The following is a 141,303-nucleotide window of genomic DNA, read 5'->3' as shown; positions in this document are numbered from 1 at the left end:
CGCGCCACCTGGAAGCGCGCCCGCGCTTAAGGTCGCGCTCAAACCGCTCCCCTCACTGTCTTCAATTTGATTTTGCAGGCTTCATGGGAGGAGCGCCCGTGCCGACATGTGGCGCGCCCGCGCCTGTTTGTGTCGCACCGCAGCTGATTCCCAGTTCTGCGGTTATTTGCTGACGGTTATCTCTTATATAAAAGAGAATTTTTTTTCATGAGAAAAGATAGACAGAACATTTTTCACTCCCTAAAGGATTCTCCACATTTTCTCTCAATTTTCTTGCAAACTATTGTGAGAAAACTCTTGAAATTTAGCCAAATTTGTGAATTATTCATTGTACTTCGACTCTAAGTGCTAAGAACAAAGTTTTGCTGTTAATTGTATCTCAAAGAGGATTTCCGGTTTAACCCAAGCACCGTGTGGGGAAAATAAACCTCTTTAGGAAAGTTTTTACACGCCTTTGACAGTGTATCAAGGTTTGAGACTCAAGAGGTCACAATTTTTCTCATGTTCATGTTCATCATCATTAAGGATTGGAGTTGAGGCAAGTTAGAATCTCTTACATTAGTGATTTTTTCTTTGTAATTTCAAAAATACATTTTTTATTTGGTGCTTGGTTGTAATACTTTGATTAAGTATTTGGTTGTTATATAATTTTATTATTATACACTATTTTAGGTTTTGTTCCCATAATTTTAAGTAATTCTTTGTTGATTTAATTGTTGTAAAACCTAACACACAAGCTATCCACATTGGTCGAGCGAGGAGACCATTCTAGCCACAAACAAGTTCAATTCCAAGGCAATCAATGAATGGGTTTTCAAAAGACAAGTTTTTCAATTTTTAGAACCACACATATATTACATATTATATATCATTGAGGCATAGTCGTATAAAGACTCTAAAAATCAACCCAAAGAAAATTAACTACTATATACGAAGCAAAAAGTAATTCCTCCCCCAAGCTAAACTTCACATTGTCCCCAATGTGACCATATATCGAATAAGAATAAGCAAAGGAAAGAGAAAAATAGGCCCTACTGGCTAGAGGAGGGATCATACCTAGGGTCGGAGCTAGGACCGCCCTCAAAATAATGTCGCATCATATCCCCATGTCACTTAAGAAAAAAAAATACAAGAATTAAGAAAATAAAAAGAAAAGGAAGGGAAAAAAAAGTCAAAAACACAATGGGTTGCCTCCCATTTAGCGCTTGTTTTAAGGTCTTTAGCTTGACCCTCTTTAGTAGTTCACCCTGGGTCACCACACGGAAAAGATACTCTGTGGTATTGCTCATTAATATATCTACCTCCAAACGACTCCTTTAGATTAGATTTGATATGCCTTGTATTCGAATTTACCTTCATGTAACTAAACCCATCATGTGGTGGAATATTGTCCTTTTTGCTTACAAGATTTCTATTAGAAACACACTTATCAAACAAAGGGTTAGTAGCATCAATTCTCAAACAAGTACCACCATCAAAAGTAAAATTATGGTAATTAAAAAGCTTAAACACAACTTGTTTATCCTGAGCTCTAATGGTCACTTGTCCTTTAGGAACATCTATTAAAGCTTGACTTGTAGAAAGAAAAGGGAGGCCAAATATAAGTGGGATCTTATGGTCTTCTTTCATATCCACTACAACAAAGTCAACAAGAAAAACAAGTTCGCCAATCCCAACTAATACATCTTCAACTACACCCTTAGGGAGTCTAACACTCTTATCAGCCATTTGAAGAGATGTGGGAGAGGGCTTAAGTTTTTTCAAACCTAATTTTTCATACAATGAAGAAGGCAATAAATTAACGCTATCCCCTAAATCACACAAAACCCTATCAAAATGTGTTTTGTTTATCATGCAAGGAATAGCAAAACTACTAGGGTAATGCAATTTAGGTGGTAGGCTCTCATGTAAAATATTAGAGCTTTTCTCCTTTACTACTACACTTTCTAATGATCTAGAATTCTCCTCATCATTATGATTATTATCTAGAATTCCTTTCACAAATTTTCAAATTGAGGCATTTGAATTACTAGATCAGATAAAGGAATAGTAGCATATACCTTCTTAAGAGTCTCAGAATATTTCCCAAAATGCTTATCGAGCACAACTTTTGATAACCTTTGCGGGAAAGGTATTGGTTCCTCATAGGCCTGTATAGCAACATATTTGGGACCTTCATTCTCAGGCATTTCTGTTTTCGACTCCACGTTGTGTACTTTCTCTTTTAATCCTCCCGTATTCAATTCATCTCTCCGCAAGAAAATTGCATTGCATTGTTTCGTTTGGACTTTTTCTTGATCTTAAAGAGTTGACAGATGATTCACTTGTTGTGAAAGTTGGGAAAGATGAGTTTTTAATCCTCTTATTTTGAGCGGTGAGCAATTGGATTGAGTTTTCAAAGTATTGGTTTTGTTTTACTTGTAACTCAAACTGCCTTGATATAAGCTCTTGTTGTTGACGTTGGGAAGTAGTAAAAGTATCCATAATGGTTTCAAGATCATATGTTAAAGATTGGTGTGGTGGTTGGTGCGTGGATTAATGATTGAAAGGTGCCCTTGCTTGAAAAACAGGTGGTGGTGGTGGGTTTACTGGAGCTTGAGTGTTCTTGTATGAGAACTCCACCCTCCATCATATGTATTGGAATGAGGATCATATTGCCTTATGGAGGTCGTGTTATAGAAGCATTCTCTTGCTCAATCGTCATTCCATCATAATTAAGTTGGCATTGTCGTGCAGTATGGCCTTGTGTTCTACACATTTGAAAAGTTTCCATCGAGGGTCGAGGAGACCCGGCTTGGAGTTGATCGAATTTATGAGTTAATGCCTGCACATAATTTGTCAAAAGAGTTAGAGCATCAACATCATGTTTATCTCCTCTATTAGTAGCATTTCTTCCTCCTGGATGGTAATTATCATTTGTCGCCATCTTCTCAATTAAATCCTTCGCATCAGTTGGGTTCTTAGTCATGATAGAACCTCCGGAAGCAGCATCAATGTATATGCAAAACTCATGGATCAAACCATTATAGAACGTTTGGATCAACATCCACTCTGGAATACCATGATGAGGGCATTGTCTCTACAATCGCTTAAACCTTCTCCATACCTCATATAGGGATTCGTCATTAGATTGATGTAAGGTAGATAGCTCGTTCGTAAATTTTGTTGTTTTCTCTTGCCCCAAGGATTTAACTAGAAAGGCCTTAGCAAGCTTTTCCCATGTATCAAAGGAACCAATACCTTCATATCGTAACCATTCCCTTGCTCTATCCCGCAGTGAAAAAGGGAAAAGGTGTAGTCTAATAGTATCATCAGTGACACCATTGAGCTTCATAGTGTCACACTTCTCCAAAAAATTGTCTATGTGAGTCACAGGGCAATCATTTGGTGAGTCCGCAAAAGAATCATTGGAGATGAATTGTTAAAATTGGGGCTTCAACTCAAAACTGTGAGCGGTGACGGGTGGTCTAACAATACTAGAGAGGAATCCGGTAGTTGTATCAGGAATACCATATTCCAAAAGAGATTTTGTTCCAAGGTCAACCATGTTTCTTGTATTTTGATTTCTCCTTCTTCTACCTCTTCGTCTTCTTGTAGTAGCTTCGATCTCAGAATCAAAAGATACTAAATCATCTTAACCTGAACTTTGAGTTTGCATGGAACAAAGAAACTAAAACGGGAGATCAAAGACACAAGGGACAATAGCCGAAGCAACAAAATATATGCTTAGTAAAAACGAAACACGAATAACTAGAATGAAACTGTTAGTCCCCAGCAACAGCGCAAAAAATTGATAGGCGTGTCGCGTACCTAACAAAAAAACCTAACAAGACCACTACTATGTAGATAGGCAAGTAAGGATCGAATCCCAAGAAACTATGGTTTAACTAATTAAACAGACTCAAATTATCACTAAGCAAGTAACCAAAACAACAGTGAGAATTAATAACTAAAGGACTAATTAAAGCGATTAAATCTAAATAATATAATAAATCGAATGCTAAAAACATCCAAGATCAAGCATTACCACAAATACAATTAACGCAATAGTCGTTCTACCTCTAATATATAATTCAATTGATTCACGAGGAAAGTAATCCCTAAATAATATCAATGGTCTCTCCCTAGTTATCAATGGATTCTTTAATCACAATCAAGCCTACTTCCGTGGAAAGACTTTGAGCGCATTACTCTACCTTCCTAATCATCCATTCAACTACTCCCGTGATGAACTTCAAACCCTTAATTGATTTATTCAAACCCGTTAAAACCCAACTCCCGTTGCGATTAAAACAATGGATTAATAACAATACTAATTATCCCTAATCTAGTATTGACATGAGCACAATCAATTAAGCATATCAATCGCAATTATCATTAGAAATTTAAAGAATTAAATTATACATCAATCATATTTGGGTTCCGCTAGATCTTGGAATAAAGAAACTACTCACACATAGTAATGAAAATAATAACAAGAATTAAGAAAAACATAATTAACAATCAAAGGAATTAAAGAGAATAAGAAAATACCGTATCTTGAATTACTAGAGATAAATGAAGAATCTTGAATACATAATCTTGAATTACAATGAAAATAAAGTCTAGAGAGACAACTAGGGTTCTAAGATGATAGATCATCAAATTATAATGCTAAAGAGTATTTATAATAAGGCTAAAAGATAGGATTAATTAAGGAAAGAAATCGGACTAAACCGACCTAAAATCGACCAGGCATGGGCGTGTCACACAGGACATGCTCGTGCCCAAAGTCAGAATCAATCTTTCTTCAACTTCCAGCAAGACATGGGCATGTCGAATTCTGACATGGGCGTGTCTCGCTGGGCCAACTTCACTCGACGAGGCATGAGCATGCTCGTATTAACACGGCCATGCTTCCTTTAGCACGTAGCTTCTAGCTCGAAGCACTCGACTCGATATGGGCGTGCCTCAAATAGACATGGACATGCCTCAATAAAACTTCAAATTCAACTTTATTTCTGCCTCTTCAAAACACAATGACACGCCCATGTCTCTGAGTGACATGGACATGTCTGGCTGGAGATTAGCTTTAAATGACTTCAACTTCAAACATTGGCCTTCTAAGTGAATTGCAAGCTATGATCAAGATCCGCAACTTCGTAAAACCTTCAAATAACTTCGTTAAATCCTAAAATACATCAAAAACAATGAATCTACCCATAAATGCATCATATGATCACAACCAAACCAAATTAAGCCAAAATGAGCTATGAACAACAAATCTAGACTCGAAAACTACCTAAAAAGACCCTAAAAACACGTACAATATACGACTTATCAAAACCTAAACCACTTGGATCATTAAAGATCCTTACACACCATATAAAACTCACAAACCAACTTAAAACCAAGAGAAAGGAGGCTAGAGTAATTGACTAATTCTTCGACTTCCAGACGTGAGATCAGGGGTTGAATCTTACCAATGATGGACCTTCTCCTTACCTTTAAAATAATAAAAAAAAAATTAAAAAAAAAAAAAGTGAAACTTGGTAGATGAAGAAAAGATTGGGAAAATAAAAATGACACGACTGATGATGATGATCTAGACCTGGGATTCCTGACCCTGACCCAGACCCGATGACCCGACCCGAATGACCCGAAATCGACCCGACCCGACCTGAAAATGGAGTTGACTCAACTCCCGAATTAACCCAACCCGATTATACCTAACTCGAACTCGATACCCGAAGTGACCCAACCTGAAATTGACCCGACCAAAAGTTGACTTGATGTGTTTGACCCGAACAAACTCGATACCCGAAATGTCCTGAACGGAACTTACCTTATAACTGAACTAAAAATATCTGGTGTCAAAAATGACTCAAATCGTTCGTCTCTAACTGATTAGGGGATTTTTCCCCGCCACGTGGACCAATCACGTGCTGCCACGTGTCATTCACGTGGACCAATTAGAGTCCGCCACGTGTCACCTTGTAAGAGGTCCAAAGTGGACCAATCAGGCCACGACACGTGGCAGACAACCTCTGACGGCCCAAACTCCTATGCAAAGGCCCGATCAGTCCTAGGTTTCACAAAACCTAGTATTGGGCACATTCTCCCACACTATAAATAAGATGTTTCCCCCAAGGAAACATCTATTCAGAAATATCCCCAAACACATTTACTCTCAAAGCAAAGAACAAGTCAGTCACCTGACACCCCAAACTGAGCAATTCTACATCGCAGATCCTCTCTTGGAATCCAAGAGAGATTCTTTACTTTCCGCACTTAAACTCCTCATACACGTTCTAACTTGATCGTCGGAGGCGGAGCTCCCACCAACCGGAGTCTCCGTTGTTTTGCAGATACAGGTGTCTAGAAGTCAGTCTTGGGATTGTAACTCTCCCGTAGGACATCAAAAAACCCCGAAACACTAACCGTAGCCAAGCTCATAAACTGAATTGATGGTGCTTATTATAATAATAATAATAAAATGTAAAGTTATCGATTTGAGCTTGATCCACAAATGGAACAACCTGAACATAAACCAACCCGATTTTGACTCAACCCGAATATGACCCGAACATACTCGACCCGAAAATGGTATGACCCGAACAGACCCGACCTGAACTCGACCCGAGTCATACCCAAAACCCAAATTGACCCAGCCCAACCCGTGCCCAACCCAAATGTTAGCTGACCCGAAAGTGACCCTTCCCGTCCTCGACCCAAATGACCCATTTACCAAGTCTAAAAGATCTAGTGAAAAGCTACAAACTACTGCAATATATTGTGAAGAGGACTTGAGAACATGCAAATATATTGAAAGATAATGTTCTCGTCAAGTTTGAAGTAGTGACGAACTTAGTGATGTTTACTGCAATATACTTTTGCAAATGTCTGTTTTATGTATGCGGGAGTGAGACTGAGACTGAGACTGCTATGCACATATACACTTACACGGCGCTACAAAAGGCTTTATACAATATAAAATTTTGAATGCTATACAAGAATGAGGTCTAGGCGTATGTATCAACAATTTGAAGAAAACAACCAATAGCTCAGGAATCAGTTGTATAAAGAAAGCTTCTGGCTGCATCAACTTAATGAAGGCAACATGGGATTGGAGCCGAGTCCAGGACCTCCTAAATAATCAGACCCAGCATGCTTGACCCTTCCAGAATAACGAATATGCCGCAAAAGCCTTGCAAGGAAGGTGTTATGGCATATAGTCGAGCTATCACAAACAATGGCAACATGCTTGCGTGCCCTTGTTATGGCAACATTCATGCGCCTACTATCCCCAAGAAAGCCAACAGCACCCATTGTGTTTGATCGAACCTGAAAAGCTCAGTGTCACTTGCCATGTACTTACAAATAGTGCAATATCTTCGGCCAAGCAGAACTATCAATTTTCTGTTAATTTTTACAATAAATTCTTAGGTAGACAGCAGAAAGGATAATGTTCAAGATGAGACTTACCATAGAGATAATTACAGCATCAGCTTCCCGGCCTTGAAAGCTATCAATTGTTGCCACTTCAACCCCTGTAGTCTCCTCAAATTGATGGAGCTTCTCTCTCAGCAGTTGCACTTGAGCAACATAAGGAGACTGAACGGCTATGGCTTTTGGGCTCACACCTGCATGATAGAGAATATTTTATCAACTTCCTCATTATATGAAGCTTATCATCAATGAAAAAAGCAAAAAAAGGTGACAGTTGCATTGAGTAGCCCTCCTCCATGCCTTGAAAAGGGGTGTCTTTATGGCAAAAGTTTGTGTGCAAGTGTATAACAGAAAAACATCTTCAGTAGACTACAGACAGGTTTAAAATTATAATGCAACTAGGGTGACTAACGTGCGCATTGCGCGCTATAGCTAGCCATTTTCTGGAAGCTCTTTTAGTTGTTGGCAATATACTCCCTCTGTCCCATATTATATTTCCTACTTCCCTATTTTAGAGACCCAAAATGTTGTTCCTGTTTCTATTTTTGGATAGTATATAAAGATCATTATACCCTCATTTTTTTAACTTTATTCATTGAACTTCCTAATTTAACCTTAAATTATCTACTTGCTTTGTACTTTTTTCCACTTTCTCTCTCTAACTTTTGTCTATGATTGTACTTTTCACTTATTTCCCCTTAAATTATTCAATTGCCTTGTACTTTTGTCTAATTTTCGTCTAACTTTTTTCCACCTTTAATGTACTTCATCCACTTTCTCCTCCCATTTCTTAAATACTGTGAAAAAACACAAACAGGAACTATATATTGGGACGGAGGGAGTACATATGTAAATAAATACTTTGTACGCACACTATTTTTAAGAGTTTTTTCTTAAAAAAAAAAACAATTAACATTAATAAGGGAAAATAAGTAAATAAACATTTTAGAAGGTATAATTGTCCAAGCACTATTCATAAGATTTAAATCATTAAATTACACAAAAAAAAGTTTAGAGGCAATTAATATCATATTGATAGGGGCATATAGGTAAACAAACATTTTTAAGGATATAATTGTCCTCACACTATGCATAAGTGTTTTCTCATACTTTTTAAAAGGTAGAGATTCAGTTAAGAAATCAGGATTCTATTTGAGTTATTCAGAGTGATTATTTTACATTAGTCATCACAAATTCACAATGTAATTAAAACTTACAGTTTAAATAGTTTGCAATCATGGAAGTTATGTTATTTGTATGATGATTATGGAAGAATTACCTAGTTTATGCTGAGGAACGCTCCATTGAGCTCATGTTTTGTAGGCAGAAAATAGCTAAATTTGGGGAAGTTGAAATTCCCTGGAAAATTTTCCCATAAACATGGGAACTTACTCACCCACTACCCATCCCCTTAAGTCATTCAGAATTCCCACACTAATTGGGAGTCCACAAATAAAAAAATTGCCCTCAACCTTCCTCTATTGTTGAGTCTACAAGACTCCTTTTCTCTCCATCATACCAAGAAGGCTGCAAAAACAACTTAGGTTTCAAGCTGCAATTCTCTCCCTCAGCTATGATGAAACTTCTCAAATTGAAATGTATTTTTATTTAATTGTGACAGAGACGTGAGAGACCTGATGAAATCCAAATTCTACATTCAGAAAAATGAATGGCTCATTGTGCTTTTCGTTAATCTTATTTAGGCTTCTTCCTGATTTGCTTGGTTATACACTGTTCAAAATATGATATGCTAAAATTTTCATATTTGACCTGATTTGTTGTAAATTACATGGGAAGTTGATCAAGTAAACCAAACACAAATTTGGAAATCAATTCCCAGGAATTTCAAATTCTTTAGTACCAACCAAACATCTCAAGGCCATTTCCCAGGCATTCTATGAACTTCCCAATGGAATTAAATTTCAGTGTGAACCAAACAATGTTGGCCTAGTTGATGTTAGGCAACCAGGATGTGCAAAGGTTTCCATGTCTTAATTCTGCTAAGAAAATGATGATGGTATGTGAGGAGACCCTCCCTAGAACATAAACCCCATGAAACAATTGGTGATATTTGTAGTTGGGCCTAGAGTTTTTGAGTGACAGTAAGATGACCGTACTGTGGTTAGCCATTCTCAATTTTAAATGTCTATGTCGATAATTTATGAACGCATTCAAATATCCCAAAAAAAAAAATTGCACATGTAAGAGATTTCAATGAATGGCATGTTTCCTACATAGAAACAAACCTGCATAAACCAATGAGAGGACATGCTGGATAACAATATTTGCCTCTCCTTCATTGTAGAAAGAACCGGTACCAGCTGGATCCATTTGTTCCTCACAACCAACAGATAAATAACCATAACGCATTCTTGTATCCAGTAATAGCAATGGGCATTGAGTTATCCAAGTGTGCTGCAAATAGGAAAACAGAGGCTTTAGTGGCACAAAGATACAACAAGGGACTAACAAATTTGGTGAATTTCTTTTATGCATTATTTGATACAAAGTATTGTTATTTTTTCAATCAAAACACTTTAATTATTACAGATGAAACTATAGCTTTATCAAGAAATTTTGGTAAATGTTGCAGCTATCATCACCTGCACGGCTATACAAGGATTCTATTTGCTTTGTATGTCCCGAATACGTCTCAGTTACATACTCAGGTAATAATATTGGGAAGAACTCTTAACGGAAATATAAAGCAATGTTTGCAGCTACTATTTCAGCAATCTGGGACTCCAGATATCTGATGGCTTTTAAATCAGTGTCACTCCAGTCTATTTGCTATATTGCAATATAACATGTTTGGAGCTCCCTTTCATAAGTTGAAAATAGTGAATCCTAAGCGACTAGATACAAACTCAATTTCACCCAGAAAAGGACAACTAAGTAGATATACTTAATCTCAGTACTTGACATTGACTGAAATTGAAGAGAAGCAAAATTAGCCTACTGGTCTATATTAGCTTAATTTTACTAGGTTGGGATAATGGAAGGCTTCAAGTCCAGAGTGTCAATTTCCAACACAAATAAAATACAGAAAAATAGAAATAAGATGCAGGATGGCTTAGTACCCAGAATACTGAATTGTAATCAAGTATCTTAAGTTGTTAAAAAAAATAAAGGGGGGGGTAGCTCAATAGTAAAACCATAATAATTAAACATCATAGCTTAAAGGCACAAAAGTTATTTAGTTGAAGTGAAAACTAAATGAATAAATAATGAAATGCAAAGTCAAACAACTACATTTAAAATTTAATAGTAGATATGGAGTACTAAACAAGGTTACCTTGACGAAAGGAGAATCAATGAGGAGATGAGATGAGACTTCTGCAGCAGACTTCAACAACCCACCATACATTTCCTTGGAAGCCCAGCTAGCTATGGTATCATTCATCCGGTATTGAGTTGTCAACTTAGCAATAAGCATTCCTCCATGCAAATTTGCTGCTCTCTCTAAAAGAGAGATTCCCAAACCTCCTTCCAGTGCATTCCTAGATAAAACCACTGGAGCAAGCTGGCAATGATCACCTGCAAGCACACAGCGCCTTCCCTGCAGAATAGGGATCCAGCATGAGGGTTCAATTGCTTGCCCTGCTTCATCAATGATAACTAAATCAAAGGGCCCCAACCCTCGGATCTGTGGATCTGCAGCTCCAATATTAGTGGCAAGAACAACTTGAGCAGTTGACAATGTGTCTTTCACAATCTCCTTTTCCTTCTTCTTTAATGTCTTAGCGAGTTGCTTAATAAGCTGACGTATGCCAGCAGCTAACGAATCATCCTTTAGACAAAGTCTCAGGTCTTTTCTTAAATCTGATCTTTTCCTTTCTAATTCTGTCCTGAATTCCCCAATTTTGGAATTGACAATCTCACCTAATGATTTTGAAGCAACAGCGGCAGATATTCGGGCTGGATTTCCCATTCGCACAATGTTTATTCCAGTATCTGAAAGTTTCTCAACCATGTTGTCAATAGCTGCATTTGTTGGGGCTGTAACAAGCACTTTTTCACCACGTTCAACGGACAGAACAATGAGTTGTTTCAACAACCTTGATTTTCCAGAGCCAGGTGGCCCTTGGATAACCAGCATAGGCCGTTTTTTATTTAAACCTAAGGCCATTGCTTGACGCTGAGAATCGTCAAAACCGCTACTGTCCAACAGACCATTCTCTTCTACTCCCTTCCAATCTACCACATTATTGTCCTCCAGCCAATCAACATCTTCTTTATCACCAAACAGAGAAGCCACAACAGCAATTGATGGATTTTTCTTCTGCAAACCATTCTTTTGTAGTAGCATCAGGGCCTCACAGTTACGCTAGAGAAGAATGAAGAGACAACAGTTAATCAAGAGTAAATCAAAATCAAGAAACTTTCGAAATGAGCCAAGATAAGAAAATGCAAGCACAAATGGTAGACCTCTGACATTTTTACAAAATGCAAGCACTTCACATTGGTTAATCTAACCAACTTTTATGCTAAATCTATATTGATATTTGTACAGGGTTCACATCCCATCAAAACAAAGGAAACTTACAATTCATATATATGAAAAATTATAGAGAGAAGAATTGCAAAGAATCAGCATTAATGTTCATTAAAAAAATAAAAATAAAAAAAAACTAACAATTCAAAGAAATAAAACAAACTGCAAGGAAACGCATTAATGCACATGCATGTATGCAACTGATGCAAGTACTTCAGTGACAATATCTATCAATTACAAATATTAATGAAGATATTTAAACGCAACGTGCTATAGTAACTGGTAACTAGAATTCTAGAACATATATTACGGCTTGAGGACCACAGAGATGTGTGTCGCTTATGTAGTGCATGCAAGCACATATTCACTTATAGTGCAACCTTATATTCCTCTTTTCCAATTACCTCATATGTTCGTGTGTCTGCCAATCCAGGAATGCGATCAATTCGCACAAGCTTGCCAAAGAGCTTTGAAAAAGTGGCATCACCACGTCGAGACTCCAGAGCAACACTAATACTGCAGCCATCCTCCCCAAGATTATCAATAAAACCCTGCATGCATGAAGTTGCACCAGCACCTCTGCTATCACATGTTCTCACACAAACCATATCACCTGGAGAGAGAGTAGTAGGTGGCAGCTGGTGATTGCCCTCCACTTTAAACACAACCAAATTCATTCCACCTAATCCTGCAAGTATAAGAGAGATGCTGAGTAAAAGTCACGACGGAATTGACTACTTTATTTAAGTTTATGTCACAAGCTGAGATACCAGTTGAAGTGCTAACTGCAGTTAAGTTACAAAGTGTATCACAAAGCTCTTGTTGTGATTGCCCATGGGTGACCAAAAATTCAATTGGCTTGGAGAAATCAGAATTTTCGTCTGGTGTAGGCACAGCATTTAACTCTTCTTGAGTAAACTCCAATTCTGAATCTCTTTCTATACGAAGCAAATTTGCCATATGATTGGTAAATTGATCAATGGTAGCCTGCATCTTCCTGACCTTGTTAATGTCAAGCCCCAAAGCACCACGGGCAGGCTTCGGCTGAGTGACCTTCCGAGCTATAGCTTTGTGCTGTGCTGTTACATTCGTATGATCAGATGAAAAGCAATCAGCAGGTGGCAAATTAGGATCAATAAGTTATCGAACTGATCACGAAGCAGTACATTTATCAAACAGTCCAACTGTACACAGCATGATTATTAAGTTAAAACAGAACAAATCACACCAGGTTTTAACAATTAAATTCGCAATCCATTATTGAACCCAAGCAACACGCAACATGCTTAGTTGTAGTGAATTTCATTTATCCTTCAATATCATCATTCTAGTATGACAGTTAGCAATCAATTAAAGCCTTAATCCCATAAGTGAGATCGGCTACATTGGACCAAAATTGATTATTCTGTGTACTCATCCACAAAAATCTTCCTCCTCCATCCCTTACGATCCAATGCGTCATCCTCATGCAAATCCATATAATTCATATCCTTCCTAACTCCTTCCAACAAGTCATTTTCGGTCTCCCTCTCCCTTGTTTAACCCCTCCATGGTCCCAAAAACCCTACAAAAGTATCAGACTCGATTTTGCAACACCACCTATGAAACCCTAACATTCATCAAGTAATCACAATCTCAGACAACTAACAATCCTAAAACAGCAACCAAACAAGCGAATCATAATACAAAAAGCACAAAAATGGACCTGAATTAAACAATTGCTTAAGCAACTTCCACGACCGCGTCTCCTTCCAATCCGCCACAACCGCCTCGCGTTCCAACCTCTGAAGAACATCCCTAAGCTCACGCTGAAAATGATCAAGCAAAGTAGGATAATGAGCACAAGCCTTCAAACAAACAGCTTCAAGACCAACTGGCATAGGTATAGCAGTAAGATACGGTTGCGCCTCAATCAAAAACGTCACACCCGGTCCCATTCGCTGCTCCAACTCCGAAAAATCCCCTCGCACCTCCGCCGCCGCAAACTCCGCCGCCATAGCACTCATCCCTTGCCGCAACCACCGCACCACCAACTTCCCTAGATCTCGTCTTCCTAACGGATCTCCATTGTGATAAAGCGCCTTGTTCGCAATCAAATTCCTCGGCTCCGGCAACGATGTCTCCGCCGGCGCCGGAGGAGTCGCCGGAATTTTCCGTTGATTTCTGCTTCTCCTCCTCTTCGGAACAGCAATCTTCGTTTTTCCGTCAACATCACCGCCTTTTCCGGTGATTATACTGGAATTCGAGAAGATAACACTCGGAAAACGAAGCGCCGCCGCTGAACTTCCGACAAACCGCGCCCTCAAGGCGGCGCCGGCGGCGGAAGTCGACGTAGAAATGCGAAGCTTCTCGAGTGCGAGAGCAGAGGAGCCATTACAGACATGGTAACAAAAAGCTTCCATAACCGAGTTGAATCAGTAACGGCGGAAAGCTGCTGCTACTGAGTCAACTCGGTGCAACGCATTATTTTAATCTGATTTTTTTAATATAAATAGTGGAGAATTTAGGAGAGAGAGATATTTAACGGGGGGTTTTGTAAACCAGAGACTGAACATGGGGTAATTGAAAGCGAAAGGAAAGGGGGTTATTGACGAGACGTTTGGTGATTGGGAACCAATAGTTGTGTACTTGTGTTTGAAAGATGACTTTTGGGATTGTGGTTGGACGACGTGTTTTAATTGGGTTCCAGTTTTTTAATTTGTGGGGATGGAGTGAACCAACGTTATTTTACACTGTGTGGCTCTCAGTTACGGGGGAATGGGGATTACTAGTGTCTCCGCCTCCGTTCCGTCTTGATATTTTATGACTTGCCCCGCGGTGGCCCCGCCGCCATCTCGGTATTAGAATCTATTCTCTTACGGAATCTCTTTGTGTTCATTGGTAATCCCTCTAAATTAGAAGTCACTAAATTTTTTTTATACACCCGAGTGTACTATGCACCCAACTAATTCAAAACAGTTTTTTTATTTTTATTTGATGATTAAAGGAACAATAATTATCAAAATGAGACATAAATACCCTTGGGTGCATTGTGCACCCGAGTTTATATAACCATCTCTCGTAAGCCACACAGTGGAAAATTGTACTTTAATAAAAATTACTTCTTACTCTCTATGTTTCTAAATAATTGACACGTTTGGCTTTTTTCAATTTTCATATATTAACTTTGACTTTTTTCACAATTCATTATTAAAATCAATATATCTTATTTTAATTAGGTTAAAAGTACAAAACTATCATGAATTTCTATAATTTAGATTTAAATTAAACTTATTATATAGTGGGGCACTTTCTTTTGTGTGGGGTGTCTTTAAAAAATTTAACTTTAATTTTGATTTATTGAATCCAAAAGCTAACGAACTCATAGACAACTAAGTGGGAATGTCAATAGAGACTATGTTATATTCATTAGAACTAAGGTGTTCTAGTATGCAATTTTTAATCTAATCTAATTTGAAATTTTTTAGCTTAGTCATCTGCTCTCATATTTTAATTAGACTTTGACCTTTCTTTTATATTAATACAGAATTTAAGAACATATATTATCAAATAAATTGATCTTATTAGAGTTGTCTTAATATGTATTTTCTAAATACATCATTTTTATAATTTTACATCAATACAAATTAATAAAACGAAATTAGAAAAATTATGATCTAATCTAAATTAGTATAGATTTGTATGGTTCTTATAAGAAAAAATAGCGAGATTTTGAGATAAATTGGTGGAAATATAACGGGAGTGGAGTCTAATTAATCGTTCAATGGCCCCTTGAAGTCCTTAATACTCTTACTAATTGGAGTGATTGCTATAATTAATATTTTTGTTTTATATTTCACCAATTTTTTCTTTAAAATGCAATACGCTTTTTTGGCACACACTTTGAAGAAGAAATTAAGCAATGTAAACGGACAAATTATTCAAAAATAATTTATACATTTAGTACCTAACCCTTCTCTAATTTTAGTGTTCAAATTACTTTGATAAAGTTGCATGCTCATTTATTTACTCTAATAAGCTCCTAAAAAGTGTCAAAATTAAAAAAATTGTGTTGCATTAAAAAGAAAATAAGGGAAGTTTGAATATATGATCAAAGACCTAAGTTCAAGTAACTTCAAAATTTAATTTGTTTATAGGAAATATAAAGGTCCACGACAGTTGTAAAACTTTGCGGAAAATAATTCATATAAACTAGTTTAAAATTACCGTTTGTGTCCCATCTAGCAACTAAGTGGGCAACGATATTGCCTACATGTTTAACATGAGTAAACATGAAAAAAAAAATCAAACAAAAGAACCATACTACCAATATCCAAGGACGGGAACTAGGAATTTAATATGGACCGGGCCGGATTTTTAAAGCATATTTATAAGTTAACTTTTAGATTTCTACAACAAAGAGTAAGAAATATTATAAGAGGTAAAACTCCTTAGCCTAATAAAAAGGATATATATATAAAAAAAAAAAAAAAAAAAAAAAGGAATCATTGAGCTATAAATGGAAATAGCAATGCGAAGTATAAAAAAAATTATTTTAAACAAAAAAATTATGGGCTATGGGTTTTGATCTCTAAACCAAAACATTTAGTGGACAACAATGCAACCAACTCAACCAAATAATCTACAACAAATATAGTTGCAACTTAATTGTATTATACATTTTTTGGATCATGGGGCGGGCCGTGGCCTGGGTTGGCCACCCTCTGGATCCGTCTTTGCTAATATCATCATTAATCAAAAAAGGACTTTAATTAGTTATAGACAATATAAATTTAGATGAATTCGTGGAAATAGATGATTTTCGAATGTTTTAGACAAAAGTACAAAGTATTTTCAAGCATTTCACACACAAACAAGACTACTTTAGACTAATTTTTTCTTAAAACAAAAGGTTTGTACGAAAATTTTCACACAAAAATACGCATTTTTCTAGAAAGTATAAGTCCATTTTAAAAAAATAGATTTTTTTTTTGTTATTTGTATTTTCTAAAAAATAATTTTAGTTTCACTTGGAAATAGTGGAGTCGCCAAAAACTGTAGGGAATTTTTTAACTTCTTGAGCCCTACTGTGATTCATGCTTCTAGGCATGGCGGCGTTCCAAGGAAAAGAAGCTAGAGATAAAAGAATCGCCAACAAGTTTTAGGGCCTTGTAAACCGTTCACGGGTGTGAAGGTTACACCCCATCACGATCATGGAGATTGCTAACTCCATAGTGGTTCGGAACCATGACTGGATGTTCGGGGATGATGGTACGATCCAACCTAAAAGAGATTGAACCCGCCCTAAATAAGCCTCTACTCAATTCTTATGATATTCATGTGCGCTTCTCGATCAACATACACACATCAAGTTAATCATAAACCTGTTTAATCTATATTGGTTGATTATTAATGCACAATCAAATCTATTATCGGTGATCAGTTGATTTAAAATCATATTAAGCCTAAATCAAATTATTAATTACTTTATTAGCGCGTGATTTTAAGTACAAATTCCCTTTAAACCTACAAAAAGAGGCGTGATCCAGCAATAACAATAAAGCATGAATAATCAAGCAACATATGATTAATACAACAATCATCATCAAAACATCGTTAGTAAGATCCTAGGCATGATACTAAACGGATTAATAACAAATCCTAGCATGTCACTAGTAACAAGATCAAAGTGTTATCCTAAACATGATACTAGAAATCATAATAAACATCCTAAACATGATATTAGGAATTAACGTAATATTGTAAACATGATTTCTACTCCAAAATCAAAAGGAGAATTAAAGAGATAATTGAATTACTCACTTTGATGCCTCAACCTTTTTGCTATTAAATCAATATACACGTTAGTAAACTTCAAGAAAGTTAAATAAAAAAATCAGATATAAATTGAAATATAGATTTGAGACCAAACCCTCAGAATCATCAACCTTTCACGTCGAGGTCAAAGGCAACGTCGGGTATGGCTTAGAGTATTCGGCCCTCGTGAATGAGGTATTGTGGCTGAGTTTGTGGTGTATCAAGAATGTGCTTAGGCTAAGGCTAAGAACATGGATGATTGATAAGGATTGATGATGATTGAAGCTAGGTGGTTATATCTAATCGAAGCTTATCATTGATTCTAGCTAATTTGAAAACGAGGAAAACGAACTATATTTATAAGGAAAAAAGAGAGCCTAGACGATAAAAAAATATCAGAATTTGAATGGAAGTAAAACTGATTTTGACGGGGGGCGACAGACTTATCCCAGCGCGCTAGTGTCCATCGCGGCGCGTTGGTTTCGTCGTCCTGCGATGATTTCTAAAGATAAAAAAGTCATACGGAGTTTGATTTCCAATAGAATTGGATTTGTGAAAATATCCGGACGTCTTTTAATTTGAACGGGATAAGTACAATCAAATGAGAAGTTTTATTCGATTTCGAACTCTTTTGATCTTTATCTTTTCGGAAAGGATATATTAGAACCTTCTAGAGACTCCTAGAAGCTCCTAAAGAATCCTAATGGGTTTAGGATAGGAAATAAGATATTTAAACCCTCACATGATCATTGGGCCGTAAGTAAAGTGGACCTGGGTCCCGTTTGGGCTCGGTTTAGTATTTTGGCCATAACTTACTCGTTTTAAGTCGGATTTGGGCTTATAATATATCGTTGTAACCTCTTTTCAAGCCCCATCCAACTAAGCAATAATTGGACTGAGATTACGGACCAAATAATCTAGTTTGGACGTTTTTATGACTTGGACACGAAATGAGGATTAAGGGAATTTCACGAGACTGTTCAACTCTTTACCGAACTCGATAATCAAAGATGTGAAAGGTAATCATTACTGGGTTTGGTTTTTGGGGAGACACAATCATGTGTCTACAGTTTCACTTTGAATAAAGGTGTTTTAGTCTGCAATTTTTAAGTTTTTGTTTAATTTAAAATTTCTAATATAGTCTATTTCTAATGTAAATTTTCTTATTTTGTTTGGTTTATTGTTTGAAAAATATGGCTCTATTTTTGTTTTAATACATATGGGAAAAAATCCCAATTGTTTCTCATTATTGATATTACTTGAAATCTTTGTTACTTTGTATTTGTTATGTAATATACTTTGTATATGTTTTCGTGTTATTTTAATGTTTATAATTTAGTGTTTTGATTGATACGTGTTAATTTATATGAACCCCTAAATGATTTTTTCTTTTTCAGTAAACTAAACAATTAAAGATGCAAGAGCAAGAAAATCAATTAATTTGAGGTGAATTAGTTCCTTAAACCCATATATAGCCATTTTAAAAGTCTCTTTGAACTAACTCTTCCAATCACATCCTTATTAGACCAAGGCCCATGAAAATTCTAATACGAGTAGTGTCTTAGTGCACCTAAAACTTGCCATAAAATGCACCTATCTCTATATGTATCTAGGTGCATGTAATGTAATCCAAAGTTACTAATTCATTATGTGATTTTGATTTAGATAAAAAACCAAAAAAAATTAATACTTATCTTAATGTTGATGACTCGACTTAAACTCATTAATTCTTATTCACTTAAAAAATGTACTCTATAAAAAAATTACTTATCATACCGTATTAATTAATCGTTGTTTCAAACCAAATGGATGATTCATATCAACGATTTATTTTTTCACCTACCTGATAAATTAAATGTAAAAAAAATACCATATACTTCGTATACAGTATATATTTTGTTTTGTTTTTTTATTTTTCCCAAAATTCCACTCTACCCTTTGTCCCCGTAAAATAGAATACAACATTATATACATCAAAAGAAAAAGTCATAAAAATGGACCGGGTTCATTATACGGAAGATGCTCCGCCGATGACCGTATAATCAAAACTCCAGTCACCCAAATTTTTATTCAATTTTAGGCACCGAGGTGTTCGACTCAATCAATTCCAATCCAATTTCCCCCAAATTTCCAATCTTCTTCGATTTTTCAATCAACTCAAACCAAATTATTTCTTCTTCTTGTAATTGATCTTCAACAAGTTTCACTTCACTTATTCGGATCCTTAATTTATACCCGGATCAATCCTCCTTCGATCCGAACCCTAATCAAGGTTCAAATTTGATCAATCGGATGGTTACAAGATGAGGCATTAGCTCTAATTTCAAGAATTTGAAGAAATTGATACAGTTTTCGAGGTTTTCGGGTTTTTGAATGAGGATGGGATTGCAGTCTTCTGGGTAAATTAGTATGCGGTTTTGATTGGAATTGTTGATTGATTGATTGGTGGAGGAGAGAGAAAGAGAGGAGAATGATTGAATTTCGCAATTAGACTTATTGTGTGGAAAATTAATTAGTGGTTTCTATGGATGAAGTCAACCTTAGAGATGGCGGCGAGCTTTCGAATGAGTTGCCGTCGTCTTCGCCCTCGTTAGCTTCCGGGTTTTTCCCCCGTCAGCTGGCGTTTCGTCCCTATGTATTTTCCCAGGAATCGAGTAACAAGTCTAAAGCTTTGAGGGTTGTGGTTAGAAGACCTGTAAGTTTCTCAATTATTGTCTTGATTCATTCTTTTATGAATTTTAGTTATTATGTTAATGATTGGATTGTTCAAGTCAATAATTATAGTATTTAGCACCTATGATTATATGAAGAAATTGCTTAATTTTGGTTGAATTTGAAAAGTTGAAGTGTCATACCAATGTACATGTGTCGAGTTTCTGACACGGGTACTTGAGGTGAAATATACAGTCGGAGTCATGTAGTTTGGCAATATTTTAGATGAGTGGCGTTGTAAGTAGTTGATTGCCCTTTGAAATTGATGGTTGAATGAGTAGCACGCTAATGTGTGTGTATGGTATGTGTTATCTTTTGGTTTGTAGTTGGTGGCAAAACTTACAAAGCACATAGTTGAAACCTATCAAGAATGCAATCCCGACTTCAAGTATACAGATGAACTGAACCTTAAGAGGTTTTTAACAAGTCCATCTGATGGAGTGTTCAATGATGGCCATGATAATGCAACTTCGGATCTTATTCTTTCAGTAAATTACGCCTTGGTCAATTCTCATACACAACGAAGGTGTGATTTCTTATACTTATTTTACTATAACCCCCTCCCCAGTTCCACTCCCCCCCCAAAAAAAATATCCTCCCGGGCCCAATAGAGGATTTACTAAGAATTAATGTTGTGCCAAAATGCTTAAATGTCGTAGCTTTGTTAGAATTTACTAAGAATGTTGATGTAATTTATCAAGAAGTTTTAATCGCAATCCAATGTGAAACATTCAGACATTGATTAAATGTCGTAGCTTTGTTAAAATTGAAGGTGAAGAATTGAAAGTGATGGTAAATTAACTTATACAGATTTTCATACACTTAAAGCGGATTCATAAGTGAATCTTCTATGACTTAAGTGCACTCAGTTCCCAATAGATGGGACTTTTAGTGAGGCGGTTACTTACACTGGTCCCCCTTTCCAATACAAGGCTTGTGCAAGTCCCCCTTCCAATAGATTTTGTAAGTGAAGAGTCTTTGTAGGGGAGAATCCTATTAATTTTGGACGATGGCTATCTTTTAAAACTTCTGACAAACCTCTCATTTATTGGACACTACAATGATGCATTTATAACGCAGACTGAGAAAGAGTTAAGGCTTATAAGCAGGAAGGGTTTAAGTTTGATGATGAAGATGAGCCTTTTTAGGGAAAAGATCATTATTTGGACAAAGGTTTGCTTTTGGAACTTTTATTTGATAATGATTGATTTATAATATGTGCAAATATGGAATGAGAATGAGTTAGGACTTATAATCAGGAATGCATTGTGGAGTTTTATGTCTTTTAGATATATGGACTTAGCCCTCTTAATTATGATGCCAGTGAAGAGGGTGATCGATCTTGTACCAATTAGTTAGTTTTATAAATGTGCAATGGATTTGATTGCTTTGAAAAAGAATACAATGTGTTGGTTGATTTGTACAAATGAGTGCAATGGTCTATTCATATTTCATAGGCATACCAAGCTCCTAATTCTTGAAACATCCAATTTTTGTAAATTCCATCCTCCTCTTAAAGAGTATTCTACATAAATCCTCTTTATAATGTTCCCACCTCCAAAAGATTTTACTTACAAGGAGGTTGTACTAAATTCCTTCCCTAGTATGTACAACTAGACAACTTTTTTGCTGAAACCTTCCCCATTAGCAGTTTAGCACACCTTATTGCTTTTTTGCAGCACTCTAGAAAAGCACTACACCCATGCTGGGCACAAAAAAAATGCAATTTTGGTACTTCATCTTGAGAATCCGTCTCAACCATCATCTTTATAGGCTCAAAATACTTTGCATATATGTGAGAGACAATTTTGGAGTCCGTTTGGCCCACCAAATAGCCCATTATAATATTAGTGTCAAATGGGTGTTCATAGAAGACAAGTCCAATTTAAAGCTCTTTCCGTGAAGCACTGTTCCTGGCAATTGGCAACCATGAGCACCCACTGAGCAATGATGCTGTCCACATGTCCAACAACCCACAACGCCCCCTGTGGTGTAGGAGATGCCCTGTGACATGCATCACCTTTCATCCTTCTATAAGAGAATCTCCTTTTCCAAGACCAATCGTATATTATTTGAAAAATCGCATACTACAGTATTACTTTTTCCCAGAATTTATGAATCATTTTAAAGATTCTCATGTCTGGGAAAGTGTTTTTTAAAACCGTTTCTTTTCCAAATAATTTTAGTGGTGGTATTAGATTATCTATAAAAGACAACAAATATAATAATTGCTAGCAAGCTTTGTGAAGTCACACTATGGCATATGAATGTACATGAAATATTTGTAAATATTCATGCCACTCATCAATTCTCAAAACTAAATTTTTAGCCTTTGTGATGCATAGTTTTTTTCTTGATTATAAAAGAATTGAAAGGCGAAAAATGATAATTTTGAAAAGAACGGAAGAGGATGGGTTTGAGTTTGATAACAATTGTTGAATTGAAATTAGGAGGTGCAATTGATGAAATAGTTTGGGAAAAGTCAAAAGACATGGAAGAACATTTGGAGGAGGGAAAGGTGAAAAGACGAGGAAAAGAGAAGAGAGAGGAAAACGAATAATTATTTTATTTTTTGATAAAAACAGAAATGGAAATACAATGGGAGGACGCAGGCATGCCAAATCTTCTGCTATAAGTATTACTGTGGAGGATGTCAATAATTGAAGAAAAAGGCTAAACCAATAACAAAAAAAAAGCTTTTGAGGATAGGTACCTTGCCATTACTGGTCCATTGACTCTATTCAACTAATTTCACTTGTTTTCTGGATTTTTGAGTGTTTGGATTTACTTATGGCTTGTATTTAGCCTTTAGCTTCTGTTTGTTCATTGGATGGGAGGTAAATAAGTATTAGGTGCATGTTTTGTGCTGGTATCTCTTAAGGTATGCTTTTGTTCATTGGATGGGAGGTAAATAAGTATTAGGTGCATGTTTTGTGCTGGTATCTCTTAAGGTATGCTTTTGTTGATGTAAGTGGTCTATTTTCCTTATTTATCTCTGTTGTCTAGGGGTCATGATAGACAAGAATATCATGTTGCAATTTACTAGTGCTGGTAATTTAGATTTTTTATTTTATTTTAACAGATACGTTGTGAAAGATATTCTTGGACACGGGACATTTGGACAGGTTGCCAAATGTTGGGTGCCTGATACTAACAGTTTTGTAGCAGTCAAAATCATAAAAAACCAGCCAGCTTACTATCAACAGGCCTGGGTTGAAGTCTCAATCTTGACAACGGTACCTTAGCTGCTAATTTTTCCTGCTGTGAAATTATAATCACTGGACCTGAATAACTTTTCCTTCTGCCCTCTTTGCAGTTAAATAAGAAGCTTGATCCTGAGGATAAGCATCATATTGTTCGCATTCATGATTACTTTGTATTCCAGCGGCATCTATGTATTTCTTTTGAATTACTAGACACAAATTTGTAAGTTTGGTCTGTCCGTGACTTTGCTATATAGCTGTTAAGACTTTATATGTGACTTGGTATTGATACTTTTGTGGCAGATATGAGCTGATAAAACTTAATAATTTTAAAGGGCTATCATTGAGCATAGTACAGCTGTTCTCAAAGCAGGTAGAATTTGTTGATATCTATAGTACTTGCTACAGCACCTTTAATATCTTCTGGATTGCTAAATATTGTATTTAATAGATTTTGCGTGGGTTGGGACTGATGAAAGATGCTGGTATTATCCATTGTGATCTTAAACCGGAGAACATTCTTCTGTGCACAAGGTGAGTTTTCTTCCTGTGAGCACAAGCGATAGTGGGTACATGTTGATGGGAAAGGTGATTTTCTGGTCCTCTTCATAGCAAAGCCTGACACTCTTATTATATTGACAGTATGAAACCAGCAGAAATTAAAATTATCGACTTTGGATCTGCCTGCATGGAGGATAAGACTGTCTACTCTTATATTCAGGTAAGTCTCTTCCCATTCACAAATTCACTTACTCTATTGATAATGACGATTTTTACTTAAGTTTTCTACATTTCTTGCAGAGTCGTTACTACAGGTCTCCAGAAGTTCTTCTTGGCTATCAGTATCCTTTGTTTCTTGGTTATTATGTCTTTCTTCCTTAGGTATAGTAATATTGATGATTTGTGAATTCTCACCTAACTTCCTGAATAAGGAAGATGATTTCGTATCAGAATCATTCCAAATCAAAATTTTCATTTATCTTGCTACTTATCTGCTTGCGTTTATTGCACAACCAGACTACCAGAGTACAAACACATATAGATAGAGCTGACCTGTTTCAGTTGCGATTTGATATCTGGCTGTTCCTTGTCCAAATAAATTATGAATGATGCATTAAATGACATGCATAGTTGCATACCTTGACTGTGTTTTTAAGATATACTACCGCCATTGACATGTGGTCATTTGGATGCATTGTTGCTGAGTTGTTTCTAGGCCTCCCTTTATTCCCTGGAGCTTCAGAATTTGACCTTCTAAGAAGGATGATTCGCATACTCGGGTATGCTTCTCTTTTTTCTTATGAGTCTTTTTTGTACGTATAAATTAAGTGTAGGTGTGGTTCTTGTGCATGACTGCAGTTCTGGGATAACTATTATGATGCTAAATCGATGTCCAGTTTTGTAACAAATAATCTCATATTTTCTTAGTTCACTGAATGCCTTTTATTATATCCTATGCTTTAAAGGCCTTTAATGGCTCAATGCTGGCAATTCTTATACAACAACAACAACAACAACAAAAACAAAGCCTTAGTCCCAAAATAAAATGTAAAATCCCCCCACTCAAAGTGAAAATGTTTCATTTTGAATTCCTTATAATCCCAGATCCATTTCAAGTACATATATATATATATAAGTAATGTTACAGCTCAAATTTATTTTAGGTACACTGTATATTCATTATGTAACTATCTCCAATTTTCATTTTCATTGCTTTACAAGTCATAACCAATCTCTACTCTTTTTTATTCTAAATCCACTATTAGTAGTAGTCCAGTGAAGGCAAGGACTCATGTGCATTTAATTTTAGCTAAATGTGCTCATTTTTTCAACTGAAAGTGCTTTTTAAAAATTTTTTTTATACATTTTTGTAAGCTCATCAATATCATGTTCCCACGCCTTTGAACTGAATTCTAAATCCCAATATGTGCGTGTATGCTTCTCTTTTTCTTAAATTAAAAAGTACACTTGATGTTATCTTAGCTAGATACATCTTTTATTAGGCCAAAGAGAAGATCATTACGATGTTTTCCTTTAATATGATCTTTACTGAGTGTTATCTGGATTTGAATTTTTGTAGGGGTCAACCCCCTGATTATCTACTAAAGGATGCAAAAAGCACGAACAAGTTCTTTAAGTTTGTTGGAAGTGTTGATCATGTAGATGCTGGACATGATTCCATGGGAGGAAGAAGTGCTTATCAAGCATTATCTGAGGAAGAATATGAAGCAGTATGTGTTTGTACCCCTAAGAATCTGAGATTGTTATTGAATAGAATAAAATTTGAATTTAATCATTGGTTGATGGCACTTCCTGTTAAAGAAAAAAAAGGTTGATTAAGGCTTTATATTTCTTGTTTAGGCTTTGCTTCTTTAAATACTACATTACCTATTATTTTGATTTTTGGTATGCAATGACAAGTATGATTCCGACCAGGGTGTGCGACCTTTGTAAAAAAGGAATGCCTGAAACAGAAGGCGATTGTGGCCTGAAGCTAATTAGCTAGGACCTTAAAACACCAGCAACACTTTATCCTCTTAAAGTTATTGTTTTCTAGTTTTCTTCTTTTTATCCACCGAATTTTAGGTTCTTTTTAGCTTTTCATGCTTTCTACAGTTGTTTCTTTTAGAGACATTGAGAGAGGGGCCATAGGATACATTAACTATGTAGCAGAAACCCTGGAGTAATGAAGATATGTCAGAAGCAAATAGGATACATTGACAAATCGTCAATTTGTCATCACATTTCTGTCCCTTGGTCATTAGCTTAATATAAATCTGCAAGCCTCTAGATAGTGGTTTTCCAAACACTTAGGGGAGCACCTCGAGGAAACCCAAGTAGTTGGAGATAGTGTCTTATTCTTATACAACACAGGTAGCTATTGCAGATTGGGTTAGATTCCAATCCAAATAGAAGCTTTTCAAAATAATTATCAAACTTGTCACTACTTTGAGATACTTTGAGAAAAGCGTAGTTTCTCAAAGTAGTGACAAGTTTTTATGTTTTTAAACATGGCGCTATATGATAGTATGGTTGGTCCTTTTATTAAATAACTATCAGATTTACTGCTTCCTGTCTTCATGCAAGTATTCTGTGAATTTGTGACAGAGGGAGAAGAAGAAGCCTATGATTGGAAAAGAATATTTTAATTATATGAATCTTGAAGGAATTGTTGTGGCCTATCCTTACAAGAAAAACTTACCCGAAGAAGACATAATCAAAGGTCTGTACCGTGTTTGAATTCTTTTTAATATGCTTCCTGTATGATAATTTTGTCAAGTCATGCATAATTTTTGGTATATTTTACCATCGAATTTTGCAGAGAGACAAGTACGGTTGGCTCTTATTGATTTTCTAAGGGGGCTTGTGGAGTTTGATCCTGCAAAGCGATGGTCTCCATTTCAGGTTTATTAATTTTCTGTCATAGCAGCAACTTTGTGTTTCTAATCCTTAGTGATCTGATGTAGTTAGTAGTATGATATGGATGATGAATTTAGATGATTGGCATTTGAATGCAGGCTTTGAAACACCCTTTTGTGACTGGAGAGCCATTCACAAGCCCTTATATACCTGTTTCTGAGACTCCTCATGTGGTGAGCAGTTTTGCACACCAATATTCTTATTAAATAATTTTACTGTGGAAATTTGAAGCTTTTGAAATTCTATCGTTGAACTCTGTTTGTATTTATAATAAGTTGTTTTTCAAAGTGTTGGGTTTACTTTACTTCTTCCAAAGGAACACTTGGAATATAATTTCAATATATTAGCAACTTTTCTTTCACTACTGTCCTTGTTACATTTTTATGTTGTATTTCAGGTGGTACATCCTTTTTGTTGAATTGAATGGACTATGCTGAAATTGCACTTTGTTCTTTGTTGAGTGACAAATGATTAAACCCGTTGACTACAATATATTAAGAAAATAAAACTCTATAGAGCAACACTACAACGGATATCATGATCCTTTGTATAAGAAAGAACTTAACAGAGAATACCAAGCCCTCAAAACTTTGAATCTTTGGAAAGAACTATACGTGGAACATGGTTGGTATTATTTCTATATTGGGTGTTGGAAACTGAAAGTAACTTTCTATTAAGATAGCTATTTAGTAAGCAGGGCTATGTTTAGTTGTATAAGTTTGGAGATTGTAATACATGTATGAGAGTATGGAATAAAGTTATGAACAACGATGAGCTCTGAGTCATTCCTTCATAACTAATTATTCTGATATGTGCTCAGGGAATGTGTTTATTTACTGAGACTTAGGCATCCCTGTGATCCTATCAAGCCAAATGCATTAAAATATCGAAAATATGTATGCACTTGTTCAGTAAAGTTGCTGGTACACCAATGTTGCTTTAACAATTCAGAATCCTTGAATTGTCATTTGTAAAATACCATGTGAAGAACCAATAAGACATATGGCCGGTTCCTCTACTTTGAAAAGAAACACATTCTAGTGATATTTCTTTATGGTCTTCCTTAAGCTTTTGTTGTAGTCTTTTATAAAGAGATTATTTATTAATATCAAAAGTGCTGATTTGCAAAGGAGCTTCAGCCTTCAAATAGGACCGAGGAAAAAGATTGTAAAGAGGGATAATTTCCAAGCAGCAAGTTTGTTGATTTACCAATATGAATTTATGCTGATATTGGTGTTCATTGAACTGATAAGTCTGTTTCGAGAAACGTTCTCTGAAATATTATCTTTATTATTTTTCTAATTGCAAGTATATATCAATTTCTTTAGTTGCAAGCTTATTGTTTCCATATGTGGATGCTTTACCATTGTAATTAGTTCATTGGTTAGTGTCATTCTATCTTTCAAAGTCTTCTGTTTTCTTCTTGTTATCCTCTGTTTGTCCCTTCTTTTTTGTCGAAGTTTCTAAAACTTTTTTTTTTTCTCTCTCTGTGATTCGGTATTGGGAAGCCGGTTAGCACAGTTTCACAAAACTTCAAGGTGGACCATCATCCTGGGGGAGGGCACTGGTTTGCAGCTGGTCTCTCTCCTCATGTAAGCTTGCAGACTCTTTAGATGCTTCTTTTTCATTCCCTAGGCAATTGTACTAAATGTGCTATGGCCCACTGCCTCCATGCTTCACTTTCCAAAGTGTGGGCTTGGAGGGAGTATCCTGTTGTCACATCTCTGTGACTGACTTTCGATATCATTTATGCAGGTTTCTGGTCGTACTGTATCAATGCATGCTTCTCCGCACATTCAGATACAACCGTATGCACAAAGCAGTAGTTATGGTAGCTTAGGAAGCCATAATAGTTATAATGATGGTAATATGCTTGGAAGTAGCTATGGGAGCTATGGGGATAATTTTAATACATTTACATACTTTTCACCCGGTTGCCAATCTACGATGAACGTTCATACTCAAGGTGGTAAGGCAATGGTCGGAAATAGCCCTGATACAAGGTGGAAAATTTATCACCGGCCACAAGGCCCACATGGACTTGGTGTTAGTCCATCTGCAGGAAATTTTGCACCATTCCCGCTTGGAATTAGTCCTTCACAGTTTACTCCGCCAAGCAGTTTCACTCAGAATTCTGGCTCACCTGGACATTATAGTGCTGCATCTCCAGCAAGGGGAAATTGTCAAGGGTCTCCCCTCGGAAAAGGTATTGCTGTTAGCAATTTTAACCGGAGAAAAAGTTGGGGACATTCTGGAAATATGCAGTCTCAAGAAGGTACATCCACTGCGCATTGTCAAGGACAATTGAGTGGAGGTCTTTGCTTCAGTCAAGGTGAGGGCAACACACAGTCACAGGTACCTGGTGGTCCACTGCATATACCTATAAACTCTAACATGTCAAGTTGGAAGCCACCATCTGGTAGTAGTAATATCAGTACTGATAACTCTTTTTCCCACATGCCAATTTCTGGTTTGCATGGTTCAAGCCTTCAATTTTCACAAATTAAAAGACCTGTGGATGAAAAGCTTGATGTAACAGCATTGCCTGATCCTGGCGATTGGGATCCAAACTATAGGTATGTAAACAGTGCCTCCTTTGGGCATGAAAACTTGGACTCCTTTTGTTGTTTCTAGATGATCTACAGTTTTACTCACCAGATATTTTTGAATCACAAACATTTTTGTAGTTTATTTCATTTTCCTAATCAAATTGTTTTTTCTTAGATACTCTGTCATGATCTTATGGATTTACTTTTGTGGGGTGTTTGGTATGTGGGAATTGAGGGTGGGATTGGGAATTTTAATCCCAATTGAAGAAAAAGGCCTTGTTTGTTTGATGGGAATGGGAATAAAAAGAGGTTTGGGAATGGGAATATTTAGGGGTGAATTCCCACCATTTTATTACCTAGGGAGGGTAGGTAATAAATGGATGTGAATGTGAATTGGTATAAAATGACATTTTTGCCATTAATGAAAAGAATGAAAAAGAAATGTTAGTGAGGGTATTTTTGTAAAATTGTTATTTATTCCCTATATATTCCCACCCACTATCACTATCCAAACAAGGTATTGGCATATTTTCATGTATTCCAATCAATTAATTCCCTATATATTCCCATTCCCACCTTTTAATCCCCAAATTCCCATTCCCACATTCCAAACGCCCCGTTTCTTAGGATTTTATCTTTTTTTTTATTTTTTTTATTACTTCAAAATTTTACTCTATGAAAGGGAACACACACATAAGACTTCAGTTGCTGATCACTTCAAGTTGTATCAGTCAGTATGGATTCTAGTCAATCATGCTTTATTACTTCATGCATTCTATTGGAAGTCGAACTCACAATAAGATGCCAAATCCTCACTTGAGCTTCCCAGCTTAAACCCAACCCACTAAAAGATAAATATCTTCCATTTGAAAAGTTGGGCATTGGCTCATTATCCGTCCCAGTCTACGTTATTGCTGGAGTAATTAGATTAGGCTCAAGTTGATGCCAGCAGTCAACAACCTCTGCTACTCTACATTCACACAGCTTTTAAATTTGTGATGTTGAACAAGAAAAAAATTCTTGCAGGATTTTCTCTCAAAAGATTATTTTGATATAGAAGATGCCAATGGTTTTTGAATTTCTGCGAAATTGTTATGCCTCTGTTTGGACAGAGGATATGTGAAATAAGTTTTGTGAATTTTTTTTTTTCTGTTATTCATGGTGGAAGACTAAAATAGAAAGATATGTCTGTCATTGTGCTTCTAATTTTTAAAGCCTATGCATTTTTGTAAGCTTGCCTTGTTTCTTTTTCAGTGATGAATTACTGCTGCAAGAGGATAGTTCTGATGTGAGCAGCATCACTTCCGCGTTTGGTAAAGTGGTGAACATAGATCAGGCTACGACATCACCACAAACTTTTGGTTTTGGAACATACAGCCATGATTCAAATGCAGTTTCTAATGCAACGTGGAGGTAATTAATGTACTATCTGAGTTATTTAATTCTGTTTCATCTGTCGTTTTTAGGAGTAGAGGCATGCATGTAGATGATATCATTGGTTTCCTGTTTCCATTTGATTAATCTGTTATTCATTTGTGTGTGGTCAATTTATTATCTAAATGGCTGTGCTGAGAATTGCCCTTAGAAAATGTATCCAAAGCATTCTGTAAGAGTTAAGATGTCCTATAGAAGATTTAATTGCCTGTATACTATTAGTATTTAGGTGTCCAATAAACTGAAATCTGTTGCGTTGTTGAAGGGCTTTGCATATTTGATACAATGTTTGGTAGATTTAGTAATAGAAGTTGTGATTCTATTGGATTGATGTTGCCATGGTTATTCAACATGGGCATGAGTGTCGAGCTCAGTGTAGGGAATTTGGATCCAGGGTCCAGTGGACCTGCTGGTTTGGTTACTGAATTTGTTTCAATGTGTGTGATTTGATCCAGGCCCAGTGGACCTGCTCAAGCATTTTCAAAACCAGATATGAACAGCCCACCTGCTCACAATCTGCCTCTTGGGTATGGTCGTTCAATGTTAAGGGCACCACAATATATGTCACAATTGTCACCGACCTCTTTAAGCCGTTTGGGACAGCCGCCTACTCAGCGTACGAATCATGGGAGATCATCTGTTACTTATGGGAATGAGGGGATTCATATGAGGCCACATCACAATTCTTATAGCTATGATCCGGGATATCCACATAACAGCATGCCATGGGGTATGCACAAACTTGATCCTGATATTTCAAGCAGTTCTAAATTTGTCTTCCCACATATGTGAAATAATTGTTTGCCTGTTCCTTCACTTTTGCTGTTTATTTCCTTTTTTGAAGGTCAACATTGGGGGGGAAGAAGATAGATACAATACTGTTCTTTTTGATAGCCCTTGCCCTTGTTTGGTAGGTCGCAGAACAAACCATCCAATCGATATTCCACCGTCACAAGGAAGAAACGACATTGGAAGGATATCATGAGATTCATGACCTTGCAACAGCCCAAAATTCACTTCCATTATATTCCATGGAGCTCGCAAGAAAGCTCCACTTTACATGCTTCCTTTGTGAGCTTGTGCTGTAGAATTTCCCATCCTGAACGTGCTCATTCATTGTCTTGGGCTATTATCTGTTTCATTTATTCGAATTTTGGAAGTAAATCTTCTGGTTTGCTTTAGTGGTGTTCCTTCTATTGTTTTCTCTTATGCAATGTGCATCATTTTGAGTGAAGGCAAAGTAATTCCAAATGTCTCCCCACAAGTCTCAACATATGTTGAACATATCTAACTGTTGTCAAATGAGCCAAGCAGGTGAAGGCATCCGTTATTGATTAACTGTATGGTCACGCTGAGGCTAACTTGACGGTACTCTCAATATGTTAGCTATCAGTGGTCCATCATCAGTAAACCATAGAACACACTATTCAGCTTTGCCCCAGAATTCCAGCATCTCCCGGCTTTACATCAGTTTGGATGTCGGGGAGCTCAAAATCTAAATGTAGAAGATTGGTTCCTTCTATACTTTTTGGTCGTTCTGATTGAAATACATGCATATTAATTGATACAGATGCCGCATTGCTTTGCGTCTCCTCACCACCGAGCTCTTAACTTTTGAGACTTCAAAATTGGCTGGACTTATGTTTCTATATTAATTAATATTGATATAGAGAAGAGATTTGACGCAATGCTAGAAGCATAATATTGTTTGTTCTGTTGTGTGAAATTTTTGGAAAGCATACCAAACTTGTTTGATGGGTAGCAAGGCAAACCTTACCAATTCATCGGGATTCTAGATTTGAAATAACTATTTACTTCTTGCTGGCATGTAGCAAGGCAAACTTTTGAAATGAAATTGATATCAACTACTTTGTGCATGATTATAGACTACTAAGTAGTAGTTAGAAAATTGATGTCAACTCCTTTGTTCATGTTGGTTGATTTTTTACCATTAACAGTAATGGGAAAAAATATTAGTGAAAACTTCTAAAACAGGATAATCTTATCACGACCCTTTGTGATGCATATTCTATAGCAAATGTTAATAAGGTACAAAATGATGATTCATGCTATTAAATATTAATGATTTAATTTGATATATTGCAAATTTGCAAACATTCAGATGCAACCATTCTGCATAATGAATGAGTTCATGTTTTCAATTTTAAAGTGACAAGAGACAACAATAATGAAAGTCAAACTAATTGTTGAATCATTTTCAAAACTGTAGTCGTTTATTCTTTAGCCATATCATTCGATTTCAACTTTCAAGTAACTTAAATAGAGTTATTTCTAATTTCGGATATTCAAATTAAAATTGAAATCTTGTACACATAAGAAGAGATTTTTTAAAAAAAAAAAATAATATTCGCGTATCCTAATCGAAATTGTTGTCTTACATAAATATTTGTGTTGTGTTTTACAAATATTGTGTCACCATGTGTTCTAAAGCACCATAAATTCTCAACTGACCCAAAAACTAATATCCAAACTTAGGGGTGCTAATCGGGCAAGCTGGGCCTGAAATATAGTCAGCTTGGCCTTGTTCGTTTAAGTGTTTCCGAACGCAAAACTTTATGAATCAAGCTTTCACTAAGCCGAGCTTTGATCAAGCGTTGAGCGAGCCGAACTCGAATTGTTCACGAACAACATTGATTTATTATTATCCTTAGTTTACTTGTCTTCTTTATTTTTCATTATTGTGCAATATCTATGATAGATATATTTATTTTTATATACATAATTTTTTTTATATGCAGAAGAATAATTGAGCTTATTCAGGAACTTTTCGATCCGAGCTTTAGCTCGTTAAGGTCTCAAGCCGAGCTACCACGAATAGAACTTTGACTGAGCCAAGATCGAACTGTTCATGAACAGGCCAGGCACATTACTTGCTTGTGCTGTGCCCACCTTAACTTTCTCGACCATCACAACTCTCACCATCCCTGACCAAACCTTTTCGCCACTCTAATCATCAGCAGGTAAGACCGCCCAATCTCATACTCAACATTCGCTCTTATTGTGATATTCTCACAATTCCGGCCCCTTTTCATACCCGACTTGCATCCTTGTTCATCAAATAGACAGAAGCTAATCTTATGAGTTATGATCCTCCCTCAAAATACTCAAACCGTGATAAAATAATTTTCAAACCATTTTTCAGTCCTCCAAACCCTACTAGACTCCGACTAAAAACAATTTTCAGATACAGGTTTTAATTGTAAGGGAAGAGAAGAAAAGAAAGTCGTTTCTTCTCCAATTCAAAAGTCTTAATTTCCTGCAAATCCTCTCACCCCCATGATAGTTGAAGCTAGATCCCAACTTCCCCCAATTTTCTCGCCATAATTGTAGACTCAGTCGTAAGAAAGAGAGAAAATCATGGACGATGCGAAAGCGTTGGCGCAACGCCAACAACAACAAATAATGTTACAGCAACAACAGCAGCAACAACTTTACCTTCTTCAGCATTTCCAGCATCAACAACAGCAGCAACAACAGCAGCAACAAAATCCGCAACATCAACAACAACAGCAGCATCAACATCAGCAACAACAACAACGGCATCAACAACAAGCTGCCATGGCGCGGTTTCCGTCGAACATCGATGCGCATTTGAGGCCTCTCGGAGGGAATCGTCCATTAGGTCTAAATCAATCGCAATCGCAAAATCAAAATCAAAACCCTAACCCTAATTCGAATTCTATGCATCCTCTTCATCATCAGGGAAACCCTAGCTCTAGTCCTCAATCTCAGCAACAGCATTTGCAGCAGAAGATGAATAGGGTTTCACCTCAGTCGCAGCAGCAGCAACAGCAACAGCAACAATCTGTTCCTCCTCTTGCTGGGAATCAAGCTGAGCTACAGATGGCGTATCAGGATGCTTGGCGCGTTTGCCATCCCGATTTTAAGCGGCCTTTCGCGTCGCTCGAAGATGCTTGTGAAAGGTTTTTTTTTACTCTTTCTCAACATTTTACTGATTTTTCATTTTTGATGCTTTCTTGAGTAATGTTATGATGTTACTTTTAAGTCGTTTGTTAATTTCCTTGATTAAGTTGATTAATTTATAACCAAGAAGCTGAAGAATTTGGTTATTGGAAACAATTATGCCCTCATTTAGTTTGCCTAATTCTCAATTGGGCATTGCGAAGAACTTATCTGATAAGTGTTCTAGTTTGGTCCTGATGATATTGAATTCGAATGCGATTTATTCCAAAGATGTAATATTAAAATAGTGAAGATAGAAAATAGTAAAATACTTGAGGAAGAAACTTGACTTTCGAAGGGTGTAATTACTAAGGATACTTAGGTAGCCTTCCACACTTGGACTTATTTTTCGTTGTATTTTGTTTGTTTGTTTGTCTGTTTGTGTGTGTAAGGGAGGGGGTCTCTGGAAATTTCCAACTAGTATAAGAAGAAATTTTAGGGAACCTAATATGGAGAGTTTATTTGTGGCTGTGTTATGTAATTTGCTGGAACCTTGCCTTTGTTGGAGGTCTTTGTCAGTAGAAGTTCGGTCTTTGTGTTAGTTTTCAGGCTGAGGATCTTTCTGGTTAGCCGTTTATAGGCATATTTCTTCCATTCTTGGGTTGGTCTAGGATGAGCAGTTGCTAGGGAGTTAAAAGAGGTCTGATTTATGGGTATGAGAAAGTCTCGATCTGGTGATTGTCAAAGGTTCTTGGAATTAGCTACTACAGAGGATATGGGGCTCATAAACTTAACGATGCATATGTTGAACAACTTCCCACCTCCAGCTTGAGCTTAAATCCTGGAAGAAAGATAGCCTCTATACCAGACTGGACTCTTTTGTAAGAGGATGGAATGGTTCATTGAAATCTGTGAGGGTTGATTTTAAGTGTTTGGCATCCATGGAAGTGACAAGGAGAGGATTCGATGCACAATGTTGAGATGAGGGGCTTAAGAAGTATCATGTTGTTGATGATTAGTGAGAATTACCTCTTGAAATGAGAACAAGCTTTATTTCCATGTGAAGAAAGGGAATGTGGAATTAGTTTTGATGTCGTATTGCTGTTTTTCTGCAGTAAATATGGAAGAAGTTAGTAGGATTGCAACAATGAGTTTGTGTGCTTAACATTTGTTTCATGGTAGGATGGATGGGGCGGGGTAGTTTATCCCTGGGGTTTCTGACTCTTTGAAGCTTACAGGGGGGTTTCCTACCATGTAAGTTATTCTTGCATATTTCCTTTGTTTAGAGATTTCTATGAGCCCACTGCTGACATCATTCGCTTTGCATCAAGGGACAATTTTGAATTTGTCCTACATACCATGAATGAAGCATATAAGACAAAGTGGCTCTGTAGAAGGTATCTTTACTCTATGGAGGGATAATTCTTGAGGTTTTAGGTTGCATTTAGAAGGAATCTTCACTCCATGGAGTATTCTTGGAAAGCTGCATTCAAGTCTTTAGTTGGTTTCAATATTAGTGTTTAGAATGGCATATGGTGTAGTGACTGGTGATCTACCCTTGATGGGTCAGTTCTGAGACTAGACCTCAATTGCGTCTTAAGGATGTTTTTGATGAGGTGATAGCTTATATAATGGTACTCAAAGGCATCGGAACTTTTCTTTTATATGCTTTGTATTAAAATAACTTGGAAAAAGATTTGAGTATCAAAGTTATAGAAGCTAATTGCTGATTGAGCTTTTTTTTTTTCTTTTCTTTCTTTCTTTCTTTTTTTTTTTTTTTTTTAAGTTCGGTAGTGAGGGGAGTGACGAGATTTTTAGACTAGCTGATTTGGAAGTTCTTCTGTGTTTATTCTCGAAGGAGGTTTACATATTGATTTCGTAGCTAATGTCATTTGAAGATAGAGGTTCCTCTACTCCTTTTCTTCCCTTTTCTCCTCTCCAGTGCACGGCCAGCATTTAAGGAAAAGTGCTCAATATGGCATTTTAATTTTGCAAGTCATTTTAGCTTTTGTGAAGAGGAAGTTCTCTTTTATCCTTAAGTTTTGTCTTGTTGGCATCTATTCTTAGCCTTAAATGAGATTCGGGGGTTCAGTTGTCTTGTTGTTGCACTTGAAAACAGAAATTTGATGGATTTTTCAGGGTTAAATTTGTATTTGTCAAGTATTTCTTTTCCTTTTACTTGGAGGGTCGAAGGTTGTAGTGTTTTCAGAAGCAAGTGTGATCACGACTTTATGTCAATTTGTATATGTTTCATGATAGCTTGAAATCTTGATATATTTGGTTCTTACCCCCCCCCCCCCGCCCCCCAAACAAAAAAAAGACACACTGTCTTAAGCTATGAGCGAGCACTTTAATTTTTCCTTCTGTATTGGCTTATCGTCTCTGTAAGCGTCCTCTTCAATTTTCTCCGTATCTTTTATTGAGCTGTCCCTTGTAACTTGGCATGCTCTACCTAACCTGACTTCCGTTAGCAATTGTTCCAGTAGTAAGCTTGGTTATGGAGGGTTTTTTTTGCTAGCTTAAGTAGTCTTGGCACAAGAATCTTACATTTTCTGATGATTTAAACGGGTTCCCTTGTATTTTTTTTTTTTGAATGATTCCAGCATGTGTCTGTATGATGTCGAAGCTGATTTGTGAAACCAAAAGCGCCATATCCTCTTATTTTAGATTGCATATTTATTGGGGAATGTATTTAATGTCCCTTAGATGTTAGAACCCTACCTGGTCAAGATCCACTATTGGTTCTTTTTGTTGATATGGTATTAGATTGGCTTTGATTGGCTTTTGTCACAGCTAATATTTGTATTTGGCATTAGATTAGTGGAATGAAATGGTGGATTTTTTTTGTTAGCTTATTGTCTTATCCTGAAGTTGATACACATGTAACTGTGATTTATGTCCTGATAATTCTGTCAGAGTTCATCTTCTCTTGGAAAATTGACTTCCAGAATTGCATCATGTCCTCTGCTAAATCTTATTTGATTACCTAGAGCTCATTAATTGTGGAGTGATGTCCAATGTATTTTGAGGGGGATCCAACTGGACATGGGGAATACCTTTTGTGCTTCCAAATTAAATTCGCTACAATATTTTCTCTTGGTGACTATCACTGCTGGCCAAAGCTATAGGTTATGAATCAACACCCGGGGTACTAGCCACTACTTGTTCCCAGCATGGTTATTAACTTATTACAGTTTAATAATTTTATTGGCTTGATGTCAATATACCTGTAAAAATTAATCTAGAAATATAACGTATGAGTTTAGCATCATAATTATCAGTCATTTCAGGCGGTGAAGTATTATATTGTTAGTTCTGAGTTCCAAAACGACAATGTTATCTCTAATCTAATTTCAATTGATAATGTATGGTTTTGGATGTGAGGATGTTGCATCTTTTTATTGGTGTGCGGATAAATAATAACATGAAAAGGAATTCAGCTCTATGCGCTATTTTGACGTGGTCTTTTACTAACTTCACATGCATCCTTTTCTCTCAATGTGCTCAAGCTCTGCGTGAAGTCCTACAAATATCTAAATGCTCTGCTCAATTTTTTATAAAACAGGCTGCTACCATACCATGTTGTGGCGGATTATGAAGCAGAAGAAGATGATAGGATTCTTGATTCTGATACTACTGGGCAAATACTCTCACGCTCCCAACAGTGGGACCACAATATTGCTGCTAAAGTAGCTGAGTTCACATCAACTTTTGAGAAACAGGCACTGGCCTTTAATATTATAACTCGAAAGCGGGCCTTGGGGGAATTTCGCTCCGAGGAGAGATTGATGATTGAGCAGGCTCTGTTACAAGAAGAGAAACGCGCAATTATGGAAGTACGAGCAGAAATGGAGTCAAGAGCTGGCCGGGAGGCTCAAGAAGCTAAGATGCGGATGGCAGCCATGCAAGCTGAGCAAGCTCGAGCTGAATCACAGGCACATGCTGAATTGATGGCTCGAGCTCCAATCAGAGTTAATGCTCTTGGATCACAAGGAAATGATGCTTCTATGAATCATGAACTAACTGATCAGGAGCAAGGGGTTATCCCTGATGAGATGATCAACGGGTGGGGCAATAATGCACAGAGGGGGGAGAGAGAACCTTCTGATGATTTTTTGAACGATGAAGAGGCAGAAAACGGAGACACAGGAATGCAAGAAGAGTGGCGTGAAAGTGGGGAGTTTGATTTAAATTCTAGATAATATATAAGCTGTGGGTACTGGTGATTCTGGGAGCTGAAATATATATACTCTGTCTTGAGCATAAGCATTCTTGGATTACAAGCATTAGCTCCAAAATCTGTACGCAGGCGGTTACTTGAGCATCGTTTGGAATTCTGAGTTTCCGTCTCTAGCTGAGCCACTCCGGGATAGGGACTACTGTAACAACAGCCTAGATGTTTAATTAATTGGTTTTGAGTTACCTTGTTTTCTGACATACCCTTGTATAAAATCAGTCCCTAGGAATCGAATGGTTGAAGGGAGGGTTGGGAATGGGGAAACCCTTTTCCTTCCAGCTTTTAGATTCTTAAATGAGTAAGATATCTTGAATGTGAAATTGTTCATGATCCGCTGAAATTTATTAAACCTCCAAATTGAGGGAGAACATGGATGAAGCCTATGAGGTTGATACGCAAATTTAACTTTTTTCCGCCTTTAGGTTATCTATGTGTTATTAGTTACTCCGTATTACAGTAAAAACTTGTTCCAATTTTTATGCTTTCAGCATTTTATGCTTTTATAACAGTATTACGGAGTATGTCTTTTTCCAAAGTTGAAACTCTAAGCACCAATTAGTATTTAATTGAGCTGAAACCGTTAGACCTATCATGGGCTTGAGTTTGTCTGAAAAATACTTTAGCATGGCTTAGATTCAGCTTGCAAGCTGAGTCCAAGGGATAGTCAAGTTGGCTTAGTCTTTTATATCATTGGTACCTTTTTACAGGTTATAAATTACTCCCCCTATTCCCGAAAGACTTTCCGTTTATTTGTGCTTCTGAAATTTTATAAATTTTATTCACTTTTCATTTGTTCAATTTTTGGCAACTCATACACCATCTTACCCTTTTACCTCTTTCTATATAATCTCTTTTTACACACATTTACTTTTCTTTTTTTATTTATTTTTTATTTTATTTAAGGTCTTTATATACCTTTTTTCAACGCTTTTTTCCCACTTTCCTAGTAACAAAGGTTTACATTGAGTCGAACTTTTAGAAATTGAGAGAATAAACAACATCAGGTAAAATTCATCAATATGAAATCAAATTTCACATACTTTTATTTTGAGCATAAAGAGAATGAAAGGAACAATCCTTCTCTATGTTCTACATCCACTGATTTTGGAATGGAACATCCCAGAGTCCCAAACAAAGAAAATACCCAAATAATCGAAATAAATTTAGGTGGCTTGCTGAAGGGATTGAGCTTTCATAGATCAAAGAAGCAATCTTCTGTAACTAGCAGATAAATTACTCTGGCTTTCGACATGTAATAATCGCAAATTCGATAAGATCCTTCTTGTATCCTTCTACCATCAACGGCATTGCTAATGCTCCTTTTATTGTTTTCCATCCTGTACAGATTATTTAAGCCAACATGAGACTCTGAACATTAACCTCATGAAACAGCAGATGTAGATGTATCAACTTCGAGTTATTATTACTCTTAATCTAAGCATACCACTGCGCAATGCGAAGTTACACCCTTCCATGTCAATGCAGAGCGTATGACAGCTGGCCAAAACGGCGCAACATACTGGGACCAATCTTCAGCCTTAATGTCCTGCAATACAAACTCAGAACTAGTATCATTAACTTGTAAGATCAATCTAATACCAATCATAATAAGGTGCCTTGGGAGCACTATGCGCTAGATACTTCAAATAAATACTTCATATGTAATCTATCAGGAATGAAAATGAGTTTTATTGACTATGCTGATATATTGTAATCCGTACAAAAATGTTTAACATGTTCAGTTTCAGTCCTAACTCGAAAGGAGTATATTCATTTGAACACCACGCTCCAGGCCTCCTAGGTGAGCAGGATTAGGATGTACTTTGCCTGAAATATTTTATACACACCCGGGTGTACCGTGCACCCAACTAACCCAAAGTTAGTTTTCGCTCTTCATTTGATGATTAGATGAAAAACCATCATCAAAATGAGAACAAAATGCTCATGGGTGTACCGTGCACCCAATCTCTCTACTTTGCCAATTTAGACTGCAGTAGCAATGTGATTCACACAATGGATAATATTAACAAAATGAGGTGTGCACCTGGAGGGACAGAGATTGCAGCAACTCTACATAATCAGCTGCAGAGCACCAGGCAGGAAGATAGTAAGCATCACATATTTTTCGCAAGAGTTCAGTTTCACCAGGCTGCAAGGACTCCTCAGAGGCAGAGAGGTCCCTATGACACCATGTCACGATTATGATTGTAGCACCGGGGGCAGCAACTCGAGCCAATTCAGTGATAAACTGGAAGAAAAAAAAAAAAAAAGTTGTTTAGGAGAGTGTATTCACTAAAGCACTGTCTCCTAGAACGCTAACTTAACCAAGTTACTACTATTTATGCAGACCAGTAAGGCAATATAGGCCAGGTCTAATAAGCATAGAGAAACCAAACCTTCTTTTTGTCAGGCATATGTTCACCGCTCTCCATTGATCAAACCAAGTCAAACTTTCCATCTTCAAATGGCTGCTCCAAAGCATCTGCTACTTGAAAGGATGCCTGTTGTTTTAAATTCATGAGAATTGATCTTTATCCTTTCCCACCCCTATAACTATGCTGATGTTTGCTTAGTCACTAGCTAGTGTTTTTGTTATATGCATTACTAAGACGGAGAGTTTGCTGATAAAAACAGAATGTTACTTCCAAAGCTAGTTTTTTGCTGATTAAAACTGACGAAAACTGATTTTGCTGAAATGTTTGTAAGTTGGAGAGAACCTAACCAAACCATTACACAAATGTGTAGGTCAGACGTTTTTCTGAAATACACATAGAGGGAGAATCTTAAAGACAGCAATAATCAAAAGAGAAATACAGCATTCGACATTTCTACATGTGTATGCCACATTTCTCATACTCACCTTATCAGCTAAACCCTCAGAAACAGCAAGAGCTTGAGCTCTTTCAGCTTGTTTTGGACTCAGGGTGATTCCTTGAGTTGTAGCCCCGAACTTCTTGGCTAGGTATCTCGAGCTGCCTCCAATCCCACACCCAACATCAACTATAGCTTTCGGTTGTTTGCTTGGATCATCTGCAGACCAAAGATATTACAGGAAGTTTAAGAATTTAGTTAATCAGACCAAAAAAAATTGAAAAAAAAAAGACACAAGTCTAAGCAGGATCCTCTCATAAAGCCATATAGCCATATAGGAGTATATAAGAGACCTGAGCTTTTACATGGCGAAAACATGTTATAGAAGTACAATTAGAGAGGGAGTGAGTGTATTTTCCCCAAATAACTTAGGCTAGCGTTAGTTTAACATCTATTCGTTGACAGCTAACATCTACTTACACATACAGCTACAATTACTACAACAACAAATTTTGCCAAACACACGTCATAATAGTTCATAATTGTTTACAAGTTTAAGCACATTGTACGGCTCACTCAATAAGTGGTAATACTAATGACCTAACATCAATCTCGTATAAAAAATCTAATCTTTTTTGTTTACAACTAGTAAAGCCTCATCCAATTCTGAGTATTTACATTTGTTCATTAATTTTTAATACCATTTTTAAAAGTGGTAAAAGAAACTATAAATACGTAGTAAAAAAAAAGACATATTCGGAAATCCTTAGGGATAGAGTTGAAGTACGTGACTACCACAAAAGAGTCACGGTATTTGTCATTTGTCATTAGAAATAAACAAACAGAAAACATCAAAATATCACCTCAATCAAATATTCAAATTTAATAATTTGAGCAGGACATACATCTGCAAACTGCAGGCGACAATGTGAAAAAAATGGCCCAATCGAAAAACAGAACCCAAAATACAGTAAGAGTAAATAAGCAAATACCAATAGAGCAAAAATTTAACCTAATAACTCCTGTTAAATCTCTTCTACATCATTTATCCCTTTACGACTCCCTATCATCTATCCTGTTCACGACTCTCTTCACGTCTAAATTAAACAAGGATGGAAATGGAAATGATAATAATCAAACTAAAATGAAACATATAAATAGTGAAATGCACATGTAACACCATCTATAAAAAAAAATCAACCAAATAACTTAAATTAAATTCCGTCTATATCATTTATCCAAAGGCGAAAAATCCAATGAAACATATATTAACAGTGGAATAACGGATGACCTGTAAGTCTGTAACACCGGCGAAGCGGAGGGCCTCCTCGATCATTCGGATCTGAGCAGCGCGGTGTTGCGAAAGCAAGGCGGGTTGAGAAGGGTCATAATAACCATGGTGCATATGGTCACCCCAGATATCTTCCCACATAGCAGAAGATTCATCATACAAGTCTGCAATACCTTTGTTAAGCTCTTCCCTTGACTTAATTTTTCCTGTGAATGTCTTATCATCATTTCTTGCTTCTGCCATAGCCATGGATATGGTAATGCTGCTGCGGCGGCTGTTGCGGCGGAGGTTGTAGTAAGGGTGGCAGAGTGGTGGATTTGTTGGTGGTTGGAGTAGCAGATGTAACGAGGATTGGTTAGTATTTATATGATTGGTGGCAGTGATACAACACCTACTCAACTCACTGCTCCACATTTTTTTTTGTGAGCGTACAGTAGACTGTTAAGTATTTTAATTATCTGTCAAAAATATAATATTGTAATTATTATAATTGTTATTATTAGAGATCTTAAGAGGTACAAGTATCATATATCTCTTCCTCTAATTTTATTTACGTGCTTGATGTTTTTGGGTGGGTGTTGTTATTTGTCGCTCTCATTTTACCGGGCGTCGCTCGTATTTTTGCCTTGAAATTCCTAAATTGCCCCTTGGTTATAAATAGCCACGAGACTCCCGAACTACACATTTTACACTTGAATTTTCTCTCTCTAAAATCTGTAATCTCTCTAAAAAAGCAGATTTGTAATTTTCTCCCAAAAAAAAAAAATTAAAACCGAAAACAACCACAATCGACTTGCAATGGCTGACCGGAGGCGCATAAGGTTCACGCATGGTGGTCGTGGCGGCGGTGGATTTTCCGGCGAACAGGTAATCTAAACGAAAAAAAAATCTGCGGAAAAAATCTGGAAAAACCCAGAATTTCTGGAAAAAGGGGACATCCGCCTGAAAAATCCGGATGTCCCTAGGAGATCCGCCTGAAAAATCCGGATGTTCTAGGGACATCCGGATTTTTCAGGCGGATGTCCCCTTATTTCCAGAAATTCTGGGTTTTTTCAGAATTTTTTTGTTTTCATTTTTTTTTTTCGTTTTTTGTATTTCTTCTTTTTTTCGATTTTTTTGACGTTTTTCAGTTTTCGTTTTTTTTTTTTGTATTTTATTTTTCCAGTTTTATTTGCATAAATTTTTTATAATTTTCAGTTTCAGTTTTGTTTTTTTTTTTTCAGTTTATTTTTTTTTTGCACATTTTTTTTTGTGTTTTTTTTGTGTGTTGTTGTTGTCGTTGTTGTTGTTGAAGTGGTAGTAGTTGTTGTTGTTGTTCTTGAAGTTGGTGTTGTTGTTGTCGTTGTTGGAGTTGTTGTCGTTGTTGTTGTCTTTGTTGTTGTTGTTGTAATTATTAGTATGTTTTTGTTTAGTTTTTATTTTGTAATTTTTTTTTTATAATTTTTTTTTATTTCTTTATTTTTTAAATTGTTTATCTTTGTTAATTGTTTTTAATTTGTTTGTGATGTTTTTTTTTTGTCGATTTATTTTTTATCCTTTTGTTTCTATGTTTGTAAGTTTTTTTTTTTTTTTTTTTTTTTGTGTTATTCGTTTATGTTTCTTAATTTTTGTATATTAGTTTGTGATGTTTATTTTTGTATTGAGTTTTTTTTTATTCTGTTGTTATTATCTTAGTGAGGTTTTATTTTTGTTCGTGTAATTTGTTTATACTTGTTATTTTTTTTTATTTGTTTGTGATTTTTATTGTTTTTTTGTTTATGTTTTTTGGTTTGTTTTTGTGGTTTTGCTTAGGAAAATTTATTTTTGTTTATGCTTTTTTTTTTTATTATGTACGTACTTAATATAGATTGAGGGTTTGGGAACTCGTCACGCAATATCTAGGCGTTTGAACGACTCAGTTAGGCGGGAGTCAGGCCGTTTAGGAAATACGGCCGAACCGTTCGATCACTAGCAGCAGTATGGGTATGCTGGTAACTGGTCGGGGGAGCAGCAGCCAGAACGTAGCATCCCCATGTACTCGTCGTGTGGAGTGCCTTCACCTTCATTTGACGATGAGGACGACGAGGCAAGTCAGGCTTCCCGCGATCAAGAGTATGACCCTCGTTATTATCATACGGTGCAACGGGGTCAGACTGGGAGATTTGTCAGCAGTAGTCAAACCAGTCACCCTTCCACCAGCACAGCAGAGGCATGGGTAGTGCAGGAGGCGATGCCAGGAGGTCCTGAGGATGAGACCGTTATCCCTAGCTTTGGGGGGCACGAAGCTGCGTATATATGGGGCGGGAAGGAGCGTAATGTTTTGCGCTGTTTGGGCAGGACGCAGTTGTGTTCTGAGTTGGTCGCCTGGCGAGGTCGTCTTGCACAGGAGCATCTGGAGTTGATTGACAGTAGCGGTCTGTCTCACTTACCTGGGATCATGTTCAGGCGTTTGGATTGGCCGCTGATTTCAGCTTTTGTTGAGAGATGGCAGCCAGATACGAACACGTTCCATATGCCATTTGGGGAGATTACGATCATGTTGCATGATGTGTACTACATACTAGGGCTTCGTGTAGATGGTAGCATGGTGTCCGCTACTCCCACCACGGACACCCTACGAGACGCATGCTCGATCACCATGGACTTGACTACAAAGGAGCTGAATGAGAAGAGCGGTACCAAGACCATCTGGCAGGGTAGTGGGGTGCTGACGGAGAGGATTGCGGAGTCGACCCTTGAGTCGCAGAGGCCTTTTAATGTCCATTACAGTGCCTACCTGTGGTCTGTTTCTGGACAAGAGTGGTAACCGTACTCATCCGTCCTTCCTCAGCGAGCATGTTGTGGATGATCTGCCGATCGATGAGTACTCTTGGGGTTCAGCTGTTCTAGCGTATTTGTATCGGCAGTTAGGTACGGCATCTAGGAAAGATGCCAATTCTATCGCTGGTTGTCTCACACTTCTGCAGGCGTGGATCTATGAGTATTTTCCATGCTTCCGGCCTCAGCAGGGTACCTTGACTAGGGAGCTTAGTGTTCCGCGTGCCTCAGCTTGGGATGTGGGATCGGGATGCCCCAACAAGAGCATGGAGCGCTTCCTCGCATTTCGATCTAGATTGGATCAGTTGACCGATAATGAGGTTAACTGGCTCCCGTACGGGGTTGATCCGGCACGTCGCGTGCCAGCCACTTTATTCATCGGTTGTATCCAGTATCGAGGTATCATTTAGCCATACATGCCTAATCAAGTCGTTCGTCAGCTGGGATTCGTGCAGGACATTCCGGGGACCATTATCAGGCCTGAGAAGGCTAAGAGGCCGACAAACTTGAAGATGTATCGGGTAGAGTTCCCGATTGAGATGACATCAGTGATGTGGACTCGGTTTGTCCCTGGATCGTCGTTCAGTGTTGTTCCCGGTGCCCTTACCCGACTCGGCGGTGGAGCTCCTACGGTCGGTCCTGGTTACATGCAGTGGCTCTACCGATTTTCGCATCCTCGTATTTCTCCGGTTGGGTCTTCAACTGGGGACAGACTTCCAGAGAGGACTAACACGGACTACGTAAGCACTTGTGTTTTATTTATACTTTAACTTTCATGTACGCTAACTGTGAATTATGTAACTAATGTGTTGTTCTCTTATTTGCAGTGGATGGGTCGTTCCTTGGAGATTCACCGTAGTGCACTGGCGGAGTATCCCAGCATGTCGCCTGACACGAGGGGGATGACTGAGCAGCTGATTTTGGACTGGCAGGCGAGGATGGGGCTGTGATCCACTTCTGTTTTTGTTTACCATTAGCTAGTCCATCTGAAACTTTGTTTTGTAAATAAAAATAATGTAATTGCGAGTTTTGTTTCAACTTTGTATCATTAATTTGATTGATTTCCTTATATTATATCCCTAGAACTGTTCAACCTAAATTACATAAATCTGATCAGCCTAATTACATAAATGAGTCTTCCAACGTAATAACATAAATGAGTTCATCCTAATTACATTTATGTATTCAACCTAATTACATGTATGTGTTCAATCTAATTACATAAGTTCGTCTTTCAACCTAATTACATAAATTCGTCCTCCAACGTAATAACATAAATAAGTTCAACCTAATTAAATTTATGTATTCAACCTAATTACATGTATGTATTCAATCTAATTACATAAGTTCGTCTTTCAACCTAATTACATAAATATGTTCAGCCTAATTACATATATCTATTCAACCTAATTACATAAATATGTTCAACCTAATTACCTTAATAATGTTCACTGGCCAACTAATGCATCCCACATGTTCCTTCTAGCGATATACAGCTGATCCCATCCACCGACACTTGGCTCGTGGTTCTCTGTCCACCATCCTGCGATCGGAGGAAGAGGTGAATTGTCGACTAGATCAATGCAGATGAAATGTGACCCCCCAACTGTAGCGATGACAAATTCCCGGGTTGGTGCTCTGACCCCGGCTCGTGCCCGCAACGGTAAGATGGTGAGACAAGGGTAATAGCAGGTCGGGTCGTTACCTACACCAAGAATTATAACCACTGCGTTGAACCAAGAATTGCGCCCCAATATTCTTGTTCTTGAACATACTAGTGACCCGAGCCTCCACATCTTTGTTAATGTGCCACCGAAAAAGCAAATGCGACGTCCCGGGAAACTTTTCTCTCAATGCCGCACAAAGTCCAAGCTCACGGTCTGTCAGAAATACCGACGGCTCCTTATCATACCCAATCAACTCTCTTAATCTCTGTAGAACCCACCGGTAGCTTCCCGTGCACTCGTTGCGCATGAACACATAACCGACGAGGAAATTCTGATTTGTCGGTGTCACACCGACTATCTCAAAGAACGGCATCCCGTATCGGTTGGTCTTGTATGTCGAATCCATGCCGATCACATACGGATACGTCCGTAGTATGTTCACCGTGATCGGGTGCACCATAAACGCATGCTGCAGAACGCCGACATCATCAGACATGACCCAGTAAATATACCGGCTCTCTCTCGCCAAATGCAGAAATTGCTGAACAACTCCTCTCCCATCAGACATCTCCACTCTCAAGTCATTCCGACAGTTGTAGATATGTCGGATGTTTGGATGATCATCGGGGAATTGCTCAGCAATTGTCGCCATGATGTTCCACGGTGCAACCTTGGACTTTGTCATGTCCTGGACAACCTTCTTCGCATCCGGGCTCAAGCCACTGATCTTACGATGACCCTCCGGATAGACAATCATTGGATGGTTATGGGTCCCAGTTGCATCATTCTTGGCCCGGATCTTCCAACTGTTGGTGACGAAGACATAATAAATCTTGATGTAGAAAGGACAACCAATTGCTTTGGTTTTGGTGTCCCTCCTAATTGCATTCTCAAGATCTCTCGGCTGGCTCTTTCGGCCCCTATCACACCTCAAATACCGGTACGACCGACCGTCTCTGGTTTTGTTGTAAGACGATTTAACCAAAAGAAAACCCAGATTTACGGCAATAGCATTCGCCCAATTAACTGCCTCATCAAACGTTGGAAACAACGTGTCTGTGGCAAAATGCGCACTATAATTCACATCGTCGGCACCATCTTCGTACTCCGAACCCTATAAACAAAAATGAAGACACACATAAAACACGAACACGTTACTTCTAATTCTAGTATAGACAATAATAGTAACAATATAAAAAATAATATTAACAATAACCACAACAATACTAAAAACAACTTAACAATAATCATAACAATACTAAAAATAATATAAACAATAAAAACATTAACAATAACACTAATGTAATAACCATAACAATAATAACAAAAATAATCGAAACAATAACAAAATTAATCATAATAGTTTCACAATTAAACATAACGATAATAAAAACAATAATAGTAAACACAATATAACAACAATAATAGCGATACTAATAACCATTAATGCACAAAAAATTAAAAAAATTAATAATAACCATAATGATAATAATAATCATAATAATAATAGAAACACTAATAATAAAATAATACTAATAATAATAATCAAAACATCAACAATAACACTAATATATTAAAAAAACAGAAAAAAAAAACGGTTTTATGTCACATCCGGATGGGATTTCCGGATCTTCCATGGATCATCTGGAAATTTTGTCCGGATGTGACATACAACAGAATTTTTTTTTTTTTTGCGAAACTTACAGAATCTTCCGACGATACTTCCGGTGTGCGATCGTTGCCGTCATTCCACATCTTAAGCCGGTAAATTCAGCTCCAGAAAAATTTTGTGAGGATAATTTTAAAAAAACCGACTAGTCGGGATTTTGGGACTCGGGATTTTTGGACTCGGGAATTTTGAAAAGGAAACTTTGAGTGAAACCGCTCGATAATGTTTTTAATATGATCGTGATTCGTTATGACTAGTCGGTGAACCTTTAAATAGCATAAAATCACCTAAGGGCAAAATGGTCATTTCAGTCAAAATTGGGAGCGGTGCCTGGTAAAAAGGGAGCGACGAATAGCAATTCAGTTAATAAAGAAGACGAGAGCCACAAGTACGAATGATGAAAATCGATTTCAGAACCCCTTAAACCAGAAGAAAAGCTCTAACCACTTGAGCTACTCCTTAATCTCTTAAAATCTTAAATGCACCATTTTAATTATGTATGTATTCTGATGCACAACTTTGAGTTGTATTGAAATTTTTGGCACTGTTCACTTAACTTTGTTTGATAAATGTTATTGTTTTATACATTAAATTAGTATTGATTAAACTTTTACATCGATATATACCTACCTAGTCAAAACGAAGCAATTAGATAACAATTGAAGGGTTTTGATTTTTGAACTATTATGTGGGGTTTCACCCAAAATGTAATTATTATTAAGTGGGGTGCCTACTCAGAAGTACGGTATATGGAAAAGGAATAGCATTAATGTGGGATTACGTCATTTTGTAACCTAATGATTCTGGCTTCTGGCACGTTTCTAACACAACAAAAATATGTTTTGAGAAATTTTGTCCATAAAAAAAAATTATCTTTTGATGCTAGTTTTGTGCCGCTTCAAAATATTCCTTCTAAGATAGGCTTTATACTCGTTTGGTAGGTATTAATAAACTTAAAATGGAAATTTGGGTGAGTATACCGGATTTTCTAAATTTTCAAAATTTAAGGATGAATTTTTGTTTACAATAGTGATAGGGAAATATAATTTGGTTCAATGGTAAGGTAAGGTGGTGAAAGAATCTTACACGTATTCGTGTGTATTTTACTACTGACAATTAATGTTTTTGTAGATTTGATAAATCACTATATGTTTTAAAAATCTACGTCTTTGGATTAAGATTGTTGTTCAAGGTAGATAAGAAATTTTTTTTTGGGTTTGATTATATGTATGTTCTTGAAATTTTATACTCGTATGTTCTTTTACACAATGTTCATAGAATTTGAATTATTATTCTTTTGATCTATGTTATTTGGTTATAAACCGCGTATTCTTTTATCTTTGTTCTTTAAATTTTGTCTCCTTTTAAATATGTACAGTGAGGTGTTCGTATTTAATGTTAATTGAGCTATTATATCGTTTAAACTCAGATATATACCATGAGCATTGTGGAGTGCAGTTACAATGCATAAACCATGCATTGGTTTAGTATGTTAACTCCATAATTAGTTGGGAACTACCTGCATTGTTCGGATTAGTCGTATTGCCGCATGAGTTTGTTAGTTTGTAAAATGGAGTCTCATTAAGAGAACATGTCTGACAAACTTCGAATGAACCATCAACCAATCTACATCCAACTTGTAACTTTCAACATCAAACAATCGCCAAATGTGTTATAGTTGAATAGATCATTATGCTCTCCATCGAAGAAATTGGATCTTGTTTGATAATACGTACTTTGGTCCTGCTTTGTAAATAGTATATAGAATGGCAATTTCTTTGATAATATGATGTTCGTTTGGAAAATAGGGATATAGATTATGGGCGTGTTTGGCAGTAGCTTTTGAGTAGCTTTTAGTGGTTTGACCAAGTCAAATCACTACTAAACAAAAAATAAGAGTGTTTAGTAATGCAGTGGTTGGGATAGCTTTTAGTGGTGGAAGTAACTTTTATCAAAAGTTAGAAATATTTTTGAAGTTAGAGGTAACTATTAAAAAATTTAATCTATAGTTTTAGGAAGAAATATTGATTTTTATATATAACAGCTAGTCAACCGTTACTTTACTGAACACTCATACCTAAATTATCTATCTTCACAAGTAACAACTACTACTAAATTATCGCTACCTTCACAGCTATATTTTGCCGAACACGCCCATAAATGTCATAGGAAGTGCCAACTATTAATTCTATATTGTAAATGTAAATCATGGTAAACTGTTACAATAGTACCAACATAAACCAAAATAAGGTAGAAGATGTAATTTAAAATGTGAGACATTTGTAAGAAAATTAGAATGCTATACATAGATATATTGTATTTGTTTAGTTGCAAGCAAATAAAGGAGAAAGTAAAACTTCATAAGAAATGTACAATTCTCAAGTTGCTTGGTTGACATGAAAGTAAAGTTGGGCACAAGCTAGGTTGGCCTGCAGGCGGCCAGGCACGGCACGAAGTCCGACGTGGCATGGCACGGCCCGGCAGCTGGCCCGACCTGGCACGGTGGCCGCCTGGCGGGCCGTGGGCCGTGTCACGGACAGAAGTTGCCATTTTCCAGCACGGCACAGCACGAGCCCGCCCCTTGGCCCGCGTGCCAGCCCGTCAAGCACGGCCCGCGTGCCAGCACGCTTACTGACCGTTGCTCAACAGAAACAATGGAGAACGTTGAGCAACATTCTTCTTTTACCATTCTTTCCAACAGCTCTTTCCCTATTTTTCTATAAATACCTCCATCTTCTTCATTTCAAATCACAAATTCACAATCACTTCTCTTAATCTCTTATATTCTCTATTAATTCTCTTAATCTCTTAAATTCTCTAATTATTATTTCTTAATGTCGAAAAAATTAAAAGTTCGTAATCGTAATTAGTGGAAAGCGTTGAAGTACGGTTGTAAGATCTAAACTAATCTTTAATTTATTATTGTTGTTATTATTATTGTTATAATTATTGTTATTAATTTAAATTTTTGTTATTATTATTGTTATAATTGTTGTTATTAATTATTATTATTGTTATTATTATTGTTAAAATTGTTGTTATTAATTATTATTATTATTGTTAATTATGGCATCACCAAACACGAACAACCCATCATCCTCTAGGAAAGCCCAATTTGTCCGTGGTAATAGTTCTAGGGAATCACCTAATCCAATGACCCCCCCAATTTCGAGTCCGACCAATGACCCCGAAACCGTCCCCCTAGGTTTTGAGCAATATAGGCATGGTGGTATTTCTGTTTTTCAACCTTATAACATGAATATGCCCGGATTTCCACAAACCCAATTTCCACAAAACCAATTTCCCCCACAAAACCAATTTCCACAATCCGGTCAATTCCCACCTAATTTCTTTGACCCACAAAATTTTTATACTGACCAAGGTAACGAACAAGATATCCCATATGCCTTCGGTTCTACTACTAACCAACAAACCCCCGAAACTACAAACACCCAATTCCCAAACACATAAGAGCAATGGTTAATCGAAAGTGACGTGGTTAATATTAAAAGCCGCAAAAGTGATGTGTTTTGTGCTAAATGTTGCCCAAGCAAGAGCAAAATGTAAAACATGTGGTAAAATATACTCGGCAGACTCCAAGGCCGGGACGGGACACTTAAGTAGACACTCGACAAAATGTGCACAATTAGCTAGTGATCCAACCCAGCCAAAAATTTCCCAATTCCATCCACACGGCTTTACCTACAACTATGAGAGGGATAGGGAAGAACTAGGGAAAATGATATTACACGACGAACAACCTTTTCTTTTCTCTAAAAGTGACCCATTTAACATTTACATTAACAAAGCATTACAACCCCAACATAAAAAAATCTCTAGGAAAACCGTTCGTTCCGCCGCCATGAAAAGTTTCCTAGAGTACAAATTGCGGTTACAAGACGAATTGAGTAAACTTAATTGTAAAGTGTCTTTGACTGCCAATTCTTGGGATAGTGGTTATAAATATCATGTCTATGACATTTGACAATGCAACCTCAATGACATATGTTTCGGGGTTTTTTGATGTCCTGCGGGAGAGTTACAAATCCAAGATTGACCTCTGGACGCCTGTACCTGCAAAACAACGGAGACTCCTGTTTTTGGGAGCTCCGCCTTTGACGATCAAGTTAGAACGTGTATGAGGAGTTTAAGTGCGGAAAGTAAAGTCTCTCTTGGAGTCCAAGAGAGGATCTGCAATGTGAATTGCTCAGTTTTAGGGTGTTAGGTGACTGACTAGCTCTCTTCTTTGAGAGTAAGAGTAGGTGTGAGATTCAATCAGGGTTGATGTGAAACTCTCTGAATGTGTTTGGATATTTCTGAATAGATGTTTCCTTGGGGGAAAACACCTTATTTATAGTCTAGGAGACTGTGCGCAATACTAGGTTTCTGGTAAACCTAAGACTGATTGGGCTTGCCTGGAAACTGGGCCTTTGCAGACTGCTCTTCTTGACAGGCCTTTCTGTCTGCCACGTGTCGTGGCCTGATAGGTCCACTTTGGACCTCTCACAAGGTGACACGTGGCAGACTCTGATTGGTCCACGTGACGGCGAAAAATCCCCTAATCATTTGCCCCGTACAGGACTGACGTGGCGTGCCACGTGGCACCTGTGACAGATGTCTTTTTTTGATTGGCTAACGGTTTTTACCGTTTTTTTTATTTTTTTATTTTTTTATTAATTTACCCTAACCCTTGGAATTCACCCCCTTATAAATTGGGGATGTCCAAATCATTTCAAATGATTACCGAACTTTTCAGACAACCAAAAACAGGACGCCTGCTCTGACCTTTGAGACATCCGACTGTTCCTGAGAACTACTGTTTTACAGACCGACTGATCTACAGGCCGACTGCTTTTCAGACGTTCCAGATTTTTACAAGGTAACCGCCTGTTTTCTTGCATTTTTTCCTTGTATTTTTCTTTCTTTTTTCGAAAATGGTAGCCCCAAAGCACCCGACACGGCCTAGGTTAGTGATCAGCCAGTCACCGGGGATGGCTGAATCTAAAACTAGGAGTGCCGACTGCCCCTTGCTGGACCACCCTTTGCGAACTAGGAGTTCGACTGTCTCTGTGTCTGTGCAGGACACTATGGCCAGAACTAAAAGAACAGCAAGGTATGCAAATTCAGACGACTCCTTTTTCTCTCGGGAGGAGCTCTCGGACCTGCCGCATGGTACTTCTAGCACCCCTAGTGATTCCATTTTGAGAGAATCCGGGGAGGAGGTTGAGAACGAGCCTCTATCGATTGACTTGTCTGGGCAGGCGGCTGGTTTGGCCGAGAGCTCAAGTGATTCAACTCTGCCGATTTCGAGGAAAAGCACTCTCGCCTTCATGAGGCAAGAGCAAGCCATGCGACTGAAAAGGGGGACGACTGGGCAGATCCGGCTGCCTCTCGTAGAGAGTCGCACACCGCCTATTACTGCCACGTACCAACAGGCAGGCGTAAGACTATGCTTGATAAGCTTGCAAGCATCAGGGCCGACTATTTTATGGGCGGCGACTACATCCTCTCGGTGCCGGATCCTGAAGATACAGTCGTCTAGCCAGAAGCGGCAAGCTACAGGGACGAGTGTTTTGGCTGCTATGAGGCCGCCATCAAAGATGGTTTAAGGTTTCCTCTACATCCAGCTGTAGAGAGGATTCTAGACATCTACTAGCTGGGCCTCTGGCAGCTTGTTCCCAACTCTTGGTTTAATATATTGGGTTATGTAGCCGCCTGTGAAATGAATGGGGTAGACGCCAGTTTTGAGGCGTTCGCCCATATGAATTACTTGAGCAGGACCCCAAAATCAAGCAGTACCGGCTGGTACCAAATTAATAGTCACAAAGGTTACATGATGACTATGGGGAAGGAAAATAAATGGAAAGACTGGCGCAACACCTTCTTCATAGTCTCTAGTCCAAACAAAATCCAAAAAAAAAGTTCAATAGGTGGAACTGGAACCCACCTTACCTAACAGGCGGCAGCTCTGACCTGTCGCCTGTTCCTCAAAAGGCCAGGGAAGAGATCCTAGACCGAGGACTCTTCAAGGTTTTTATCCAAGCAAACCTTGAAACAGGGGTAAGGGAGTTCATCCCCAAATTCTATATCCCAAAGTACAAGTGGCTGTACGATGGGGTATACTTGGCCGCCTGTGGCCTTAGTGTTGAGATGCCGAGAGGTAGCTGGCCGCTTGCTTTACGTACCCTGCTATACTTGTAATATTTTTTGTATTATTTTTGTCTAATTGTGATCTTTTTTTGCAGACCAAGCTATGGACAAGATCTCGGCATCTAAGAAAGCAGTCGCCCTTCTTCGCGCCGCTGTATTGGGCAAGCGGACTGCCGAGGAGTCGCCCGCCAAACAGGCGTCTTAAGTGAGTGTTGTTCAATTTTTAGCTTCGCTCTCTTATTGCTTCCCGCCTGTTTGGGGCTAATTGTTTGTGCTGTTTGTAGGGATCCGTTCCTCGACCTTCCTCCTCGTCCCAGCCGGATCCCAAGATCCAAAAGCAAGCGGCTAGGGACGTGGCCTCTCATAGCAATGCCAGGCGGCATGCCAGTGAAAGGCAAGGAAGGACCCCCTTAATTGGGGGACGGATGCCGACTACTCCTGGCAGCAGTTGTCCTCCTAAAGAGGCAACAAGAGGTAAAGGCTAAACTGCCAAATGGCTAAACTTTGCCGCCTCCTCTTGAGTACAGTCGCCTAACTTTACTTATTTATGCAGGCGCCTCTGAAGAACCTGACTTGGTTCAAATGGCAAGGGCCATGCTGAGAGCCATCCCAGCCAAGGAAAGGGACGTTGTTAAGGGAGTCGGCACCCTTAACCTCGAGGCTATCCTCGCTCTTCTTGCCGAGGTACACTTAAAACAATTATTCTTTTTGTTTTACCCCCAGCCGCCTGTTTTTTTGACGGCTGTTCTTTTGGCCGAATGCAGTCCATGTTGCGAGTGTACGGCCTCCGCAAGCCTATAAACGACAAAAACAAAGAGGTAAAAGCTGCGAAGGCCATGGCCGCTTCTGACTCTGATAAGGCTATGTTTCAAATAGCACAAAATGAGGTCCTGACAACTGACATTCTGTATTATCAGGCGTCGGCCACTTTGCGGGTCAAAAAGGATTTAGAGGCGGCCAGGAAAAAGATCTTGGAGCTGAAGCAGTCCGTTAAGGACCTCAAAGAGGAGATGGCGCCTTTAAAGGAGGCGGACAAAGAGGCCGAGGGACTCCGCGAGCGGGTTAACAAGCTCAATGGCCGCCTGGCCAGCCAAAAGGCGGACCTCTCCCAGCAATTCTCTAAAAAGGCCGAGGAGGAGAAAACGGCTCTTGTCCAGGATATGATGGAGGACAGCACCGCCATTATGAAGATGACCTGGGTTGCTCTCTTCCCTGATGCCGACTATGAAAAATGGGATCGCCAATTTGCCGCCTGCTCTGATGAATACAATAAACAAATCATGGAGGAGGCAGGCGGCGATGAGGACGCCGAGGGCGAGGAGTCCGACTCCACTGCTGGGGAGTCGGACCAGGAGGAGGCGACTGGTGAGGAGGGACCAGTGCAGGATGGAGTGATTGCTGAGAAGGAGCCGTCTCGGTCAAGGTCCAAAGGTCGGGATCAGGCGGTTGTTGATGCACAACCTCCTGCTTAGATTTTAAGCTTATTTGTAAACTTTCCTTCGGCATGCGTGCCGCATGTTTCATTACCCGACCAAGGGGTCGGAGTGTATCAACAATTTCTAATATTTTAACATTTCAATCGGTCATATGGCCGGTTGTTTTTATCACATATCCGACTATTTTGTTCGGTTTCTTTGGAATTTTGTTGCATGTTTGCATTTTTGCTTTTCACGAATTTTTTTGCTAAGTGTTTGTAGCCTTTCTTCATGAATGTTTAGCATACCGACTGTTTGGTATACCAGCTGCTCTTGCCCTTGGGCGACTAGCGCCTGGTTTTCTAGGGTGTCTAATTGAGTTGGGATTTTTGATACTTAATTCTAAGTCAATCAATCACTATGGTGATTGCCTCAAACCAGGCGTCCAGTCGGCCAAATACCAGGCGTCTGGTTTTGCCCAAGACCAGTCGTCCATGCGGCTATGAAACAGGCGGTTATTCATCCTTATTATACGCACAAGCTTTAATGGCTACTTGACTCATTACTAGAATAGGACGACTGCCGAGCAAAACTCGATATTGATCTTTGTAAATGAAGTCAGGGGCCGCTTGTTCTCTTATCACTCAGCTGTCGGCCTTAGCAGTATGCTGAGATCAGTCGGCTAAGGATCATGCGGCTAGATTGGTGTAACTAGTCGTCCAGTCGGCCCTTTAAGCGATTCTAGTATACCTAGTTCATGTTGATTGCTTAAACTTTCCCTTTTACTTGGGGCTTTATGTAAAACAAGTGCCAATCAGGAAATTTTTTTTTTAACCAACTTATGCTAGGGCGAGAGTGAACAAGAGTTGTGGCCGTCTGCTGCTTGTTGCGGAGACCAGGCGGCCACTTTTGAGTTTTCAGATTCTAATTAATTCAATGTATTGACTATGAGTTAACCTTAGTAGGATAAATCAGTCTTCGCCAATTTAGAATGTAATGTAAACAAGAGAAGTAGGCCGACATGGCCGGCTGTTATCTCTTGTTGCAATCTTTAAGCCGTTTATAGTTTCTCTTGTGGAAATAGGCGTTGTAGATTCCATTTTGGAGGTACCGCCTGTAGGATTACAGGCGGTCACCTGGCTAATTAGCTGTGGACTCATGGCCGAATGCCGACTGTTTGACAAAAACACTCGGTCTTTCGCGCTCTTAGGATAAGAAATTTGTGTTGAGTATGAGAAGCAGGCGGCGTAAGCCACAAGTTCCTTTTTATTTGCCAAGTGTTATTTGGCTATTTACCTAACTTAGAACGATTGGTGGTCAGGAGCCGCTTGTTTTCCATAAAACAGGCGGTTGCTCTGGCTCTGAAAAAGTTTGTGGTCATATACCACCTGTTTTTCATAAAACAGGCGGCTTTCAGACCTTTGTATTCCCACTAGGATAGAGGGTCTGGATTAATCTTTGAGATTTGATCCATCTATGCCCCTGATTTGAGTAGTAGAGGATGCAGGCGGCGGAAGCCGCATGATCCCCTTGATTTGCCAAGTTTAATTGGCATTTTACTCAAATGAAATGCCGACTGCTATTGTCCCAAGCAAATTCAGCCGACTTCTGACTCAGACTTGATGTACCGCGTGTTTTTCAAAAAACAGTGGTTTGTTTGTCCTTGCCTCACGTCAAAAAACCTCGAGGTTCAGGGGACCACTTTGGTGGGCTGTTTGTTTTGTTTATAGAGCAATGTTCCACCCGGATGGGCGTTGCTCTCTGCGACGAATTCACCCGGATGGATGTCGCTGGACGCCTGCTTTGTTTTGGGACAGACGTACTTTTTGATTTTTTAAAGGATCATCCGGCCATAGGCCTTAGGTTGATCATTCGGCCCGTGGCCTTGGTGAGTTGTTCAGAGAACAAAAGTTGCTAGGTTGTCAAGACTTAGCAATTTTTGCTTTTTCAGTTTGTAATAATAATTTGTTCTGGGAACAGTCGGCTTGCCCCACATAGGAGAATTTTAGGACGACTGTTAAACAGGCGAATTTGTCTAACTGGGAGGACTAATAAGGCCGACTGTAATGCAGTCGGATTGTCTTGCTAAGATGACTTATTAGACCGACTGTATTGAACCGACTGCAAAGAGTAAAAATGATAAGTTGCAAATTCTTATTGATATAATCACAAAATTTACAATTCTCAGAAGTAGTATTTTTTCAAATTGTCTACGTTCCAAGTTCTAGCTAGCTGCCTGCCGTCTGGTGTTTCCAGACGATATGTGCCGCCTCTGATTTCTTCACAGATTCGGTAGGGGCCATCCCAGTTAGGGGTCAACTTGTCCTGCTCATTGGCCCTACCAACTGCTTCCATCTTTCTAAGTACAAAGTCCCCTACTTTTAGGGGTCGCTTGTGCACTCTCCTGTTATAGGCTCTCATCATTCTCAGACGATAGATCTCGTGACGCAAGGCTGCATTGCCCCTGCACTCAGGAAGTTCATCCAATGCTAGGCGCATGGCTTCCCAGTTGGCCTCTTCGTCATAAAGCATGACTCGAAGAGTCGGCTCATAATGCTCAATTGGTAACACAACCTCTGCCCCATAGACCATTAGAAATGGAGTTTCACTAGTCGCCCCTTTTTCAGTTGTCCTGATGGCCCACAGAACATGCGGTAGCTCGTTAACCCATAGGCCGCCTTCTTTTTCTATTTTCTTTTTTATGCCATCAGAGATCAACTTGTTGAAGGCCTCGACCTGGCTGTTTGCTTGCGGATGGCCGACTGATGCAAAGCAATGAGAGATTCCTTGGTCTCCCAACCAGTTTGTGAGAGCAGGCGTCTCAAATTGAGGTCCATTGTCAAAGACCATTGACATGGGAACCCCATAACGAGTGATGACATTTCTCTAAATGAAGGAGATAACATCTTTGGCCTTGATGCCTTTGATTGCCTCGGCCTCTACCCACTTAGTGAAGTAGTCGACTGCTACCAAAATATATCTTCGTCTGCCTGTAGCAGGCGTATAGGGACCAAGTATGTCCATGCCCCATTTGGCGAATGGTACTAGACTATGGATAGCCGTCAGGTCAGTAGCCGGATGATGGATAAGTTTTCCAAACCTTTGACACTTGTCACATTTTTTAACCATCTCCATAGCGTCTGCTTCTAGGGTAGGCCAGAATTAGCCTTGCCGCTTGGCTCCCCTTGCAAGCATCCTGCCGCCTATATGGGAGGAGCAGAACCCCAAATGCAAGTCCTCTAGGACCTCTCGGCCCTTTTCTGGGGTAACATATTTCAAGAGAGGTTGTAGATATCCCTTTTTGAAGAGTTCCCCTTGGTGATTCTCAAAGTTGGATGCACGCTTTTTTAATACAATCATTTCTGGGTAGGCATCCGGTAGGATGCCGTCTGTTAAGTATGCCTGGATGGGATCCATCCATGTGGAGATGTGATCAAGGACTCCAATGGGATCCTCCTCGATGCTTCTCTTTTCCATTACTTCCCAGAAAACAGATCTTGGTGCATCACAGGAGGCGGATGATGCTAATTTGGAAAGGGCATCCGCCTGGTTATTCTCGGACTCGGGCACTTGACTGAGATTAAATTCTTCAAGTGTCCCGACCTCTTCTTTTACCGCCTGCAGATACTTGATCATAGCCGGGTGGGTGGCTTCATAGTCACCATGGTACTGGCTTACGATCAGTTTTGAATCAGAACAGGCGTCCACTTTCTTTGCCCCGGCCGCCTTGCATATGCGGATGCCGGCTAGTAGAGCTTCATACTCGGCCTCATTGTTTGAGGCTTGGAATTTGAAGCATAGTGCATACTCATACTTGTCCCATTCTAGAGACTGGCATATGACGCCTGCACCGCAGCCGGTCATTGTGGAACTCTCGTCCACATAGACCTTCCAGACTTGGTCTGAATTGCCGTGATCAAGCGGCCTGGTCATTTCAACAATGAAGTCGGCAAGTGCCTGCCCTTTCACTGCTTTCCTTAGCTCAAATATGATTTCCAAGCTTTGAATTTCAGTCGCCCACTTTATCATCCGGCCGGACGACGCCATGGTTGTTAAGGGTCGCTTGATTGGTTGATCAGTGTATACCACGACCGAGTGTGCCAAGAAGTATGGTTTTAACTTCTTGACTGCCATGTAGAGGGCCAGACCAAATTTTTCAACCATGGGGTACCGCAACTCAGCATTCTTCAAAACATGGCTAATGAAATAAACAGGAATTTGACAGCCGTCCCTTTCAGCAAGGAGAACAGCACTGACCGCATGATCAAAGACGGCCAAATACATGTACAACACTTCCTCGGTCAGGGGGCTGACAAGCCTTGGCAAAGAGTGCAAATGTTCTTTTAACTTTTGGAAGGCCGCCTCTGTATTCGACCCCCATTCGAACATAGCCTTCTTTTTTATTGCTTGGAAGAAATAGAGACTTTATCGCCTGACCGACTGAGGAATCTCCCCAATGCTGCCAGACAACCTGTTAATTTCTGAACCTCCTTTACAGTGCGGGGCGACTGCATGTCTATAACCGCCTGTATTTTTTCAGGATTCGCCTCTATCCCTCTTTGGTCAATCAGAAGTCCGAGGAACTTTCCAGACTCAACACCAAAAACACATTTTTTAGGATTTAGCATGACATGGTGCCGCCTGAGTGTGGAGAATGTTTCTCGAAGGTCTGTCAGGTGGTCCGTCTGAAGTTTGGATTTGACTATCATATCGTCGATATACGCTTCCACATTCCTTCCAATTTGATTGAAGAAGACAGAATTAATCATTCTCTGGAAGGTAGCAAGCGCATTCTTCAGACCAAATGGCATCACCGTATAACAAAATAGCCCCTGATTAGTGACAAAAGCTGTTTTTTCTTGATCTTTCTTCCATAGAGGTATTTGGTGGAAGCCTGAGTAGGCGTCCATAAAAATCATCAAGGCATGGCCGGCTGTAGAGTCGACCAGGCTATCAATTTTTGGGAGAGGATAGCTATCTTTTTGGACATGCCTTGTTCAAGTCTGTGTAGTCCACACACATGCGCCAAGTTCCATTCGGCTTCTTTACTAGAACAACGTTGGCAACCCAATCCAGGAAGTAGCATTGTCGAATGAACTTAGCTTCTAAAAGCTTTTTAACCTCGGTGGCGGCCTCCTGGCTTCTTTCCTCGCCATGGTTCCTTTTCTTTTGCCTTACCGGCTTCTTTTTAGGATCCACAGCGAGTTTATGTACGGCAAGATCCGAGCTGATGCTTGGCATCTTGTCCACTTCAAAGGCAAGAATGTCTTTGAAGTCCTTTAAGAGTTGGTGCAAATTTGCACCAAGTTCAGCAAAAGCAGTCGTCCCAACCTTGACAGTCCAGTCAGGACGAGAATCATATAGGACAATGTCCATGTGTTCACCAGCCGGCTGAGGACGAAGTTCATCCAGCCTCTGACCGGGCAGTGACTGTTATTTGTCTTTATTCTCGGCCACCAGTTGGCTGACCTTTCTCTTTTTGCCGGCTGCTGTTGCAGCAGGCGCAGCTTCTTCACTGGGGTCGGCGACCGCAGTGGTCTTGACATCAGAGAGATAGCACTCCCTGGCCATTTTTTGGTCTCCCCGTAGGGAGCCGACTGTTCCATCATCCCTCTCGAACTTGAGAAGCATAAGAGATGGAATGATCACAGCCTTAGATTGATTAAGGGTAAGGCGCCCCAAAATCATGTTATAGGCCGTCAGTTCTTCAACAACTAAGAACCAGACCACCATGTGGCGTCCCTTTCCCTTCTCGCCCTGGCGGACGGGTAGGTCTATCCGAAAGATGTACTACACCACCCCCAAATCCCACTAAGGGATGAGAGACCTGGTGCATACTTTCAAATTTGTACCTGAGCTTGGTCAGGCACTTGAGACTGATGAGATCAGAAGAACTCCCGGTATCAATAAGAATACGGCCGACTCTTTGGTTGGTCACTTTGCATTCGATGACCACGGGGTCATCATGCGGTCTTTTGACCTGTCCTCGGTCCTCTTCAGTAATTATGACTTCGGGGAAGGGGTCCTTAGACGCCTGTCCCTCGTCTACTGAATTAATATCGAGGCCCCGGATGTAGTCCTTGTTACCCCGAATGGTCGGGCCACCTCTTGCAAAACCGCCTGCTATTGTATAAATCGGGGTTTCATCCGTATCCGAACTATTAGCAGAGCTGGACTTCTTCTTAGGGGGCTAACCAGCGTTTGTATGTAGGGTAACTTTGGACCTCAGAACATAAGACTTTAATACCCCCTTATCGGCCAAGCGATCAAACAAACGCTTGAGACTATAGCATTCATTGGTATCATGACCGATATCCTCATGAAAGTGGCAATATTTATTCTTGTTCCGATTTTTTGCAGAACCTTTCATAGGAGCCGGCTTTTCAATGGAGACCCGGTCCTTTATCTCCATGAGGATGGAGTATCAGTCCTTATTATATTCGTACTTTGGGGAATATGTCTTCTCTTCTTTCTTTTTCTTCTAGGATGGCTGTTCAGAAGTCTCAGCCACCCAGACTTGCTTTCTTTTCTTTTCTTCTGTTTTAGCCGGCTACTGAGGCCGACTCTCTTTCTTGTCGAACCTCTTTGAGTCCGACTGCTTTCCGACATTGCAGAGCTCGGTCGCTTGTATATAGGTGTCCGCCTCCATCAATGCCTCTTGGAGGGTAGCAACCCTCTTTCTGACGAGGTCGAACTTGAAGGCCGACCCGTCCTTCAGACCCTTAAAAAAGTCTGTGTAGGCTACCTCATCAGACAGCCCTTGAATCTGAATTCTCATCAGATTGAAGCTCCTGATATACGAGCGCAACCCTTCCTTCTCTCCCTGCTGTATGATGCCCAGATCAAGGCTCGTTTTCTTAGCGGGGATGTTCATTGAGAAGTTGGACGCAAATAGGTATGCAAGCGTCCTAAAATTATTGATGCATCCGGCCGGCAAGTTGTCGAACCACTGCTGGGCGACACCCTTCAATGCGGCCGGGAAGCATTTACACCAAGTGGCGTCGTCCAACCCTTGTAGATACATAAGGTTGGTATAAGCCATTAGGTGGTCCTCAAGATTGGTGGTACCGTCATAGGTGCCTACCAATACATTTTTTACCTTGGCCGACTGTGCGGCCTTAGTTATTTCTTTAGAGAAAGTCATAGGCTGTTCCCCAAGTCTCTGCAGCCGAAGCTACCAGTCCAGAGGTTGGACTGTAGGTGCCGTCTGTCCCCCAAAAAGGGTAGGCTGCACGAAAAATTGTCCATACGGCCCGTATGGCTGTTGAGGCACATACGGGGCCGCCTGGTACATTTGAGGAGTAGACTGGGCGGACATGCCGCCTGTCTGACGCCCCTGGGGTAGATTGGAATACCTAATTGAGGTATTCTAAAAACTATCATTAAAGTTTGCCGTGGAGGTCGACTCTGATAGTTGCATATTCTTCTTTTGCTGGATTATCATCCGAGCATCAGAATATGTTTTCTTGGAACCATCCGGCTGAATATGTCGGATGGCTTTTCTGTTTCCTGTCGCAGGAATTTTAAGTCCGGCCAAGATTGTCGAGGGCTTCGGCCCTATCCTTGTCTTAGGGTAAGGAGTGGGCTCTCGGTCTTTGACTGGCTTGCTTCTCCCGGAATGAGAGGTCTTTTAGGCCGACTGTTCCTTGGTAGAAACAGCCGTCCGTTCAGCAATGAGTTCCTTAATCTCCCCTTTGAAACTTGTCATGAGATTCATGAGCTCGTTCCTGGTGATAGGGGTGGATCCCTCGGCCTCCGGGGGAACAGTCGGCGAACCGGCTGTTTCACTGGGCTCTGCCTGGCTGACGGTCGTTCCCTCCTTTCGGTGGGGCGGACGCGCCGAGTCCTTAGGGTCCCGTCAGGTGTCGTGTGAGTGACGACTTCATAGTCGTCATCTGTGTCCTGGTCTGAGGTGACCCGGACGTCGGCCATGCGCCTTTTCTCACTGTTAATTCAATGATAGTGCTAGAACAAATTCTAACCCTAGAATTTGCGAAAACAGAAAGTATAAAGTAGAATGACACAAAATACACTACCAACCAAACACCAACAAGGTTAGAAAATACTAAATACAGAGAATCAATCTAAACTACAAGTATGAAAGACTATACTTGCCTCATTCCAAGCCAAAAGAACAACCAAGATCATGAGAATACCATGGACCACGTGAGTCTTCGATTCTTGATACTCGTCTAAGGCGTGAGAACACTTTCCTAAAGCGTTAATCTCCCCCACAATGGTGCTTGGGTTGAACTAGAAACACGCTTTGAGATACAATAGACGAACACTACACACTAAGTACTTAGATGTGTAGAAAGATGATCAAATTCTCAAACATTAAACTTAGAAGATGAAGAATTAAAGAAGAGATTGCAAGTTTCTTCAATAAAGGTGTAGAGAGGAAAATTTCAGAGAGGAAGGATTTTCTGTCTCTCTCTCAAAACCAAGGCCCCTTCACGGTTATAAAGGAAATAACCGTAAAAAACCGAAGACGAGCGAGGAGGCGCGGACGCGAGCGAGAAGGCGCGGGCGCGCCACCACAGAAGCGCAGGCGCTCCACCATGGGGCGCGGGCGCTCCACCATGGGGCGCGGGCGCTCCACCATGGGGCGCGGGCGCGCCACTTGCTCGCGCGGGCGCTCCTCCTCGTTCTTCCAAAATTCCAACTTTTCCAGAAACCTGACGCGATTTTGTCACGGTTTAGGCGCGGGTCGCGCCAAACCATGACGCGGGCGCGCCATCCGGAGGCGCGGGCGCGCCTCCTAAACTTCACAGATTTTCCAGAAACTCAGCGCGATTTTGTCGCGCTTTTGGAGCGGTCCGCGCTTGTCTTTCACAAGCGCGCTAACAAGTGGAGCGATATCTCCACTACAACACTCTAAATAATCCAACACTCACTTAGACTCGGTACAGGCTCTTTTGAAGCCATCTTAGATGTACTCTCCCCACAGACGGCGCCAAATGTTTCGGGGTTTTTTGATGTCCTGCGGGAGAGTTACAAATCTAAGACTGACCTCTGGACGCCTGTACCTGCAAAACAACGGAGACTCCTGTTTGTGGGAGCTCCGCCTCCAACGATCAAGTTAGAACGTGTATGAGGAGTTTAAGTGCGGAAAGTAAAGTGTCTCTTGGATTCCAAGAGAGGATCTACAATGTGAATTGCTTAGTTTTGGGGTGTCAGGTGACTGACTGGTTCTCTGCTTTGAGAGTAAGAGTAGGTGTGAGAGTCAATCAGGGTTGATGTGAAGCTCTCTTAATGTGTTTGGATATTTCTGAATAGATGTTTCCTTGGGGGAAAACACCTTATTTATAGTCTAGGAGACTGTGCCTAATACTAGGTTTCTGGGAAACCTAGGACTGATTGGGCTTGCCTGGGAAATCGAGCCTTTGCAGACTGCTCTTCCTTACAGGCCTTTCTGTCTGCCACGTGTCGTGGCCTGATAGGTCCACTTTGGACCTCTCACAAGATGACACGTGGCGGACTCTGATTGGTCCATGTGGCGGGGAAAAATCCCCTAATCGACATATACTGCTAATTATGTCAAAAAAAATTTGACCGATGTAATATTAGATGGTGGACGCACTTCATACTAGATGTGTTTGCCATGTTATTAACTTATGTGTACATGATGGAATTAGAGCAATTGGTCCATACTACAACAAAATTAGAGATGCTATTATGTCTATTAATAGCTCAAACATGAGATACCAAGAATAGAAGAGTTTTCTAAAACAACAAAAGATAAGAGCAATAAAAATCAAAACTGATTGCCCAACTAGGTGGAATTCCACCTATGACATGTTAACCTAGGCAATTGAGAACAAGAATCCGTTGACAATTTTTTACAACGAAAAATTTCCAAACAATGCTATATATGAGGATGATTGAGATAAATGTGAAAGATATATGCAATTTTTACAGTTACTATATAACATGACGTATTATTTTTCTTCTGTTTATAATCCTTGTGCTCAAAACTTTCTTTCAAATGCATGTTTACTCGCCTAACTTTTCGCTGATAATCGCAACTAATGTGATTATGATCAGTATCTTCCAGCAATGGAAACAAAGTGGCGTAAATATTATAGTGAAATTCCTTTGATTTATATTTTTGCTTCCATATTAAATCCTAGGCAAAAGTATGAAAATACATTTATGTTAGTTGACATTTATTTTCAATGCATGCTTCTTGACGATAATGTAGACGCCTATAAGAGTAATGTGAAGGATCAGTTTTTTGCTTTATATAGAGTCTATGAAACCAAATATGGCACCGTTCCTCGCTCAAGCCCTTCCTCCCAACCATCCAAAAACGTAAGTAAGAAGGCCAAACATTTATTTTCACAAGCTACTAACTTAATTTTGCAAAGCGACGTCTCGAAGTTGCAAATGTACATGAGTTACGAATTCACCAAAGACATGGACGACGATGAGATAAATAGCCTTGACCTCCTTGCATGGTGAAAACAACAAAGTACGAAGCATCCAATTTTGACGGCAATGCACGAGACATTCTTGGTATCCAAGTCTCCTTCGTTGCCTCCGAACGAGCTTTCAGCGCATCAGGGATGGTTTTAGATGATAGAAGAACAAGTCTAAAACCCGAAACACTTGAAATGTACGTGTGTTTCAAGGATTGGTTGGATGCTGAAAATCGCACACATGACTGTTCTTACGAGGACAACAACTACGAAGCCGAAACATCCGCCTCGAGCCGTTCGAGTTCGGCTAGTTTCCAATCCATTCAACTAGCCGATGACCTTGAACAAGAAGATGAACAAGAAGATGAAGAAGAATAGATGAAGAATAGACAATTTTTGTATATTGTATGATTTTAATCATTATCAATATTATCATTGTACGATTTTTATCATTATCCAATTTTTGTTTAATATCCTTGTACGATTTTTATCATTATTATTATTATTATCATTCACTAGGCGAAAAAAGTAAATGGGGAGCGGTTCGAACCCCTTAATGGGAAGCGGTTTTGAACCGCTTCGGCTTGGGGGGCTTGCCATTGTCCATTTAAATGCGAAGCGATTCAAACCGCTTCCCATATGTAGAGATTGGGAAGCGGTTTTGGCGCCAAACCGCTTCCCATTCTCATTTCACACAAGATATGTAGAGTATAACGGGAAGCGGTTTTGGCGCCAAACCGCTTCCCATTCTCATTTCACACAAGATAGGTAAAGTGTAACGGGAAGCGGTTTTGGCGCCAAACCGCTTCCCATTTAGCCTTTATTTTTTAAAAATATTATTAATAATAATGATATAATAATGATATTAGTGACCATTAAAATATTATTAGTGACTTATCATAATAATATTAGTGACCTGTCACAATAATTTTAATATTATTAATTAATAATAAAATTAATATTATTAATTAATAATAAAATTAATATTAATATTATTTATATTACAAACGATAATACAATGATATATAACATGAAATAATTACATATATCAAAAGTAACATCATTCATGTATTTAATTAACAATAATATGTAATTACACCAAAATATATTAAGATAACATTTACAAATACTACGTACTACTTATAATAAAGTTAATATATAAAAAACATATATAACTACTTAAAATAATGTTCACAATTCTAGATGCCATCAAATGTTACGAAAAAAGCCCACATGTCCTTAATTTCATTAATTTCTTTGCTTGTTAACGGGTCTTCCATTTGAATCTTGCAAACCTTTAGAGAAAAAAAACCAAACATTATCATGAGTATTTGTAAAAAATGTATGTCAAATATTTCAAAATAAGTCACCAAAATCCGCAAACACTTAGGCATCAAACTCCACAAACAATTAGGCTCCAAATTCACAAAATTTCACCAAATTCTCCAAAATTCACCACATTCACCAAAATTAACCACATTCACCGAAAATCACGAAAATTCACCTAGGCTGGCTGTGCAACCTGTGGTGGGCTGTGCAGCTGCCTGGGCTGCCTGGGCAAGTTACCTGGGCTGGCTGTGCATCTGCCTGGGCTGCTCTGCAGCCTGCCTGGGCTTGGTATGCTATTCTTGTGTTTTGTTCGGTGCTTGGTATGCTATGCTTGTGTTTTGTTCGGTGCAATAATGGAAGCAAGTAATAGATGGAAGAAGATAAAAGCATACCTCATCAAGGTGTTGTGCTTCCGTGCAAATATTGACTATGTCAAGCATAAACCTCATCACGTATAGGGCGCAGTCAAGTCCATTGTCTTGTTGCGCACACTGACATGTCACAAAGGTAATCTAATCATGCATAGCCATAACCGAAGCCAAGTTTATTAAGAAAATCATTATATCAAGGCATTACCTTTGCATATTTCCACGTAGGACCCGCAACAGATCGACAATTTAGCTTCTTCATAACACTTTAGGAAAATAAGTTCAATGTTAGAAACATAAATACTCAATGATTTAGGTGAGTTCATTCAACAATAGGAAGCAATATGTATCTATTCAGTAGGTTCTTCACTAGCAACTTCCGTGGTGGATTCTCACGAGCCGAATCAAAATGGTAGATTGTGTTATTGGAAACACAAATCACCAAAAGGCTCCAATGAGCACTGCATATATTTAGAAAACATCAACATATATACTCCACAGTTAACTGCATTTTCAGAATTTGAAAAAAAGCAACAACTGGATTACGACATATTTAGATGTACTCCTCAAAACATGGGGCTAATATGAACTTATGTCTCGCACGCGTTGATTCCTTAATACCCCGTTCAAGGTAATCTTCCAAGTAATGAGGGTTGCATAAGCATCTGATGATGGAGGTCTGCTCGGGGCAAAACCACCCAACTACCGCCTCGAAATTGCATCCACTTATAAGGTGCTCCTGTAGTGCCCTTCATGACAGTTTCGTGGGGAATAATTATGAATTGCATTGTTTATATTTGAAAATGCAATAACAATATGATTAGGAGTATGACATTCAATTACCTCATGAAAGATTGAATGATGGAAATGTTAAGCATGGCACCGGTTAGAAATTCCTTCACATCCACTCTTGTAATAAATGCGATCCCATCCTCATCATAGTGGAACAATGCCTTAGGTAAATTTACTTCAATAAATCTACCCCTATGCAACTCACTAACACGGTTGTGAAGAAAAGTACAAGCTTTAGAGAGCGAATGAAGGACATCGACTTCTACTAGTGGAGTACAACTCGTTGCAGAACCTCTCGAACTCTTGTTCAACAGGTGTTCACCCTTCGACCCCTGTCCTAGTTCCATGTTGTTTGGAGGTTGGACATTCTTGGATTTTGGCTTCTCCACCTTCTTCCTTTTAGAGGACTAATTTTCATTTGCAAACTAGTAACATAAAAGCACATGGTTATAGTAAAAGCTATTTGCGACATGTCTCAAAAACAAGCTAAGTATTGTATACTTACCCCTCCTATCAACCTCACCCGATCACGTGGCCATTGCACAAAGCTACTTTTCGCATCAAGCAGCGTCAAGAAGTCATATTCCTCTCTAAGCACCGGTAGTGGCAAGTCCTCAAACCCAGGAACTATGGAATTGATCCCGACCGAGATATAGTGGGTACCAGTATTAGACTTGAAATGGACCTTGTCCAACGGTTGTGCGCTACCATACCCCACCAACACTCCATCCATGTTTTTCCCAGGGTGAAGAAGCTCACAAGGCGTCTCTTCCTACACATTTGAATAGGACAAGTTATGAACTAATTAACCAACGTAATCCCAATACAAGCACATTTGATTAGCTGTTGTAATTAACCTTAACATCTGAAAAAGGATCAGGTGTCTGGTTTGCAATCTCCCTTGAGTATGCATGCGTAGGACTAGAAATCTGCAATAGTAAAATAATTTTGCTACATAAGGCCTTGTTTGCGCCAAGTTCATGTTCTGCAATTTGATTGTAATGAAATTACCTCGCCCTCGACAACTGGATCGTCCCGGCGTCTTTTGGGTGACTACATGAGTCCACTGGGGTAATCGGGGGCAACGGCAACCTCGGAAAGTTCATGTGCTTCAAAATGGCATTGAACTGACTTTGCAATTGTTCTTGTACCTCTTTGCGTATCTCCGCCTTAATTAATTCCTTTTCCTTGGCATCAATATGGTGTGGCGAATTAACACTTGATCTAGTTCTTCCTAATCTAGTGTATTCTGAACCCAAAACCTTATCCCACCCTAGTTGTTTCCCTCCCGAACCAATAACTCGCCCAGGGTGGTATGGTTTTCCCAAAGCCAAGGTAAAAGGATCGTTGTCTATGCTTGGAGTGAGCTTGCCTTCAACCACTTCCGACGTATGCTCGAGCTGCATCAACACAAATAGGTTCCAGTTCTAATATAGATGTAGTTTCTATGGAAATATTTAATAATAAGGGTGCAATATTTGCATAAATGTCATAAGGTGCTTACAAGTGCATCTGCTACTGTTTTTGTATCCGAGTGCATGATGACTTACTTTTCGATTTTCTTGTCAATCCCATGCATAGCACACCACCAGTCATTTGCACGACTTACCAAAGTTGTGACCGTGGACGAAACCGGTTTATCAGATGATGATATTTTGGATGTAGGGTATAGACCCTCTTTGATCCACTTTGGTCTACTTTCCACAAATGTCTTACAACCCATATGATGGTTATACATTTTCTTCTTAGCATTGCTCGTAGCTTGTTGACTTTTTTCCTACACATTAACAAATGTTCGCGTCATTATTTGTAGTGAGCAAAATTTAGTAAATAACTCTAATTGATATGAAACTACATACAAGTGCAGTTGCAGTAGTTGATTTCGCCACAAACTTCTCCCAGTCCTTCACCGTTATTTGTGGATATACATCCCACGGTTTCTTCTCAGGTTCCTCCTCTCCTCCATTACCCATCACAATTTTCTTCGGTCTTTTCCTTTGTTTCTAATGGATCCATCTAGTTCTCAAGGAGCTTTTAAAGTTTTTGAATCTCTCTTCTACAAAACCTTCAAACGATTTTCTCTTGTCTGGCTCATCAGGAATATTGAACACACTCTGTAAGAAAGGCGAACGTCCATGTTAGTCAAGGGGGAAAAAAAAGGGTAACAACATGTTGCAGCAAGCCAGGCAGCCCATGCAGGCTGCACAGCTCTGGCACAGCCAGCCCAAGCAGGATGCACAGCAGCCCAGGTAGCTGCACAGCCAGCCCAGGCAGGCTGCACAGCCAGCCCAGGTCGCCGCATCCGGGGCAATGTTGGTGGATTTGCATGATTTTTGTGAATTTGGTGAATTTTGGTGAATGCGCAATGATTTTGGTACAAAGTTTTTTGACAAAAACTCAAATAAAAAACACTTACCATTGTATCATCCCAAAACATTTGAAGCAACCCTTTAGGTATCTCGGGCCACTCAACTGTAATAGGTATTTTACGAGTAAGTATGCCAATGTGAGTGGAACATTTTCTATGCCATTGGCCAGTAGGTTGACCCAACTCGTCAAACTCAAGAACCATTGGTTCCCCGGGTTTCTTAAAAGCTTTTGTTGCACCCCTAACCTTTCTCTTCACCGATGCCTTTAACCCTTCTCCACCACCGGTGGTTTTCACTTGACTTTGCGTGTGCATTTGTTCTTGTGAATCTCTTACAAACTCGGAAACAACATTATCCGTAATAAGGGGGGCACATTCAGCTGCTATCTCATAATCATCAAGCCTACGCTGCAACTCATCATGAGCTTGGTCTTCTGGTTCACCCAAATCTGGCTCCTTATTGATATCATACAACTCGTCATCAGAGTGAGAACTACCACGGTCTTGATCATCCATATCCTCATCGTAGTGAAGGTACTCATCACTACCCATGATATATACACACCTACCATCACAAGCAAAGAAAATAATTAGTCATCACTAAAGACTGCTTATAACTCATGGATTTCATGCTAATACAAGGTTATAGGAGCGAAAGAAGTTCAAAATGGCATAAATGAGTTCTAACTTTCCCGACTTGTTTATTTTCATTACTAGTTCACATCTAATCCTTCTAACAACTCATATTTGGTATGCATAACATGTTTACAAGTTGAAAATGCGTAAAAGTCATTGATTTCATGCTAATACAAAGTTATAGGAGCGAAAGAAGTTCAAAATGGCATAAATGAGGTTCTAACTTTCCCGACTTGTTTATTTTCATCACTACTTCACATCTAATCCTTCTAACAACTTATATTTGGTATACATAACATGTTTATAAGTTGAAAATGGCTTAAAAGTAATTGTTTTCATGCTAATACAAGGTTATAGGAACAAAAATAGTTTAAAAAAAAGCTTACAATGAGCATAAATAAACAATAGGATTGTTAGTACGATGCATAAATAAAAGTACCTCATTCGAGTATTCCCTCATTGTGGTCTGATCGAATATAATTTGCATCATTGTCTACATCATTTGCTACATCAAGTCTAGGGGCAGTGAATGGGAGCGAATCATCAAACGCATCATATTCTTCCTCGTCTTCAACATCTCCAACCCCTAAAATTCTTCTTTTGCTAGCAAGGACGATGGACCATTTTGGATCGTCTAGGTCGGTTACATAGAATACTTGCTTAGCTTAAGATGCAAGGATGAATGGTTCCAAACTATCACGCAAGTGGCCAAGGTCTACAAGAGTGAAGTCATCATGTCTGACGTTGCGCCTATTATTATCGACCCACTTACACTTAAATAGACCTACCTTGATCTCACGGTAATCTAGTTCCCATATTTCCTGAATTCGTCCGTAGTAGGATAATTGTGCGTCAACTGGTGTTGTATTTTTTGCACTTGCAAACTCCCTTGATGAAGCCACAAGAGTGACACCACTATTTTGGGTCGATGAGGATTTCTGATCACGATGCTCAGTCCAGAATGTATACCCATTTATGTCCATATCCCTCAAATGAATAAACATCTTCGAAGATGGGATCGCATTGACGCATAAGCTAGCCACTTTATTGTATCAGAGACCATCTCATCCAATTGACGCATCACTCGATCATGGAACCCCATCACAAACATCTTATTATGCAACTACATTAAGGCCCTTTCCCCTTTTGATGGAAATTCGGCACTCAAACTGTCCATGTGCTCTTCTAAATAGTGAACCTCCACAACATGATGAAGCACAAATAGGTGAGCTTGCAAGAACTGATCTCGAGCAGGTGAGATCCGTTTCGACCCAAGTGTGCCATGACCATCAAGTCTCCCTTCATGTCGGGAAGTAGGAAGCCCAATTGGTTCGGCAACGGCAACATACTCTGCAACAAAATTACCAATCTCCTCAGCCACAATCCCTTGAATCATACTACCTTCTGGATGGGCTGGGTTTGTGACTTTATCTCGCAATGTACCCATGTGTCTTTCAAAAGGATAGCACCACCTCATAAATACTGGACTGCACAACTTAATCTCACGAACATAATGAAGAACCAAATGCACCATTATGTCAAAAAATGATGGTGGTAAATACATCTCAAATTTGCACAAAGTTACAACTACTTTCGCCTGGAGAGCATCAAGTGTAAAAGGATCAAGCACTTTGCTGCATATGGTATTGAAAAACGAACAAAGGCTTGTAATACCTTCTCTCACGTGCTTCGGTAGAATACCACGAATTGCAATCGGTAGGAATACTTGCATCATCATGTGACAATCATGGGATTTCATACTTGTCAACTTCAATTCTCCGTTTAAGGAAAAGAATCTTTTCATGTTTGACAAGAAACCAGATGGAACCTTAATGTCATACAAACAACACAAACCTATCGTTTTTCTTCCTTTGACAATGTGTAGCAAGTTAGAGGTAAATAAACCTTTTCATTCTTGCCTTTTCCATCATCTTTCTTCTTTGATACACCGGTGCCCTTTCCTTTGCGCTTCCCCGTACGTTTTTTTCCACCATCTTCGATTCCCTTTTCAATTACCTTTGCCTTCCCGACCTTTGGCTGGACCCACAATTCCGGACGAACCCCCCACGCTTCCAAATCTAATCGCGCACTCTTTCCATCCTTTGTTTTGCCATGAATACCCAGAAGTGTCCTAACAACTACATCACAAACATTCTTCTCTATATGCATCACATCGAGACAATGTCTAACATCATGTTCTTTCCAGTACTCAAGCTTCCAGAAGATCGATTCCTTTTTAAAGAGAGCATATGGGTCTAAAGGTTTCGATGTTTTACCAAAAACAGTTGGTATACCCTTCACTCGACCATACACCTCCTTTCCACTCAATGCCCTAGGCGCAGCCCCCTCTTCCACTTTCCCATTAAAGGCTTTTTCTGCTTACGATATGGGTGATCGCGCCTAAGCAATCTTCGGGTCCTCACGTACACATCTTTGCCATAGTGTTCAAGGTACACGTTTGGTGTGTCATTGATAAAAATGGGACATGCTTTATGCCCTTTGTTCTTGTACCCGGACAGGTTTCCATATGCGGGAAAATCATTAATGGTCCACATAAGGGTTGCACACAATAGGAACATCTCGTTCTTATGGGCATCAAAAACAGAAACTCCTTCGTCCCACATCTTTCTCAAATCATTAACAAGGGGCTCAAGGTAAACATCTAAGTCGTTTCCAGGTTGCCTTGGCCCCGTTATCAAAAGTGAAAGTATTACGTATTTTCGTTTCATGCACAACCACGGAGGCAAGTTGTAGATCACTAAAAGTACCGGCCATGTGCTATGTTGGGTACTAAGAGTGCCAAATGGATTCATACCGTCGGTGCACAACCCAAGCCTTAAATTTCTGACTTCATCACTAAATGCCCTAAACTTCATATCGATGTTCTTCCAATCCGGAGAGTCAGCCGGATGCTTTAGCAAACACTTTTTTATTTCTTCCCTCTGCATGCCATCTCAAGTTCTTAGCATCTTTTGGTATTGAAAATAGACGCTTGAACCTTGGAATGATGGGAAGATACCACAACACCTTGGCAGGAAGTCCCTTCATACCAGCATTGCAGCTCTTTCGCTTGTAACGCGACTTACCACAACGTGGACACTCCTCCAACTCTTCTTATTCATTTCGATAAAGAACACAATCATTAGGACATGCATGTATCTTCTTATGCTCCAAACCAAATGGACACATGTGTTTCTTTGCATAATAGTAGGAATTAGGAAGTTCATTCCCATCTGGCAACATGTCACATAACACAGTCAACAAAGAAGTAAAACTATTGTCGCTCCACTTATGCTTTGACTTAATGTTAAAAAGTGTTAGCACAGCTGAGAGTTTGGTGTATTTTTTAGACCCGGGATACAAAGGCTTTTTGGCAGCCTCTGATAATGACTCACATACATCACATCGATCACCAAATTCACCTTCAACATCATTTATCATCTCATCCAAGTGATCACCACCACCGTCCTCGATCTCTTCCCCCTCCTCATCCCCATCTCCATCGTCATCAGTCTCATATTCACCTTCCACATGAATCTCGGCACTTTTATCATGCGTATCATTCCCAACAACATTCTCCCTATACGATCCTTTTTCACCGTGCCAAACCCACACATGATATTGAGGCCTAAACCCATGACATACCACATGATCCCTTATTGTTTCAACACTATCGACCACTGTGACATTGTTACAATTGACACAAGGACAATAAAGGTCAATCACACCCGTTCTGAGCTGATATTGTGAAGCACTCTCGCAAAACTCTTGGACCCCATTAAAGAATTTAAACGTATCACGTCTACCATACATCCAACCGCGATACATCGACGTTTTAAATTGCCTTTAAACATACCAACACATTACAAATAATGTATAAATGCAACATATATTATGTCAATCAAAGTACATAGTATATATATATATATATATATATATATATATATATATATATATATATATATATATATATATATATATATATATATATATATATATAGTTCATATAGTGTAAAAATGAATGCTCCCAAAAGGTCCTTATCACTCCAATCTAACCCATCCTTGAACGTCTAATCTCACTAGTGAATGTATGTCAACTTTCCCATTTTAAGGAAAATCCAGCAGCATTTCCCCCCAGTTCTCCAAGTACACAATGTAGGTAATTACTTACCTACATATGCACCCAGAGAACATGGTTGCAAAATGATAAGCCGAGATATTCCTTAAAATCGAAAAAGAAACATACATTCACTACCTAAGTGATATTAAACGTCCAAGAACAGTCCCAACCGGGGACTATTCAAGCCTTGCTCCTAATGAGAAAGATTTGAACGGGTATCTAGGCAAATGACGATGCAAGCATTCAATAACGTGCATTTGTTTGACATTCAACAAAACACAATTTCATTCATTCATATAATGCTAATTGGACTGCCAACAAGCAAACTCATCTTACTTACAATCCATTCATTAATTCATCACTTTTAGGCTACTCAAATTCAAACAACATATAACATTTAAACAATTAAGGTAACAATTAATATTATGGATACAAAAAATTAATAAAATAATTAAGATAAAATTCAATTAACTAAAATTGAAACCCTAAAATTTTCCTACATATGGTGAAATTAAGCATGAACTCACCCTAATTTGAGAGGACCAAAGAGAAGGAATGCGGGGTGAGAGGGAGAGGTGTGGTGGTGGTGTCGTGTGAAGCTGCTGCAGCAATGGAGTAAGTGAGTGAGTGCAAGGTGAGAGGGGCAGCAGGGAGTACGTCGCAGCAGCAATCCATGTGGTGTGGCCGACTGTGGTGGAGGCGGCGACGGTGCTGCGGCAGTCGTAGTGTCGTGCCTATGCTCGAAGTATCAACCGCAGTGGTCTTAACAACAGTTAAGCAATGGAGTGAGTGAGTGCAAGGTGAGAGGGGCAGCGTGTCTATAACTTCGTGGTGGTGGTTAAGTTAAGCAGCAATGGTGGTGGTGGTGGAGTGCCGGTGTTTGAGATTGACAGGGGAAATGAAGGAGGAGTGAGCGAAATGGAGGACTGAGTGAAATGAAGGGGAAGTGAAGGAGGAACGCGAAATGCATGGAGTGAGTGAGTGAAATTGGATCCCGCTCTTTCCTTTTGACTTTTTTCTACTAGTGATTGTACAATTTTTTCAACTAATAATAATATGAAGTATGCATTATTCACATCCAAAGATTCAATTTGCCTTTTTTTCCCGTAAAGTTATAATTTGTAAATTAATTTAACAAAAAAAAATTATAATATTTAATAATTAATAATACAAAAATATAATAAATTATAAGCATTATTAATTATAAACTAAATATAAATTATAAAGTAATAGTGTAAACTAAATATAATTATTAAATATAATAAACAATAAAATATAAATATTTAACTTAACTTATTTTAGAAATATAATAGTATAAAGTATAAAAGTATAAAGTAAGTATAAACATTTAAAAAAATAAATAAATAAATAAAGAGCAAGGCAGCAGTCAGCACGACAAGAGCCCGCCTGACACGTGGGTCGTGCCGTGCCATGGGCTGGCCTACGATTTTGGCTGGCACGGCACGCTGACTTTGGCATGGTGGCACGGCCCGACACGGCCCGCCGGAGACCGTAACCCACCAGGCACGGCTCGTAGCGGCACGTCACGGCACGTTGCCCACCTTTACATGAAAGTGAGAAAGTGAAACTTATTTGGAAAGTTGCAATTGTTATGGACATAGGAAAGGGCTTATCACTCTTACTGATAAGTCACAATTCTCATGCCAATTCCTAAGAACTTAAGAAGTGTCATTCAAATAAGAAAAAGTCAAATCTTAGAAAAGTGGAGCAACTTCCCATGAAAACTAGAGATAAACCAAACTAGGTGAACTTAAACAAGAAATTGAAAAATTGATTCAAGCTAAATTCACACCCAAAATTTAACTCAAACTCGGCTTTTTTAATTCCTTTTTCTTTTCTTTTCTTTTTTTTGGTTTTTTTTGTTGATGTAGAGAGAATTATAAGGGCAAATCTTGAATATCACCCCTTAAGAGGTTAACCAATTAGTGTACTTGTTCATCCACAAACTCAGCTCAAGTATAATTTTGTCAACTGTATATAGTGCATAGATATAGAGTGAACCATACATGATACGAGCACTAAAGTTTATTTTTTTTATTTTTTTTACTGGGCTGCTATTTAGTCGATATTGGACAGGCTGAGTAGTGTATTTACATTGGGCCTATTGGCCTCATGAAGTTATTGCTATTAAAAAAACCAACCAAAAAAAAATCAAAGGGTTTTGGAAACAAACCAGAAGCCGTTGAAAACGTAATGAAAAACTTAATTGACTTATTGTACTTCCATTATCAACAGTAATGCTGAAAACTATTCCATAAAAAGGGTTTCATTTTCTTGAGGTCAAACAAACAACTAAGCTGAAATACTCCCATTTTATCCACTTCATAAACAACAATATCACCTCATTTCTCTGAATCTTTGTACCACTTTTTCCAGATTTGTTAATCAACTCCAAAAACCCACCAAAAATCCACCCTTTATTCCTCTAATTTCTGCAAATTCAACCTGGGTTTCGAATCTTTGAACAAGAATGAGCTGTTGATCAAAGGGGTTTTCGCCGTTTACGGTGAACAGAACATTAAGTGTAAGTATACGATAACGAAAACTTTGAGAGCAACAACAACCTTAGTTGAGTATGAATAGAGGAGGGTCAGAAGGGGTTTCGCCGTTTACAGTGTCGCAGTGGCAAGAATTGGAGCATCAAGCTTTGATCTATAAGTATTTAATTGCTGGACTTTCTGTACCACCAGATCTAGTTCTTCCTATTCAAAATAGCTTCGGAACTTCTTCTTCTGCATTTTTCCATCGCCCTACTTGTGAGTTTTGTACTTTTGAACATTACTAATTAAACCCCACTAATTTTAATTTTGATTTTTTTGATATTTCTGTTTGATAAAGTTTTGATTTGTTTTTGGTTTGTTGGGATGTAGTGGATACCCTTTAATTTAATTTGATTTTTACAAGTTTTCTAATTGATAAAGCTTTGATTTTGTTTTATTGGGAATTTTATTGAATTTGGTTTTTACGAAATTTCTGATTGATAGATTTTGATTTTGTTTGTTTTGGCTTGTTTGGTTGTACTGGGATACTCATTAATTTTAATTTGATTTCTATGAAATTTTTGGTTGATACTTATTGATTTTGTTTGTATTGGTTTGTTGGGGAGGTAGTGGGAAACCTAATAATTTTAATTTGATTTCTACGAATTTTCTGGGTGATAGTTATTGAATTTGTTTATTTTGATTTGTTGGAATAGTGCTGGAATATTTATTAATATGAATTTGTTTTTTTATGAATATTTTGGTTGATTGTTATTAATGTTGTTTGCTTTGGATTTGGTTGATTTTGTACTGGGGTTACCCACTAATTGTAATTTGATTTTTGTGAAATTTCTGGTTGATAGTTATTGGTTTTGTTTGTTTTGGTTTGTTGGGGATGTACAGCAATGCCCACTAAGTTTAATTTAAGTTTATCTAATTTTTGGTTCATAGTTATTGATGTTTGTTTTGGTTGATTGTTGTGGATATACTGAGATACCCACTAATTTTAATTTGATCTTTAAGAAATTTTTGGCTGATAGTTATTGATGTTGTTTGTTTTGGTTTGGTTGGGGATGCAGTGGGATATTGTGGTAGAGAAAATTCTTTGTATGGCATTGGAATTGGGATTGGTTATGGAAAGAAGATAGATCCGGAACCGGGTAGATGTAGAAGAACTGATGGTAAGAAATGGCGGTGTGCCAAAGAAGCCTACCCGGACTCTAAGTATTGCGAGCGCCACATGAACCGTGGCCGCAGCCGTTCAAGAAAGCATGTGGAATCCAATCCTTTCTCCTCCTCTTCGTCGACGACGACTTCTGTGTCTGTTCTAAACCAGAGCCTTCCCCTCAAATTCAATGCATTTGCATCTGCTAGTAATGCTGCTGCACCGACTTCAAATCCAAATCAATCACAATTTCAATTGGATTCTATCCCTTATGCCATTCCTACCAAACAATACTCCAGGTATACATTCTTCCATACTAATATGATTTTCTTTGCTCTATGGTACCATTATCATTATTGCACTATACAACTGTTGCTGTTGGCTTTATTTTTATTAGGCAATATTGGCTACTGTATATGTACATCTCAGCTTTTGTTATTTTGCAATGTCAATTTATTAGGAGCTTGCTTCCATGATCGCTTTGCAATGTGTATGGTTCGATGTGCATTTACATATTATTGGAACTGGTCTTTTTAGTGTGTGCTGCTCTAAGAAAGTTGTTCCTATCAGATTAAAGTAATTTTGTATTCTTTAGTTGCTCATTTTGTTGCGGGTTAATTTTAAACTCTCCTTCACCATATCACATAACATCGCAGAAACTTTCCCATGTTCCCAGCACTCATAATCCTCACCCGCTTAAATTCTTACTTTCATTTTCACCACTACTTCAGAGAGATGACTCGTACAGAAAAACCAATTCAGTCTCTGATTTAAGGCTCTTACATTGCCCTTCCACAGTTCCACAACTCTTATTGAGTTATAGTCAAGAAACAGATAAGACTTTCTTGTTCAACCTAATTGACAGTTTTAGTCTTAGACCATTCATTTGTAAGTCGGAATTATAACCCCCTTCCCTTACTCACAATGCAATTGATTTAACTTCAATGTTGATACTGATAAACTATCATTTCTATTTAACTTCATCACAAATTGCACTGCTTTTATCTCCAGTGTCCTCTTTCAGTCTTTTGTACAGCCTAAAGGCCTTAACAAAATAAAAATAAAAATAAAAAAACAGCAGGGGACAAGCAAAAAAATTGCGGCTCAGGACTCGCCAGTTTGAGCAGAGAAGAAAGAGGATATTGAACATGATGATAATAGAGGCAGAAAACTGCGTAGCTGTCTCTGAATTAGGGCCATTTCCTCCTCTTCATTCATCTATATTCTTTCTTTTGGCTTAGTGAGGCATGCATTGTTTTAACTCCAAGATATGTCAACCAAGTGCTTTTCTGTGTCTCAAATTGTTGTGCTTGCAGAATGCCTCCTGAGTCTTGCCTGAGTCACTTTATTTAATTTAGATTCAAAGAATTCTTATGTTCCAAATTTCTGCGTTTTATGGTGGATATTGCGGGAGATGTGTGTAAGAAAGTAGCTGAATTATTTCAATTTTCAGCTTTTTATGGTAATGGATATCTTGGGAGATGTATGAAAGTGAGGATTAACGGCTTAAATTCAAGCAGATAGAGTACTTAATCCTTTTGGAAACATCACTTTCTTATTACCTTCTATCTGCCTTTGCTTGCTTCAAAGAAATTCTATACATATCGATGTTTAACCATTACCGATGGAAACATGCAGGCACCTCCAGGGGTCAAAACCTGAGGCTGGTGATAATAGATCCTTCTCTCAATGCTCAGGTGGCAACAGATCTCTCATTATGGACTCTGCTTTGGACAATACGTGGCCCTCACTGTCACCCCAGATGTCATCACTCTCTCAATCAAAACCGATGGATAATTCCTCATTGCATGACGATTATTCTCACCGCTCTTTTATCAACTGTGAGTTTGGCCAACCGCAGTCTGTGAAACAAGGCAATCGTTCTCTTCACCCTTTCTTTGAGGAGTGGCCAAATACCAGGGAGGCATGGTCGGGTTTGGAAGATGAAAGGGCCAACCAGGTTTCTTTCTCCACAACACAGCTCTCCATTTCTGTACCAATGACTACTACGGACTTCTCAGCCAGTCCACGATCCCCTCAAGGTGAAGTTACATTATTTATAAAATGAATGGAAATGTTATCATCTTCTGAAATCTGCATGACTTTTTTTTCATGCAGAATCTTGAAGTAAGCTGTGGTTTTGCCAAGCCAACACAAAATTTGGCTTTGCTTTGAAGCTCTTGGTTTTCTTGCTTCTCTCTAAGTTGTGTAGTTGATACTGATAATATGAGAAAGCCTTTTAACACAACTATGGTGTGAAGTAAAGATGCTAGGCATGCATGGATAAGGGGAAACTCAGCTGGAGGGGCTTGAAACTGAAGATGGAATAAAATTTTGTTCTGGAATCGTCTCCGTTTGGAAGCAGCATCCAAGGGTGCAGAAGCACATATGTGTAGTTATCAAACTTGTTGACTTTATTTGGATCGCTTATATTTATGCTTTTTAGAGTCTGCAATATTTGTTTCTGGTCACATTAAGAGGTTTTCATGGATTCTTTGCTAGACATGCAACTGTTTTGATCGTTGGCAAATATTGTTATGCCTTTTGCTATTGAAGATTTTATCTCATGTTTGCTAAGATTTCAGTTAAACGACTAAATATGTTTTTTTTTTTTTTTTTACTAAATAATTGTGTCTAGCTGTCTTGTTATTTTGAACTTTAAACTTTCAAGAAATTGCACCAAATTGCATGCCCCTCTTCACCTAGACACCTATTACCTCACTGTAAGTGAGTAGACGTAGATAATAGGTAGATAACATAAGAGAGAAACCATGGATAAACAAGAAGCACGAGGGACAGAATATATTCAGATGAGGGTGTAGCGTCTATTGATGCTTCTTTTTGACACTGTCGTAGGCCTTCTTGGCTTTCTCATGCTTCTTTTAAAGGGTACATCATACACTAGAGCAACTGTTAACTTAGGAGTTCGGTACACCAAATGGAAAAGTTTAGTAGGTCTAGTCCAAAAGGCAAATAAGAATGTTACAAGGAAATCGAATGAGACTCGAGATAACACTACTTCATTGCAAACCAAACAGCTCAACGAAAGCCTAAGTAAACATATATAGCCGAGTTGGTATGAATATTTTGCAAGGAAAAAAAAAACAAAAAAACTATTGCTCCCTAGTCTCTAGAGCATCAAAACTGTAGTGGGTTAGTTATTGAGGGCTCTTATTCAGGTTTTCAGATAAATCCAAGCACAATCATCACTTGGTATGATAATGAATAATGATACATGTAGCCAAGAAATGTATCCCTAATGGTGATTTAAGCTGCCATTACATTATGGGCTTCAGTTGGAAAAAGACGTTTAAAAAATCCGTGGGAACAAGTTTCTGGCTGAATTGACACTCAACATTAATGGTGAATAACTTGAACATTTATCATGATACTTGTATAAATTTTGAATTCAAGTGTTCAAATCATGATATTCAAGAATAAAATGAGTAGATTTACATAGAATTTTTAGCACACCAATAAATGTGTTAGCTCCTTCCGCATGAACCCTCCAATATATCAATGGCGGTGCCAACAATTTACATATGAGCTATCCGCCAAAGCTGCTACTGCCACATCATAGCTAGCATGTTGCGCCTGGGTTTCAATCATTCAATGGAAACAACTTGGATGCTGCCACCCATGTTAGGCTCCGCTAAACCAATACCCGGTAAGATCTCTGGGTACCAAACACCAAAAAATCTAGAACAATATCCTCATATCGATCTATGCACAAAAGATAAAGGCCGAGTATACCATCGTATTGTATGATGACTGAACTCTTCTTTCCCATGATGATACCTGTTTCTCAACAATAGGGTGACCTTGATCGGAGACATCCACACTTTAGCCAAGTATAAAAGACCTACTACAAGTCAAGTTGTGCACAAGTTAACAAATGGACATGGACAATGATGTGAGCTTAAGAAAAAAGCAAAAAAGGTAAGGTCGGAAGGACTTACATGCCCCTAATCAATTGGATGTTTGTCAGCTTGGCGAGATGTATAATGTGCAGAAAGCAAAAGCAAGGAAAGGAAGGCACTAGCAACAAATATTGCATCAAACCAGCGATGATAGAAGTCAAATTGTATATCTCCCAAAACATCAGTTATTATCATCCTGAAATGAAGCAGTTCAAAAGTCGCCCCTAAGTTTGCAGAAGAAAATATCATTCTTCACTAGCCAACACCATATAACTATCAAAATGTTGCAATTTGCTTAAAATTTAAAATATATGCAAGCCTCCCTGATCATTCCTAAATATATGGGAGCAATGTACAGGAAACAGAAGAAAAATCTTCAAATAATGGCAAGACAAAATTGTTCCTGAAATTCTTACTAAGAGCTAATTGAAGACCCTACTTAAGGTTTGTTTCCTCAAAATCCTGACAAAGTTGCTTTGTTTTGCTCTGTCATTTCCTGTACTCAGCTAATCCATTAGGTATTTTAATTAACTATTTTTAGATTAATATCCTAACCATTAGCAACACACAGTCATTATTGGCAGCTAATTAGCTAATCTTACATGTAAATTAGCAGCTACTCCACATGCTATGCAATTCAGGGTGGTAGTTGGATAGTCTTATAGACACTGTTTTGGGGATTTCAAGATAAACATTCGAGGTTTGTATTATATGTTATATCATATACAACTATTGCCTAGTAACAGACTAGCAGTAGGCAATTGTAATTGTTCTATACTTCTATCTGCTTCTGGGAAACATCTCCTATCGTAAAATACACCCTCAAGTTATGTTTTAATCCTCGAAAAAAAAAAAGAAAAAAAAAAATCCACAACAGATGAGGAACAGAAATCAATCAAACCCAAAAATAAAATATAAATGAATAAATTTGGTTTGACAAAAAGGTCCCATGTAACCATGTCCTAATGCTATCATGTAAGTTATTAATCTACAAAATCAAGACATGTAAGTGCCACTAAAAACCTAACACTTGAATCCAGCTATAAAATATCCTCAAGTATATAATTTGAACTTTTGACACACACAAGCGTCACCCTGATTGAACCCCAGCAATTCTAGTGCCACTAGTAATACTCGACAAAAAGTCTCAAGTGATCATAAATTCATAAGTGGAGGTCTGCCAACAAGTTTGCATGTGTAGCTCTAAAAAACTATCTTGCGAATTAAGCTGTAGATGTCACAGAGCATCAAGGCTAAAGAAAGTTTTGAAAGGGGAAAAATGAAAAAAAAATGAATAAGTTTGCAGACAGTCCTCAAGAGGATGAGAAAAATGCCCAATGCAGGCAAACAAACCACTGAATATTAACAATCAAAGAGAATATATACATTTACTTAATAACAAAATAGAATAGAATCACTTTTAGTATGACGATTACCTGTACTCAGTTGCTAGACTTTTCCTTATCAAAAGAATAGATGAGACAAAATACATTCCCATGATTTCTGACAAAAATAGGACAACATTGCTAGAAGATCCACTCCCAACTCTGGAAACTGCAAAGAAGAACTGCAAAAATCGAATATTTCTAGTTAGAATGCAAACCATGTATGCCAATGAAGCCCCAACTGATAGATCAAAATTGACAGGGCATTATGTCTAGGATTTTAAACTCATACAAGCAGAAAAATTCCTGAGCAAGTAACAGCACATAACTTCATTCATTAGATTCACTAGACAAATAACATGCAACATTGCAACCACAAATAAATGAGCAGCCAAACTACATGTTACAAGAGTATGGAAATCAAGGGAAAAGGGACCCTTGAGGCAACATTACCTTCATGAGGTTTGATAGAAATCCTCGAACTGATATGACAATCAACATCCCGATAAATAGTAGGGATATATACTGCACATAAAAGACCGAAAAAGGGAAATTAATTCACAGAATTTCAACAAACCACCATCACAATTACACCAATTAAGGATCATATGAAAGAATGGAAGATGCACAAAATTAACAACTGGAAATACAACATCAAACTACTCAGAAATATAATTTACATAGTTACTACAGAGGTTCTTTAGATATCTAACTCAGATGTGCAGCAGAACTACTATTACTTAAATATTTCATGAATGTCTGGGTAAACATCAAGTTAGACAATTAAGCTATTTGTAAATTTCAACATCTCATCCTATAAACAAATGAGAAATTACTATGGCCCAATAGCTTCAGCTTGGGCTCACCAACAGACCTACACGTTTCCATTTAAAAAAAATTGTCAATTTATCAAGACATTAATAGAGAAGGAAATTTCAAAACTCTTATCAAATCTTTCTATCATCAAAAAAAATTAATTCACCAAAAAAAACTAGTATACTACTACTACTCCATCCAAAAGGTTCTCAAAGTTATGTCCATAGATCATAGAGAAGTTAGCAAGTAATGGAGATCCATGAAGAATTAGATATAGTTGCGGATGGACACTCTTTATCTTGGACATTGTCATGAATCTCATGATGCACTCCTTGCAAATTTACACTATAAATCAACTATTATTGCCACCATTTATTCTTAAAAAAGTGCTAGTATCATCGCATCAAAGAGGCTGACAAAGTATTTTAAGGTACTACAAATAAAATCTTAATTCTATAAACCAATGCTAGTAATATCGCATCAATTAATAGCGTTGTTGATATCATGATCACTATAATTGTACTTACTAGAGGATAGGATCATCCAAAAATTAAACAAAATAATGGAACTGAAGTATGGGCCATGAAAGTAAACAATAGCAAAAGGCAATTCAGGTTATAATATACAAGAAGCAATATGTCAAGAGTTCATTAAGTCACCTGGGATAATAACGTGGCATCAATTCCAATATCAAAGTATTGTAGGAATATGCTGATTGTCTTTGTGACAGGGTCAACTGAACCAGCCTGTGTGGAGAAAAAAAAAAATCTTAGATCATCAACAGGATGCAGTTCAGCTAATTGTAAGTCAGTTCCGACATCATCACCATGAAAGGGGGAGGGGGAACTTCAGCTGAAAAAGTAAGCAAGACCCAATATAGACCAGTCTGGCAGAAAAAAATTACCTCCTTGAAGACAACGCTCTGCAAAGACTGCAGAACAAGGAGATCAATCAGATATACGAAACATCATTCAATAATAACTTAATAAGTGAAGCCAGATAGAAAGAAAGAAAGGAGTTAAAAAAAAAAACAAGGACTTAATACTGAAGTACTACAAGACAGGATTCTTAGAGATTACCACAATACAACGTAATTCTGAAACAAAAAGTTCAAAGGCATGTTCACTCTCAGAATTCTCTTTCCTATATCCAGTTTTCTTTCACCATCAACTATTTTTTCATAGGACATCTGAGGTAATATAATTAATTTCACTACTCCCAATCTAAGTGTTCATCCTACTTTACTCTATTTCTCATTTATACCAAAATTATCCCCTTTTAAGTTTCAAGATGAACCAGGAACAACTTAGCAATACATGTTAGGACAATTGCGCATCAGAAGTAGATAAGTTAAACAATTAGAAAAATAATATTACCTTAATCATTTTATAGACACAATAAACTGAACAGGCATAACCCAAAAAATTCTGCATGTGGCCTTTCCAAGTTCGAGAAAAAGCAGCAGCTTCCTGAAACAAGGGAGGTAATGATTCAGAAAAACAGCTTTCAAAGACACATCCCAGTAGGCCCAACTACTATCTCATTAAAAAAGAAGAATTTGAGACTAGCTCATAGCCCTAAAATAGATACATTCAAGAAGTTGCTTTAAGCACATCATACCTATTAAAGTTCCATCATAATTCACAAGTATACATGAGGCAAGATTACTACCAGTTACATTCCATCAAAAGCAAATAACAAAGTCTCCCAAAAAGTTAAGTGTTCTTTTTTAGGGGGTGATTTCTAGCTGCTTTGAGGCTTACATATAATTCTTTAGGTTTCAAGCTTGCAACTTACTAGCTTTCCAATTGATAAGCTAGCTCTTGAAATATATAAATAACTTACAAAGGCAAGCAGCTTTGCAAATAAAGAGTAGCTAGAATAATTTATTCAAACCACCATCACTTCTATGACAAAATATAAAAGCTCATGTTTATCCAATAAGCAACTTCGAGATGCTCATTGCACAATGCAGCCTTCCTCCAAGTATGCTCTTAAACCATGAGCTAATCTTAGCACTTTGTTAGATAGAGAATATCACTAATTAAAATGCAGACTTTTTGAAATCAAGGATGGACTATGGAGATATAACGGCAACGTTCACCATAAAGAACCCAACAACTAAAGTATTAAAAGTGCAGTACCATCAAAGGTCTCTTCATAAAGAGCATGAATGGAAGGAAAGAAGAGAAAAAGAAAGACATAATTGCAAATCATTATTCAAACCTCTGATACCCACAGTAGGACTCACAAACACAAAAGACCTTTGGTGCCTTTTAGTCTCTTTATTATTTAGCAAGAGATTGGGTCGATTTTTTAAGGCGCAAACCTATGAGACCTAATGGATACATGTTACCCGCAATAACATTTCCATCTAAGAAAACAAGATACCACAAAATACAATTTTAAGAGTTACATATGTCAGATTTTCCAATTCTACAATAATCTTAAAACATTTTCAAGAATAATACATACATTCTAAAAAGGACACATGCATAATTGCAAAATAGATCAGACTCCTACCCTAGTCACTTATGCTGAAAGGGGAAGGCAGTAGAAGGAATATTCTCCAGAGTTGGTTAAAATAGGGGTAATCTACTAATTGTAGGAGAAGTAAATTAGAGTGTTGAGATAAAAAAAACCAAGTCAGGCAATGGTGAGGGAATAATAGGAGGTAGGATGCATATTGAGGGGTATTAAAAAAGAGAGAATTATGACTTGGGAGAGTACCAACCTCTCAAATGTTGGCTAGACTGTAATTGGTGATTCTCACTTTGGTCATATCTTAGACTCTCTTTAGCATTTCCTTCTTAATGTTCCTCTTAAATACCTATAATCTACTGTTTTAGTGAGAGAATAGCTAAGGATTGTCTTGAATTTTAGCTATGATATAATGATATGCAATAGCATGATAAGGTACACAAACATGCTGAATTGCTGAGTGAAACAACAAAGTGACCACAGCATACCTTAGCTTGACGAAGCTCATAAATCTCTAAGAACAGCTGCTTTGACAGCTCCTCTAAAGCCTGTACCTCAGCTTCCAGATTCTTAATATCTAAAAAAAAAATAGAAAAATGTAAAAAGAAAGAGGAACCTTATAACATGAGGATTTTCACAAGGAAAATAAGTTTTAAAATAAAATTGAACTGTAAGAGAAAACCATGCACGCATATGTTTTTCCTTCTTTTTTTTTTCCTATTGGGATATTACAGAACAAATATACAAAGAGAAGTCCTCCTCATGCAAATAAAGCTATTACAAACTGATCCAAACATACAATTCCTTAGGATCTCTATTGTTGAAAAGCATTTAAAAAATCAAAATCCCTTTAAAAGTGTTTCATTTAGTATAGAACATCTAGCAGGAAGCTTCCTTAGAATCCCAACAGCCAACAATTAGCCAGATAATTATTAAGCCCCTGGTGCAGCAAATATATTGGAAATGGAAGATTTGGAGTTGGAAAAAATGTTTCCCCTCATTTATAAACCGACAATAGCTTATGTAAGAGACTTAATAAAAATTATTCAGTCCTTGAGACTTTGAGAAGTATCGGTCAGCAGAGACAAACACTTACAAAGTGGAATCAAATCAAACCCTACACCCAAAGACTAAAACCAAAGCACTAGCAAGTTTTAGAATAGATGTAAAGGATCTGAATCAATTTTCACATTAATTAATCAGAGGTCACAAAGCCAGCTTACAAACTGGTGGCATACCAAGACTTTGTTTCTTTACGCATCATCTTATTAAAATTTCATGGCAAAAATTGACATTGGCCACATGTTAACCAATGACCCCCCACCCCCCACCTAAAAGAAAGAGGCAAAGGGGGAGGAAAATGTGATATAGCTAAACAGTATGCTTCTTCAGAGACTAAAAACCATGACGTTGGAACCAACAAAAAAATAGCAAGACCTTGAAAGAAAGTAGAATTTCCCAGCAACTTGTAAGCCAAATATACAGCCAATAATACCTACTAGAGGATAATAAGCTCAAGGTAAACAAAAGTACAAGCAACCAACCTTGTTCCCTTTGGTCTTCCTGCACAGATCTCACAACTGTTCCAACAATTCTCTTCAGGAAAGATCTAGCATTCATCTTCTACAAAAAGACTTGTGAGTGAGCCAAATAAGCAATCCGGGAAAGCTAATGATCATAAATTAAGAATCTCAGTTTTTACAATTTGCTGTGAATCGAATTTTTGACTCTTAAATCAGCAAAAGAGTTCTTCATCCTCTCTTAGGAGGACAACATAGAGTAAGGAAAAAAAATAATGCGCAGTTAAACAATCGAGCACAATTTATTCAAGCGTGAGAAAGACCTTATGCAGCTTTTGTTCATGCCATAAAGCAGATGAGCTTATAATGTCAAGTAATTAAATAATATATACTAAAAGGTTAAGTAGCCATCTATTCGGAAAAAAGGTAAAGAGCAGCAAAGAAGAAGTGCAATTTCTTCACTGTTCAAAACCATTTTTAAACACATGAAACATTAAGAAGAATTATGACAACAGATAAAGCATGTATCATCAATAACTATTACTACCTTGCCCCATTTTCCTATTTAGGGTTTCCCAATTTACTTACCCCATTTTCCTTTTCAAAAAAACAATTCCTCTCTAATTTATCTCTGGATTTTAGATCCCACGCTCATTCACCCAATTTTCTCTCTCTACTTTTTCACTTGCATAAAATTATGTGCAAATGGCTATGCGGTAAGTAAATTGGGATGGAGAGAATAATATATTTAAAATAAAAAGAGCAAAGTATGATTCTGACATACCTCTTCTGATACTTGACTCCTCTCCATCTCCATTTGACAAAGTATGATTTTCTTCTTTTTGGTAACGCAAGTCTCAATTGATTGCACCAATTGCCTCTCCAAGGATTTTATTTCAAATTCCTCAATCTCCCTAACATACATTAAACCATGAGATAAAGCTCTCAATATTTAAATTAGTCATATATAGGAAAAGAATACATACCTGATAAAGAGAGACAGGTAGCTGTAAGGTAAATTGACAGCCCCAAAGCCTGATAAGACAGCCATAACAGTCACCCCAATCACACCAATTCTGCTAACCAACTGAGGCATGGTAAAAAATCCTGAGACATGAGAAATCAAATTATTTACAAGGGTTCTCAACTTTTTACGGTGAACTGTGGGAAAAACAAAAAAAATAAAATCCAACAAAACAAAACAAAATCCATGGGTTAAAGACTATTGTAATGGAAGTCAACCTTAAAAGTCACATCTTATTCATTCTTAATAAGACACTAATGGGAGAGTAACTATGACCATTAAATTACATATTGTTCAAGTGGTATCTCTTCCCTTCCATAAAAGAAATGTTAATTCAATAAAATGCGGAGTTTTAAACATAAAGCGGGGTTCATTACTAGTGCCTTTAGCTAGAGCTGGCTTCCAATATACCCAGTGAATATGATATGGAATCCTCAAGGCATCCCTAAACTGTGCTAGTCACATTGGCACCCAGTTGAGCTCAAACTAAACCCATTTATTGCTTAAAATTGTGGTTAGAGGAAATGCAGGGATTTTTTGGATAAAGCACAAAGAATTGAATTGAATTCTGCAAACTTCATCAATGGACTGAAACCCTGCAAACTTCATCAATGAACTATATGGGATATTCCAATTCTCAATGTCAAGCAAATAGTTGGTGGTGAAAGTCCCCATCTATAACTAACAATTCAAATGTCAACACTACATATAAATTACACTGTTTTAACTAAGTCTGCATAAACCTTGCTACTCCAAACCCTGAGAACAACAATCAAAAATTGACGGTTGCTGTATATCAAGATATGCAAATATCATACAGGCATAAAGCACTATTATACAGCCAAGAGAGAAAGGCGACTTATATTATCAATTTAGCTAAAGCATGTCTTGGTATTGAAAAGCTGCAATATTAAAAGAGTGAGGACTCCAACAGGGTTAATTAAAAGAGCGTTCATCTAGAAGCAAGCTAGCAAACACACATAAGCAATAAAAGAATACACAGAAATACAGAATTTCGGAGCATTAACAGGAAATTCAGACTGTAACAATTACCTTTATCGGGTGAAGGCATGGGGAAGTGGATGCCCATTCGCCAAAAAGCATACAAGAAAGCAACCAAGAATAAGATAGCCCCAAGTGCAGCTCGTTCCTTTCTTAAACCTGTTAAAATAGATCAGTCATTCCATAGTAGTTAGCAATTTAGCATAAAAGGATAATCTATAACCATTTTAGTTTAGAAACACTATAACATCTTATACTACACTAAAGCGGAAGCAGCTAAATCAGATTTCCTCTCCTAGACACGTTCTATATATGTGTGTTTCTGTTAAATTCATTTACAGTGTAATCAATCAAATCTATTAACAAATAGCTACATTCGAAATAAAAGTGTAATCAACAGATCCCTAACTTATTTCCATACAATAATACCTTAATAAATGGTACTATATCTATAGTCCGACTTTGTACAACATTGACAATGAAAAGCAGCAAATCTCGAAATAACAATGAAGATGGAAAGAAATGCAAAATAAACAAGAGAGCTAAAATACCATTATTACAAAGCATCAAGTAGCAATGATAATACGGCAACATAAAAACCAGCAACAAAATCAAGCAAAACAAATCCAGCTTCCAGTTCATCCATCTAGCCCTGCAGCAAAACACAAAAAACACACAACAATAAGAACTACTTCCAATTTCAATGGACAATAATGTAGACGGGATTCGACCCAACACCCCCACTTCCCCTCCCCATACAATCCCGAGACTCTAAACTAGTCGACACCCACGACACGATAAAAGAATCTTACTCTTTGGAAAGAACAGGAATGATCTCGAACAAAACAAGCTGAAGAAGATTACACGAAAAAGCGAAAACAATACTAAAAATGATCTGAACAAGAACCCTTTTCTCTTCATACTCTTTGTATAATCTACGATTCAAGAACCATAAACCTGCCCAACCCAACAACACCAAAGAACCCACCATTACTACTCCTTCCATTATTGACCATCCCCACCCCATTTTCTCTCTCCTCTGAGATTCTGATTTTGATCAAAAACCCCTTTTTTTCTTCAATTGGGAATTGCAGATTGATGTACTGGGGATGCAAAATGTCCTGGATCTGGTAATTTTGGGTTGATTTTGATTTCATAACAGATTGCAGTTGTTCAATTTTATGCTCACTTCTTCTTCAAGTTTGATGAGCTTTGATGTTTTCGATTTTGCGCTTCTCCCCCCAATTTTTTTGGATGCTCACTCAAAAAAAAAAAAAAAATAATAATAATTCTTATTACAAAGGAAAGGAAAAATAAAATTAGGATGCAATAATCAGTTAATTACTGCTCGTAATCCGTTTGGTATAGGCTGATTCTATGAGGGGTATGTCCGTATGGGTTCGTTGGGTTGTACTCGTAACTCGTCTGGGCTTTGGCTAGTGCTATCAGACCGTATGGGGTCGACTGGTCGGTCGAGTATGTTGGGTTGGTTCATACGACTCGTATTCGAGTGAGTAGTTATTCGATGTATATTTGAATACATGTTAAGATTTGTTCAATTTGGATTAATTGGTGATTAATTTATTATGGTGAATGAACCAATTTCAGCCATGCTTGCATTCGATTCGTAACGGTTTCAAATACAAGTCGAATATGTGTATCAAACTCATTGGAAACTAATTCGTAATGGTTGGGTCAATTTTATCAATTTTATTTGTGACTTATGAGTGTCAAACTCATTCGAAACCTCTTAGGAGGTGTTTGGTTCAACATATGACATCAAACATGCAAATAATGCAGGCCAATGAATTGAAATAGTTTGAATATAAAAAGGTGCTCTGTTGCTCTTAATGTGCCTACATTGTGCCAAAGTGTATGAAACGAAGAGCTATAATTGTCCTAACAAAATTGTGGATACCAACTAGCTTAGTTGATTAAAACATTGAAGGTGGTATCCAAAATTTGGATCCAAATCCTTCTACATTACTGCCCTTGCGGCTTTTTTGACACACAAAATAAATATAGTACTTCGTATTAAACATAGTATGAATTAAATGAACTATCGGTCTTTCACACACAATATAAACTAACTAAATGCATTCTTCCTTAATAGATACATCTATAAATTATTGTCCTCTCAATTATTGAAAGATTCAACCATATATAATGCATATTAATAAGCTAAATACAAGTTTCTCAACATAAGAAACGTTGTATGTTTCTCAAGATAGATTTTCATCTATTTGGTCAAACAAGCAAGGTTTACTTTCGTCTATTTAACAAAACGGGGGATTAACACTATTGACTATATTCCCACTGTTCTCTCTTCGAAAATGGAGGTTGAGAAATTCTTCTAAAATGGAGGAAAGCTCACAAACAATGACAAATAGCTACCATTTCGGGTTAACTATGCCCTTAAATTATATACGGAGTATTTTCTTTTAGGGGTTTTCGTTAAATGGTGGTGTTGAGGTTAGGGTTTGTTGTGGTGTTGGTGGTGTTGAGTATAGTGTTTGTTATGGAGTTGAGGTTCGTTCATCATTAATGATGAGAAAGGTTGAAGACGATGAATAAGGTTGAAAAAGGACGATGAAGAAAGTTGAAGCAATGGAAGGAAATGGACGAAGACGGAGCAAGAGGCCAAAGTCAACCAACAAAAAACAATAAAATATTGACAAAGTTGCTATTATTTACCACTTTTGTAGTTTTGCCATTTGAGAAAGAAACATCCCTTGTTTCTTGATTGAAAAACCGGGGCTCCCTCATATTTATATTGCAAATTCATTTTAATAACTATTAATATTTTCATAAATTCTTGATAGATTACCCTTTTTATGTATACACCATGCCCCGACAAAAAGCTAGTTGAATAAAATGTATACATATAAACTGTGTATTTATTAAGGTATGAGTATTTTTTAAAGCAAACTCAACCCTCAATAAGTAAATTTGTCACTTTCTTACCAACATCAATGATTTATTATGTATTATATGCATGCACATTTAATTTATATTTTTCATTATCAAAGTATATAAATTGCACAATTATTTATGTTTTCTACCATTACAAAGTACTTCGTATATTATCTACCTCTATTTGTTCCCAAATTTCGTCGGTAGGTTTCACATTGAACTATGAAAACTTCAATTCCCGTTTTATTTTTTTCAAATTAGTAGGTTGAGTTTAACTAGGCTTTTAAAAAAACTTTTTTTTTGCTAAACAACCAAAACACTTATTTGATAGAGTCAACCCTTTAAATTGGTCAAATCTTTTTTTTTTATTATTATTATTTTATAATCAAGACAAGGCCTTAATTGAGAAAGTGATTTGGATTCATATGGGTTTAGGGTTCGTCATCAACTCTACGATCAAAACATTAGCGCAGATTACGAAGGTCTCTATTTGGAAAGATGCAAAGACATCGAAAATCACTGTTCGTGTCAAGTTTGAAGCGATAGAGTGTGAGTTATGCTCGATATGTAAAATAATTATGATTTTGATTGTAAAAGTTATGTTATTTTCTCTAGATTTGTGGTTTACAAATCTTTATTATTATTGTAGATGTCGTATGACTATTATTAATGATAATATTCTTCTTCATGTAAAAAAAAAAGATACTCCCTCCATTTTTTTTATAGGCTAGAGATGAGATTGCGCGGAGTTTTAGGTGGTTTAATAATAAAATAAGATGTTAGTGGGGTGGATAAGGTTAGTATTTTATTGAAAAGTAAAGTGGTGTGAGAAGGAATGAGGACCATTGGAGGAGTGAGAAATGATAAAGTAAAAAAGAGTGGGGACATTAGTGGGTACATATATACTCCCTCCGTCCCAATATATAGTTCTTATTTGTGTTTCTTCACGGTATTTAAGAAATGTGAGGAGAAAGTGGATGGAGTACATTAAAAGTGGAAAAAAGTTAGACAAAAATACAAGGCGAATTGATAATTTAAGGGGGAAAAAGTGAAAAGTTCAATCATAGACAAAAGTTAGAAAGAGAAATTGGAAAAAAAATACATGAAAAGTGGATAATTTAAGGGTATATTAGAAAGTTCAATAAATAAAGTTAAAAATAATGAGGGCATAATGATCTTTATATACTATCCAAAAATAGAAATAGGAACAACATTTTAGATCTCCAAAATAGAAAATCAAAACTATAATATGGGACGGAGGGAGTATTATTAAACTGTAAGATATTTCCAAAAACGGAACTCTAGCTTATTATTAAAAATAGACGAAAATAATAACTCTAGCTTATAAAAAAAAAAAACCGGAGGGAGTATTTATGGTAGAAACTTAACTCCAATGTTTGTATTACCAACTGGTATGAATTCTCCATAATGTACAACTATGTCTTGTACATGGGGAAAAAACTAGGTCTTGCACACAATTGCATGCATAAAAACGCTAGCTTGAACTAGTATAAATTTGAGTCTTTATTGATATCTATGTTACTTGAACGCGGGTACCCATGTCTGACTTAACTATTTTTGTGGAAAAATTCCATAAGTTTGAGCTAAGTAAGTTGTCCAAGTGTTATATAGTATAACTTATACCCAATTTGATCTAAGTATTTGAGGTAAAATGAAGAGTTTGATCAATGTAGATTGAAACTTATTGTTTCTTACTTGATCATCAATTATTCATTTATTCCTTATATCCTCTCTTTTTATTAATTTATAATGATAATAAAATGTATGACTTGATGTTTAGAGACACTAGAGTAATGCCCTAATAATCACACGAATAAGCTAGACTATTAACAAGATAGTATCAGTGCCCCACCCAACAGGAAAAAATTGTAAATTTGTGGCCAAAGCAAGTGAAAGCATGACTCTTCTAAAAAAAAAGAACCATGACATATGAAATCAAGTAACTCACTATCAAAAGACATGACCTAAGTTGTGTTATTTACGATTCTTAGTTTTGGATATGACTATATGAGCTACCCAATACAATACATGCATAGCTATTTGTGTTGTATTTGAGTTGAACATGCCATTTATAAAAGCACAATTAAATTGCGCTAAAGTGTGTAACCCGTGGTGCAAATTTGAGATAGGTTTAAATGGATGATTCATCTTTCGACTTCCTTACTACCCCATTATTTTTTTCTATAAAATTAACAAGGACATGAAGGAGTGAAGGACTACATGTTTTGCATATCTAGAGTACGTCATAAATTGCCGTCTTTGACCATTACGTTACGCGTGCTTCTGGAAGAAAAAAAAAAAAAAAAAAACACTCCCTACCTTAAAATTAAATAACAATAATAAAAAAAAGCGATGACGTGGCGAAGACGCGAGTGCGACTAAAAGATGGGCCCAACAACCCAAGAACACAATTTAAAGCGCGTGACATAATGACGATTCAACTTTGCCAGCTGGACTTCCGGACCAGTCAAGCTGGCCAACCTTATCCTCTTTCGTTTTCCATTTCTTTATTCATTTTCATTTTTTTTAATCTCCTCAAAATCACCTGTTTTCTTCATTTTCCGTCACTATATTCTAAAAGCAACTCTTTTTCCTCATTTCTTTTTTCTGGATATAATAATTCAACAACAAAATTAAATTTATTTAATCCAAATTTAATAACAAAACTTTGGGGCTCTTTGCTAAACAAAGAACAAACCCTAGATCTGTTATTTCTGCAATTTTAGGATTTTTTTCATCTTCTTTTTCGTTTGTTTTGCAATCGTTTTAGATCTTCTGGATATTATCGCCAAGGTCAGTATTTAATTTCTTCATTTTTGGTGTTGATTTTTGTTGCATTTGATGTAATTTTGTTTCAATTTCTTCAGATTTTTGTTGATTTTTTATTTGAGCTTGTCTTTTGGATCATTTTTGGAAGAAATGAGATTTGATGAATGAATTTGAATGTTTCTTAAATTGGATATTAATTTGGATTTTGTGTAGTTGTGTATATAGGAAGCGGTATTGGAATTTGGGGGAAAGATATTTGTAGTTGTTACTCTTGTTAGTGGATTGATTTGAAGGAAGAGAGAGAAAGAACCAATTCGTAAAAAAGGGGGAACAAAATGATGTCAAGATCGTATACCAATCTATTAGATCTAGCTTCGGGGAATTTTCCTGCGATGGGGTTGGGACGGGAGAAAAAGCGGCTTCCGAGGGTGATGACGGTGGCGGGAGTGATATCGGAGCTAGACGATGATCAGGCGAATAGTGTATCGTCTGATGTACCGTCTTCGATTGTACAAGACCGTGTGATCATTGTAGCGAATCAGCTACCGGTGAGGGCAAAGAGGAGGCCGGATAATAAGGGGTGGAGTTTTAGTTGGGACGAGGATTCGTTACTGTTGCATTTGAAGCATGGGTTGCCTGAGGAAATGGAGGTTTTGTATGTTGGGTCTTTGAAGGTGGAAGTGGACTTGGATGAACAAGATGATGTTTCACAGATTTTGTTGGAGAAGTTTAAATGTGTACCGGCTTTCTTGCCCCCGGATATTCATACCAAGTTTTACCATGGGTTTTGCAAGCATCATTTATGGCCTCTATTCCATTATATGCTTCCCTTTTCGGCTAGTCATGGTGGGCGCTTTGATCGGTCATTGTGGGAAGCTTATGTGGCTGCCAATAAAATTTTCTCTCAGAGGGTGATTGAGGTTATTGACCCTGAGGATGACTATGTCTGGATTCATGATTACCATCTGATGGTCTTGCCAACTTTCTTGAGAAGACGATTCATCAAATTGAGGATGGGATTCTTTCTTCACAGCCCGTTTCCTTCTTCAGAGATTTACAGGACTTTGCCTGTGAGGGAAGAGATCCTTAAGGCATTGCTTAATGCTGACCTTATTGGATTCCATACCTTTGACTATGCTCGTCATTTTCTGTCTTGTTGCAGTCGGATGTTAGGCCTGGAGTATAAATCGAAGAGGGGATATATTGGATTAGAATATTATGGTAGGACTGTAGGAATAAAAATTATGCCAGTTGGGATCCATATGGGGCAGATTGAGTCGGTTTTGAGGCTTGCAGATAAAGAGTGGAGATTGAAGGAGCTCAAACAGCAATTCGAAGGGAAGACTGTGCTGCTTGGTGTTGATGATATGGATATTTTTAAAGGGGTCAACTTGAAGCTTTTAGCTATGGAGCAAATGTTGAAGCTACACCCAAAGTGGCAGGGAAAAGCAGTTATGGTTCAGATTGCAAATCCCTCCAGGGGAAAAGGGAAGGATCTTGAAGAGATTCAGACTGAAATTGAAGCTAGCTGTAAGAGAATTAATGAAACCTTTGGACGTCCTGGTTACGAACCCATTGTTTTTATCGATAGACCTGTTTCCCTGAGTGAAAGAGCTGCATATTATACTGTTGCTGAGTGTGTAGTTGTCACTGCAGTCAGGGATGGAATGAACCTCACTCCGTATGAGTACATTGTCTGCAGGCAAGGGGTTTCTGAATCTTCGTCTGGTTCGTCATCTAGTAGCCCCAATAAGAGTATGTTGGTCGTGTCAGAATTCATAGGCTGTTCTCCTTCTCTGAGTGGTGCTATCCGGACAAACCCATGGAATGTGGATGCAACAGCTGAGGCTATGAATGAGGCTATCTCTATGAATGATGCTGAGAAGCAGCTACGCCACGAGAAGCATTACAGATATGTTTGCACGCATGATGTGGCATTCTGGTCAAGAAGCTTTTTCCAAGATCTTGAGAGGACCTGCAGGGACCATTTCAGGCGACGCTGCTGGGGAATTGGGTTGGGTTTTGGTTTTAGGGTAGTGGCACTTGATCCTAATTTCAGAAAGTTGACCATTGATGCTATAGTCTCAGCATTCTCTAGGTCTAAAAGCAGGGCCATTCTATTGGATTATGATGGCACTATGATGCCTCAGACATCCATTGACAAGAAGCCCAGTCAAGAGGTGATAAGTATCATTAACTTGTTGTCTGCAGATCCCAGAAACACTGTTTTTATTGTAAGTGGGAGAGGAAAAGATAGCTTAGGAAAATGGTTTTCACCTTGCAAAAAGGTTGGCATTGCAGCTGAACATGGATACTTTATGAGGTACCGATATTGCACCTGTGTGTAGCAATGATTGTGTGTTTTCTTGTGCTTCTTTTACTAATGCATTTATATGATACTTGGTTAGATGGAGTGCTGAAGATGAATGGGAAATGTGCGGTCAGAATTGTGATTTTGGATGGGTACAGATAGCTGAACCTGTCATGAAGCTTTATACAGAAGCAACAGATGGTTCGTTTATCGAAACTAAGGAGAGTGCCTTGGTCTGGCATTATAGAGATGCTGACCCAGGTTTTGGATCTTGTCAAGCAAAGGAGATGTTAGATCATCTAGAAAGTGTTTTAGCAAATGAGCCTGTTTCTGTAAAAAGTGGCCAGCATATTGTTGAAGTCAAGCCTCAGGTATCTTCTTTGCTTTAACTTATTGTCAATTTCATATTTCTGTTCAACTTTATAATGACATCTGCTTTTGATGATTTACTATAAGAATTGTTCAACTCCATAAACTTGTTAGCTAATAATGGAAAGATGTATTGGCAAAAATTGTGCCAGTCAGACGTAAGTTGGGAATAGATTATGACATAATTTAAGCATTTAAAGTCATTAAGGTGTATAGTGGAGATCTAGTTGTGTGTTGAAAACTTTGGAAGTCAGCAGCAATGAAGTTGCTGTATTAGCCTTTTTGCCCATATTTTGCTTATACTTCATATTCAGATATTGGAAAACAAGGTTTCAAGGGAAAAAGAAAGGAATGATCTAGATCCTCTTATTGCATACGGAGTATATGATTGAAGTGGAATCAGTTTTCCCTCTTGGATTATAGGTGGCATGGAAAATTTTAAATCCCTTCATTGTTGTTTAGAATCCCCCTTTACACATATATATGATGAAGCACTAGTTTAATATATAAGAAACTGTATAAACCCACCAAAATGCTCATTACAGGCTTAAATTATTTTATTATGCTATTGCTGTATCCATATGACCAACGTAATGTGAATTTATGTACTTAATATCAGTGACATAAACCCTTGCTGTTTTGTGACTATCATCTCCCTAAACAAAATCTCTCAGTTTATTCAGAGGTATTTTGAACAAAATCATCTTTAGGCAACGTGTTTACTTAGATTTTTTGCAAGTCAACGATAATGCTGTTGCATTTGAATCCTTATGTTAGATCTTTGTACATGGTTGATTTCTCCAACACTTAGTTCCCTATTCTTGGCTATACTTGCTTATGCTTAACACAAATAACCAGCATATTCAGGGTACAATGATGAAATTCATATCTATTTAACACTTAATGAAATTTGCAAAAGTCTCTTTTATCTAGATATTTTCTCTAGTGAATGCTCACAATTTACAGTAGAGTGGGTTCCGTGAACAATATATTTCTCATTTTTTTTTTTTAAATGAACTGTACTATGCATTCCCTTCTATAGCCATATGAGTGGCTACTTTATTCCATGCATGGTCCTCAGTATAGGTCAACCTTCCATTAGAGATTTTATTATTGGAACTAGTAATCAAGGGTTCAAGGATAAATAAGGGAGTCAAATCCAATATCATTTATAGGATTTTCTTAATTTCCTCATAAAAATTGATTTGAGAGGATCACACATAATCACCATTAGTTATCTCTTGAGTGTTTGAACTTTTAGGAATAGCTTTAATTTGCTGGTAAGTTTAGATAACTTGTATGGTAATATCTAAAGGTTTGTAGCTCTGTTTATCTACACACTTACACTGACAATCTAAGTTTAATTCGTAATCGTATTTGGATGAATACATGAATTGATTTAATTTCCTATGCTCTCTTGTAGTGAATTGAACTATTAGAATACCTTTTCTTGTTATTTTGTTCTATTGATTTGAACATTCAAATAGTTTTGAATTATTGAATAAAGTGTTCTACAAGTATTTTGTAGTACAAACAAAATCTTAATACTATGTATATGTATAAATTCATAGGATTCTTCTGCATTCTTTAATTGTACAATATACCTCGTAAATATCAATTTCAAAATTTTGGGTTTTGTACAGTGAACTGAATGCTGAATGATACAATATACAACATAACAAGATTAACAACGCATCAACAACATTTGACATATTACAACAAAACAAATATATAAAACAAACTAGGTAGTCAAACCCTTCTGCCACATTTATTACCAATTGAAAGTAAAAAACACATTTTGTTTTGTATTATTTATTTTGTTCCTTGTGCATGAAAATTTAGGCGTATATGTCGTACAAACTTAGAACTGAGGGTTTTCATCTAAAATTTCCAACATTATATACCTCCTCTATTCCAAAAATATTGCAACAAGGATGAAATTACGCATCCCAAAGCACATTTTATATGCTAAATATCTATAATTATATAAGAGTAAAAATTATAAAAAGTTGATAATATGAAAGTATTTTACGAGACGAATCTAACATGATCCTGCATGACTATATTTTACCTTACGTATAAATCATAATATGTGGTCAAACAAGCATGATGAATAGTCTAAAAGTCCGGTTGTTGCAATATTACTAAAATGGAGGAAGTATAAATATACTTAGTATAATGCCAATATTATTCTAAACTCAAACTCTATCAAAGTCGCTATCATTATCTTAAATCGTTTATGCTGCATGCCTTGATGACGTGCTCTGTTTTTTTGGAATGTTGCTCTGTGTGCTGTGCTATGCTGTGTGTGTGTGTGTGAGAGAGAGAGAGAGAGAGAGAGAGAGAGAGAGATTAATCTGTTGTTCAAAGATAAAAATAAGCTAAGAAATAGCAACACACATAAACAAGAAATGTAGATGAGGAAAATAAAAGGGAAAATAACAACACACATAATCAAGTCTTTAGGAGAAAGGGGATGGGGGAGAGGGAGAGATATTTGGGGTTAGAGATGGAACAGGATCTGCTGGACATGGAGACCAGTCTTGGTAAGGGAGGAGAAGAAGAGGTGGATGACTGGGAAAGTGGGAACTGGGCTAGGGTTGAGTTAGTGCCTTTGTGGCTGAGGGATTTGAAATGAGGAGCTTGGGCAACAGTGTGGGTTGCTGGGGAATCTACTTAGAAAGACTTTGTGGGGAAAAGCTGGAGTTATTTATTAACAAACAGTAAACTATCTAAGGGAGAGAGATTGCTTTTCCCGCATCAAATGCTAAATGGCTCTTGGTTGTATCTTCTTCATACTTTGCTATGTTGTGGCTATGATTACCTTAATTAGGGTACTTGGTACTTTTTACTTTTTATTACTCATAAATGCTATTTTCATGTTGGAACATCCAACACTTTGTACTTCTGTGTAATATACTAATATGTGATAGAATATAATGTTAAGATGTTGCAATATGAAGTTCATGTAATCCACTAATGGTTTTTCAATGTTTGACTTTTTTTTTTTTTTTACTTCTTTCAGGGTGTAAGTAAAGGTTTAGTCGCGGAGAAGATATTCACCAAAATGGCTGAGAGTGGAAAGCATGCTGATTTCGTTTGCTGTGTTGGAGATGATAGATCTGATGAAGACATGTTTGAGATCATTGGGAGTGCGATAAACAGTGGTATACTGTCAGCAAATACGTCAGTATACGCTTGTACAGTCGGACAAAAGCCGAGCAAAGCAAAATATTATTTGGATGATACTGCTGAAGTCATAACCATGCTTGATGCCCTTGCTGAAGTTTCAGACCCTTTAACGTCAAGTGACGATGAGACAGGAAGCCCCTCTTGATAGTTGCTTCAGTTATTGTTCAAGTAAATATTGCTTTAGTCTTCAAAATAGCATAACTCAAGGATTTCCTTTCTTGCCTGATACCTCTGGGACCAAGTTGGTTCATACCCTACTGGGAGATCCAGAAAATGTCTGAAATTGAATCTGGCTGAACAATTGAGGTGGGGGATGGGTCTTTTGAGAACTTTTTTTCCGGATTGCCTAAAGGTATACGCAATTGATATTTTCATGCTTGGAAAAGGCTGATTAGGATTGGCAAGTGGGGGACTTTGCTGCGTCAAATGTACATAGAGAGGCTCACCAGGCTTTGCCATTGGATCCGTTCTGAAATTTGTCGTGTAAGAGTTGCTTTGTTCCATTAACTGCCTGGTTGGTGATTGACTCGTACAAGTATTGAAGTCAGATGTCTGGCAAGAACATAACGGGTTGGCTTGTAACTTGCCACATTGAGTTGTGGGTATAGATGTTTTAGCAATTGTTCTTTGCCTCACCCCTCTATTCTGAGAGAGTGAATTCATTTTATGTTTACCTGACAATGTTGAATTCTTTACTAGGTGTACTCCATAGGCAATTGTTTGGGCTGCTGATTATATTTTAAAATGCCAGAATAGGAGTGTTACTCATTCTTTATTAAAATTCCTTCAAGATGTGAAGCAGCAAAAGACTGCTGCATATAATGATTCTGCTTTCGGTACATCCATAGTCCGTAGTATTAAAATTTTCAGACCCTTCAGTGATTGCAATGTATATTAAGGCTTGCAATTGCTCTTTTAAGTTGGAAGTCCGAATCTCGGAATTTTGTACACTAGGAGTGCATTTTGTACCCATGGTTGCTCCCTAGGCATTTGGTGGTGGCATGGAGGCACATATTGAATTGCAGGCGCAATATTTTGTTTCCAGTTAAGTGCTGAGCAGAAATTGACGGAGTTGCATGATACTGAACATATCGCACTACATTGGTTTCAATTCAACTGTTTAAGAAAGAGTTCAACATATATCAAAGCACCGAGACGTGGTGCTAACATTGGTTCCAATCAACTGTTTAAAAGTCCATTTATCAAAGCATCAAGACGAGATGCTACCGCCTATCGGCCTTCACTTGTATCATTCACAGACCTATGGCGACGAACCCTGAACTTCCAGTGTTGAATCTGAAAGAGTTTTGAAGGATGATTGTTTTATGGGTTTGTTTCCCTAGATTAGCTCTAAATGGTTTGAGTAGGTGTGCCTTTAATTGCTGATGAGCACAACCAAGCAATCTAAGATACGATATGCCATATGTTGACAAAAATAGATACTAAGCATTACTTTTAACAACCATTTTTATAAAGAGCGTTTAAAGTGTAATTAGACAACGATTCTTCTGACTTGGACTGTGAGTCTTTTGAGAAATCTTGAACTAGAAGATGAAAAAGGGGCGAAATTGGATCTGTTTGGTAAAATATTGGTTAATTTACAATATCTATCTTACCCAAAAAAATTAATAATAATTACTTTGTTGATGACTAAAGTTTCAAACCTCAATAAAAGTTGGGGGGTTAGAGTGTACTCAAGTAATTAGAGGCAGAAATTGTGTGTGCTCATTTGTTTGTTAATTTTATTTTTCCTCGATTACATCTTTTGTACTATCAAGTAAAATGTTACTCCATAGTTTTACCATCACTTTATTATAATAAAATTGCTTACATTACTCTAATGTACCAAAATAACAAATAGATTCCAACACAATTTGCCGGCTTGAATATGTGATTAATGTCTTGATCCTCCGGGTTAACATACAGAGCAAATGAATATGTAATTAATGTCTTCGAGGCAAATTTGTTTGATCCCCCGGGTTAACATACAGAGCAAATCAATATCACAACCATATATTTTTAACATCTAAGACTTTATTTTGTATAACATACACTTCGTACATAGTTGAGATCAATTGGATTAAGTTTCCCATATTTAGGTATTGACAAAGGTGAGATTATCACCTTAATGGATGTATCGACAACTCAACAAGTCATATGAAAAAATAGAAAGATGATTTAAAGGTGGGAGGATAAGGAAAAATGACGTAGAGTAAATTGATGGAGTTCAAATGGACTAAAATAGTGGGCATCAAATGCTTTGCTTATCTATAAACATTTAGTCCAAATTGGTGGTTCAAATAGTATTAAAGGTTATTTATTGCAAATGAAATACAAAAATGTCAATTGTTTAGTTATAACAAGTTAACAACCATCACAAAAACCCTTGTAAAATAGAACAACTCGAACATATCATTTAATTTATGGATTTCATTTAACTTATAGGCGTTATAGTTGTTTAAATTATTAAAAAAGTGTGAGATTGGATTTGTCTACACCATTGTTCTCATGGCTTTAATCTGACTAAATATTTTAGCACCCAACTCCAATTCTATCTATCCACTTTTTTGTTGAATGAAAAATCAAAACATGAACCTTGATGTAAGTTTGCACGAAAGTGTGACCCTTTGTAACGCACATGTAACACATTTTTGATGTATGCAATATGCATACATGCGTGCCTTAAGCCTTAATAAGATGCATTAAATATTTTTCCTACTTTGACAACACTGGTTTGGATATTCACGGAAAAATCGCGCATCAACTGAAAATATCATTGTTAAATAATTTTTAAGTGCCATTACATCGTCTCTCCTAGGCCTTTTACATTTGTTGATGCAAAACTTTAACCAATTCATCCAAAAATGTAAAAAATAAATTGATATTTGAAAAATATCAAAAACCTTTTTCCATAAGTCCATAACATTTGCTCTTTTCTAAAATATCAATAAAAATTGCGTCACAATTCATATACGTATTATACGAAAAACGTAAAACTCTACCTAGTGTTATTACAAAGTAGTGTGAAACATAGAAATTACGGATTTAGAGTCACATACGAGTAAAATTATATAAAATTGATATTTTATAATATGTTTTTTTTTAACGTTAACACATAGTATGTATATATATCGAGATGAATCTTACTCTTAGAATATTTCGTTTGATCAACCTTTTCTTTTCTTTCAATAAAAAAATACGGAGTCACATTTTTTTTTTTTCTTTTTTCCCTTTCTTTTAAAAATATTCATAATGTTTTTTTAAGGTCTTCTAAATTTTGAAAGACCCTTGACTGGGCAATTGACGACTGAATCCATCTGAACCCTAACCCTTACCCGCCACACGTGTAAACCACACTCGTAAAAAAACTGGTCCCTATATAAATCTCCGGAATTTGCAAATCTAAACCATTCTAACTTTCCAATAATTTCACTTTTAGTTCCTCAATGTTGCTTCATTTCGCTTAGCAGTCCCTCCCCATTTTTTTTTTGTTGAAGCGAGAAATTCAATCCCCAACTCCATAACTTGGAAGAAAGAGAGAGAAAGTTTTAGAGAGAGAAAGTTTCAAACTCTCTGAATAAATTTAAAATTTAATTGAAATTAATAATTTTGTAATAACTTTTAATAAAAATTGATAAATAAAATTTATAAATTTAAAATATAGTCGGTGACGAATTTTCAGTTGCAACACCAAACACGCCCTAATTTCTCTCTCCTCTGCTCGGCGGCCGGTGACATTGTCGCTTTAATTGTCTCCTTTTTTCATGGGCGATCTTTGGATTTTTTTGAGGTTAGTTTTTTTTGAGTTTAATTTGATCTTTTTGTTTGATTTTTCAGTTGTTATTTTGTGTTAATTTTTTTTTGGACTTTTGATGATTTTTTAGTTTAAGGATGCTGTGATTTTGGGCTGATTGATTGATTTATGAGATTATTGGGTTAATTTGTGAGTAATTTGGGTTAAATCGATTGATTTTTGATGGTTAGGGTTTCAAATTTGTGAGTGTTGATGTAATTGTTAATTAGGGTTTGTTGTCTTTGGCCTTCTAGATTGGTGATGGATTAGTTAATGGACGATTTATTTTTAGGTGTGCAACATGTCATATTGTTGAATGATTTAGTTTTTTTTTCAAAATTGTTGATTTTTGTACATGCTTTGTATTTTGCATTTCATATTTGGGATTGTGGAATTTGATGTATATCTGTTGTGGGTTTTATGGACATGCATCGTCTACAGATTTCAGTGCTTATGAGTTATCAATTGAACTCGCGCTTCAGTCAGCTTGTCACACTGAAATCTCAGTGAGAGAAGATGCTTAGGGGGACAGGAGAAGATGAAAAGATTGCTGGTGTTTGTAATCTGACCGTTTCGATTTTGTTCGTTTTTCAGAGTGTTTTATCCTTCACTTCTGGAATTTCAGTTGGACAGTTTACTCATTGTTGTTGTTAGCATCATCTACTAGCTGGTGATATTATTGTGCTCAATATGGTGATTTGTTGGATTGGTTTGATTGAGATTGCTCTGCTTTTCTGTCTGCTACATAGACGGAACACTAAAATGCGAGTGCCAGTTAATGACTTATTTTATTGTTAAGTTGCTGTGCTTCTTTGGAAACATGAAGCATTTCTTCAGGGCATTTCAACAACGAGGCTGTTGAAATCTTTTTCTTTAAGTGACAATTAACACTGTCTTGTTACATGGTTGCATTTGGTTATGACAGGGTTTCACTGTAAAGTTTGTGTTGGTCATTACGTTATATTTGTTTGGGGAAGGGGTGGATCGTGATGCTGCTCTTAGCATGGCATTGGTAGTCAATCACTAGCATCATTGGTCCTTTTTTTAAAAAAATATTTATTTATTTATTATTATTCACTAATATATTTGGCTGGCTGTATTCATGAAATATAGCATTGGAGTTTCTAGATTTAACTAAATAAGTGGAGATACAAGGGAAAATGGTGTATCTTTAGGAATCAAATGGAACTGTGAAATGGAGAGGCTTCTGAGCTCTGATCTAATTTTTCGAGGATCATAATTCCTCAGTTTCCTTACACACGACTTCTTCCTCTTTCCTTTCTTCTGTATTGTTGATTTTTGATATGCTTGCATATGTTTATTTATTTATTTTTTTAAAAATTTATTTGAACATTCATGATTATTGATATACTTTAATTTAATTTTCAATTGATTTCTCATTTCCTTTTCCTTTCAGGAAATATTTTGTATTCGAGGACAGGAGGGGTGTGTACTGAAGCAAGGGGGTTTATCATAAGCAAATTGCGAAGACACGTTCGTTCTAGCATTTTGTTGACCTTTTGAGCATCATAACTGGTTATTATGGTGCTGAAGAAGAATGATCAAACTGCTGACCTTTGCCAGGCAGCTGATGACAGTGAGGATCCTAGTTCCACTTTGGAGGCTTCTGAGTGGAGGAGGGACCAGAAAGGTTTAGGACAGGGCAACGATGCCAATTTCAATAATAAAAAAACCGATATTGCGAATGAGGTTCTTTGCTCAGGTACAGATAAAAATGATAGAAGTGGGTCATGTGAGAATGGTCTAGTTAACAATCTGGGTCAAGGAGTTGAGGCAGTTGATTTGAGGAATAACCCTGGGAGTCTAGGTTTGGATTATGATATGGAAGATGGGCACCTTGAATCAAGAAAGAATAGTCAATCTTCAGAAGCTACTATTCAGAGATTATCCGCATCACCTAGTGACAGTTTTCATGGCCAGAATGAGAAGGTCATGCAGTCATATGAAGTAATGGAATCTGATGAAAAGTTTGAATCTTCTTTGCAAACATCTCATGGAGATGATGTTGATGAATCTGATGTTGAGGAAGAAGATGTAAGTAAAGTTTTTTGAGTTTTGAGATTTTTATCCTGTTAGAATATACTTATTATTCGTGATCTACTACAATATTCTCTTCACCATTTTATTTTTTAGCTGTCATTTCATATGTTCTGCTGGTAAGAAAATTCAGGCCATATTATCGTATGGAACTCTATGCCTTTCCTGTTTAGAAATTATCGACCTGTTGGAATAAAGTAGTTATGTTAAGAACATTATGATTCAGACAAACCCGGATTGTATTAAATACATTATGAATCAGAAATGGAATATATTAAGAACATTATAAAACAGAGTGTTTTGAATTTAATTAATTTGGTATGATATGACTCACTAGAACTTAATCGAGGAGTGTTTGAGTTGATTCACTTCTCTTTTGAATCTGCCTCTCTTAGTCACCCCAGTATAGAATGGGGTTTGGCACATATGAGTTCCAACAATGCTACTCCTTGAAAATTTGCATCATAGGTATCTTCTTTCCTTTTGAAGCTTAGTTTGGTGAGGGAGAAGATCCCCTAAAACCGGGAGGGAAGCTCTAACCAACTGTCAGAAGGGGGTGTTTTTGGTAAAACTACTTGACAGGGGAACATCTACTTTAAAATTTTACAACATTGGTGTTTTGTTCCAACTGTAATCTGTCCAGAATTTTATGCTAATCATCCTAGTGGGACATTAAAGTCCTCAGAAATGACAATATTTGGATAAATCTAGTTCAGTCATTCTTGTTGAGAGCATTAAACCATATTACACCTGCTTGTTTCTTTTATAACTAGTTGCTCGTGGAGTATGGAAGCTTGTATGCTGGTTCCCATAATGGCTCAGTCTACTGAATGCTGCTTGTTGTGACCTACAATGTTCCCATTGACATGGCCTGATTGACCCGGAGGCCTGTTATATTTGTTGATTTAACAGAGTATAGATATGCATATGCTTGTACATGCCTTCTTTATTTCTCTTTAATGCAAAAAGGCATGTCTGTACATGTTCTTGGTGGTGTCTTGTTCATTTGTCCATTGAATTGATCGAATGCATAACCTCAAGCACACTGCTAGGAAGCTAGCATTTTATTAGTTCATATGTCCATTGCATATGTTCATAGGTTGCTTTATTATATCTGTATTGTTAACCATTTGTATTCATTGTATGCAATTGGGTATATGAGGTTGTCTTGCTTTCTTTACAACATGGAAATACTTGTTTTCACATCTTGTTAGTAAGTTTCTGTTCTTGATTTCTTGCCAGACTAATAGTTTATTTAAATGGGAATATGACAGGTGAAGGTGTGTGATATTTGTGGTGATGCTGGCCGTGAAGATTTGCTAGCTGTATGTAGTAGGTGCAGTGATGGTGCAGAACACACGTATGTTTAAAGCTTTTCTTCTTTCAATTTTGATCTGTTGATAATTGCTGTATTGACTACATCTTAGCTTTATCAATTTCTCGAACTAGGTATTGCATGCGTGTGATGCTTGAGAAAGTTCCAGAAGGTGACTGGTTTTGTGAAGAATGCAAATATAATGAAGAACTGGAAGCACGGAGACAGGAGCCCGTAAAGTTAGGTAGTACTGAAAGAAGCAAATCTCTTGGAAGGACAAGTTCTGTAAATTCAGACCCTTCTACTAAGCTGGATAATAAGGACTCCTTATTTGAACGTAGTAAATTGAAAACTGTTAGTCTTAGTAAACAACTATCGGCAAAGAGATCTGGAGACAGCATTGAAGCCGGTCCAACAGCAAAAAAGCAGGTTTTTGAGTCAAGTGCAGGTTCGCCAACTGCGTTAAGTCCTAGTCGAGTGCCTGTGCTTTCTAGGGATAGTTCATTGAAGAATACGGATAAGACAAAAGGAAAGCTTACAAATCAATATTCAACAGGCACTGAATCTGCTGGGGATTCTTCAGAAAGTACACGTTCTCCTACCAAAAATTCTCACATCCTGAAAGGTAATTTCATCCTGAAAGCTCATGAACAGCTTGTGGATTTGGCTATTTTTTTTTTAATTTTTTTTTTTTAATTTTTTGTTATTATAATTTATAATCATCATTGTTATAACAACTTTTTTTAGGTTATATAGTATTGATTGCCTGCTTTTTATTCCAGGTAATTTCGCAAAGTCAAATTCCTTTGGCTCCTCTAATTTGAAGGCAACTGTAAAGGTGTCAGAAGAAGTTGTTCAAAAGCAAAGGCAAGGTGGTGTTGATGCAAAGGATGGGTTAGGGAAATTGATTGGCAAATCTACATCTTTTAAAGGATTAGGACGCTCTAGTTTGACTGAACCGAAAGTCAAAATGCTCTCTCCAAAATGTGCTCCTGTTCAGGAATTGAAAGGTCAGAAGCAAGTAAGAGATCGTGGCTCATTTGAAAGAAAGAACTCCATCAAATCGGACCATTCTTTTCCTGTTCAATCAGCAGCAAATTCTTCCAAGCGTCTTCCTCGTGTTGAAAACATCTCTGTAAGCAATAGCCGAGATTACAAGAATGCTCAATCTGATGGAAAATCGACTAGTTTGTCAAAGCAGGCCTGCAATTTGGCTCACAAGTCACCAGAGTCTATGGGTAGTTCAGGTACTTTGAAATCCAGTAATGTTCCTAGTTTTGTTGTTTTCCTCTTTAAGTTTTTGATAGTTTTTTTATCAGGTGAAGCTAAGAGGTTATCAGGGACAAGTATCAGGGGATCTGGAACTAGTAGCTCTGCCGAAGCAAAGCCCAGCCATGGCAGCTTAAAGGAAGGGCCAGCTTTAAATTCTTTGCGGACTGCTGATGGATCACTTGTTGGTACCAACGGGGCCAAGGCAGATGGGCATGACAATCAGACTGAAAAAGCACTAGAAGATAATGTAGGTCGCTCTAGACATGGTGTTAATGGTGCTTTGATTAGTGGAAATCGCCGAGGTGTTTCCTCAGATGTTTCCCTGTCGAGAGTAAAAGATGGGATGCATGAAGAAAATAAGTTAAAGGCTGCTATTGAGGCAGCAATGCAAAAAAAGCAGCACATTTTTAAAAAGAATAAGATACCTGAGAAACTTAATGAGTTGTCAGTGGCAATTAGTCAAGGAAATCAGGAAGGAGATGCAGTTCTAAATCAACCGATGGATTTAATTGCTGAGGAAGCAGTTCATGCAAGAGATGCAGGACTTTTCAGCAATACATCAAACTCTTTCAAACATACATCTGTTAGTACTGCAAAAGAGTTCAAAGTTTACCCTGCTGATGTTGTCCTTTCTTCTGAAGAAGACTCAGTTCTCACATCATCCGCCATCCCTGAACAAGAGGCTGTCTGGCAGTATGAGCTCTTTTCTCAGGCCTTCTTTCGTAATGTTTGGCAGATATTAGGTTTGTTTTCTTTTACTTATACTTTGCTGATGAGATGCTTGCTTGTTTTTGCAGAGGTGGTTTTGAGATACATAGAAATGGAAAACTTTCAGATGTATGTGGTGGGTTTCAAGCACATTTATCAAGTTGTGCATCTGGAAAAGTGCTTGAAGTGGTGAGTAAGCTTCCGCAGAAAATTGTTTTTAACGAAGTATCTCGACCATGTGCGTGGCCTATTCAGTTCAAGGAAGCAGGCCCTAGCGAGGATAACATTGCCTTGTATTTTTTTGCCAAAGATCTTGAGAGGTTTGTGCTAGCACATATTTTCTTCTATTTTCGTAGTTGAAGTACTTTTGTGGTTATACATGTAATTGCTCTGGTCTCATTTTGATGCCCTTTTTGCTTGTGTCCCAGTTATATGAGGAGTTACAAGAATATGTTGGAGTATATGATGAAGCATGACTTAGCTCTTAAAGGAAATGTGAATGGGGTCGAACTCCTTATATTTCCATCAAACCAACTTTCTCATAGATCACAGCGTAAGTTCCCAAAGTCTACATATTTTGATCTTTTGTGATCTTATAATTGTTTTTGATGTGTATAATCTTAACTGCTTGGAGGCAATAGTTCCTAAAACTGACCTAGATTGACCTCTTTAATCTTTATGCAACAACACAATATGTTGTTAGCCCAGGGCCTTGCTGAACAAAAGGCTCGTTACCAAGCAGTGTAAGGTGTTGGATTTACAGACTTACTGTTTCTTTGATCCTTGCTGATTCCAGACCTTTGCTTACATCTTCTCTGCTATGTGTGAAAAATATCTGTATCGTAATGTCCTATGACTGTCCTTTACTTCTTGAGTGACAGAATGAGGTTCCTCTTCCACAATCACTTGCTTGGTTGTATATTACTTCACTGTTATTTCGTGACTTGTTCTCTCTCCTTAGGATGGGTTGATGCTGCCGTTGTGAAATGCTAGAATGCAAAATTATAGTATTTTTGATGTTCTATGAAGAAAATATGCAACTTGTGGCCTGATCTGTTAGGTTTCTTCGCTTAATATTTTTTCATGAGCTGTCTTGTTTCTATGGGTGGATACTCTTTAACTTTTACATAGCATTGTTTTTGATAGGTAGTAAAGAGTTGTGCTAATATAATTTACCATTCTTCTGCAGGTTGGAATACTTTATATTTTATGTGGGGGGTTTTCCGTGGACGAAGGGCACGTTGCTCAGATGACAGAAATGCTTCTCTGGAGAGGCCTGAAATTTCTGTTTCTGTTGCAAATATGGTCCCTAGAGACAAAGATGTTTCAGCTACTTGTCTCTCTGAGGACACATGTTTGCAGAGGCCTGCAGTAGAAGACTTATCTGTATCAGGCAATGATACTGTTGTACCAAGATGTGAGGCTCCAGTTTTAGATGGGTCATCTCTTCAAAAGTCTGGCAGTTTGTCTAATGGAGATTGTTCTGACCAGGGATTTAATGTAGGTAGGACCAATTTGAGCTCACCAACCAGCCAAGGGGACCTTGATAAAATAACCGAAAAATGTTCTTCAGTTTTAGGTACAGAAGCATGCTCTGTGTCACGGACTGCTGCTCTGGTAATGTTTGGTTTCCTTGATCTTTTCTACATTATTTCCGGCTCTTTTGGTAGGATTTACTTAGATAATGTATCTTCACTTATTGCATTCCTGTCATACATGTCCTTTAATTTATTTGTCAAGTACTGATTTTCTGTACGTGATCCTGACTAGTATCTCCCACTGTATGTAGGAAGATCAGAATCGGCAAGACCCTTGTGTAATTTTAAAGCATCAGCAGTCAACACATAGTGGCAATAATCTTCATGAACCCAAGAAGTCGCTGTCAGATCTTGTGTCAGAGAAACGAGATATTTCATCTGATTCTTTCAAAGTGCTTATGGAGAGTAAGCAAGAGGATTGCTCTGCTTCCACTCTAGAGGAACAGGAAGTGCTGCATACAGTATGCAACAAAATTTATGAGAAGTCTGAGAATCACTTGAAGCAAGAAGATCAGTGTGTGAATAACATACAGGAAAATGGATGCCAGGCAAAACTTGAGAATAGTGTGGAGCAAGTGGACAAGAATCATTCCGTGTGGAAGAATGATGAAGTCAAATTGAATTGGAATGGGGGATTAAAACAAGAAGGGTTTGTGGATATAAATGTTTCTGTTGATGGTAGCATGGAAGCCCTCCCTGTCTTGCAATGTTCACCCAAAAGACATTCAGATGAAGATTCAAAACCTACAATAGAAGCTACTTCTGTGATCCCATGCCAAAAGAGGCCGTGGGCAGAAATGAAAGATGGCTCAGAAGGTAGTGAACAAGCATGCATCAGCAAAAGATTAAAAGAGGATGATGATTTATATAGTTGTGATCGACGTAGTATTCCAAGTGCATTTAGTGATAGGTTTGCAGCTCAAATGCGTGATGTGAGCACTAGCTCACGTACTGAAAATACATCTAATGAAGCTGTTGATGGGAAGTCAACTTTGGTGAATCCAGAATCAGCTGAGAGATGCTTCTTTCTTGTGGACCCACATGCTGTTCAAAGTAACTCATCAGAAGATCACTCGTCGCCTTGGAAAGCATCTTTGTTAGGAAATGAGAATCGGCTACCTGATGGATCTCCGAACTTGGAACTTGCTTTAGGAGTTGAGAAGAAACAGTCAAGAAAAGGAGTCTTGCCTTTCTATGCTGGGATAGTTGATAGAAAAGGTCCTGACAGGCCTCCTGACTTACCATCTCCAAAGGAAGAAGATGAAGATGCCAGTGCTTCTCTCTCTCTTTCCCTTGCATTTCCATTCTCGGGTAAGGAAAGCCCAGTGAGGCCTTAGAGGCCCCTGACAACTCTGGAACAGGTGCTTCCTGCAAGGCATGAGGCAAATACTTCTCTGCTTCTTTTCAGGGGTACATCAGGCAAGTAGACAGGTCAGTTCTCATATGTATATTATTTATTTCACATATGGCAAATCAATCGGTCATATACTTGATCCTTCTCATGGGTTTTTGAGAGGACCAATGCCTCATGTTCATAACCCCACAGGATTTGTTGATATTTTACACTGCCCTCACCCAAAAATCCCCATCCCTTCTCTCTCTCTCTCTCTTTTTATCTTCTTTTGGATGGTGCATAGGCACGGCTCTTTGTATATAAAGAGAATAGTAGCCGTCACAGTCCACAAATGCATAATGATCCAAACTGATGTTCTATGTACCGAAAATTGTTGTCTAGTTTTGTCTAATGTACTTCAATCAACATTTTCTTTACAAGATAGCAAAATAAATCTTTGAAATATTTTCTTGTTCTGAGTAATAGTAGAGGAGTATGGAATTTATACATAGTTTGTACTGGTGGAGAATAGTGTCAGTAATGACTGGCGCTTGTGGGCAAGGCCAGATTGTAGGACTAAGCCGTAACAAGTGTTACAGATTATCATTACAAACCATTTTTGGTAAGTCTCGGACCAAGAAGAATTGATATTCATCTTGCCAGTGGCCAGGAGTGCAAGCTGGAACTGTTTCTGATCTTGGCTTTGCTTGGACCTCGGCTCAGATGACCATTGTTTGGGATAATTAAATGAATACAATGTATATGATACTTGTATAGTTGTACCAGGATCCTTTCTGCCATATCTTTCCTCACCCACCCAAAAATAAAGCAAAGACAAAGAACTATTGGAAAAATAGCAGCTGTATAGAAAGGGTGGGAACTGGGCTTGAGATGCAGCCTGTTGTAGGCATGTTCAACGGCAAATGAGACGACTACTGATCTTCCCCTGAAATTTTGTGAGTTCGTATTTGTAATCTATCTGGCTTCAATTTGCTAACTCATTGGTGAGGAAAAATAGATGAGAATATCATTGAATTCTCTGGTTGTCTCCAAAATCCTGAGATGTGCCGTTCTTTTTATCCAGTTGGTCAACTATATTTGATTGAGTATCGAATAATGACTATACACTTGATCATCGAAATTTGGATATGAACATGATAAATTTGCTATTGATAAATTTATTTTGTTACTTAATAATCTTTACAAATTGATTCTATTATTTTATAGATCGTTTAATGAGAGCAAAAGTATACAATTTGTATACAAGTATAGATTAGCTTAACAATACCATGCAACAAAACAGCTTCTAAGTCTACAAAGTTCACACGCACACAATCAATCACTAGAATATTTTCTCCCCTTGTAACAAAATAAAGCCTTGGCTGTCTTTCGCAACCATTATCTTTTTTGTATCCAAACTCTGCAACACTATTCCGTCATCCTTCACAGCCACCCAAACTCTGTAATAGACAAAGTAAAGACATTGCATGCAAACGCATTAACCTAGAAACATCCCGAAGGTGGAGTGAGTCGATTCTTCATCAGATATGGAACATGGAGTACTGGAGTATGCTACGAGGCTCTTTTTGCTACTCTCTTATAAGCTTATCGATACAAGCAATGGCGAAACAGTATTAGTGTTCAAATTATTTTCTTTCAATAACAAAACAAATCGCACAATAGTTTTTGAACATTATGAAAATTGTTCTGAGCATCATATACTTTCGCATATGCAAAATAATACTCCGTATGTCATCGATGTGGAAACCGTGAGTTAGCCGCCCTTTGCCCAAACGACCACCCATGGAAATAGACCTCTTAAACTACTACTTTACTATTTATAATAATAACTAGGGTGGCTAACGCGCGCGATTTGCGCGCTATAGCTTGCTATGTCTGGGGGAGCTCTTTCGGTTTGGTCTTAAATCACAAATTTAGTTGTTGATAATATTAATAAGCGAAAATATGTAAATAAATATTCTTAAGTGTATAAATGTCCGCACACTGTTCTTAAGAGTATAAAAGAATTGACAAATAATATTAATAAGGGCAAATAAGTAAATAAATATTTTAGAGGGTATAATTGTCTAAATACTATTCATAAGAATTATCTCATATTTCTTAAATTTATAAAAGGTAGAGATTAATTCGTATAATAATAGCAACTCTAATAATTTTGCCATTGGACCAGCAACAACAATGTCATTGACCACCTAGTCCTATAATTGTACAACCACTTTATATAATAGTTTCCATACATGTATATATTGCAAATAAAAAGAAACAGAGGTAGGATTTGAATTGTGCTATTACTTGTACCCAATAGTTGTTCCGTCGACATGAGTTTGGAGATGCTTATTTGCAGTATAACATGGCTATTAAAATCCTCTGTTTTGCTGTTCCCCTTTCTAGTGATGGGAATTCCTCGTTCTTGGACCTTGCCGTTTCCTTAAATTTGAACCTAGCTGCATTTGCTCCTCAAAATAATAAGTTTTCTCAAGCTTCACAACATTGTTCTTTAGTGCTTGAGCTTGATGGTAATAATACTAGAGGTGTATTTCGACGCCAAAGTTGGGATGTTTACCATAGGCCTTTGATGACCTGTCACTTGCTTCTCGGTTAGATCCTACAAACCGAGAAATTTCGCGGGAACTGGACCATGTTAGGAACTTAGTTCAGTTGAAGATTTCAGGAGATTGTTGTCCAGGTATGGATGTTGGTAGTGTGAGTTCACTCCCGGGTACAGAGCCCAGGTATGGTGATGAGGATGTTCTCCCGCATACCTTGATGACAGAAGATCCGAGTCCTCTTCAACAGGTTCCTCCCCTGGCTTTTGGTGTTTCCTTTTCGTCTGCCCACAGTATCCCTCCACTTGCCTTGCCGCATTTGGGTGTTAACCCCTCTTGGGGGATTCAGTTTTCAGCGCGGTCCATTTCAACCAGTCATTCGACCACTTTACATCGTCGTACATCTCTAGGCTTTCGAAAATCGGGTAGCTGGTAGGTTATCGTACACCTGTCAAAAATAAAATCCTAACAAAACCTCCTAACAATGTAGTGGAGTAAGTAGAGTCGAATCCACGTGAAAACGGTTGTTTAATGTAACTTCTAGGAATTTGGAGAAACTAAACTATGTCACGAGATCGGGATAGAAAGGTAGTCTATACTAAAGCAAGAACATAATTAATAAAAAGGCCTAGGGTTATGGTTCACCATACTTATAATTCTAAATCTATCAAATACCATTAATAATTCAATCAATCAATTATCTGGACCAATTGTTAAGCCTACGGTCGGGTCTTAACACTCTCAATTCAACATATGTAGTTCAGTCGCTAACATAATCAGAATTGTTAATTGTAGGTAAGCCTCTAAAAGTGAGAACTTCCGATTCAAACTCTCATCAACAATAATTAATCAAACAATTGATTAGGTTGTAAGATTAACAATAAAACACTATCAATTAGAGATATGGATAATCAACATACCAATAACATCAATCAAGATTCATAGTATAAACACGGATTCCCAAACCCTAGAAATAAACTATTTAAACATGAAATAAATAATTAAAGCTAATCTAATAAAGAAAGCATAATTAAAAGAGAAAATTAAAATACCTTAATGGATTAATGTAACAAACTCAAGAGCAATCCATGGAGGAATCCATGGAATTGCCCTACAAAAACTATGGCTAGGAAGGAAACTAAAACGAACATAAAACAATAATAAAAAGCGTAAGGAGAAAATAAGTCTCCTTGAATATTTATAATTCTCTCAAATTCTAATCTAAAAATAAATAAAGAAAAGATATAAGAAAATATAAGTTACACAAGTTGTCAAACGATTGGACGATTGAAGACGATGTGGCACGAAGATGCTCGATGGAATCGAGAACCAACCGAAAGACGTGTTGCGATGCCCTTGCTTGCTACTGTCGTGGGTCAGTTGGAGCTATAGCTCCCTTGTCGAGTGAGCTATCGCTCACCGCTGCTGGGCTTGCGACCTATGCGAGCTCTCGCTCACTCGCATTGCAGGCATAACGTCAACTTCATGGGCTTATAACTTCTGATTTTTATGTTGTATATAGGTGTGTGACCTACCGTTGGAAAGCCCTTCAAGTCTAGTTTCCAATGTAACTTAAATCACTTCAATCCAATCTGTAGAACTCAAATTATGATCAAAAGAGTGAACAAAGGTCAGTTTTGACATTTTGTAAAACATCATTTTTCTTCGTTTTCAACTCAAAATTCGGAAAGGCACATAGTGATCCTTGTGAATGCTATGTTCATTTTCCATGCACACAATAATCAAAATCAACATCCACAAACATGGAATTTTCGGTTAATAAACTCAATTAATCGGCTTCCGTCAAAATATCATCTGAATCAACTCCAAACACTTCGAAAGCGTCCAAATAACTATGAAATCACCTAAAACATTAAGAAAAACACAAACGGAGCGTAATAGAGCACAAAACAGACAACTTATGCAAGTACGACCTAAGAAGCGACAAAAAATCCTATAAAACTAGCATAAATGTGCTTATAAATCGTATATATATATATATATATATATATATATATATATATATATATATATATATATATATATATATATATATATATATATGATTCATCTGTAGCAGAATGCATGTGCCTAACCATTTATTATTTTGCAGTGTTAAGGTTGGTTGCAAACGTAGACGAGCTTCGTTCTCAACAGACGACTCTTACAACCTTCGGCGAAAGAAGATGTTCTTTGATGTAGCATTTTGTTTATTTGGTTCTCCTGTTACTTAGTGTTTTTTTTGTTGTTGTTTTGTGTTCTTGTATTAGTTTGTCTTCAGTTAAATGAATCCTTGTTTAAAAAAGAAAAAAATTGAAATAATATCTAATATTTCCCATCAAAATTAATTTAAATTTTTCTAGTTTTTTTTTATTTTTATTATTATTATTCCCTCCGTCCCCTTATTTACATGTCTATTTCCCATTTTTTACGAGAATCAAGGAACTTAGACATTTTTTAAAGGGATTTGTTAAACATCGCCCGCAAATTATCATATAAAGCCCACAAATATAACTTGGTTTGACTCTATTGCCCTTTTCATTTTAAAAAAAAAAAAACACTCTCTACTTCTCTCTAAAAAAAATATCAGAAAATCTACCTCTCCTAAAAAAATTAATTACGACAATGTCGCGACGGCAAGGGAAAGAGGTGGCGGCGGCGACGGCGGAGGAAAGGCGGCGACCTGGTGGCAAGGTAATTATTTAATTATTTTTTTTTTAAAAAAAAAAAAAAAAAAAGACGGTGGGCGTCAGCTCCGGCCACCAAAGCCGGTGGGGTGGCATCTAGCTTGGAAGCCCAGCCACCGGCACAGGCGTCCAAACCAGGAGCCAGCCCAGTGGCTGTGGCGTCCAGATCTGGCGCCTGTGCCAATGGGTGGGCTTCCAGCTCAGGCGCCTGCCCACTGGCTATGGCTGCCGGAGCTGGCGCCACCGCCAGTGGGTGGGCGTCCTGGCCAGGCGCCCAACCCCTTATTTTTATTTTTTTTCTTTTTTTTTTGTTTTTGTTTTTTCTGATTTTTTTTTTTGGTTTTTTTTTATTTTGCAAAATCAGAAAATTAGTTTTATTTAAAATAATTTAGTTTTATGTCTAATTTTTTTTTTGTTAATGTGTTTTATTTTTGTTTAAATATTTATCAACTTTATGTGTTTTTTTTTAATAAATCGTGTATACTTTATTTTTATAAAATCAAATCTCTTTTTTTTGTGTTTATATTTTATTTTTTTTATGTTTGATGTTTAAACATTTTTTATGCCTTAATTGATGTAGTATGTGGTAATTGTTTGTGTTAATGTGTAATTGTTTTTTTTATTTAAAATATGTAATACATTAGGGTATTATGTGTGTATTTGTGTATGTGTAATATATTTGTTTTTTATTTTTTATGGTTAGTTATTTGAAATAATTTTTATTTTTTTTGGAAATCATACATTTTGTAATATATTAGGGTATTATGTGTGTATTTGTGTATGCCGTATAATATTTTTCTGTGTTTAATTAGTTGAAATAATTTGAAATTTTTGTTTTGTGTCCTAATTAGTTGAAATAATTTGTTAAATTTTTTGTAGAATTCACTGGGTCGTCATGGTGCGGGGAAGAACATAGAGCTTCTTAGTAGAACCTATTCAGTGGAGAGGTCGGGGCATAGACATGTTAGATCCCGTGGTATTTCGGCCTCGGCTCGTAGAGAACGGATCCACCGGCGGGATGAGGATGACGATGACGATGATGATGCTGAGGAGGGTGACCAGGAGGAGGAGCAGGAGGAGGGCGCATATGAGGATGAGGATGTGGACGATGGGAGTGGACCGTATGATGATTATGGTCCATTCAGTCAGAGGGTTGATGACATGTACGAGGCACATGTGGTGGAGGTGCGTAAGGGTAGGGGTGGTAGGTTTGTTAGTTGATGACATGTACGAGGCACATATCGTGAGATCGTCGAGGCGTACATGCCCCAGCGTTGTCTTCGCCAGCTTGGATTTGTCCAAGTTGTCCCTCCTCCCCCGGCATGGCCGATGAAGGCGGTCCGACCTGCATCGTCAAGGGACTACGTCGTGCGATGGCCAGATATCATGACTGGGACGTGGGACCAGTTTCCGATGGTGGCCCGCTTATGGACTGCGGAGTTGCAGCGGGCGCCCTCTGGGCTTCCTCCCATGTGTGACCAGTACTACATGGAATGGTTTAACCGGTATTCGCACCCGAGATTGATCGCAGATCTCGACCACAGCGATGATGATTGTTTGCCACCGCCTACTGCCACGGAAGCTGTATGTCTCATAAAATATTTATCGTTGTTTTTTAATTAAGTTTTATATGTTGTTATTGTATTTCATCTTTTATTTTTTGTTGTATGCAGTGGATGGGAAAGATAATGCAGGACGTACAGAAACTCTCTCTGGAGAAGGACAACATGAGTGCAACAGTGAGAGCTACTGTTGATAGTCTGGAACAGACCCTTGCGCATTGGGAGTCGGCATCGAGGAGGGATTACTGATGGTTTTGATCGTTTTAATTTATTAAATTGAACATTATGTTTTAAGTTTGTAACATTTTAGATTGTTCTTTTAGCTTTCAACTTTGACATATTATCGTTGTTGTTTTTCAACTTTGACATATTATCATTTTAGTTTTTACCGTTCGTGGATCCGCGCAACTTACCCATGCAACATATAGAATGCAGTAAGCAATACAATATAAAAAATTAATGTTCTCATTAAAAGAGCAACGTACAAATAAGGTTACATAGGAATGATGTAAACACGAAAAACTAAAATGCAGCTAGGGTGTTCCATTCGTGGATCCGGTCATGATATAGCGCATCCCAACCCTCTACACTCGCTGTACGAATGGTGTACCACCGAGGTATAATCGGTGGCACTGGAAAGTCGGATGACATGTCTAGTCGGATGAAATGTTTGTATGATGACCCAAGAAACGCAATAGCTACCTCTCTGACCGGTGTGGTGACAGTCTCACGTGAACGCCAAGGGAGAACCGTGGTACAAGGATAATAAGCTTGACTATGCAATCCCAGCCCGAAATGCATGACTGCGCACTTGTAAATGTTTGCAACGACAAACAGATCTAGGGGCGCGTCAAAATAATGATTTTGACCGCAAGGTCCACCTCCCCACCGGATACGCCGCAGAGCGCCATCCAAGTCATCCTGGTACACATGACGATAAACATTTCGGTTAGAGGCAATTTCGTTGTACATCAACTGACGCACCAAACCGTAGTTGTCTTCGCCCATTTGAAAAACATCAGCCACGACCCGGAATCCGCAGTTACCATCTCCGACTACATCATTCCACCCTTCCAAGTACGGCATGATGATCGCAGGTATCCTGTCCTTGTACGGAAACTGATCAACGTCGTTTCTTCCTATTCACCATATAATTAGACATAGTTAAGAAGGCACGAGTAACCTCATAAACAATGTGCAATGTAAAAAACCAAAACGTACAAGTCCTTAGGGGCATATTCACAGACGAGTGTGATTCAGTACGACCAGATGACAATGTCCGACCACGACCAAGACCACGGATATACTCAAACGCACTCCTGTTCCGCCGTTGCCGACCTCGAGGACAGTCAACTCCATCGGGTTCCTCAAAATCTAAGGTAGACGTGTGGAACATGTCATGAAGTACGTGAGTAGCGTCACGAATAATAGAAGGATGGCTGGAGGACACTCGGTCGTACATCGCCCGAAACTGCTCCAACTCCTCCTGTTCACGGTCGGCCACCCGAGTATCTGCATGCTCACCAATAACGAGCGTCCGCCAGAATGAATGAACCTGATCAACATGTAACGACGCCTTTCTTCTATAATAACGCGGTGAATGGTGCATGCGCAAGGTAATCCATGAGTTGCTGAAATAGCACACCCGCACCGAGCATACACTTCGTCAGCCAAGTCCCTCATCCTGTTCAGCTCAGTGAGAATCAACCCCAAGCAGTAGTGCGACACACGACCATGGAGAATCTTAAATATGAAATGGCTATACATCGTTCCATGTCGTCGTCTGGAGTCCTCTAGAGAGTTCCTGATGCCGTTCTTCTGAGTTTCAATTGACTTGTTAAGTCTATCGAACAGTGTATCCAAAGCAGCGGTCGATGAATCAATCCAGTCCTTGGTAGCTCTATGAGCGCTCTCAACTCTACATGTTGTAGTGTTCCCGTAATGAAGTACCTGGTTTGTCCAATATTTGACAAACTTTTCCCTGTGAGGGACCCATTGCTGCATGACATAGTCCACCAGTGTCGGACACCACTGATACGAATCCCTGAAGTTAGCCAATTCTCGCTCGTACGCTTCCTCTGTGGTAGCCTGTAGGATCTTCCGCCACTTACCATTCACCAATCTCTCTGCCATTTCCAAATTCTTGTTGAAAAGGTTGTAGGCTTTCACTTTCACGCAATTGTTGATGTGCCATGTGCACAATAAGTGATTTGATTCTGGAAACAGCTCTGCTATGGGGGCAAAGAGACCTCCCTCACAGTCGCTGACGATGGCTGCTGGATGAACATTAGGCCCGATGTAGTTTCTCAGCTTCTCCAAGACCCAATAATAACTTGGAGCCGTCTCATCCTTGATGATTGCATGACCAATCAGAAAGTTCTGGTTCGTTGGAGTCATCCCCATGATCTCAACCAGTGGGAACTTGTACTTGTTTGTCTTGTACGTTGAGTTGATCAAAATCACAAATGGCCAAGACTTGATCATATCAACACAATCAGGATGCACAAGGAAAAGATGAGTCACCTCCGCTGTATCTTCATCAGAATCAAACCAGAACAGGTAACCACGTGATTGTGCCTGGTGTAGCAGCTGCTGTATAGGGTTCCTTCCCTCTGACCGTTCAAACCTGAGTTGCTGTCTGACGTTGTAGATGTGTCTCCGGTTTGGATGCTCTTCTGGAAATTTCTCTAACACAAATGCTAATATTTTAGCAAGCTTGACTTGAGCATCACTCATTTCTTTCACAACCAGTTTCGCAGCAGGACTTAAGCCGCTCAGCTGTCGATGACCCTCTTCATATACTATCATCTCATGGTTGTGATACCCCCATTTAGAGTAACCAATCACTTCCCAACCGTCACGACTCCGTAGTTGTCGGACCTTTACTCTGAACTCACACCCACAGCCTTTCCGCTTTGTATCAAACTGAGTGGCTGTACGAAAATCTCTTTCTTCTCTTTTGCGATAACGGTCACATCTCAAAATGCGATCCATTCTACCATCCCGTTGAGATTTATGAGTTACTACTACCAAGCAAAATCCAGCTGCAATTGCAACTTGTTTTGCCCAATCAATCGCTTGTTGAGCTTATTCGAATGGACCATCATGTCCAAATATCCCACTGTAATCATTTTCGTCTCCACCATAATTCTGCATCAATTATATATTATAATAAATACATTTAACGCATAATACATTTAATTTCTATATTTACACAGAATTAACACAAAAAAAAACATAATTATGTAAAAATACCATTTCGAATTTTCAAACTTAATTTTACAAAAACCTATTTCGAATTTTCAAAATTAATTTAAAAAAAAAGCCATTTCGAAATTTTTAAAAAACTCATTTTCTAATTTAAAAAAAAAAATTAGGCCCAACAACAAAATCAAAGAAGGAAAAAAAAAAGGAAAAAAAAAAATAGGGGTGGCGTCTGCCAGGGCCGCCACAGCCACTGGACTGGCGCCTGGCAAGGCCGCCTCAGCCAGCAGACTGGAGCCTGGCCAGGACGCCAGTCTGGTGGTTTGGGCGTCTGGGCTGGACGCCGGTCCGGTGGTTCTGGCGTCTGGCTTGGACGTCCTTGCTACGGTTAGGGCGTCCACCCTAGGCGCCGGAGCCACCCCTACGGTAAACCGTGAATTTTACCGGTGACTTACCTCGTTTTCCGTCGACGACGACGTACCTCTGGCGTCCCCCACAACTCCAGCCTACCCTCCGGTCTCCCCCGGCGAGTTAGTACGGCTCCACATTTTTTAAATCGAGATTTGTTCAATTTTAGAAAATGGAATCCCCCGGCGAGTTAGTACGGCTCCACTTTTTTTAAATCGAGATTTGTTCAATTTTAGAAAATGGAATCCCGCGGCAACTTAGCACGGCTCCACAGTTTTTAAATCGAGATTTGTTCAATTTTAGAAAAGGGGCATAATTGTCACACCAAGTCATATTTGTGGGCTTTATATGGTAATTTGCGGGCGATGTTTAGCGATTCACTTTTTAAAACCCATGATTGAGAAGTACAAAGTGCATGTGAGGTTATAGAGAGATAGAGCGAAAGAAAAAGAAGTTAGCAATTATTAAAGAGATGGAGAGAAAATGTGTTGGAAAATGATGTCAAAAGTACAAAATAAATAAAAGAAAATTGATGACAACTTGTCAAAAAGAGGAAATATTGTCAAAAAATATATTATTATTAAATTTAAAATAGCCATATAATTTTACAACTCCAAAAAAAAAATTAGGCATGTAAACAAGGGACGGAGGGAGTATTAATTTTTACGAGTTTCTATCCGATGGCCTAAATGCCACACGGCTATAGAAATCAACAATACACTACACGGCTACACCTGAACTCATTTGCCCTTCCCGAAGTTTATACCTGTGTTTTTCCTCACTAATAATGCCGATTTCTCTTTCTTCCTCTGCTATTACTGGTAATCTCTCTTTCTCTCTCCTCCGTTACTCTCTTCCTAAGCTTCTGCATCATCCTTTGAGTTCTATTTTTTGCTGCAAATAATAATCAATTAACTGCAACTCACTGGCGGAAATTTTGAGGTTTTTCGAAAATCCGAAACAACGAACTAAAAATGGTGAAATGATGACAGATTAATCATTCTTAGTATAATTTCTTGCTTAATAATTGATTTAATCATGTACATAAATGGATTAATTGTGCTCATGGCTTGAATTTTTGATTTTTACTAGAAATGAGTGATTTTTTCATGAATTTTTGTAGTATTCTTGAAATTAGGGTATGTGTAATGTGAATGGAGTTAATTCAGATCTGATTATCTTACAATGGGCAGTGGACTTGCAGTATTGTAATCTATGGAGTACTCCGTATTTATTATTGAAATGTATTTGTGTGTGAAATTTGTTGGTCTTTGTCTTTGTGGATCTGCTTTGTAAGTATGACTTTTCTCTTATTAGCCTCAACTCTGGAGATATTAGTCTCATATACTATTTTAAAATGTCCGGAAAAAAAAAATGTGATTGGTTATCTGTTATACCCTTGCTAAGATTGAGTGATGGGAATTGCGTGTCATTATGTGGTATTCATGATTATGAAGTGTTGGGAAAATGATGTGCAAGGTTGATTTAATTCGTTTGATAGGTGTCTTGGATTTCGATTCATCTGGGAAATACAGTAAATGATGCTAGGTTGATTTAATACTCCGTATGTTTTCTGGATGTCTTGAATTCGATTTGTTCTGGAATTTAATGATACAAGTATGATTTAATATGTTCGCTGGATGGCTCGAATTTCGATTTGTGCCAGAGATAAGTGATGCAAGTTGATATATAAGATGTCTGTCATCTTACTTCCAATTTCCTTAAGATAACTTTCACTCTTGACACTAGTTATTTTATTGATGATGAATATGATATGCCACTGGTTTCATTCCTATCAATTATATCGTCACAACTCACAAAAGCTCGTGTTGTGACATCTACTTTTCTTATTACCAAGGTGGACCTAATCTCAAGTCTTGTGAGCTTCCATTCTCAAAATGCACTTCCTTAGGAAATATGTCAATCGTTGCTATGCCAACAAAGTCGAAGCGATCGGAAATGCAACATAAGCTTGCTGTTCGTGCTCAGTACAGGTTTTACTCTTGACCTTTACACTTTGCCCATAAATTTTGGCTTCTTTATCCCTCACCCAAAGATGAAATCAAAAACTGAGAAGAGAATACATATGGAACTTTGCTTTCACCACGGTTGTAATTATGGTCCCAATTTCTTGTGTTATAATGATTTTAGTCATGGAGAAATTGGTTGTAAAATGGATGCGGATTGCAAACCTCGCCTATATTGAACTTTTTAGTCTATAGTTCCGTCATCTCTGAATAATAGGCTATCACTGCTTGCTAACTTTGACCATTAACTTGTTAAAGTGGCGGTTGGATTATAATGTAAAATTCTTGCTGTTTGATTCCCCCCCCCCTCCTCCTTTTTAAATACTTTCAGAAGAATATTATTTCGTAGTTTGACAGGGTTTCTTCATAGAATAAAAGTTGTGTCACATTTTCATAAAACGGGAGTATAATACTCTGTAGGTGTTTTGATCTGGTGCCTTGCTCAGAGATGTGTTAAATTATTCACCATATATGTTGGTTTAACTGTGGGTGGAATCAAAAAACAAAAAGATAGGGTGGCTTCCCTTTCCCCATTTCATTGAGAATGAAGGAGAGCTTTCTTTTTGTGTGTCTTACGCTGTTCACTTAATTACACACAGTGATTCTGAAAGAGGTGGAGGTGGTGGTGATTTCGTTGCTGGATTTCTTCTTGGTGGTGCAGTTTGTGGAACTCTGGCATATATTTTTGCTCCTCAGGTGATTTGGCTTTCCACTCAAGGTTTAATTGCTTAACTCTTTAACCCCCACATAAGAGTTGCTTTGAGATCTTTGTATGTTATTGAAAATTGCAGCTGATCTAACCTATAAATTTTTAGTACAGAAAGTGATTGATGAACTAAAACATTTAGGAAGTCTAAGAACTTAGGAACTTAGCACGGCTATGCTCTATGTACTTATAGTATGTGAGGAATTAGCTGTTACTTCTTATAATTGTTTTATGTACTTATTTATTTACTTAATATTCCCCTCTTTTCTATACAAAAATCTTTTAATGTTTACTCGGCTATTGTCACCTGTTCAAGAATCCTAATATTCCTTAAACAAGGACGAACGTAAATATTTTTATTTGACCGAGATGTCTTTTACTGCTTCTATAATTTAACAGTGATAGGATGAGGATAATTTGGGAAAAGAACCTTATCTTAGAGTGATCCATATTTTTGATTAAATTAAGAGTCTATGAAACCTGTTTTAGAACAATGTTTGACTTAATTAATACTGTCTGTCATGGACTTGGGTACGTCTGTTGTTAGACCCAGTTAAATAATGAAAAAATGCATGGTCCAAAATGTAGTGTTAGGTGTCCATGTTGTTGGTTCAGATGAAGTGTCACATGTTGAAGAAAGGTTCAAGGGAGCAAAGACATACTTTTGGATAAGAACTTGAAGAGTCAAAGAACTTTTGAGAATTGATAACAGATTATTTATGATTGTTTTATGGTGCTTTTATTCTTTTGGAAGACTGGTTTCAGAGTGCAGATTCTTGGGACCTTCATTGCTACTTAGTGTATGCTGTTTAGTAATTGCTTTTACAAAATGATAGGTTTGTTCTCATATTGTCTTGTTTAAGGGGAAAAAAGTGAAAGGAATCATGTTGTTTGGCTTCTTTGTGCAATCAGATCAGAAGATCTCTGCTGAATGAAGATGAATATGGTTTCCGGAAAGCTAGGCGACCAATGTATTATGATGATGAGGGCCTGGAGGTATGTTTTACTATATAGGCTAGACATACCACTTGAGGTATCTTAATTACATACACAAATACTGAAACTCCTTTTTTGTTTGGACAAAATCAGAAGACTAGACAAACACTCAATACCAAATTGAGCCAACTGAATGCTGCAATTGACAATGTATCTACTCGTCTACGAGGTGGAAACAATACTGCTTTAGTGCCTGCAGAGTCTGATTCAGAAATAGAAGCTACAATGTGAACTGTGGTCATTTTAACATATGATGCTGTTGCTGGTTTAAGCAAGCTTTTTGCGAGACTGCAACCATGATCTACTATTATCGTCTTGCTGAGCCATATTGATACCAACCTTATACTCCTTTTTCTTCGCGTGGTCTTTGTGAATACATTACTCTTGAACGTCGTCAATAGTCTATAATATATGGTCTATTGGTTAAACTTGTAATGCAAAGCCATTGAATGAGATATTTGTGGCATCTTGATTATCTGGTCTCTTACTGCTCATCAGTAAGACTAATGATTTCTTAAAGACTTCCTGTTGCATTACATAATTGGTTTTTCTTGAACCATGTTGACTCGTTGAAACTGTTGATTATCCTCTGGACAAAATGAAAATTAATGTGGGTACTTAATCGAACCTTATCTTTGCCGTAAATTTCAATTTTACTCGTATACTTGTACTAAGTTGCGCAAGGATGGTACAAAGTCGGTTATGGATATGAAACGGGTATGTAATATGCTAATTTAAAAAATAATTGAGATACGAATACGGTTAATTAAGTATTAAAATATCTCTGTTTTATATTATTTGCAACATTTTCCAGAAAACTATGTTTCAACCTCACATCAAGTAAACAAAAGGAAACGGAGATTAGAGCAACATCCACCAAACATGCATAGAGGATAATAATGAATTAAAAGCACAAAAAACTATTAAATACGAAGTAGATTTTATTGATGTGTCGTATTAGACCTTATTACATTAGAATTTATTAGCTGAAATTAAGAGAGGAGAACATTTCTCTGTAACATTTTTTCCTTAATATTTCATATTGGAGCAACATGTCAACCAAAAAAAAACAAAAAAAAAAAATTGGAGCAACATGCGCCGCACGTGTATAGTAGATAATGGAATTTTTTTTTTTTAAAAAAAAATTAAATAGAGAAAGAATTCTTCTCTCTTCAGTACCTCCTACAGGCAAAGCTACAATCCCTGAGAAATCCTGGGTTTTTCCGTTTTTCTTTACAAATCTAATTTAATTGCCTCTTAAATTTTTTTCCGGGAAGAACAATAATTTAATTTAATTGCAGTAAAAATTCTCAAATGAAGTTTGTAAAGATTACAACTTTATTAGATTTAGAATATAACATAATCTCTTCTTCAGATGGAACACAATGATTACACTTCTTCTAACACCACTACTCACAAGGTATTCATTCTATGCATTTTAATTTAATTACATTTTTAAAAATTAAATTAATGTTCTTGGTTTGATGAAATTATATATTTCTAGTAAGATTTTTTTTTTTTTTTTTTTTCGAATTGTATTATAATCCGTTAAATTTATTCTGGGGTTTATCTGATTTTTTTTTTTTTTACTGCAAACTTTGATGTAAATTAGGTCAAGAATGTATAAATGAGTGTAATTAGGGTGAAGAAAGGAAGGAATTTTGAATGATAAGCACATATCGTGAATCTTTCTTGAACTGGGTTTTTTTTTGTTGGGGCATTAATCTTCCTCATACCTGACTTAATTTCAATTTTCTTCTGTATTTTTTGTTTGATTTGATTTAATGTGGAGTTGGGTTTGTGTAAATTTGGCATATTTATTGTTATAAATCTGAAATTTAACTTCCGTTTAAGTTTAGGGTTGTCATTGCTGTGAGATGTTACCTAACTGGGATTAATTATGACAAAGGATTATTACAAGATTTTGGAAGTTGATTATGATGCATCGGACGAGGATATACGATTAAGCTATCGAAAGCTCGCTTTGGTGAGTTTAATCCTATATTGTCACTTTTCTGAAGAACTAAAATGGTTCATTTAGATAGCTTATTGGCATTGCTGAGTTTATGCAATTTTTTCTTTAAAACTTAGTTGTGTTGTTATGCTCACATTATTCAACATTGAACAGCAATGGCATCCGGACAAGCATAAGGACGATAGTTCTGTTACTGCCAAATTTCAAGATATTAACGAAGCTTACAGAGGTATTCTTTATGCTAATTACTTTAAACTAACAAGCTACTGGGAATTGAACATTTGAACCCACCAATCCATTTATGCATTTGACCGTGACATTATCCCAATCGTACTGTTTATGGGGAGATCTATCCCTTATTTATTAATCAGTTGATTCTCTTATAGTGCAACTTTCTTATATTGTTTGAAATAGATAATTCATTTGTGATTAAGTTGTCTGAGAGAAGCTGCATTCTGGTATTATGTGATTAAGTTGGCTGAGAGAAGCTGCATTCTGTTATTATTATTGTCACTGGTAACTTCATTTTATTGATATCATTGACTGTTATTTTTCGTTCCGAGAGGAAAATTTCCTCCCAATCAATGCAGAAGTATGTCCATTGTGATTTTGTGATCATTCACTAATCACTACTCCTTTCAAAACCAATGGCTGCTCTTGTTTGCTGTATTTTGGTCATTCTGTGGTCGTGCTTCTTTGAAACAATGTGTTCTGCTACTTCTTTTCCAAAGTTCTTGGACTAGTGATCATGATTGAATCATCTCTTGAATTCCAGGAAATTTTTGTTGACTAATTTTCAGATTTTTCACCCTGTTTTCTCAATGTATTTGAGTATGTTGGCTTTCTGCTAAATTCTCATTTCTCACTCTTTCTTTTGTTCATCTCTTTTGATTTGTCAGTTTTGAGTGATCCTACAAAACGACTCGAATACGATCTAAGTGGGGATTATGAGATTGATAAGTACTCTCTGCCGGTAAGGTTATCTGTACACTTTAATTTGCTATTTGAGACTAAACAAATTTATATGCTTTCTGTGTTAATGGTTATTATGTTTGTTAATTGGTATGTGACTAATTCATTGATGTTGATCCTGAATCCAGGAATACCTTGCCAGGTTCAAAGGAATGATACTCACCTGCAATGGTCTTGGCATCAATCACTCTTCTCTTTGGTATGACAATGCTAAATTTACTCTGGAATGACTTTCTTTGATTTCAAAAAAAAATTTCAGAGTTCTTTTTTTGCTTCCTCTCCTATAGATTTGGAAATTTTCAAGTATCCTATTTGTAAGCAAGTAGGTAATCAATCACCTAGCTTGGTAGTTCGACGAAAGATGAGTTTAATTTTTGTGATTGGGCATAGTGGTTGAATGAGTATTGACTGTTCAATGATTGTGAAATTTTGAAGTATATGGCTGTTGAACTTCATTTTATTTACTGGAAGAAAATGGAATCAAAGGAAGAAACCAACTCAACTCAATCTATCATTTTGTATGTATCCTAGTTTTTCGAAGAGGAAGAGGTGGATATTTTCTCATGACCAATATCTTATGTAGGGCTTTAGTTCTAGAGTCAAGACCATCTCTGATCCTTCATTGCTGCCAGGTTTATGTACGCTGCTTTTGACAAATTGTAATCTTAAAAAGAACTTGAAACCCAAGTAGAAAATATAACGAAATATGTTCATCGTGAGACACCACAGTGCATGGTAGCAAAGGCGATCATGCATGTGGGTTTACCTGTGGGTGTTTGTTGTAAATTTTCTAGATGATGTTGAAGGAACTGCTTGTGTTTTTTCTGTTTAGAAGTCAACTGGCTAGAAACTTTATCAAACTTATGTTGAAACTCTTTTGATTTCGAGCATTAGCTCTTGTGGTGTGGATTGGGGACAAGTATCTTTGCTACGAAAGTTTGGTGGTTACCCTTTCTAGTGCTATGAAGTATAATCACGTGAGGAAAGCCGCTAAGGTTGTGTCATATATCCACAAACAAGTGATTTTGTAGAGGTGGTCTCAAAATGTAGAATTGATTTCAATAGATTCAGGGATAATCTCATTTGTTGGTGCATATTTATGTTTTCCTTGACTTTGACTCTCTGAAGACTTTTAAAAGGTTATTAATTTAAAGTTCACTCTGTAGCAATACTAGATGATCTTTTGATGAATGATGTGCTCCATGTCTTTGTGCACCTTATTTTTCCGAGGTTAGCTAGTTCCCATTCTTTCCAGTTCTTCTCATCCCATTTTTATTTGTTGTAGGTCTTATAATCAACACCTCAAGGAAGCAAATGAATGTGAAGACGGTAAAGTTTGAGTGTCCTGCCATTATTTTTGTTTACCAAACTACACTTACAAAGAGTTCAGTCCTATGATTAGTCTTCAAACTTAGGAGGGAGGGCGAGATGAAGGACCAAGTTGTTGCTGTACTTGTACAATAGTAAAAGAGAGTTATTAGTATTTTGTATCTGGGTGCGATTATGGTTTGCACAGCATGTTAGGGATTGAAAATGGCTTTAGAGTAGTAATGCTAAGGTGCAGTAAATGCTTTGTGAGAAATTTATTCTTCACTGGTGTCTTAACAATCTATTGCTCTCAGTTGAGCTCATTCTCTTGTACTTGTGAAATAAAGATACCCTGAAAATAGCACACACAATTCTGTTTTATTCTTTGTTGAATGAGAAAAGAACATACTTCAGAACAAATGGTTAAGCTTAGGTGATGCTGTTAACTGTCGTGGCAATGATGCAAGGTCTGTTTTGAAATACAACTTCACTGATTGAAAAAGTCTTGATAGAAAATTAAAGGAATGGCTCCTCAATTTGGCTCGATAAGATCGATAGACGCCTTATGAACCATAGATGACACCAGACTCGAACTCTACTTGGTGAAATATTTATGGAAGGGTATGAGTGACATCTTTTAGAGCTCTGTAGGGGTGAACAAAATCTAAGCGAATATAGAAATTTGTGTCAAAAGTTGTGGTAGTAGGACCATAGGTAACAAATACAAGATTGGTTATCACAAAATATGCCTTGGAAAATATCTACCGCACATAGTTTGAAGTTTTTGTAGCTTACTGAAAATGTGTCAAGCAATCTTCGAACAAGAGTGGTATAAATTAGAGGCTTGTCTCATCAAAAGTCAAATATCTTCCCTATATTTGTGGTGCAGGAATTTGTTTTGAGAGACTAAACTGTTGTTCTAGACTGTAGTTGCATCCCATGTACGAGTACTTGGTTCGTTGCTATCAATACTTTCAATTGTGGATGTTATACGGAATTACCTCTTATTATTCGATCCCAACTAAAAATATCCAATATAACTGTTGTATAGATTGCCGTAGAACTTTCAACTAATTTAAAGAGGAGTCCACCATGGCCGTTGAGCTACGAGTAGGAAGAGTGGAGTCTTTTGCGATCTCCATGGGTCATGCCTCTGAACTAGTTAATACGCTGGAATAAACAACTATGAATGAGGTATAACTTGAGAAAATAGATTACTAGAACAATTAGACCAATTCTACCTTCACCCAATGATACTCTAATAATAAAGAGATATACGTGATTTCTTAGGACCATAATCTATGCATATAATTTTACTTATCTACGTAATTGAAAATGGCTTTCTATTTTTTTTATTGATTTGCGTTACATTTACTCTTATATATACTTATCGCCATCATTCTAGTCCCTGTTTATACCATTTAAGTATTCTTTGGTTTAATTAATATCACATTGTCTCACTTCTTACATAAAGTAGTACAAATCATATTATATTAGTTTATATGCTAATATCATTTTTATACCTATCACGAATAATTAATAGAATAACATAATTGTAATATATAGTGCTAAAGTATGTGACAGATTTTTATTTTACAATTGTACATTAGAAAAGAAATATAATGAAAGTCAGAGGTAGAACTTTGAATGAATCTATTCGTTGATTAATTAATTTGTTAACTTTTTAATGTGGTGAACTAGGGGTTTAATTCTTCATTCTTAGAAAATTTAGCTTTTCAAAGATTCTAGTGGCCAAACTTATTTGACTTGAATTGATCAAAGATTAAACATTATACTCAACACAGTATTAGCACATTATATGGTTAGTAGTATTATGATATGCTGTTGATCTTGTAATAGGTATATGTAATTAATAATACGAGTCTCAATTTGCACCGCAATTGATACAATAAGCATATAGTGATTGAAATTCATTGAAAGTTGGTGATTTAGTAAAAGGGTTTAGAGTAAATTCATTATTTGCGAGGGTAGAAACTAGAAAAGGACTTTTGGTTGGTGGATTTGTATGTTAACCATACATTTGATTGATTTGGGCTCAAATGCTTTAAGCAAGGCAAATTGAGAGGCAAAATTCTAAGATACTCCCTCTATCCCTACTTTTTTGTCCCATTTGATTGTGCACGGTTTTCAAAACGCATTTTAAAATGTGTATATCTTGATCTATATACGTAAAAATTATAAAAACGTGATATTAATAAAAAATAAAATGAGACGAATCTAGCAAGACTACTCATGACGATATTATCTTTTATACATTAACGGTAATCTATAGTCAAAGTTTGACCAAAAATGACAATGGGGCAAAAATAAAAGGACGGAAAGAGTAATATTAGAAGTCTTTTCCACCTTTTGGGGGTGGGAAGTTGACTTCTTCATTGTAAATGTAATTAAATGGAGGAAACAACCTTTGTAGTTTTTTTTTCTTAAGAAAATTATTAGAGCATCGACAATGGCTGTGTATAAGAACCTGCTAGCAATTATTTACATGTTAGCCATTATGAAGCTATAACCTCTTGTAGCTAAGTCAAACTACATAGCTCTATAGAGTTTTGTGGTTTCACTCCACCCAATGCTATTATATTTATTTGTTTAATATATTTTATATATTTGTTTATTTATTATAAAAGAATGTAGAGGCTGTAGCTAAAATCATGTAACTTGGAAATTTATAATGTGGCAACCCAAAACTACATGTACATGTAACTAGACATTGTGGATGCTCTGAGTATTTTAAATTATGCACTTGAATCTATAAAATGAAATGGAGAATTAATAAATTTGGAGCACGTTACAAAGATAATTAAGGAAATTAATAATGCACTATGCATAGATTAAGTACATCAAAGATTAATTTTCACTACTATACATACACACTAATAAAAGCATAACTAGGCCTACAATATTCATCTTACACACTCACATTTACTCAAACATGGGATGTGATGTGAGCTAGAATAATTTTACACTCGAGGGTAAAATAAACTACCTACAAACTCAAAATCAAAACCAATTGAGAACCAACAAGTGGCAAATATTTTTATTAGAATGAAGGAAAAATAACTAGTAGCAAGGAGAAATTAGTAAATTAACAAGAATTAGTATTAGTCGGAGAAGAAAGAAAACGAGAAATGTGGTCAAGAAACGACATATTCTGAGGACGATCTTGACGCTTAACATAACCCTTAGCTTCCTTATGAGAATAACTCACAAACCCAGCCTCACCATTCCTCTTCCACATCTCTTGTGCATACGATTCATCCGCGTAATACGCCTCCGCCTCCGCTTCCGCTGTATCTAAATCCAAATCTTTACCATTTGGTAAATCAGCTATCTGAATCGGCAATCGCTGGTAATGGCCGCGGGTGACACCTTCAAGCTCATCGAGGCGGGCGAGGCCCGTCTCCGATACAGAATAAACCTCACCCCATACCATATCGCCTTTTCCGGGAAGGTTCAAAAGGAATGGCACCCTGTATGGTCCACATACTAAGGGATACTTTTCTGCGGTTCGGAATGATCCGATGAATGTCGAGTCTCCGTTCCCCATTAATTCCTCCATCAATCGGTGGTTTGAGAATCCCTTTTTTAATGTTCCGTAGGTGAATATTAGTCTTCTTTTTCCTGATTTTCCTCCATTCTTGTTATTCTCTGCCCCCATTGATACTAAGGGAGAAAATTTGATGATATGGGCTTATTTTTGGTTGTTGGAGATGATTGTGGAAGGAGTGTTTTTTTTGTGTGGTGGTGAAAAGACTACACTTTGCCGAATTAGGTTATTTATATAGGAGATACCTTAGATATAAACTAAAATATATAATAATAAGATAATAAATACTCTCTGTTTATAAAAATTGGTTTTGCACGATTTTTAAGACTTTATATAAACCACTAATATAACTATAGAATGAAAAATGATTCCGACGTATCAAATATTGAGTTTGGCACATTTATAACTTTTTTTCACGAAATAGATGTGCTAAAAATTAATTTTTAATATGCCAAAATTAATTTCTACATACATTAAGACAGATTGATAATATAAATATTGTGTATATATTAATGAGAATTTTTTTTAAAATGTTGAAAAATTTGAACATAACAAAAATCAAAACAGAAACATAATTTTATTATGAATAGGGTAACCGTTTTTTTAGTTGCATCACTTTCCTAAAAAATAAGTTTTAAATTAATTGTATCACTTTTCTTTTCAAGTAATAAATTCTCTTTATATCACATGGGCCCTATTTATTTCTCTCCACATTTCTTAACTTCAAAAAATTACCTAGAAATCCATGAAAATAAAAGTGATACAACCAAAAAATGAAGTAAAAAAAAAAAAAAAAAAGGTAATGCTATATGTAACCCATAGGTATATGAATAAGTACTTAATATCTTTCCTAATTTAGTATTAATTTAGAAATGTCGGACAAAATCACGCGCAAATCAGTGTAATTAATGTTATATTTTTATTTGTCTTTTTTCATCTTTAGCTCTTTATATTTGGGTGTGTATAACATTTTTCATAAAAATAAAATAAAAAAAAAATTAGAAAAAATAATTAATAAAAGAGAAAAAAATTCCCATGTGATATGTGATATGGGAGATATGATCATATGATATGATAAATAACGGGTTGGTCGGGTCTTGGGTTTCGCAATTTGGACGGTTGACAGGAGTGAACCTATTAGGATTCGACAGGTGGACGGTTGTTATGTTATTGGGATTTTAAAATTATATTTAATTTGATACGTACGGGTTTAGTACCTTTTTTAACTCGTAGCAGTGAAGTTGGAGTACGGGTAGGCATGTAAAGTGCGGCCAATTGGCGAAAGAAACTTTGAAAATGTCATTAGAGTATTAGACAAATGGAGTTATTCTAAAGGTTTTTACTTTTTATAGAGTTGAAGAAAGACGAAATTTTAGCTTTCTTCTTTGTACATTGAATCTGTACTACTGGATGTTGTAATATGAAAATTTTAGTGATCGTTGGTTTGAACATCAGTATTGTACTATTGTGTAATGTGCAATTGTAGTTACTTAAATATTATTAGGTAGTTTACTTTGCTAGGAAGTGTTACATTATGTTTATGAAATGACGATTGACGAGTACGAAGCATATAAATTAGATGTCTATTTAAAAATTAAAAAAATAAAATAAAATTGACAAGGAGTACCCGGATGAGCTGATCAGATCTCAATTCTTACAATTTTTTAAGTCCAATATTGCGATCTAGACACTTGAGAGTAAAGGAAAGGGTAAGGGAACATCTATCCCTCAAGTACCCTCTAGGTTTAAGGAAATTATTTTTACTTGAGAAGTTAGTTGTTTGGTATTAACCATCGAACATCAAATCATATTAAAAGAAAGGTGTATTTAGTTTAGAGATCAAATTGTGAATCAATGATTTGAGGTAATTATTAATGGAAGCATAAAACACTTACCTAAATCTTATAGACATAATTAAAAGCGTATAACACTTGCCTAAACCCTAAAAGAGGGACTATGACATATTAACTACATTTACCAAACAAAATATACATCCAAACATCTACGAGTATTAAAAAAAATACTCCGTATTACCTAATATATCTAGTAATGGATATCCATGTGCACAATGTACAATTTGATGGCCAATTTGGGAAAATTGAAAGTACAAGTAGTACTTTTGTTAGTTGCTTAGATGGTGGATATACATTTTTGGTCCACACTTTAAGGCCCTATTTGGTGGTAGCGTTTGAGGTATCGGTTAGCGTTTTGACTAGTCAAAACACTATAGAAAAAATTTGAGAGTGTTTAGCAAGATAGCTATTCTAGAAGCGGTTAGCGATACAGGTAGCATTTAGGTAGCTTTTTTCAAATGTTAAAAATAGCCGCGTTTAGAAGTAGCGGGTAATATTTGACAAATTTTTATTACTTTTTAAACAATATCTATATGAATTTTGATATATTTTAGTATTGCAACCGCTACTTTTACCAAACACTCATACTATCAACAGTTACTTTGACAGTTAACCTTTACCCACTACTAATTGACAGCTACTCGCTACCTTAACCACTATCGCTACTCGACTGCTAAAAGGTATATGTCCGCTACTTTTGCCAAACAGGACCTAAAACATACTCCGTACTATTAGTAGAATGTACTTCAATTGTGTGATTACCAATTATGTATTTTTTGATCCTTCTTTTACCAACAACCAAAGGCGAATTCCCTTCCACCAATCCTTCTTTAAGTTGTAGAGGTTGGCAAAAGGATAACAAGCATTCCGTAATTAGTACATGCGTTTCATCTCATCCCGCCTTCTAATTGATTTTTACCATTTTGAAAAAATTCCTCATTTAAAAAAAAAGTAAAATACATTTTATTTAAGTGTGTCAAAGACCGATGCCATATAACTATTCACCAACCCCCCTATGCTGTTAGGAACTTTT

The 141,303-nt window shown here is 37.5% G+C and overlaps 14 protein-coding genes and 1 pseudogene across 25 annotated transcripts; 9 read left to right on the top strand and 6 right to left on the bottom strand.

Annotated features, from left to right (window-relative positions):
- Window positions 1-2,659: 2,659 nt before the first annotated feature.
- Window positions 2,660-3,547, bottom strand: LOC110717527. The gene is made up of 3 exons (XM_021896250.1): window positions 3,448-3,547; window positions 3,241-3,360; window positions 2,660-3,051 (listed from the first exon to the last, which is right to left on the bottom strand). The coding sequence occupies exons 1-3, from the start codon at window positions 3,545-3,547 to the stop codon at window positions 2,660-2,662; spliced, it is 612 nt and encodes a 203-aa protein (XP_021751942.1).
- Window positions 3,548-6,775: 3,228 nt separating this feature from the next.
- On the bottom strand, window positions 6,776-14,325 carry LOC110718118 (DNA-binding protein SMUBP-2-like). Its single transcript, XM_021896916.1, has 7 exons — window positions 13,629-14,325; window positions 12,694-13,002; window positions 12,328-12,611; window positions 10,724-11,755; window positions 9,675-9,843; window positions 7,465-7,622; window positions 6,776-7,323 (listed from the first exon to the last, which is right to left on the bottom strand). The coding sequence occupies exons 1-7, from the start codon at window positions 14,323-14,325 to the stop codon at window positions 7,081-7,083; spliced, it is 2,892 nt and encodes a 963-aa protein (XP_021752608.1). The 3' UTR covers window positions 6,776-7,080.
- Window positions 14,326-19,659: 5,334 nt separating this feature from the next.
- LOC110718171 (dual specificity tyrosine-phosphorylation-regulated kinase 1A-like) lies at window positions 19,660-32,294 on the top strand. 3 transcript variants are annotated; one of them, XM_021896977.1, is made up of 18 exons: window positions 19,666-20,414; window positions 20,758-20,957; window positions 23,514-23,667; window positions 23,748-23,857; window positions 23,938-24,007; window positions 24,086-24,168; window positions 24,277-24,355; window positions 24,436-24,476; window positions 24,792-24,914; window positions 25,715-25,865; window positions 26,743-26,857; window positions 26,957-27,039; window positions 27,153-27,227; window positions 28,563-28,646; window positions 28,810-29,630; window positions 30,858-31,016; window positions 31,493-31,767; window positions 31,952-32,294. In XM_021896977.1, exons 1-18 carry the CDS (start codon window positions 20,244-20,246, stop codon window positions 32,020-32,022), a joined length of 2,865 nt encoding a protein of 954 aa, XP_021752669.1. In that variant the 5' UTR covers window positions 19,666-20,243; the 3' UTR covers window positions 32,023-32,294. The 3 variants fall into 3 exon arrangements, 2 of the variants coding, with proteins under 2 accessions (XP_021752669.1, XP_021752670.1); XM_021896978.1 differs by having other exon boundaries at window positions 19,669-20,414; window positions 31,882-32,294; XR_002510844.1 differs by lacking the exons at window positions 31,493-31,767; window positions 31,952-32,294 and having other exon boundaries at window positions 19,660-20,414; window positions 28,810-29,409; window positions 29,541-29,630; window positions 30,858-30,993.
- A 1,674-nt stretch (window positions 32,295-33,968) lies between these two features.
- Window positions 33,969-39,624, top strand: LOC110717405 (putative uncharacterized protein DDB_G0268364). Its single transcript, XM_021896089.1, has 2 exons — window positions 33,969-34,981; window positions 38,527-39,624. The coding sequence occupies exons 1-2, from the start codon at window positions 34,416-34,418 to the stop codon at window positions 39,161-39,163; spliced, it is 1,203 nt and encodes a 400-aa protein (XP_021751781.1). The 5' UTR covers window positions 33,969-34,415; the 3' UTR covers window positions 39,164-39,624.
- A 594-nt stretch (window positions 39,625-40,218) lies between these two features.
- LOC110717526 lies at window positions 40,219-43,549 on the bottom strand (annotated as a pseudogene).
- Window positions 43,550-46,583: 3,034 nt separating this feature from the next.
- LOC110717940 lies at window positions 46,584-47,165 on the top strand. The gene is made up of 2 exons (XM_021896738.1): window positions 46,584-46,836; window positions 46,924-47,165. Exons 1-2 carry the CDS (start codon window positions 46,609-46,611, stop codon window positions 47,044-47,046), a joined length of 351 nt encoding a protein of 116 aa, XP_021752430.1. The 5' UTR covers window positions 46,584-46,608; the 3' UTR covers window positions 47,047-47,165.
- Window positions 47,166-47,797: 632 nt separating this feature from the next.
- LOC110717525 (protein FAR1-RELATED SEQUENCE 5-like) lies at window positions 47,798-49,518 on the bottom strand. The gene is made up of 2 exons (XM_021896249.1): window positions 49,468-49,518; window positions 47,798-48,877 (listed from the first exon to the last, which is right to left on the bottom strand). Exons 1-2 carry the CDS (start codon window positions 49,516-49,518, stop codon window positions 47,798-47,800), a joined length of 1,131 nt encoding a protein of 376 aa, XP_021751941.1.
- Window positions 49,519-56,349: 6,831 nt separating this feature from the next.
- Window positions 56,350-57,054, top strand: LOC110717522. The gene has a single exon (XM_021896245.1). It carries the CDS (start codon window positions 56,350-56,352, stop codon window positions 57,052-57,054), a length of 705 nt encoding a protein of 234 aa, XP_021751937.1.
- A 21,752-nt stretch (window positions 57,055-78,806) lies between these two features.
- Window positions 78,807-83,381, top strand: LOC110718234 (growth-regulating factor 5-like). Of its 2 annotated transcripts, XM_021897058.1 has the most exons (4): window positions 78,811-79,808; window positions 80,612-80,996; window positions 82,336-82,739; window positions 82,816-83,381. In XM_021897058.1, the coding sequence occupies exons 1-4, from the start codon at window positions 79,628-79,630 to the stop codon at window positions 82,821-82,823; spliced, it is 978 nt and encodes a 325-aa protein (XP_021752750.1). In that variant the 5' UTR covers window positions 78,811-79,627; the 3' UTR covers window positions 82,824-83,381. The 2 variants fall into 2 exon arrangements, with proteins under 2 accessions (XP_021752749.1, XP_021752750.1); XM_021897057.1 differs by having other exon boundaries at window positions 78,807-79,808; window positions 82,336-83,381.
- Window positions 83,382-83,920: 539 nt separating this feature from the next.
- Window positions 83,921-94,143, bottom strand: LOC110718233 (GPCR-type G protein 2-like). 3 transcript variants are annotated; one of them, XM_021897054.1, is made up of 14 exons: window positions 93,658-93,872; window positions 93,397-93,497; window positions 92,897-93,004; window positions 91,806-91,926; window positions 91,604-91,733; window positions 90,844-90,922; window positions 89,788-89,876; window positions 88,195-88,287; window positions 87,723-87,749; window positions 87,478-87,564; window positions 86,456-86,527; window positions 86,054-86,184; window positions 84,657-84,813; window positions 83,921-84,562 (listed from the first exon to the last, which is right to left on the bottom strand). In XM_021897054.1, exons 1-13 carry the CDS (start codon window positions 93,870-93,872, stop codon window positions 84,663-84,665), a joined length of 1,404 nt encoding a protein of 467 aa, XP_021752746.1. In that variant the 3' UTR covers window positions 83,921-84,562; window positions 84,657-84,662. The 3 variants fall into 3 exon arrangements, with proteins under 3 accessions (XP_021752746.1, XP_021752747.1, XP_021752748.1); XM_021897055.1 differs by having other exon boundaries at window positions 83,921-84,559; XM_021897056.1 differs by lacking the exon at window positions 83,921-84,562 and having other exon boundaries at window positions 84,663-84,813; window positions 90,844-90,919; window positions 93,658-94,143.
- A 4,164-nt stretch (window positions 94,144-98,307) lies between these two features.
- LOC110717519 (probable alpha,alpha-trehalose-phosphate synthase [UDP-forming] 7) lies at window positions 98,308-105,259 on the top strand. Of its 2 annotated transcripts, none has more exons than XM_021896241.1 (4): window positions 98,308-98,572; window positions 98,774-100,871; window positions 100,957-101,230; window positions 104,254-105,259. In XM_021896241.1, exons 2-4 carry the CDS (start codon window positions 98,884-98,886, stop codon window positions 104,563-104,565), a joined length of 2,574 nt encoding a protein of 857 aa, XP_021751933.1. In that variant the 5' UTR covers window positions 98,308-98,572; window positions 98,774-98,883; the 3' UTR covers window positions 104,566-105,259. The 2 variants fall into 2 exon arrangements, with proteins under 2 accessions (XP_021751933.1, XP_021751931.1); XM_021896239.1 differs by having other exon boundaries at window positions 98,309-98,572; window positions 98,762-100,871.
- Window positions 105,260-107,822: 2,563 nt separating this feature from the next.
- Window positions 107,823-117,514, top strand: LOC110717705. 4 transcript variants are annotated; one of them, XM_021896473.1, is made up of 11 exons: window positions 107,823-108,210; window positions 109,631-110,268; window positions 111,546-111,631; window positions 111,721-112,211; window positions 112,369-112,833; window positions 112,894-113,551; window positions 113,656-113,886; window positions 113,995-114,119; window positions 114,756-114,983; window positions 115,071-115,183; window positions 115,356-117,514. In XM_021896473.1, the coding sequence occupies exons 2-11, from the start codon at window positions 109,756-109,758 to the stop codon at window positions 116,439-116,441; spliced, it is 3,996 nt and encodes a 1,331-aa protein (XP_021752165.1). In that variant the 5' UTR covers window positions 107,823-108,210; window positions 109,631-109,755; the 3' UTR covers window positions 116,442-117,514. The 4 variants fall into 4 exon arrangements, with proteins under 4 accessions (XP_021752165.1, XP_021752164.1, XP_021752163.1 ...); XM_021896472.1 differs by having other exon boundaries at window positions 112,927-113,551; window positions 114,756-115,183; XM_021896471.1 differs by having other exon boundaries at window positions 112,906-113,551; window positions 114,756-115,183.
- Window positions 117,515-127,532: 10,018 nt separating this feature from the next.
- Window positions 127,533-131,221, top strand: LOC110717454. Its single transcript, XM_021896154.1, has 5 exons — window positions 127,533-127,686; window positions 128,724-128,859; window positions 129,492-129,588; window positions 130,511-130,594; window positions 130,688-131,221. Exons 1-5 carry the CDS (start codon window positions 127,653-127,655, stop codon window positions 130,823-130,825), a joined length of 489 nt encoding a protein of 162 aa, XP_021751846.1. The 5' UTR covers window positions 127,533-127,652; the 3' UTR covers window positions 130,826-131,221.
- A 374-nt stretch (window positions 131,222-131,595) lies between these two features.
- On the top strand, window positions 131,596-135,281 carry LOC110717455 (chaperone protein DnaJ-like). Of its 3 annotated transcripts, none has more exons than XM_021896156.1 (6): window positions 131,596-132,014; window positions 132,504-132,581; window positions 132,723-132,798; window positions 133,469-133,542; window positions 133,670-133,740; window positions 134,827-135,281. In XM_021896156.1, the coding sequence occupies exons 1-6, from the start codon at window positions 131,970-131,972 to the stop codon at window positions 134,879-134,881; spliced, it is 399 nt and encodes a 132-aa protein (XP_021751848.1). In that variant the 5' UTR covers window positions 131,596-131,969; the 3' UTR covers window positions 134,882-135,281. The 3 variants fall into 3 exon arrangements, with proteins under 3 accessions (XP_021751848.1, XP_021751850.1, XP_021751849.1); XM_021896158.1 differs by having other exon boundaries at window positions 131,597-132,014; window positions 132,449-132,581; XM_021896157.1 differs by having other exon boundaries at window positions 131,598-132,014; window positions 132,454-132,581.
- A 2,339-nt stretch (window positions 135,282-137,620) lies between these two features.
- Window positions 137,621-138,726, bottom strand: LOC110717844 (putative gamma-glutamylcyclotransferase At3g02910). The gene has a single exon (XM_021896628.1). It carries the CDS (start codon window positions 138,526-138,528, stop codon window positions 137,956-137,958), a length of 573 nt encoding a protein of 190 aa, XP_021752320.1. The 5' UTR covers window positions 138,529-138,726; the 3' UTR covers window positions 137,621-137,955.
- Between the last annotated feature and the right edge of the window lie 2,577 nt (window positions 138,727-141,303).

This window comes from Chenopodium quinoa, unplaced genomic scaffold (assembly GCF_001683475.1).
Source record: "Chenopodium quinoa cultivar QQ74 unplaced genomic scaffold, ASM168347v1, whole genome shotgun sequence".
Classification (NCBI taxonomy): Eukaryota; Viridiplantae; Streptophyta; class Magnoliopsida; order Caryophyllales; family Amaranthaceae; genus Chenopodium; species Chenopodium quinoa.
This window is presented reverse-complemented; position numbering and strand designations above follow the sequence as displayed.

Coding starts and splice junctions, on each gene's coding strand:
- LOC110717405 (XM_021896089.1), top strand. CDS start 34,416: ATGGACGATGCGAAAGCGTTGGCGCAACGCCAACAACAACAAATAATG. Junction 34,982..38,526: donor CTCGAAGATGCTTGTGAAAG/GTTTTTTTTTAC, acceptor TTTATAAAACAG/GCTGCTACCATACCATGTTG.
- LOC110717940 (XM_021896738.1), top strand. CDS start 46,609: ATGTATCGGGTAGAGTTCCCGATTGAGATGACATCAGTGATGTGGACT. Junction 46,837..46,923: donor AGAGGACTAACACGGACTAC/GTAAGCACTTGT, acceptor TCTTATTTGCAG/TGGATGGGTCGTTCCTTGGA.
- LOC110718234 (XM_021897057.1), top strand. CDS start 79,628: ATGAATAGAGGAGGGTCAGAAGGGGTTTCGCCGTTTACAGTGTCGCAG. Junction 79,809..80,611: donor ATTTTTCCATCGCCCTACTT/GTGAGTTTTGTA, acceptor TTGGGGATGCAG/TGGGATATTGTGGTAGAGAA. Junction 80,997..82,335: donor CCTACCAAACAATACTCCAG/GTATACATTCTT, acceptor GGAAACATGCAG/GCACCTCCAGGGGTCAAAAC.
- LOC110717522 (XM_021896245.1), top strand. CDS start 56,350: ATGTTGCGAGTGTACGGCCTCCGCAAGCCTATAAACGACAAAAACAAA.
- LOC110718118 (XM_021896916.1), bottom strand. CDS start 14,325: ATGGAAGCTTTTTGTTACCATGTCTGTAATGGCTCCTCTGCTCTCGCA. Junction 11,756..12,327: donor CAGACACACGAACATATGAG/GTAATTGGAAAA, acceptor ATTCTTCTCTAG/CGTAACTGTGAGGCCCTGAT. Junction 7,623..9,674: donor CCTCTCATTGGTTTATGCAG/GTTTGTTTCTAT, acceptor TCTATCATGCAG/GTGTGAGCCCAAAAGCCATA.
- LOC110717454 (XM_021896154.1), top strand. CDS start 127,653: ATGCCGATTTCTCTTTCTTCCTCTGCTATTACTG. Junction 128,860..129,491: donor GCTGTTCGTGCTCAGTACAG/GTTTTACTCTTG, acceptor AATTACACACAG/TGATTCTGAAAGAGGTGGAG. Junction 130,595..130,687: donor ATGATGATGAGGGCCTGGAG/GTATGTTTTACT, acceptor GGACAAAATCAG/AAGACTAGACAAACACTCAA.
- LOC110718233 (XM_021897054.1), bottom strand. CDS start 93,872: ATGGGGTGGGGATGGTCAATAATGGAAGGAGTAGTAATGGTGGGTTCT. Junction 87,750..88,194: donor GTGTCTATAAAATGATTAAG/GTAATATTATTT, acceptor CTTGTTCTGCAG/TCTTTGCAGAGCGTTGTCTT. Junction 86,528..87,477: donor ATGCCACGTTATTATCCCAG/GTGACTTAATGA, acceptor TTTTATGTGCAG/TATATATCCCTACTATTTAT.
- LOC110718171 (XM_021896977.1), top strand. CDS start 20,244: ATGGATGAAGTCAACCTTAGAGATGGCGGCGAGCTTTCGAATGAGTTG. Junction 20,958..23,513: donor AATTCTCATACACAACGAAG/GTGTGATTTCTT, acceptor TTATTTTAACAG/ATACGTTGTGAAAGATATTC. Junction 24,356..24,435: donor CTGTCTACTCTTATATTCAG/GTAAGTCTCTTC, acceptor CATTTCTTGCAG/AGTCGTTACTACAGGTCTCC.
- LOC110717844 (XM_021896628.1), bottom strand. CDS start 138,528: ATGGGGGCAGAGAATAACAAGAATGGAGGAAAATCAGGAAAAAGAAGA.
- LOC110717519 (XM_021896241.1), top strand. CDS start 98,884: ATGATGTCAAGATCGTATACCAATCTATTAGATCTAGCTTCGGGGAAT. Junction 100,872..100,956: donor GAACATGGATACTTTATGAG/GTACCGATATTG, acceptor ATACTTGGTTAG/ATGGAGTGCTGAAGATGAAT. Junction 101,231..104,253: donor TTGTTGAAGTCAAGCCTCAG/GTATCTTCTTTG, acceptor TACTTCTTTCAG/GGTGTAAGTAAAGGTTTAGT.
- LOC110717527 (XM_021896250.1), bottom strand. CDS start 3,547: ATGGTTGACCTTGGAACAAAATCTCTTTTGGAATATGGTATTCCTGAT. Junction 3,361..3,447: donor ACCACCCGTCACCGCTCACA/GTTTTGAGTTGA, acceptor TGACTCACATAG/ACAATTTTTTGGAGAAGTGT. Junction 3,052..3,240: donor GGAATGGTTACGATATGAAG/GTATTGGTTCCT, acceptor ATGGTATTCCAG/AGTGGATGTTGATCCAAACG.
- LOC110717705 (XM_021896470.1), top strand. CDS start 109,756: ATGGTGCTGAAGAAGAATGATCAAACTGCTGACCTTTGCCAGGCAGCT. Junction 112,834..112,893: donor AGAGTCTATGGGTAGTTCAG/GTACTTTGAAAT, acceptor AGTTTTTGATAG/TTTTTTTATCAGGTGAAGCT. Junction 115,184..115,355: donor TGTCACGGACTGCTGCTCTG/GTAATGTTTGGT, acceptor CACTGTATGTAG/GAAGATCAGAATCGGCAAGA.
- LOC110717525 (XM_021896249.1), bottom strand. CDS start 49,518: ATGTGGAATGACGGCAACGATCGCACACCGGAAGTATCGTCGGAAGAT. Junction 48,878..49,467: donor AAGTATCGTCGGAAGATTCT/GTAAGTTTCGCA, acceptor TTTTGTTTATAG/GGTTCGGAGTACGAAGATGG.
- LOC110717455 (XM_021896156.1), top strand. CDS start 131,970: ATGGAACACAATGATTACACTTCTTCTAACACCACTACTCACAAG. Junction 133,543..133,669: donor TTGATAAGTACTCTCTGCCG/GTAAGGTTATCT, acceptor TCCTGAATCCAG/GAATACCTTGCCAGGTTCAA. Junction 133,741..134,826: donor ATCAATCACTCTTCTCTTTG/GTATGACAATGC, acceptor TATTTGTTGTAG/GTCTTATAATCAACACCTCA.